The sequence below is a fragment of the Zootermopsis nevadensis genome, unplaced genomic scaffold (genome assembly GCF_977971745.1).
Source record: "Zootermopsis nevadensis isolate Lab colony 2312 unplaced genomic scaffold, Znev_1.0 Znev_ptg000009l, whole genome shotgun sequence".
In the NCBI taxonomy this organism is placed as follows: domain Eukaryota; kingdom Metazoa; phylum Arthropoda; class Insecta; order Blattodea; family Termopsidae; genus Zootermopsis; species Zootermopsis nevadensis.
Window position 1 is genome coordinate 3,489,987 of NW_028259141.1, and position 137,390 is coordinate 3,627,376.

The following is a 137,390-nucleotide window of genomic DNA, read 5'->3' on the forward strand; positions in this document are numbered from 1 at the left end:
ATCGTGCTTGACAAAACTAGGGGAAACGCAGTCTTCAAACTGTCTGTTCAGTGCTCGAAGTTCATGAACCACTTCACGGAAAGAACAGAGAATTTCCAACTCGATTATTCCATCTCTGGGGCATAGCTTATTGACCTTTGCCGTCGCTTGAAGTCCAGACGCACCAGGTCGACCCCACAGGAACAGGCGGTGACAGTCAATGGAACGGAATGCCACGTCGAGGCTCAGTACAGGTAAGGAAGGGCCGCACTTTTATCCATAAAGAACACGCCACGACGCCATCTTCAGGTTCTACTGCGACACGCATGGAGGGGGGAAACAAGGGGTGCATACGGAATTTTGGCAGGGAACACTGGCTAGACCAGGAAGGAGATGGGAGGATAATATCAAGATGGATCGAGAGGGTGGACTGTGAGGATGGCAAATGGATGGAGTTGGTGTTGGACCTGCGGGTTCTCCTACCAGGGAGTTAGTTAGTTTGTCCGTCTCCAGAGAGCGCAGCGGTGGTGTAGCTGACCTGAAAGCGCTCGCAAAATAGGTCCAACGCACTGTGGCTGGCGATTGTGTTCATATACTTTATATTTTGTTATTATTTTGCAGAACATTTTTGAGAACGCCGATTTTCAGTGTTAGGTCCAATGGCGAAGTCAGAATACTGAACGCACTCACTCGGAGTCGCTTGTAAAATGCTCCGCTATAAAACTGGAGCCCCTAAACAGGTCTGAATTATACTTACGATATTTTTGGATGCTGGATACCATCTTCCGTGTTCAAAGCGGAAGGAAAGCACAAACAGGAAGTCTTGAGAGCTTTACAGTAAAAATGCGTCTTTCTAGCCGTGTATTGGGTCCACTTTTGTTCATCGCGTACGTAAATGATATTTGGAGGAACATTGAATCGACTATTAGACTTTTTGCAGATGACTGTATAATATAAAGGAAAATTATAAATACTAAAGACATAGAAAAGATGCAGATGGATCTGGACAGTCTGGGGGAGTGGGCGGTTGAAAATGCTGTGAAAATTAACCCAAGTAGAAGTAAGGCAGTTAGTTTCACGAGAAGTCGGGTGAAGGAACCACTAAACTATTCGTTACGGGACCAAATAATTCCGGAAGTGAGCAGTTGGAAATACTTGGGAATTCTCTTAAGCAGCGATTTAAGCTGGGCTGATCAAGTAAATTATACGGTGACGAAAGCCTGAAAGGCACTTCATTTTACAATGCGTGTTCTCAAAGAGGGAAATAGAAATAGCGTCCGATTCTGGAATATGGGGCGGCGTGCTGGGATCCTTACAGGGAGGGGCAGATAAATGCGTTAGAACGGGTGCAAAAGATTTGCATATCATAGGAGCGACTCAAACTGGGAAACCCTGGCACAGCGTAGAAAGATAGCACGTATATGTGCTCTCTTCAAAGCGTACACGGGAGAACGGGCATGGAAGGCAAAGGCCATACTACCTGAGCAGGGTCGATCATATTCGGAAAATTAGGAGCAGAAAGCAAAGGACAGATATAGGAAAATATTCCTTTGTAAATAGGGCCATCCAACTCTGGAACCGGCTACCTGCTGAGGTTTTAGGGACTCTCTCCTGTAAACCAAGTACTTTTAGGAAGAAGGTTAGAAAAGTGATAAATGAGGTGAAGTGAGGTTAAGGGAGGTAAATCGGGGTGAGGATGGGAAGGCTTCGTAAGTGTAGTGAAGTGAAGTGAAGTTCCTGATGAAATGTGAGAGCATCACTTCATGACGTATGTAATTCATTTCTGTTACTGTCTTGTGTCCACTTGGTATTAATTTTTAAGTTATCTACTTTAGGTTATCTGTTGTGTTTAAATACTTGTGCCTTATGGTTTTGTAATCTTATGAGTTGTTTTATTTTGTGTGATGTCAGTTGTTCTGTTGTGTCTTATTGTAGGACCACTGCCACCAGGTAAAAACTCATTTGCAGTTAATAATAAATAATAATAATACATCACAAGAATATGCACACCCTGCACATGCATTGGATTATCCTATTAACGAATAGATTTAATGTCACTGAAATACAGAGTAGTCATTAAATAGATTATGCAGGTAAAGGAATCATTTATTATATACATCACATAAATGTGGCTGCTATCTACCATGTATAAGCAAATGCCTCACCAAAGAATGAACGATTTTTTACAGGTATCACAGAAATATGGCCGCTCCCCACTGTGGATGCATAGATGTTTCTTCAGATTACTCTGATCAATGAATGATTTGTTACATTCATCACAGGAAAATGGCCTTTCTCCACTGTGGATACGTAGATGTGTCTTCAGACTACTCTGATGATTGAATGATTTGTTACACACATCACAGGAAAATGGCATTTCTCCACTGTGTGTACGCTGATGTTTCTTCAAATTACTCAGATGATTGAATGATTTGTTACATTCATCACAGGAAAATGGCCTTTCTCCACTGTGGATACGTAGATGTGTCTTCAGATTACTCTGTTGATTGAATGATTTGTTACACACATCACAGGAATATTGCCGTTTTCCACTGTGCATACGCTGATGTCTCTTCAGATTACACTTTTTATTGAATGACTTATTACACACATCACAGGAATACGGTCGCTCACCATCATGTAACAAGTCCTGTTCATTCGGAGGACCCTAGCAGACAAATTGAAAAAATATTAGGACAAATATTATTAGGAAGAAGAATGAAACTGAAAACAAGATATAAGAATGCTCAATAAATATTCCATTAGGAAAGTTATGTTCTTTTCATAACAGATTTATTTTCTCAGTGAGATAGCATTATATTTCCTATTTCATTTAGTTCCTGGCTACCTGCGACAAATAGGTTAATTCACTTGCCAAGACCGTAATTTTATACATAGCAAACAAACTCTTGACTGACAGCAAGCAGCAATGCAAAAGAGTTACATATTCAAACCACATATTCACATTCCATAACACAATGTCCGAGTTTAAGTTTGCTTCACCCAACCAGATTCACTGTTAGAAAACCCGAATCAAATTTCTTAGCCTGATGGGGAGAGAAAAAAGAGAAAATAACCAATCTATTTTTTGGTATCTAAAGAATCAAAAAGCAGATACACACTGATGTAGTCATAATGGTGACATAATATTATGCATTATAATGAATCTTCTAATAAAAATCTTTCAAACAATATAGTTTACCATTAACTGGGTCAATCTACAGTACAGATAAGAGTGAAAGGAGAATCTAAAATAAATAAACCTCAAGTTCACTCACACCCAACTAAAACAACGATTTTCTATTACTACTTGCATCATCTACTTATTAACCTCTTGTAATCCTTGCATCTCTTAATCCTGAGAACAGAATCTCATAAACACTGAACAAGTCGGCTTGGCAAAGAAAAACAAATGCAACCATTTTGACACATTCACAGCAATTTGGCCTCTGAGAATGATGCTAGTGACATCTAGATGTTTGGGGCAAGAGACCTCAGCTTCAGTAGGGTGCCTGTTTGGACGGCTGATGATGTCAATATGAAGAATGACAACTTAGATTTGCTCAGCGTCATTGCATAGCTAAATGATGACTGTCCACCACTACGACAAAGTCACTTCCACAAGCAAAAGCACACGTAGGCATTAAGGTAAACTACCAAATGCTGCCAATATGACACTGAACAAAACTGAAATGTTTCTTCAAATAGAAAAATTCCCTAACATAAAAAATATTTAAAATACAATTAGCTGTTTGTTCTCAAGTTCTTACATATGGATAGAGGAATAGGTACAGTGAAGATAACAGGTACATTTCTGTAGCTCTTAGTTTCAAATCTGCTTAAAAATAAATCAGGGAAAAACTATATTATGCGGGCCCCTAGTAACTACGTCACAGAATGTCTTCTGGCTGTGGATTAAAGAGAAGACCTCATGATGTAGGCGTAACTATTTCATTCTACATACATCCATGGAATTATTCTGGATTATCACTCAAGAATTTTATGTAATCATTCAGCACTGATCAGACATTCCACATCTTTCAGGTACTGGAGAAAAATCAGGAGTACAATGGAAGACATGTCAGCTATTTATAGCCTTCAGGAAATCCTATGATTCAGTTAGGAGGGAAGTATTATGCAAGTATAAGATTCAGTTCATCATCTACCTCCCCAATAATAATTTACATATCAGACCATAATATCCAGGATCTTATGAATACAGTGAAACCTCTATCCATCGTTCCCGGAACTATCGTTTTCCCGGATGCATCGTCCGTTTTGTTCGGTCCCGAATACATCCCATATAAAATAATGTTACATTTTCCCGCTTCTATCGTTCCTCGAACTATCGTTTTATCGCATCGATCGTTCAAAAATCTTAGTCCCGTCCCACAATTTTCCCGCAATGATCGTTTCTGAGAATTTAAAATGCTGGGTTTTGAGATAAATTAATACCGAAAGACGCACAATGTTTTTGGAATACACAGTAGCGATAACCTGTTATGTCGCCCAACCAGCACATTCTTTTGGAATGAGTGTCAGCGGTGCAGGGGTGATAGTTGGAGTGAATGGCGGTGCTCATTGCCAGAAATTTTAGGGTGCCCTCATATTTCGTTCCAGCGATGCCAGATGGCATGTGCAGTGTGAATTTCTTCACAAATGCTTTTATTACAAGTACAAAGGAAAGGCTGGCGGCACTTTTCATTCTTCTGGTTCATCTCGTTTCCAGCGGTTCAGGGTCTTCGTTGAGTTCGGCAGTAATAGTATTTCCATTCTTCCTGTTATTGTCCTCAAAGGGGGTTGGAGTGGTGAGGAAGAGGAAGACGACGAATGCGAGCCCGAAGCTTTGCCGAGTTTTGCCGAAGTACACGCTGCATTGGTGAAAGTGAAGTCGTTCTTTTATGCGCTTAATATTAGTGAACGTGACGAAGAAAACATTTTGAACGTGGAAAGTGCTCTGTTTGGTCTAAAACGTAAAGTTTCAACAAACCAGTTGTCCATTAAAGACTTTTTTGGTAGAAAGAAGTAACTTTGAAAGAGAAACAGTTTTTTTAAAAAAATTTAATGCTTTCCCGCATCTATCGTTTTCCCGCATTCATCGTTTTTATTTCCCACCCCCGCCGAAAACGATGCATCGAGGTTTCACTGTAATACCATATACAATATTTTGTATTAATATAATATTGCTGTAGCAGGTAACTTCTCTTTTAAAAAAGACAAAAATATCAAAATATATGTTTAACTCATTTTTGTATATTTTTCAAAGTATCAATGAAGGCAGCTTTCTAAATAAATATAATAATATAGGCAAAATAAAGAATGATTGGATTTCGCAAGGATTATAAATATCTTGCAAATGTAAGAGGAGTCATATCTACATCAGGAACAGTTAACACCACAAAACAACAGAATTCTATATTACGTACTGTAAAATCCTGAATGATCTTATAAAATAGGCTAAAAAGCAGTTTTACAGTATACTAATAACAAAATCTGGTAATAAAATAAAAAGGGAGAGAGGAAAGATAAATTTAACTGAACTGTTAACTACTTCTTTGGAAGTATGTGAGGTTAGGTTAAGTCATCATATGCACACTGGTCCCAGAAAAATCTGGCTTCAGGAAAGGTGCGTCCACTGAAGACGCAGCCTCCAAACTAACAGACAACCAAAAAAATGCTGGTTAGAGGAATTTACTGTGATTTAGCAAAAGCTTCTGACTGTGTAATCATTAAATTTTGTTAACTAAATTACATTTTCATGGCATTCAAGGAATAGTTGCAAAATGGCTTATCCTATTTAAGAGAGAGAATACAAAAGGTTTGAGCAAAATCACACAAAAAACTATCAATTTTTTAAAATTGGGGAACACCTTTTAAACTTGAACAGAACCTCCAATTGTAAGGTGCCATACGAGTTTCTACAGTGACAAACCCTGAATACCTGTTTGCTCATCTTTTTCCAGAGAGGCAGTTTTATGGCCAAAAAATGGATATATAAACAGCTCCACATTTATGGAGCAAGCATGGGAAACATCATGATACTAACATGCACATGTGCCTTGTAATAATCAGAAGCACATGGCTGTACTCCAACATCATGCGACAAATAACAAAGATCTGTAAAACTTTAATCATTATTTCTGACATTGCAAATAAATAAATAATTATAATTTCCAGCCAGATTGTGGGAGTGCATCACACAGGTAAATTGCAGCAAATATGCCCTATAAATGACAGCTGAATCAATATCTTGTATTTTCCTGGTGCTGAAGTTTTTCATCATGCAAGCGTTGGTCAAATGACTTTCACATTTCTCATAAGAACATGTAGATATGAATTTCATATACAGGCTTTGCAATGTATGGTTGAGTCAATGTACTGGGATATTAGCAGCACTTCTGACAACTGAAACATGTTTTATGATGTACACAGAAATTTACCTGAATGTGAGAAGCAACAGCAAGACAGGGAAAGCAATGCATTCAGTGTGGTTCAGAAAACCAGAACACAAGCAAATGCAAGATTATCAGAGACTGATAGCCTGTGTTGACATACATGGAGGACTTTCCATAGTGACGGTCTTTATCTATACATATATATAAGTAAAACTACAAACAGTGTCATGGTCTGTTAATGGTACAAAGTCAGTAATTGATTATATATTAGATAATAAGAAAACAGGAACATTAATTAAAGATGTTCAGATGATTAGAGTATATGACACATTACTTGAGATTTGAGTTTCTCAAACACCTAGTATGAAGATGGTCGTCTTCCACATAATCTGACAGAACTTTCCTGACGTTTGATGTGCTTGCTGCTTCTGTCATCGGGGCAATGACTCAACACCCTGATGATGTTATATTATTCTAGTTTACAATATAACAGTGTGATTGTATGAATGACAGTTTTATGCTCACCAATTTCACTATAAATGAGTGATGTATCACAAACTTGACAAAAATTCATATCCTTTATAAAAACAATAAATCTTAGCCTTTTTAATTATTTACTTTTTTGCATTTCATCACAGGAATATTTAATTGTACTGAATATTATTTGATGTCCATAAACAAAATAATATTTTTTGAGATGCTATTATACAAATAAAACAAGAGAATTCGTAGGGACAATTATATATAACTAACTAGATGGCTTACGGAACCCAAAGGTTCATCACCAAATTAACCAAAGCCCTCCACCAGTCCCTGTCCTGGGCCAACAAAATCCAGTATCCTTCAACTCATATCTCCCATAGATCCCACTTGAGATCATTCTCCCATCTATGTCTAGGTCTCCCCAGCGGTCTCATCCCCCAGGATTCCCGAACAATACCCGGTGAACATACCCTGCCCCATCCATGTGTGCCACATGCCCCACCTATCTCACGCCCCTTGACTTAATCACTCTGATAATACTGGGAGAGGAGTACACATTTTTAAGCTCATTTATATGTAATTTTCTCCATGCCCCATCATCTTCTCTCCTAGGCCTAAGTATTCCCCTCAACACCGTATTCTCAAACACCTGCAATCTATGCTCCTCTGTCAGAGTGAGAGACCATGTTTCACATCCATACAAAACAAATACATACAAAAATCACCTGCCAGCGACACGGTAACAACTTTAATTAAAAGTCACTTATATCGGAAGATTCAGGAGGATCTGAGGGACGTATATCTGTTCAGCATTCAGTAATATCCCTAATTATGAATCATGTGAAGGAAGAACTTTCAGACAGTAATCCAGAGATTTAGCTTATCTTTTCCTTTTAGTAATGAGTAACGTGCACTTAAACCTAAGTGTGTCGTTTACTGGAGAAGACCTCATTTGATCCAAACTGCCACTAACCTAAAATTGTCAGTAAATCACAATGAATTACCCAAAGACAGGAATACTGACAATGCATTTTACATTTGATAGTGTCTAACAATTGATGTAGCATCCCCCCCCTAAATACCTACCATTAAATCAAGTGTCTTACATTGATGCAGTCTCAATGTCAAGGCAATATAATACTTCAGAAAATTAACAATGTCCAACATAGTCATATAACAAATCAAATAATATTACAATTTTAGAGGGTCATCAATTATCCTGTTAATGGTCCTTAATGGAAATGGCAGTTCTATGCCACTGTAGTGATACATGCTGCAACAAAGTTAAAGAAAGAAAGAAAGGGGAATAAAAGTCACCACGAGAAAACCTTCAAACATTCATAGATTCACAAAAATGTGCATTGAATTCAATGGGAATTAATGCCATCAAAACAAGGCGTACTGGAAAGTGTGGACAAATTATCAAAGGCTTGTGTGGCTACATCTGTCTAAAACATTTCTTGTATTTCTCAATATTTAATATCACGTCTTAAAATAAAGCTAACACAAAACAGAAGTGATATTCCACAAACAGTAGGCAACAAATACAATTCCCTTCAACTAGTCTGTAACGGACCCTTCAAGATCTATTCAGCAGAGCGGAATTGCTTATGAGGACAGACAAATGGAGATGCAACGTGCCTAACGATGCTCACACAACTCACCGCATGCTCTGCCTTTATTACTGGAAATGTTATCATGACAGGATCCTCCTCCACTTTCACACCTCCATCATCCTCAACTTTGATATCGATGACTTGATTGTCATCATAAGAAGCCTCAAAACTCGTTTCACCATAAGAATCAGGTACAACTTTCTGTAAATTGATGGAGTCCTGTAAAATAACCATACTCATTATGAGTCTTGACTTTGCGCTCTCACTGCATGAAATGGAATAATTATCAATACAATTGTACTGAATCAAACTACTAGCAGCTGCGGAACATCTTTAATGGAGCCTGACGATGGTGCATTTTATTTACTATTGCTGTATTTCTTTACATGATCCATCACTTGATATTTTAAAACAAGATCACTACGTTCTGGGAACTAGATTTGCTCTGGTCCCATACAAGGGACTAATCCCAAAGGATTAATACGACTCTTCTATGGGAAAATCAGAAAAGGTATTTTCACCCACAGACAAGAGCAGATCCAGCTCTCAAAATATAGCGAATCTGTTTCAGAATATCAAACTATGGACAAAGTCCAGAAAAACACCAACATGCAATCATAGTAGCTGCTTCATAAAGATTTTCTTCCTTATAACTATCAAAACCATTACCATGAAAAGGATTTTTCTAATACAAATATCACTTCAATAGTATTGTCTCCATGTAATATGAAATCAAAGACATCCACATCAGTTTACCTGGCATGTTCATGTCAAAGCAGTAACAATGGCTCAACTGATTAACGCTTGGTTTATGTAATGAGACAGTAAAGCACATATTAAAAGGTCACAAAAAATTTTGTTACGGGGTTTATTCGATAGTTACATGTACACACCATGAATAAAGTGCACACAATAATGAAATTACATTTTGTATGTTCTGGACAGAAATACTGAGCAGAGTATCACATTAACGCTCCTCCCTCCCGGCCAACTTTATATATGAAGTCAAGTTAACCTCTTAAATATTTGGGTCTACAGAAACAAAGTCAAAAACAAAGCACAAAATGTTATGATACAATCTGCTTCTTCATTGAAAGTCTCCATGGCTGCAAATTTATCTCCTGATAAAAGTTTAATATTACATACTCAATGTTATCTTCCCATATGGAAAGAGTTAATGATGCTTAACAGAAATGACAACACTGTTCTAATATATCAGTGCAATTTGTATCAAGACACAAAAGAAATAAATTATAACCTTAAAACATTCATAATTCCTGTGAATTGTATAAGAGATTCAACAACAGGCAATATTTTGAATATGAACAAATTATGCAAGATTAATGGGCCACATCTGTCTAAATTATTTCTCAGTTTGGTCAATGTTTAATTTCACGTTTTAAAACTGATGCAACAGAAGTTTAAAATGGTATTTCATAAACACTGAGCAACAAAATTCAGTCCTCTGGCACCATTTTGCAAAGGACACTTCAAAATCCATTCACCAGAGTGGAAATGCTTCATGTGGAGATGGACAAGAAAAACACAATAGGTAATCCTACAGATTTCTTAAAAGTCAATTGTAGTGTACAACTCACCGTATGTTCAGACTTTATCAAAGGAAGTTTTGCTATACGATCCTCCTCTTCTTGTGTAACAGCAAAATCCTCAATTTTTATATTCATGATCTGCGAAAGAAGACGTTACACATCTCATTCTATGAACCAGGTACAACTTTCAGTAAAATTAAGTTATGCGAAACCTCCATACCTGATGCTGATCATGACCACGTTTTGTCCACTTACAATTTCCATGTAAAATGTAATCATAACGCAATAAGACATGATTGCAAAATAAAGGGCTAGCACAAGGATCGATAACCTTTCTTGGCTGATAGGTAACTTGGAGGAGCTGATAATTATAGCGAGTATTAAAAAAGAGCATCTATATATATCCGGACTGAAAGAATTAGACTACAATTGTGGTAATGCATGTGCTGTACGAACAGCCTCAAGAACAACTGAACAAATTAAACATGTAAAATGCAATGTTTCATTTCTTTACTGAACTAAGTCTGCTGAACAAACTAGTTCTCAGGCAGTCAAGAAATTAGCCGCATATACGGAACCCAGAGGCTTACAGAGTGAGTTCAAAGAGCGTGCCACTGGTTGCTATCCTTAGCCACAAGGATCCAGTCCTTGTGATTATATCCTACTTCTTAAACAACTATTTTAATATTATCCTCCCATCTATATCTTCATCAACCAAGGGGTATTATCTATTCTAGTTTTCTAACTGAATTCTTGTATTCATTTTTAATGTTTACATTCCCCACACATCCTCCTTGATTTGATAACCATGAATTAATATTTGATGTAGACAAATGATTAAGAAACTCCACATTAAGCGTCTTCTCCAGTCCCCATTATTTCCTTCAGTGTTCCAAATATTGTGCTCTGTACCCAACTGTCAAAAAGCATCAACGAATGTTCTTCCCTTAACCCTTCACAGCTGAAGTCGTTTAAATATCATTAAATAATTCAGTCAATACCTGCCTCAAAGGAAACACCACACACTGCAATTACAAGATCAATTAACTAACACATACTGGAAGCCATCTCTAGTAAGTATGACTGTACATCAAACATGTCGTCATCCTACAGAGCACAAAACAGTGACAATTACCCGTTCAATCAAGTAACAAAAATATCCATCATAAAATTAAGAATGAAAGTAAGAAATTAAATTCCACTTGGCAAACCAAAAACAAAAAATACAAATATAAAATGAAACAAATTTAACAACAGTAAACACAAAACATCAACATAAAAACAACATAATAGCACACATAAACAAACAAAGGACATAAGGAGAAATGGAGCACATTTGTATACACATGCAAACAAACATGGCATATAACAAAATTAAAAAAAAATGCTGATAAAAATAGCTTTCCAAACCACTCATATCTTTAAAAAAACACCAAATACCTAAATCACAAAAAAAATTGATGATGGAGGTGAAAATAAACTAAACTGCACACTAATTATATAGCACAAAGAGATCACACACTTCAAGAGATGTTTGAAGAACATGTATGTTCAATATTGAACAATAGAGATCATCAGGTAATGCACATCATATCCATAATACGGGCCATAATATGGCCCCAAGGAAGATTCTTGGAAATAATAAAAACAGTCAGTAAAGAAAGATGTTTAAACTATTATATAAACAGCACATATACTGTACCCAAAACCAAACCAACAGCTGAACGATATCCACACAGTCATAACCTGATCTTTGACGCACTATACAAGCAATATTACCAACAGCACACATCCTCCCCCCTTACAAGAGGAGTTTGAAAAGTAATGCGACTACTCGCATTATCCACAATTTGTGGATTCCTGAGGCTTTGGCAGTTTCATTGCCAAAGCTATACATTTTTTGTTGCGTCCCACCAACTTCTCAAACACGTGCAGTAGGCCATTTCCAGACATCTTGAGTAGGGCAGCAGCAGTAGCTTCTTTATATTCAGTGTCATGTTTAAGCACTGGAAATGCCCAAAAATCACATGGAGCAAGGTCTGAACTGTGGGGAGGGTTTTCTACAGGTGGTCCATCGATGTCTTGTAGCGCCTCCGTCGCGACATGCAGGGCTGTGGAGTCAGTATTAAAACCTCCGTCTCTGGCTCTTTCAAAGAAGCTCAATATATATTAATAATGGAAAACCTACTAAAATAGTAAATGGTACCAGAAGAGATTTCATCACCACCACGTGGATAATCAGGCTAATTTTTAGACTTATAACATATACTTAAATTCACATACAATGGTTATTGCAGAAGTCAGTTGATTTGTAGACAGTATGCATTCTTAATCTTTATCTTACTAGCGTTCCTTGTCTGGGACGTAAATTGTGTACTCAGCCCTACGAACGGTCCTTGTGCGGAATGTGAATACTTGCATCATTGTAAGAAGACTTGGCTATGTCTTTTGGCCTATTTTAGAGGCTGCAAACATTGATTCACTTTAACTAGGGATTTGACAAGTTCAGCCTGAGCTGTCAACCCGGGAAGTATAATCATAAACAGCAATAAACATTGTTATTGTCAAGTGGTTTTCTGCTTCCTTTTCAGACCCCCTATTCAAAGCTACTTACATTCCTCGGCATGATGGGTGAAAAGAATGTGTATCCACTAAATTAGAGGGAAGTTATATTAATCTTTCTTCATGTGGTGGAAAGAAAATCACACACAGAGAATTTTCGACTTGCCCTAGTGAGAAATATGCTAGTACATGCTGGACAACAGCCACGTGTACACAGACCACCAGGTAGGCCAGCAAATGTTGCCAATCAAGTCACCAGACTGGACACTACTGGCAATAAGCACTGGCCTGTTCTATCGAATCGCCTGCGTAAGTGTGAAGTGTCAGAAATGTGAGGTGGGTTTATGTGTGGACAAAAACTGCTTATTGGAATATCACACCAAGACGCAGCTGTAAAAGTATTCAAGTGTATTAAAGGTTAATGTGACAGAGCCAAAGTTACAAAGCATTATTCCCACACCATGTGCCTCAATGCATCATTGAATCTCAGCAAGCGCGAGGCCACTGGCGGCTCACACGGTAGCGAAAGTGTTCTTAAGAGTTCATAAGGAGGTAGGAGTCGGCACATTTTTACCGACTCCGCAGCACTGGCCACATGTGCAATATGTGGTCGTATATTGTCTTGAAGCAGACACCACCTTTTCTTCAAGAACTCTGATCACTCCTTTCTGAATTGCATTCCCCAAATAAGTTTCAAGTATATATTCATAGTAAACACCATTCAAAGTTAGCTTCTGAGGTAGCCAGTGCTGAAGAATAGTGCCTTTTGGGTCAAAATATAATATCAGCACCACTTTTCCACATGATGGTGCTTGGTCTCCCTCTTCGAGCGCCGTCAACCACCCTTTTGTTTCCATTTTTAAAATATTTCAAAAACTGAAACATTGTAGCTCGCCTCATTGTTTCTGTTCCATACACATTCTGTAACACCTTTAACGCCTCTTCATCGCTTTTTCTGAGCTTCACACAATATTCCATTGCACATCTCTGCCTTAAAACATGAAATGTCGTTCTGTTCCACCAATGCAAAATAGGATTTTCGTACCAGAACTTTTACAGACACACACACCTTGGAAAATGATTATATATGTATTAATAGCTAAACACATTTGAGGAAACAAAACAGAATATGTGCGATCTCGATCAAGGCCACTAAAGATGAGTAGTGTTGCCAATCTCATTACTCTTCAAACTCCCCTTGTACATAGATCATATAGCATGACATTATACCATGATACACAGTGCAGTACACTCCTCCACAACAGACGACATATGAAAGCCACAAGACCTGCTGTAAGTGTTAATGCACCACATCAGTCTTAAATAGATTTAAATATATACACAAATATACGAAATGTTATTTATTACACATATCATTGCAGATCTTAAATACTCCACAGACATCCGATATCAGAGAAGATCGTATCAACAGAGAACACAGCAAAAAGCAAGATACCAAAATGCAGTAAACATATCTACATAGGAGGAACTGCGCCAACCCAACTTCATACGAGCATCCAGACTTAACAAGAAAACACAACAAAGCCACTGACGTTTGGAGTTCAGTGGACAGGAACAGAAATGTAATATGGAATTGGAAATATATTTTTCACTTATACTAACTCTTGCATGTAACCTTCTTAACTATTTTAACAGGTGACTGTGGCATTGTAGTAAATCAGTGTTTATAGGGACATATACGAGGGTCACTCATTAAATAATGCCCCACATTTTTTTTCTCAGCCAATAATGAAGATAGAAAAGTGTACTTTTACATGCTTGAGATTTGATGTTTCCCGCATTCGTGTACGGAGTTTTAAATGATTCCAACAGGTGCAGAGCTGTAGTGAACTGTTAAAATGGCGTCTGTGAACGACTCTCGTTACAAGCAACGAGCTGTAATTGAATTCTTTGTTGCTGAAAAATAAACTGCGGTGAACATTCATAAACGTTTGTGTGCTGTGTATGGAAGCTGTGCAGTCGATAGGAGCACCGTTGGTCGCTGGGCTAAGAGAGTAAAAGCTTCAGGAAGTGAAGAAACCAAGCTCCATGATCTGCCGCGCTCTGGACGTCCTGTCACAGCCACCACTCCAGACATGTTGAACAGCGCGGATGCCATTATTCGTGAGGATCGGCGCATCACAACTCGACAATTGGCCCAACAGTTTTCATTCAGCATTGGAAGTGTGATTGCAATTATCCGGGCTCTCCGATATTCGAAGGTGTGCGCAAGATGGGTTCCACGAAGTCTCACAGCAGACCACAGGATTCAAAGGAAAACAATTTCTTCTGAATTGTTGGAGCGTTTTGATACTGAGGGAGAGGTCTTTCTGTCCCGGATCATTACAGGAGACGAAACCTGGATACACCACTTTCAGCCGGAGACAAAAAGGCAGTAAATGGAGAGGAATCATCTTCAATCACCGCGAAAGAAGAAATTCACGACAACTCCCTCTGCCGGAAAAGTCATGATGACTGTCTTTTGGGACAGTGATGGGGTCATTCTTGTACACGTGATGCCAAGAGGTGCGAGACGCATACATTGGGACCCTGAAACCCTCAAGAAGCGTTTCCGATGACTTCGGCCTCACAAGCATCCAGCAGAAATTTTGCTCCTGCACGACAATGCACGCTCTCACACAAGTCTGAGAACCCGCGAAGAAATCTCCAAATTGGGTTGGATGGTGCTGCCCCATCCACCCTCCGACTTCCATCTCTTTGGAATACTTAAAGATGCTATCCGCGGAACAAGGTTTGAAGATGATGAGAGCGTGATTCAAGCAGTGAGGACATGGCTATGTGCACAGGACAAGAGCTGGTACCGGCAACGCATGCATGCACTTGTTCCACGCTGGCGTAAAACTGTACAAGTTGATGGGGACTATGTGGAAAAATAGTATGTGTAAAGGAAACATTGATTTATATTGTCACTAAATTTCAGCCATCTCGAATAAATATATTCTGAGAAAAAAAATGTGCGGCATTATTTAATGAGCGACCCTCGTATTATAACCCAATAACACAATTATGGCAAATAGGGCATTTCAGCATACATATTAACATTTAAATATTGCACAGCACACGCTAAAGTATATCATGATAAACAAACTACCACTTTAATAACATTAGAGTGTACATTACCAAATAGTTTGTGAGAACAGACACGTTTTCCTTATCTTGTGCTGTTAAAGTAACGAGAAAAAAAAATTGGCAGGGTTGTAATTTATAACAAAATCTTCACACCAAAATATAAGATTCTGTCAAAACAGATTTATCATAATACTTGTAAGTGGAAATATTATACGGAAATAAATCTAAAAAAGATGTAAAGCAAAGTAAAAGATTAATAGAAAGAATTTATTACTCATGAAAATATCCAAATGAACACAATTATTATTATTATAGTTAATGTCTCTCTCTCACACACATGCTTTCAAACAAGATACCAATTTGAACAAATGCATTATATTTAATTTGTAACATCTTTCTGTTTAGTATTTATTTACAATTACTGGGGCACAGTTGTTCTACAAGCCTGAAAAAGGTGTCTATGTTACTTTGTATTACAAATTAAGATAATGAATATATATGTACACTACCCGATTCAGGCTGCAATTTGCATATGCATTCCCAATAAAAAGTCAAAATTACTTATGTTCTTCCCTTTGGGTGAGAAACCAAGTTTCACACCCACACAAAATATTAAGAAAAGATATTGTTGTTACAAATCCCAAAATTTGCTGATATACTGCACTGACATTAATAACTTTGGTATCATAGAACGTGTAAGAGGTTAGAGTATTCTGATCAATTAGCAGTGCTTCCTAGGCGGGACATTCAGCAAGCATTAATAAGCAAGCTGCGTACACTAGTGACCAGTGTGTGTTTTGTATGAAACAGTTTGTTTTATCAAACTGGAAGTGCTGTATGATGCAGCGCGATTTTAGAGTGAGACTGCAGAGAAGGTCCGAAGAGATCAACTATTAAAAAGTGTGAAAAATATTGAACATACAAGTTCTGGGTTGGCAGAAAAATGTTTGTAAGGATACCAGAAAACACTGCATGTATACAGACAGCACTTATGCGTAGCCAAGGGAAATCTGTAAAATGGCTGCCACAAGAGCTTGGTTAAAAGGTTTAAAACAATCATCCATTTTAACCATAACAAGAAAAGACTTAAAAATGTTTGCTCATAAAATTCAGATCCAACAAGCAGTGACGGATAACAGTTATTCAACACATGTTGTTCTCTGAAGCTCAGTTTCACATAAATGGAAATATCAATAAATAGAACATGCATATCAGAGGCGCTGATGATCCCCATGCTTTGCGTCTGAAAAATGCAGTGTGGGACGCTATTTCATCAGATGGAATCTTCTCACAGATCTTCCTGGATGACATAAGTAATGGAAAAATATTTTCGAACAAGATAGGGCAAGACTACATATGACAAATGTGATTTTAGACATTTGAATGACATTCTCATGATATGGTCAACTCTGACAGATATCCTGGATGATTTGGACTTGGATAAACCTGTCCAAAGTACTCACCACAACTGAATATCTAATCTTTTTCTTCAGGATTCCAGAAGGGCGGGAAAAACTAGTTCTCAGGCTGATATCGGAATATTACATTAACAATCAATCAGTTAATAATGCAACAAGTACATACATATCCAAAATCCAAGTCTTTCTTCTCCATGGTTTTCCAAGTCACTACGTACCTCTACTTTCTGAAGAAAATCAATGTAGTCCCTTGAATTGAAACACAATATCCTCAGAAGCCGCCTCGGAAAGGATGAGACGCATGCGTGACAGCAAGTCATACGATCTATGAGGTTGTGAAACAGGATGGCCAACGAGAAAAAACCAATTCATTATACATTTTATGATATGACGACTACAGATGTTTCTTGTGTCATGCAATAAGCCTATATAGGCAAGTAAATGGATTCCTGTAAAATTAGGAGGAAAAAATGTATAACAAAATTCAAGAAAAAGAAAGAAAAGTATTTCACTAGTGTCAAAAGCGATGAAAAATGCTATTGCATTACTTACAACATAACAAATTATATTTGAAAAATAAAACAATAATTTACAATACAGAAGTGTCTCTCGAATATGATCTGCTTACACGAGAAAGTGAACGAATTCATTTTTTTACGTACAAAATACATTAAATTATTTCTTCACATTGGGAAGAGAAGTCACGGTTCGCAGTAAAGTTACACAAAAACGGGAAATCGCAAATAATGATCATCACACTGGACTGAAATATATTGTTCTAGTGAAAGGTCGGTGAATTGAATGTGTGAAAGTTACGAACAAGAAGAACCAAAAATACATTAAATTATATACAACATACCCTTCCACAGGTGTTAGGAATCTTGCCACACTCTTTGAAAACGTGAACGTCGCAAGCATGGAGAACTCTCGAAGAAGATAACTTGGTTTTTTAGCCTTCTGGGTCATCTTCATAAGCGACGTTATGTTGATCTCACTGAATTAATGAGTATAACCTTACTTCGAAACTTGGAGCATTCGAAATTAAGGCGCATTACAAACCGAAATTTATCAACCCATTATCTGTACAAAAAGCTTTGGAACAAATATTAAACTGCTTTTAAAAAAACATTTCCCGTTGAAATTTTTTTAAAAACATATTTTTCCACGCAATGTCCATCGGCAACCAAGTCAGACGCAAACTACATCTGAATATTATGTCACTTTTTCGCTACATGAACGGGTTACATGCTTGGACATTTATTTGTTGCTATTGTATTTTGGTAATCGACAGTAACGACCTCTTCGTAGTGGGAACGAATGTTCGAGGCTTCTAATAAGTAATGGCAAAAATCAAATAACTGGTGAATAATTCGCACATTATAAACCATTCTAATAATATATATTACACTAACAAGTCAGTAAGGCAATTCATGATGAAATCCATAGATGATTAAATTCAAAGAATGCTTGGTATTATTCAGTTTAAAATGTTTTGTTCCAACTCCTAATATAATCACAAAGACTACTGTACTCAAAAGTGTAATTTTGGCATCGAGAGGACTAAATTCTTGGTCTGTGTCAATCGTCTGTGTTTTTAAAAAGAACACTGCCTTTCTGAAGCTTGATCTACTTCCTTCCTCAGTTTATAAAGTGGGGAATGGCACTTACTCAGTTGGGTCAGACAGAGAGTTCCTCTGTTACTGGCCCCTTCATAATTGATTTGCAATTTTGCAAGTTGTGCTGTATGGGTGTGGAACTTGGTCTCTCACTTTGAGGAAAATTGATAGAGGGCCTTTCAGAACAGTTCTTTGAGGAAAATATTTGCTCCTAAATGGGAGGGGAATGCATCACACAGAAAATTGCACAATGAAGAGCTTCACGGCCTATAAGATTAAGAATTAGTTAGATCTATACTACCTATCCCCCAAGTGCCAACATGGCGTGTAGCGGGACAACTTTACTTGCCAGTCATTACAGTAGTTATTGCATCCTGCTTAAATTATCTTCATTGCCAGAGCACACATCCTTGTCAAGAAGTAAAACTTTTTTAAATGCGTCTTATCGTGGATTGTGTGAACTTATCTCTACTTTATGTGAACACTTTGTTTGTATTTTGTGACATTTATATAACAGTATGACTTGTATGGTCATCTGACTAACTTATGGATTCATGGAATGTAATAAAGATGTATGTATGTAGTTCCATGTTCAGGATTATGACAGCTGGGTTCCCTCTGGAAGGCTGCCATGCAAATACATCATTCATTCTACAAATAGTAAACATATTGTTCTGAACACATTTCTGCTGAACTGCTTTGTAATTTTGAAAGTAAGACTGTGAAGTGACATGGTTACTTAAAAGTTGCTGCTAAACACTCCACAGGAGAAACAGCATTATAAAAATTTGATTTTTGTTCCTGTAGGGATAACATATCCACAAACTATAATTACTTCTTGCCTTTTATGTAGAGTCTGAATGAGCCTGAAGCAGTGTTGATCAACACCTGGGCACAGCATAACTAGCATATATAGTCCTTAAAGGTATCACAATCATCGATCTGTGACGATTACGATGCAGGAATGAATTTCCAAACCTACACAGTAATACTTAATAGATTTCCGTCTTCTGGGTTGTTGTGCTGTGTAGTCTGGTCGATGTTAACCTATGTTTCAGAGGTCATACTGCCTCCGTCATGGTTAACATCGACCAGACTACACAGCACAACAACCCAGAAGACGGAAATCTTCATACTCACCACTGTGAGAACCTCAAGTCTTACATAATACTTAATACTTTCCTTACATGCATTTGTCATTTCCCTGAGGTTTCCTACTAACTGTGAGAATCTACCTGTATCTTTGAAGTCCCACCTGTGGCTCAGTTTATGAAAAAGGTAAAGACGGTAGAGTTATTCGTGTACTTTATTGATGACTAAGGTATGAAAACATATCCATGTGCTTTAAGTAATCAACCTATGATCAGATATGACTAAATGGAACTGTAGTTCCATACATTCTTACTATTGGCACTACATGGGGGTGAGTGATTACCTTCAAGCCCTCAAACTCAACCAAGACAATTGTTGGAAACAAAACACACTTATGTACTTCACATATTCCTAGCATGTATCATCTGAAGTTTCCTGGACAAGGTTAGTACATTATCCTTTGGTAACAAATAGTGATTAGAATATAAAATAAGCAAACAAACAACTATTAACACTATAAAAAAGACACTATTGCCATACACGTTTCAACCTCAAGAGGACATCATCAGTGGCATCAGGGAAATTAATTCATTTAATCAAATGCTATAAACTTTATTTAGAAAATAAATAATGATAGCCTTTTATTTGTTACACACAACTCAAGTCCTATATTCCGTATTCCCTGACATCCTCAAATTTCCAGATGACGATCTTTTATCATTTGCACATCTTCTAGCCCCCTGAGTACATGCTTGTGTGTGTATTTTTCTTTCCCACTACTTTTATTGTAAATTGTAAATTACCAGAGACCTGTTTTCTTTCTTACTAGGTCCCATATTCTGTCTCTTAATAAGCGCACAAATTTTGCTTACACAAAATGTTTTTTTAAAATGTCATGTGGCCTGGCCATGGCAAATATAACAGCCATGGATTTACAAGATCAAATTCTTATATCCAATCTATGATGACACTGCACTACAAATCTAATCCAACACAGAAAGAAACTTTTAACCTTTCCCATTTGGGAATAAGATATTTAAACCTCCCATACTACATGAGTGCAGGCCAAGCATTGACTCTTCTTCTTCTTCTTAAAGTGCCTATCCATTCTGGATGTTGGCGATCAACAGAGCAATTTGAGCTTTACTGGCTACTACTTGAGACAGCCCTCCAGGGGACATCGAGAACCAAGTTTCTAGGTTCTGAAGACAGGAGATTCTTTGCCTGCCAGGTCCCCTCTTCCCGAATACTTTTCCCCGGATTATCAGTAGAAGCTGCATGTATCAGTCACTAATTCTCATGATATGACCGAAAAATTCCAACTTTCTCTTCTTTATGTTTTTAACAACCTCGACGTCTTTGCAGAGTTTCTCGAGAACTTTTTTGTTGGTTACACGGTCAATCCAGGAAATTGTGAGAATACGTCAGTACAAGCACATTTCGAAGGCCTCCAAATTTTTGAAGAAGCTTCAGTCAACGTCCACGATTCAGCGCCATATAAAAGCAGAGAGAATATAACATCTGAGTAGTCTTAACTTGGTGTTTAAGTTTAAGTCTCTACTCCTGAACATTGACTCTGGTGTTTAATAATTTATGGCAAGCTGATCTGACATATGGCCAGTTAGACCTCACATATTCCATAACACATCGCTGGTGAAGGTTAATAACTCTTAATTAAGACAAATACTGTGTTTTGAACCTCAATGCTGCACCCCATCTTAGAATTCTAGAATAGTCTGTTAGTTAAGACACAAGTTTAATATTAAAAGGTATTTTGGTACTGAAAGGGTTCGTGGTACGATCCTAAGGTATTTTGGTATTGGTAGGGTTCATGGTACGATCCCAACTGCTGCAACCAATACCCAGTCATCACAAGAAATGAGTAGAACTAACATTCAAATGTATATATGTCGAACAATGGACAATGTTCAAAATTAGTGTGATGTTGAAATGAACACAAAGACAGCAAGAACTGGTGACAAATATAAGAGACTTTAAATTGAATGCTAGAACTACATTCGCTTCAGTAGATACAAACTAATTAATGTAGGAAATGTGTCGACATCTGCAAACATATCGTCTCTATGTATGTCTGTCTCCTGAAATGAGAAGGTAAACATAAAAGCTGCTGTGCAGTGTCTAATGTTGAAGTACAGTTAATAGTGAGGCCAAAACTGACCAGTGTGGAAATGCGGCAATTCTAAATACTCAATAATCTGGACGTTCAGGTAATTTGTGCAGACATGTAAATTTCTGAGGAAAAGATGTCTGGATTCAGTGATGTGGCAGGATGAGGCAGCAGGTGTGGCCTACTTTAAATTGTTGTCCTGAAATTTCCCAGGACTGAGGAATATTGTAAGTCATGAATCACAAAGGAGACCCTATTTTGGGCAATACTGTACTAGTATGTCACTCAGGCTCTCATTCATTGATCAGTATTTAAACTTTCTCCAAATAACGTTCACCTAACAAAATCAATTATGACCTGTAGTCAAGTTACATTTGTTGTTATATGATAAACTATAATGCCCACTGTAAACAGTGAGATATTAGTTTTAACAATACATTAAAATTACGAAACGCTTCACGATCTTCCATGTAATCCTTGTGCAGGGGCCACACTAATCTTCCCTGTATTACTGCAATGTTAGTTCGTATAGTGCCAAACTGACTGCTACTCAAGCTACTGCCATTGGATAATTTGATCTACATATTTAGTAAACTAGAAGATCAAATATTTCACTGCTTCAGAGAGAAGCTGACAGAAGACCGATTTGGTTCTCAATAATTTTGTGAAAAAGTATTCTGCACTTTCCCCCTACAGAATATCCCATGTGCAATTTTACCCTCTTCATTGCTTTGAGTTGGGTCACAGACGAGAGAACACTTTGTCATGATCATTTTGTAGGTGACTGAAATTCTCTTATTTTGTGGATGTAATCTATAATCACACCTTCTGCAATTATATGAAACAAAATGTCAGCATTTAAAAACCAGATAAAGAAAGTGTTTTAGCAGAAAACCTCTTACCATCATGAATGTACATCAATATGAAAATAATATCTAAAGTTTCATCCTTTATTAAGTGGTTCTTATATCTGCCATAAAATGCCATCTAGTATCACTTCATGGACGGCCTTAATATAATCATTCTGAAAGACCGAAGATGTGCCCTTGAAAACAGTGGCTGCCTCTAAGTGGTCACTCAGGAGAGGATCATAATCTTCTAGCAGTTGCGAAGATTCTATATAGTTGCCTCTATCAAGGAGTGATTCATATTTAAAATAACCTCTAAATGGCAACAGACAACCCTTTCAATCATCTAAACATTTCTCCATTATATTTTTTATTTTTTGTGAAGTTATGAGGTTAGGAGAGGCACCTCAAATAGAAATATTTAGACTTTCTTCAAGCAGCAAGCATGGCCATCTAGGCAGTTTTTTCAGATTATTCCAAGCCATTAACCATGGGTAATGCAGCAAAACATAAAATTCCTGGAGTACATTTCTTTACTTGTCCTTACATACATTCTTAAGGCTGGGTGAAGGTGGGCTGAGTCTCCCATATTGTATTATTTTCATTTTCTTCTTAACAACGGTTTCTTCTAAAAATATCTTTAATAACATTTTTATCTACTTCCCACAAACTCACTCTTTAGTACCAAAAAGTATAAGGATAACAAAAATAATATTCTTAAAACAAAGGGGCTAATTTGCCATCATTACAAGAATCTTTTGTGAAAGGAGAAGTACCTGGACACAACACAGCTCAACTGAGTCACAGTCGTTCTGTGCTTAAACGGCAAATTCTCTTTTTTTCTTCTCTGAAGCAAGCATGAATGCGAAGGCTGGAACCTCTGGTCTAGTGATGAAACATTCTGCTCCTCTAGTGCATGAAAATGTGATCAAATGGTGTAGCAGTCAGGCTGCATAATTGATAGCCACATTCAAGCAAACAGTAAAGATTGTATGGAAAGCAGACGAGAAAACATCACGTATTCCTCAAATTTTAGCAGACTGGTAGCACACTACTAGCCACACAACTGAAAACAATAACCATTACCCTTTTCATATTTATTTAATATGGTTTCAATACATGATGTGATCTGAAAACAGACGTCTAGTTTGGTGTACTCATTGCATATCTATACTTATTTTATGCTATTGCTTTGAAAGTGGATTAAGAATTTAGCATCATCCAGAGAATGTGCAAGGTTTTATCTTTGAAAAAACTTTGTCTTGGCTCTCATACCAGTCGCATGTCAGATCATCCTGGAGATTTGTGGTGGGCAAAGTGGCACTGGAGCAGTTTCTCTCAAAGTTATTTGGCTTTAATATAACACACAAACTTTAGTGGCAGTAACGAACTTCCTTGCTTTGATTAAATTGTTACATTTTATTGGCAAATACATAATGCACATAAATACAACACATATAAAAATAAGAGAATGGGTGTGTATGCTCTTCCTTAGCACCAGATTATGGAAAGAATCAGGCGCGTTTGCAGGTCGAGCAATTTACTCTGGGTGAGAGCTAGTAAACTAACACGAAGTTCGAATACTGCTCTATCACCACGACACGGGAGGGAGGGAAAGGTAAAAAAAAAAGGAAAAGGCGAGAGTTTAGCTGAAGCTGTCTTTTATATTCTCTTCAAATTCAAACACAGAATTAAAGAAGGCAGAAAGACAGCAGAAAATGCCTTAAACTTTAACGGTTAGGTTAGAAATCTTCAAAGCACCGTAATGGCTGCAGAGAAGCAGCTAAACTAAATGGTTGGGCCAAATAGCAGGTGTTTCCAACTGTTCTTGCCACCAGAGTGCTCTCGGAAACAGTCAGCAGTGTGGCAGGATACTATTGCCAACGTAAGACACTAAGTTGGGTATTACGATTTCAAAACGCTGGGTTCGCGGGTTTAACAAGATTTCATATGTCCTTGCTGCCTTTACGAACAAGGCGATGATGATGGCAGCTAGGACCACTTAAACCTTGGTAAGCTTCTTCCACACTGCACGGCGCTACAACTCAGAGGAGAGCAACCAAAGCCACCAAGATTTTCGTCTCTATCTATTACGAAGACACTAAATATCTCCGTGATAGAGTCGAACGGACTCTTGACGTACAAAGAAATATTTTGAAGCCTAGTCGATTCCAACAACGTGTGGGAAGACACTACCTGAAATAGGATATTGTAATAATGTAATCGTAGAATGCCGTGCTGTATAATTTGATACTAATTTGTCTAAATTGTTTTATAGCAATATACTGAGCACCAACAGGTGACTCTGAAACATTTATTAACAAGTTAAACAGCATTATAGACTACCTTTTCAAACCGAAAACGGAATTTGTTTCTGTGGGGATATAAATGTTGACTATCTCTGAAAGCTGCCGTAAGAAATGTCTAAATTCTCTTTCAGTAACATTTAATCTTAATAGCTCCAACTCTGCCGTTGTTAATATTTTTGTAGATAGTTTCAGGTTAGAACTCATTTCAATTAAACCGGTAATAAATGGGCTGTCTGATCATGATGCTCAGCTATTAGTTATAAAAAGCATAAACGTATTTCTAATTTTTGCAATGATAAAAAGGTAACTGGAGTGATAAATGAAGTCACTTTATAAATGAATTTATACGAAACGGTAGTGAAGACTGGAAATTAATACTCAGTGATCGTGATATAGATTCAAAGTTCAGTTCTTTTCTAAACATCTTTTTAATCATATTTGAAAAAAGTTTTGCTACTGAGACAGAAAAAATTGTCTGAAACCAATGTATGGATAACTAAAGGCATCAAAACATCATGCAAATATAAGCAAGCTCTTTACTTAAATAGCGGGACCAGTAATATCAGCACAACTAATTACTTTTAAAATCAAAACTAACAAAGTTTTAACCTGAAACTAACATAACCTAAATTTTATACCATAATAGCATGTTTCCTGTTACAGAGCAATAGTTATGTCACTATAAAGTACTCACTCTACCATTTCAGTGCCCCACGTAAAGATGTGTATTTCCCTTTTCATCTCATTAATGCGGATAAAAGTATAACAGCCTTGCAACGAATATACTATATGCCTCTTGTATGAGTTTGACCATCAGCTTCCTTCATTCCCTTGCTATCACTCGCATCCTGCATTCCGATTCACTGGTTGGTTTATTCCTTTGCCAACCATAGCTTTTGAATTTTGGGTCCAAGACAACTTGTAAATATCTTAAAGAGTATGAAAGAAATATCAGAAATATTCTTGCAGTTAATGACCACGTTTACCCGTTCTTGTTTTTGAGGTTTATTTACTTTTTGTAAGCCTATCAAACTTTTTCAATTGAACTAACTCACCTAACCTGCCATTAAGTTGGAATTTCACACATATTGACTTACTAGTAACACACACCATTTTAACTTACCTCATGCAATTAGTCACCAAATTGTAAAGATTCGTACAGAATCGTTGGAAGCATCAGGAAGAACAGGACAGGCTTGATGAAAATTAGGAAGTTTTAAGGTTATGAATCCACAACTGTTAACCTTGCTCATTCACAAATACCACCCTGGTATTCAACAGGAACACCAATTTAAATGCAAATTAAATTAAAACACTGACATTTCGTCGTTAAAAACCAATCGTGTCATTCAGAATCGCATAAATGTGTTTTTTAATTACAAGAAAGCATGATGAGGTGTTAAGCAGAATGAAAGAGGAGGGCATGACGGAGATCTATGTACCAATACAACACATTTTGAAGGTGTTGTGACAAAGTTCCTTGCAATTTTAGCTGCTGAATAAGACAGTAATGCAACTACATTCATGAACCCCCGTTTCTCAATGTAGGAGCCTGGATGGAATGGGCATGATGGATAACTGGGATTCCATTCATGAAAAGAGCAGGAATTTTCTCATCAACAACATCCAGGCCAGCTCTGCAGTCCACCCAATCTCCTACTCAGTCCTTGAGTTCCTTTTCACAATGTATATCACCTGGAGAATGAAGTTGATCACTCACTTCCATCTACTGCTGAGACAACCTCAAACCATGATTCTTATGCAAAGAGAAATTTACATTCATATTGACCTTATGCGTGGGAAACTGAAGACGCAATGAAGTTCTTGGCTAATCAAATCCTAATTTATTTTCGAATATGAATCTTATTCCTACCACACCAAATCTAGAATCTTCTTCTTAGAATGTCTTCTTGGATAGAGTTTTGATTCTATAAATTTGTATTTAGACCTCTCATTGTACCAAAGGAAACATCACAGTACAAAATGTTATTTTAAAGTTATAGAGAGACAAAGTCTTAGTTTTAAACTCTGTGTATTAGAATGCTGATTGTTTCTTCCTACTGTAAACATGTTTTGGCAATATTCAACATGATTAGGAAAACAACAAAAGCTGCACTGTTCAACACCTAGAATGTTTGCTGCAGGTTCCAGTCATGTCCCTGTTATTCTCCCAATGTAAATGTGATTGAAACAGGCATGTGGGAAATTTCCTTTTTAATTGTCTGCACAATTGGAGAGGAAGAACATTGATTTCAGTTTTAAAGAATATGTCCTCCACTCTTTGGCTGGAAATAGTGATTTCTCAAATGCAACTCGTAGTCTCCTGCACTTGACTGGTTAAGTGGATATATTAACAGGTGGTATTTTAAACGTCTGTAATCTGCAAAGATGCCTCATGCAAGATAACCCGACTACATGAAAGTCATTGAGGATACTTTATATGAAAGTTTGTACATAAAATGGTACTGTAAAAATATATGGAGGAAAAGGTTAAGCTCTTTTACGACACAAATTATTTGGTAAGTGCATCATTCAGCACTTATATAATTCTTCTGAAATATAACAATAGGATGTCTTCTAGATCAGTGTTTTGGGTAACTTATGCAGATAATTAGAAATGACCAAATAGTTGGTTCTTCTTAATTGTATGCATCAAACATAATGATTGTGTTTTTTTCTTAAAGCAAACTCAGAAAATTATTATAAACATAGGGTTGCAACCACTTGATTAGTGAGACTTGGAAGCATCAGTAAATCAAATGAGACAAGTAAAACAGCTTATTAAAAGCACATTCATTTTTGTACTTAAGCATAGTTTAACAGCATCTTAACTTTTAAAAAGACTCCCCCCCCCCAATTCTTTTCTGAAAATGCTGCTTCTTCCATTGAGTGCATAAATGACCACTGATGCACCAAGAATTCCTGATAGTAGTGCAATGAAAAATTCCAGTCATATGTGCTACTGTTGTCCCAGCCACTGAATCAAATGCCAAAGGTAGTAATTCATGTTGACTTTCCAACAAAATTATGCCGTTCAGATTCCCCCACAGGTAGGAGTTGGTAGATGTGAAATCTGGCCACAGAGGCCACAAAGTTAATTTGGTTTATCTCATCCATCAATGTGTGTGATGAGAGGCCAGAAGCCACTTTATGTTGCAGGTAAAATGAACAGGAGCTTAGCCTTGCGTAAACCACAGTTTTTTACACTGTCAATGGTACAGCCAATAGTATTCAAGGTAATTCTACTGAAAATGTACATAAGACACCCTAAGAGTTTTAACACTAACTCTTAATGTGATCGCCAATTATTCCCATCCAGATATTACTTTCGAACTGATGCTTCATTGCTGCAGCCTCTCACAAGGCACCTGTGACCATTTGTTTATACGAGATTCATCTTGGATTGATTTTAGGAGTAGATCACAATCCTTAATTGAAATGCATGCACATATATTATCTATTGCAGGTGTCAGGCAATTAATCTGCATTTATTCTTCATATTATTGTGTCATGACACATAATTAATTTCATCGCCTGGCGTATGAATGCATCTGGAGTATGAAAAACTTGGCATCAAGACAAACTCTTTGTTGCCAGTATGAAGACGCACTTAAAGTTCTCAAGGAGGGAACAACTGCAAAGGCCATGTTCACGTTGAAAAAGCAGCAACACAGAGTTAAAACTCTTAGCTGTGAAAGACTGTACTGGAATTACTGTAATTTCATCAAAACATTTAATTATGGTATAACAGCAGACAACATTGCAGTATTATGACACCTTTTGCAGTGTCCATTCATTATTACCATCAGCATATCGGTCATAGATTTCACTGCATTTTGGTATCTAATGACCAGAAACTCTTCAGATCTTTCTAGAGGGAACAAAGCGAAACACTTAGTATCGTTATATCAAGTTCCTCCATCCAGAGGTCTGCTTCTGCCATCAACACCTTCCAAGAACTATAAAATTGCAACACTTAAGTAGAGGTAAAATGAATACAGAGAGATATTTACTGTATACCAATATTAAAATAAAAAATACCTGCTCACTTAAACCATCTAAGAGGTAACCCAGAAAGTCATTTACTGACAGAATGGTAAGTGAGTACTTAGCAACAAAAGATCACTGGAACTACTGCACTCTTAATTACATTTCTGCTGTGTTCTGTTTCAGCAAGTATTGTTTGCTTCTCGAGCATTGTTTATTATGAGAAGTGCATTCATTTTATGTAAGGTGTTCTTTTGTATTAACTCGCATGTTCCTGAGTGTCAGCAGCAGTTTCTTTGCAGTTATTCAACCCATCATGTGTCTGCCTCTGCCTTCACTACTTGTGATCGGCGCAACTTTTGCCCCTCTTGATAATCCTTCATACCACGATATATTGGAAACAATTCCTTTTAAAGAATGATTCCCTTAACACTGTAGTTTTGTTTCCAGGCTTTCCACCCATTCCCTTTGTGTTCCTGAGAAAGCCAAAACACGGTGCCATAGGAAATAAAGCATGTTGCCTCAACTACAGTAATTTGCCGACAGTTCGAGTGGATTGAAAATTGCAAAGGAACTGATTCTGAATGTTTTGCGTCTTAGTCTGATGGATGCAGCCTGTGAAGAATGGAGTTCTAACTGCAATAGTTTTCCTACAAGTATTTAGTAATGTCACATAATTGTCTTCATTGCTGCATACTACTGCGACAGTCAACTGATGACACACACACAGATATAAGAATATATTTTGGAAAAACTTAAAAATTATAAAAATGGTTAAACATGTAGCTGTTTATCCAATAATCTGTTTATATTCAAGTGTATGTTTCAATGGTAAATATCATTTATTGTACAAAATTAAAATAAATATAAAATTGGTTATGTTACAAGCTCAATTCCAATAAACGGAAGGAGCCAAAACTTCAGAATTGCCGAGAATTTCTTCTTCTTTGCGATCCATTAGCCTTCAAGCCTGGATTGATGTAAGAGCATGCCTGCAATACCAATAACAAAATTAAAAAAATAGCAAGTAAATTCAAATGTACTGGAACTTACCTAATATGATGTTGATAAGATAATAAAGTATGTCTTATTAAAAGAAGATGATAAAATGTAAACAGTAAAGTAACGCTGCTCTTCTTTCAAGCGCTTAGTATGTAGATACAGTGCTGCCACTGTATATGTGATGCATTAACACACTAAGAGCTAGCTGACAGTCAGCCTTTCTAATAACACTGCAACAAGGCTGTCTCCTTCAAAAAACAGGGTGTAGAATAAGGCATGGGATGAAGGAAACAAGAAAGAAACAAAGAAAGGACACCTGCCATTGTGTTAAATAAAAACAGATGTCTTAATTAAGAGATTATGATAATGGGACTGTGTACCAAAAAATTTTAAGGCAATGAAAATTAATTTTGTACATGCTCTGTTCATCTCATTTTGTATTTTGATAGTCATCAAGCAGAAATTATGTCTTTGGAATGCTGTGATTCAGAAGCAACTTTCACTCTGTGAACAATTGACTTACAGACCTACATCTCAAAATTCTTTGAGTTACCTTACTTCAGTTCACTGCAGATGATTGCGAGTCATTTATCTCAATGTCCTGCTACTCCATGTTAAAATTTCCCACTTAACTCTGCAGTGTTTGTTGTTACAGGAGTTTAATAAAGTTTTGAAATTTAACTTCTGCTGTTTCCTTCTTTCTTTCTTTCTTTAGTTTACTATATTCAAAGACACAAACCACTGAAACATTTTGGTTCATTCTGTATTAACCAATTTTTGTGATCTAAATTGGTAATAATATATGCACTTATATTTGTTTCTATTTTGGCCCATAATAAACTAACTCCATGGAACAGTCTCCTTCCTGAGAAACTAATATTAGATCAGCTAATAAAAATGCTTTGCTTTTATGAAACCTGAAAATTCTTCATTCTGTTCGTAAGTCAGCCACTGGACCCTATCCTCAGCACATGAATTCAATCCACCCCACCCACCCAAACTAAAAGTGACGGGATGTCAAGAGCAAGGAATGTCTTTTGGGAATGTGAAGATGTCAGTTACAATAAAACAATACACATTCACACACGCAAATACTAGCCAAGGCCTTAGGACAAACACATCATCATTACGTTTTAAGACCGTAAAAGCGTTATAGTTAGTATAGTGCAACATTTGGCACTGCTAATAAACCTTATTGCTATGCAAATCATAACAGAACTTCAGACAAATCACTTTCCCTCACCTCGTTGTTGCCACTCTTATCGCCTGGCGACAGAAATGACACCTCGTCCTCTCCAAGATGTTTAATGTCACTGACGCCCTCCCACTCAAAATCCAGAGAATGTGGCATCCGTAACTGCCTTTTTGACACGTCGCCCCAGTTTATGCCCTGTAGGACGAAGCACAAACATTACTAATATGTACCAGAATACTAATTGCAAAGTAAAACTTGGTATAGTAGAAGTGAGAGCACCACATTTTAAAAGATTCTTTAGTTGTGCTGAAAGTACAAGGATATTGAAATACATGCTTGAGTTTGGCTACAAATTTTAGTCCGTAATTCAATTTATTTCAAAATATTGCACTTACTGGGAGAGAGATTAGACACACAGTCATGCAGTCAAGGTTTTAAGTAAATTGTTGGCAATTTTATGGAAAGTACTGAGAGTCCTTCTAAAATACTGATGAGACAGCAGTACATTATGCACCGTGATAGTAAACCTTTTACTGTGATATTGCTATGCACTCAGTCTTAGGCATGTGGCATCTGTTACAAGCAAGTTGTTCTGCTCGGGATGTACATCACAATTTTTGCTGACTGAAGATTTAAAGAATCAAATTGTCTAGAAACAGCGTCAATAAACTCAAACTGTGTGGATCTTCCCACTGTTGTTAATTTGCTTAGGCACAGTTTAGAACTTAAAAGTGTACATACACCCTATTGTATATGATAACAGATATGGTAAAAGAACTTACGTCAAAAAATGGATGTTCTTTGATTTCTTGAGCTCCGCGTTTCCCCCCACCTAAGCGAAGTCTTGGATTCTTCTTCAACATTCTTTCAATAAGGTCAACTTCACAGTCCAAGAACCACAAAGGTATGTCAGGCTTGTCATGCAATATTTTGCTGCAAGAGAGAGGTTCATTCTTATATTTGTCTTAAAAGACTGTACTTGTTAAACATGCTTTCACAATTAATGTTTGTAATGCTTCTCAAAGCTGCCATAAGTGGCCTAGTCAATGTCTGATTTTCATGTAAATCTCTGACATAGGTCATGCAAGAGATAAGGAAAATGGTCAATGTTAAACGTTGTAAGCGTTCAGCTTCTGGAACCCTTCCTATCTGTCCCTTACATTCAGTCTCTGACCAGCACAAATTTCCTTCGTTAAAGATTGTGGTCATAGTTGGAACTGCATTTGGTTCCTCCGCCTATGGTTAATTCTCCTCAGGTTTCAAGCGTGTACACCAATTTTACTCTCATGACAACAGACGGTCATCCATTAACAATGACCTAATTTGTACTGAAATGTGTTCAAAGGAAAATGATGTTCACAGCAAACACATACATCAGAACTCTTTCCAAATGCAAAATACTTACCAACAAAGTGCTGAATCATTTTGATGTTCATCATATTCAAAGGGCCTGTGCCCGACCATCATTACAAATGCAGTGACTCCAACACTCCACCAGTCCACTTCCTGCAACAATTAAAATTACAGGTATTAGCTGCAATCAGACATTTCTGTTTCACCACACTCTTATACATTTTCGACAAGGTTCTCCACAAACAGAAAATTTGTGGTTAGAGTGAATTGTTTCTTAGTTTCTTGCCTCCAGGATAATGTGTAACATTCCTAAGTTTGTAAGACTTGAGGTTCTCACAGCGGTGAGTATGAAGATATCCGTCTTCTGGGTTATTGCGCTGTGTAGTCTGGTCGAAGATGGACTTCACCTGAGCCGGTCCTGGAAGCCTCTTATTCACACACTTCGAGGACTCCGAGAGCGAGCAAGAGTGCGCCGCCATAACCAACCAGACCACTAACATGGCCCTTTTCAGAGCCCTGATCCATACAACCAAACTCACCTTTCTCTCTCTACTTTCTCTCCCTCTCCCACTCTCGCCCACGTGCTCCCATTGGCTCGGGGCAGGCTACACCTTTCACTTCCCGGCCTATAAACTCAGCACCTCACACCCTATTGGCATATTCATCGCCCTGATGACGGAGGCAGTATGACCTCTGAAACGTTGGTTAACATCGATCAGACTACACAGCGCAATAACCCAGAAGACGGATATCTTCATTCCTAAGTTTGATAATGATTTTCCTTCCTTTACCTACTTCTTACAGCTATCAGTTTGATTCTTAGCCAGCCAGAGATTGTGATGAATTTTGTTGTGGTTTTCTTTGAGTGCTCAGTCAGAACCTTGTAAAAACACGTTATTAAACACTGCTTACAACTGACATTATACAGCTACATAAATGACATCAACAGTCAAATCAAGAAAATTATCCAAAGCCATTAAAACCCATTCAGAGTTTATCAAACTGCTATAGAAGAGGACAGACAAAAGAGGCAAAGCAAACAGGAACATTTTTCTATAGTTTTGCAATGAAAACACATAGAAATGTTCTATGTTCGCTTCATATCATCTGAACTGCCGTCCTCCAACAATACTGTCTACTGCAACAAGTTTTCACAAATATTTCTTTGTGTTTCAGGTCAAGTCCTTTTTTCATACAGAGAGTGAGCATGTAATGCATCCCAATTCAATGTGAACCGAGAGGCAGGGGAATATGAACTAATTTCATTTGAGAAGTTTATATGAGCAAGTTTTTAATTCGTGCTGCTTTAGTTTCCATCTTTGCACAAGATGTGCTACACTCACAGATGTTAAAATGGCATCTTAAGCAGAGGAATCCCTCGCCGCCCATCTTGGAAGAAGAGTGTCCTATTGACACGCTGTAGCAACAAGACAGAATTCCTCCACATTTTTACAAGTAACTGATAGAGTCTTGAATCGAAAGTTTTCAGAAAATTTTATTGGCAAGGGTGGGAATATGACTTGGCCACGTTGTGTACATGAACTTCATCCCCTTATAGGATTCTTTTGGGGGTACATCAGGATGTTGTGCAGTGCCAACAGTGGCTTCCACTTTGTTAGAATTGGCTACAGTCAACCCTGAATTCCTTGTTGTGAGGACTGACATGAAATGGAATACATCTCACGTGTACACCCAGAATATTTTGTTTTTGAATCTCATCCTTTACATGAGTCATTGAAGTAGCCGCCACCAAATTACATACTACGTGGTCACAGCAAAAGTCTACGACATTGCAACAATGAACACTGGAGCCCAGGCAAGTAAAGACAGCTGAGAACTCGATATGTAGCAAAACTAACAATGCCGTACTGGTAACTTGGAGCTGTGAGCCAAAGAACATGAAGTATTTCCATGGCTTTGAAGCTTGAAGTTTGGTGATGGCTACACCATTTTTCTTTCTGTTTTTGGGTGTAACACGACACAGGGAGACACTTAAAGCAACTTTCATGCTGAGTCACATAAGGAAAAAAGTCTAAACAACACTTAATTTCAATTTCAGTGACTGGCTAGTACTTGGCTTTCAAATTCCTTTATATGACAAAAATGCATGTCATCATGCCAGATGCCAGGCAGCTGACTGCACCGCATTCAGTTGAATGCCTGTCATGTGTATCGACTAGTTTATGCACGTGTCCTTACAAATTCCATGAAGTTACTGCTTGTGGCTCCAAACCCTCAGATTATTATAATGTGTTTTCTTGTTAGTTTACATTAATCACGCGTTAGGTTGAGTTACATAAAACCAAGAGCTCATTATTATCATACTGTTAATGGACAAGAAACTTACATAGCTGTAGCCTTCGCCGATGAATATCTCTGGCGCCATGTACTGACTTGTGCCACACTGCGAATACGCACGATCACCCTGAAAATGGAAACAACAATTTTAGTAACTGTGACAGGAATTTGGGGCACAAAACAACTACAAAGTGTCTGGTAACAGAGAAGAAAATTGATCATATCAAAAAGTGAAGACCACCACTGGACACAGTCCTGAGCGACTTCCATTCACCTCCTGCCTTCAAAATATATTTCTGTAACATCCCTCTTAATGCTATGCTTCTTTTCCTTAATGGTTTCTGAAGCTGCCATTTTCCAAGAGACTTCCCTAGAAATATTTTGCAGCATTTCTTCTCTACCTACACATCCAACCTACTGTACGTAATATCCTTTAACTGCGACACTACTCAGTAGGCTGTACGTGCCACAAAATTTATCATCAACTATTATTTACACTAAGGACCCCAGGGTCCACCAAGGACTGTAGTGTGAAATAAAGAAGACTTATAACTTTCGGTGTCCAGTATTACCCTTTTTTTGAAAGTAAGGCACATGTTTAAGCTTCTTAGACCTCTAATGCTGGGTATCCTAGACAAGATATTAATGGCTTCTGAATAGAATAACAGCAATTACTTACCAAACTTCAGGAGAGATTATACTCGTACACTTCAAGTTTATCCCGTAAAAGTCACAGGCCTTGCGACATCTTTTAGTTACACTATACTTAAACACACACTGGTCAAATTTAAGGCACCTGAAACATGTCGACTCTTTATGGGTCTTGTACTTTGACTTCCCTCAAATAAAGGGCACTGCCTGATGGACAGCGGTCCACTTAGCGCTTGCATCCACAGCTCATGTGTCTTTGTACGTACACTGAACAGAAGATAAGGTGGATATAAAATTTACCTCTTTAGAGCAGACAAACTGTTTGCACAGGCCATAATCCGCAACAGCAATGTGGCCTTGGATGTCCACCAATATATTTTCTGGTTTTAGGTCGCGGTGTATGACTCTAAGCTGAAAGAGACAAATTAACAAATAAATTCCTTGTACAGAATGGATAAAATATGGTATATTTTGCATTCTTATTGTGGTAGTGAAATGCAGTATCAGTATTTTGCTTTTCTGCTACATATCACCTGAACTAAGCTGTCATATTTATTACTGTTATTGATAAAATTAAATACCAAACTGAACTGTAGCTGTGGCTTCAACCATGATTATGAGTGAGGATCTACCTTGTTTCTTATGTGCACAGGGTTGGCATGAAGGTGTTTGAGGCGCTAGAGAAGCTTCACCTTTACCATCACCACCCAAACCATTTAATTTATTTTCAAAAGTAATATCGTACATTATCCTGAGTGACGATTGTACATTTTTATTTCAGATTTTGTTTATATCATAAGAGTCAAGAATACAATACTCAATGTAATACATTGGCATTGTCCTGCACTTTACACAAAATATGTACAGAAACAGACACATTAGAATTTGGAGCGTACGAAGGAAACGAGTAGAAAGAGAACAAGAAACTAACAAAAGTGAAACAGAACTTGTTAGAGCATGGGTTGTCATTAATCCCATATGCAAATATAAGAAGTCGAATGAGTCAAAGGGGGATGTTCTACAGAATATTCAATTGTATGCTCCATTTTTATGTTATTAATTTTTAGTTATCAGTTTTTGTTCAGATAATGAACCTGGTCAACTTTCCCTGCTTCAACAGTGGAGTTTACAGAGTCTGGGACTTCACAGAAAGGGGTAAATGGAAATGTCAGTATCCAGGCGGACAGTATACTATTAAAATAATTCTCGTTCAGTTTCTCAATTCAAGGCGAGGGAAGGGGGGAGGGGGGCTCTTCTAGCTTCTCGAGGAGTGGCACAGATGGAGGCCTTCACGGAAGGCGAGAACTACAGAACTGCAGCTAATGCGATATAAAACTTTCTGGATTCAAATGCCAAACATCCGACCAGTCAAAGTTCTTTAATTAATGAAAAGACTTCCAGAAATTAGATAATGATGGTCTTTTAGGGTAGAATATGTACTGTGGTACCTAAGTTTATGAGTTAAGAAAGTCCTAGTTGACAAATTCTCTACTGTGCGTAGTTGAAGCTAATGGTGTTACAGCCGCTTCTTACCACGAGGTAATTAGCTGAGATAATGAACAAAATGCAGACAGGACTGGTGAAAGACACATAGCTATCAATATGGTGCCTAGTGTGGTCTGTTGCCACACTCCTGCCAGTGATCAAGTTCTTCTCAGGCACACCCCAGGTCACCACAGTTTTTGGAGAGTACAGATTGCCTAATGGGACCATGCAACTGCATACTGTTATGCTAAAAGTGAATAACATACAAGTTCCATGGCAGCCAATCACAGTACAGAAGAAAATTGTTGTTGACCTCATAAACATGACAATGCTAATCAAATGTGCCCCTATAAGAGCTGAAACAATTATTCATAGGAAATAAGCTACAATTACTATACTTTCTTAGTATTTCAGACTTTTCCCACAGAAATCGTAAATGATTGGTATGCAGTGAATAAATCACGCAATGAAATTCTGTAGCCACACAATCAATCAAGCACTTTCAGGTTTTATAGTACCTTCTTACACATTTGATTGCAGAGAACTGCAGTTGGACTGTTTGCCTACCTTATGCAGATACTCCACAGCCTCAATGATTTCTGCCAGGTACATTCTTGATTCATCAACTGTAAACATTCCTCCCAACTCCCACAACAGATCAAACAGGTTGCAACCTGTATAATAGTCTGGAACAATAATAACAAAACTTAGTTACCATAAGGACACTCACTGCTACCAGAGGACAGTGCAAACTACTCTGCTGTATATTCAGTTAGAAAACAGTGTTACTGCCAAATGACGCTCTCCAAAAGACTGAAAGATAGTTCACCCTTCACACGATGTTTTCAGTCAAGATAAATATTACTCCTACCCTTCTTCCTATGGTCCACATGGTGGTCACTGTCCGTGCTGTGTTATAAAAACATTTAACTGGCAGTGGAATTTATTTTTACAGGCCTACTATGTACACCGTCCACTCCTCTGTAAACGTGACTCACAGAAGATGAACAGAACAAATATGTGTCAATACCACGATACACAGCACTTGTTAGTCGAAATGTATGTGGGACGTGACAAACGTTAGTCAGTGGGAGACTTTCACATGCATACAGCTTGTCTCTCTGAGCAGAGAACTGAACTGACCTAGAAGACGCGACATTTAGCTACATGCATTCCACAAACCATTGCCCTTAGAAAAAAATATTTCTACCCTTAAAGCAGTCCGTGTGAAATCTGTTATAATGGACTAGTTACAAGTGACCCGACTTACGTACTGAATTCCACACAAGCCAAGCGATTCTTAAAATACAAGGATGGGACAGAACACTAGAAAGCTCGAGACCCGACAAAGATGATTTCTATTGACGGGAAAGCACCCACGAGAAGAAATCGACGCCAAGGCAAAATTCTTTCTTTTCGGAGAGGAAATTACGGGGTCTAAGGTCACGGACACGAATACACAGTCCTCGGTTCGAGTCTCTGTTACGATGTTGGTTTCTGGGGTCATTTTTACGGGCGTATTAAACGTCGCACCTTTAATGATGAGGCCTGTAAGCTACCGGGTGTTTCCGAATTAATCTGCTGATTTTGTGTGGTTATAATAGGCCATGCACTTTTATTTATTCATAGATTATTTAACGACGCACTTTTAGAAGCTCCGAGCATTAAATCCATTGATAAATCCTATTTAATTGTTTGGAGGCACAAAACTAGCTTCGTTCTGTATTACTGTCGACTAACACGGATGCCACCAGATGTCTCAACAGTAAAGCGCCGTACAATTTGTAGGGTTACCCAAATATTAGAAAAGTTTTTGTGGTAATATAATTTACCGCATTCGACCGGTGATGAATAAAGCACGTAGTTTGGTGGATAAAAATGTGTATGAAAATGCGCCCCACTGACAAGTTCTTGTGCACTCGAATGTTTTTGAAGCACTGGACTGACTACCAACTCCCGACAATTGGATTTTTCGCCTCAAAATCGAGAAATTAGGCTGTTCTCTGGGGTGACGTCAGAGCCCTGAAGCTGCTGGTCCAGGCGGAGATGAGGCCTACAGAGGGAGGACTTCGAAGTTTCCACCCCCACGGCCTCCTTGACTGCGGACATTTGCCACGTGGGCTGAGATACACGTAGTTTGATGGGTAAACCAGTTAGAAGGCGTTCACCACGACTTATAAGGTAGTGTTTATTCTTGTTCCTTCAACGCTCTATCAACTGATGATGTTGCGTATCCATTATTTAAATATGACAAGATGGTTATGAATGATGGATCGCGGGAGTACATTCTGTGCCTGCTTTAAAGTAACTGAGAAGAACCAGGAAGCTGGGGTTAGCCGGTGCCAACGCGTTAGTTTACTGCGATTGGATAAAGCCGATATTTCGGGCGTGTTTTAAGAGGGGACAGGAATTGAATCTATTTTATTTTAGATTATGGAGCCACAGATTTTCATTAATCTCACAGGCAGCTTCAAAAGGCGGATGCTAAGTTTGTTATGAATTGTGAATGGGCCAGGGTGAATGTGTAAATGGATTTTAGGAACTGCTAAGGATTTTGCCTTCGACAAGGTGCGGATTGGCTCGTACAAGATTCGAACTGAAAATCGCTTGGATAACCTCTCAGCTTTGTCTTGAGTACTTCGTGGTTTTACTTTCGTTAAGTTAGAGAATTTTCTGGCGTTGATTCTGGTTCTGCCTCAGATAATTCGTTGATGCGATAATTGTTCCTGTGCTCAAGCGTCTTCACGCTGCGGCCTACTTTACCCTCGGTGGTCACGGGATACGAGGCTAGGTGAGCCCCAGAAACACACTGAAAGCAGAGAGAGGGCGGGAACTTCGCCGCGCAGTCCACACAAAACCAGCATCACGATCGACTATGGCCGCCTGATACGGAGTGTTTCGAAAAAGCATTCGCGGACAGCCGACAAGGGGTGATCCTCCGACTTGTGGGTTGTCGCGGGGCTGACAATTGCCGACCGTGAGAATAAGAAATTGTTCCGAAATGTTGGGCGTGTCCTCTGACTGGGACGGAATATTTGCAACGACCTAAGCTGGACCAAGCGCACTCAAAGATAAAAGACAAATGACTTGTTCTTATGCTCATTTGCTCTTTAACGCGATGCATGCAAAATAAGCATATGTCTATGTTGGCTAATATATGATAGGTGGGTATTATATTTCTCATATATGCCTACAATTTGGACTTGACAATTTTATAGTTGTATTTTGTGTCTTATATTAATCCACAGTTCGTTCCAGAATCTCTTCTCTTTTTTTGTCAATTTTAATAAAGAGAGTATTGTGAATTAGTACGCCGAATTCCGCTGGGCTGACACAAATCTAATTACTTTTTAAAAAGGCTTCCAGTGCACTCTGTTCATGCCAGATTTAATGAAGAAAAGTTGGCTGATTTGGTTACTGGATCAGAGGGACAGGTTCGTATGCAGCTCGTAAAAGTAATGGGTAAAATAAATTTCACTGCCTCATTTCATTTGTGATCTTAAAATCTGTGTTCCCTACAGCGTTCTTTCACGCAGGCGAAACCTTTCCAACTAAAATCAATATTATTGTGCGGTAGCGGATGCACTCTATGGAGTACTCTTGGTACTATGAACAGAGGAGGGTCCTTACTCGTTGTGTCATCTCTCGGGTAAATAAAGAAGTTCAACCGGTTTTGGTAGCTCTATCAATAAAGTGAATAAGCATTATTATTATCTACTTTACTTACAGTTTCCGAAATTTGACATTTTAGACTCCCAGATTCTTTTGACCGTATAATCAGTGAAGTTTTGCCTAGAATTAGGAAGTTTAATCTTGAAACGATATTTAGGGATAGAATGTGCACGCTGATACTCCAGAGACCAAAGCAAGTTGCTTGTGCTTCTAAATGTGTTACAAGCGAATGGTCCAGTTGGTCAAGTCAAAAGGCGCTTGTAAGGCTGTGAAGGACTTGATAAATCACACACCCAAAAATACTAAATAGGAACCAAGAAGCATAGGACTTAGATCAACCTAAGATGTTCCACGCTTCTGTGACAGTTACAGTGCACAGATTTGTAGGTAGTTTTATCAAATGCATTTTGTGAGCTGTTTGAGTTCTGATATATGAGCCTGTGTGTCTCAGACATTTCTGAAGCCTTTCCCAGTCTTACCAGCGTCTGGCCCACAGACTTCATTGGGATCCACCAGGAAATACGACAGTGCTGCTGTCATGTGTGTGTATGGTGAAATAATTTTGAACTGCACATTCCAATTTTGGACACATTTTGTGCACCCTTGTATAGTGTATTGGCAGCTCATATTTACCCATCAAACTACGTACACCTCAGCCCTCGTGGCTAATGTCCGCCAACACCTCAAAACAGTGAAGGAAGCCTTGGGGGTAAAAACTTGCGTCGTTAAATAAACCACGAATAAATAAAAAATCAAGGAAACCAACGACCTAATAGAGACTCGAACCGAGGACTGTGTATCCGTGTCTGTGACCTTAGACCCCGAAATTTCCTCTCCGAAAGAAAGAATTTTGCCTTGGCGTCGATTTCTTCTCGTGGGTGCTTTCCCGTCAACAGAAACCATCTTTGTCGGGTCTCGAACTCAGTGTCGAGGCCTTCGTTTCCGAAATCTCCTCTTCGAAGCAAAAAACTCTGATCCCTTCTTCTGTGTCGCTTAGTTTCGGAGCCAAAGGAACCGCCCTTGAAGGAAATCGAACTCAGGACACTTCTTCCAGAGTTCTTACCTTCCTGCGTTCTCTCACTATTCAAAATGAATAATCGGGATTCGAAGGAAGGAAACATTTTCCCTGTCTCAGGGACGATGAGTTCAACAGCGCCCGGGGCCCTCAAAAACCGTCTTTAAAATCAAAAAAGTATAAGAAACACGAAGTTATTTTTAAACAGGTGCAAATTAAATTGCAAAATTTACTTCAAGCCTCGTTTCATTATTTTTAAATTAATTTCCTTTTACACAGAAAATATTTAATATTAACTTTTGATTTCTTACAAATTATAACTTGGAGTAATCCAATTTGTATTTCTTTAACTACAAAGAATGTGTAAATATGAAACGCAGGTGTTCTTATAAAAACGAACACGTGCAACAATCCCGGCTGGCATGCCATAAGGTTCATTTCTCCGTCCTTATGCACGCATGAGTGAACCGTATTGCACTCCCTCTACTGACTGTTGCGTCATAGGTTGTGCTGGTATAAATAGCAGGCAACAATCGGTTTTCGCTGACGTCACGTATTGCGCAACAGTGAGAAAAGGCGCTCAATTCGGTTCATTCAGGCGTGCATAAGAAATGAAAAATGAACCTTATGGCCTGCCAATCGAGACTGTTGCACGTCTGCGTCACAGGTGTGCTTTACGAATTCCAATCTTTCTCGCGCAGGTTTTCGTATTTTATAAAAACGACTGCATTTCGTATTTACACATTATTTGTAGTTAAAGAAATACAAATTTTAATTACTACAAGTTATAATTTGGTTACATTCCATCCTAAATATACGAAGTCAATAATTAATATTAAATACTTTCTGTGTAAATGAAATAAATTTAAAGATGATGAAAAGAGGCTTGAAGTAAATTTTGTAATTTAATTTGCCCTTGTTTAAAAATAACGTCGTATTTTATTTTTTATTATTATTTAGTGTTCTGTCTGACGACAGGTCCATATGAACAGGAACCGTCCATCCTTTTCTCGGACTGGGACCTGTTCATATACGTTCTTGGCAGATGATCCAGAAGTTGTTTGCCATTGCCTTCTTCTGTGTGTGAATGGAGTAATTGTTGGGATGCCACGGAGAAACTTGTTTAATTTTAAAGACGATTTTTGAGGGGCCCGGGCACTGTTGTACCCATCGACCCTGGGCGAGGAAAAGTGTTACCTTCCTTCGAATCCCGATTATTCATTTTGACCAATGAGAGATCACAGGAAGGTCAGAACTCTGGGGAAAAGTGTCCTGGGTTCGATTTCCTTCAAGGGCGGTTCCTGTAGCTCCGAAACTAAGCGAGAAAAAAGAAGAGTTTTTTGCTTCGAAGAGGAGATTTCGGAAACGAAGGCCTCGACACTGAGTTCGAGTCCCGACAAAGATGGTTTCTGTTGACGGGAACGCAACCGCGAGAAGAAATCTACGCGAAGGCAAAATTCTTTCTTTTCGGAGAGGATATTACGGGGTCTAAGGTCACAGACACGAATACACAGTCCTCGGTTCGAGTCTCTCTTAGGTTGTCGGTTTCTGGGGTAATTTTACGGGCGTATTAAAGGACGCAAGTTTAATGATGAGGCCCATAAGCTACCGGGTGTTTCCGAATTAATCTGCTGATTTGAAAAGGGCATAAAGAAAGAATTTCCTTCGTCTTATCTTCCCCCAAACTTCGATGCAATCTTAAGGTGGAAGTAAACACAAAAATCTGCTGTTTTGTTTAATTCAATCCTGTTCTTCTTTCCCTCTCTAATTTAAGGTATATTCACAAAATGAACACTAAAAACTGCAAATTAATCTCTTGTCCTACTAACCCCTTCTAATTTGAATTATTTTGGCAGAAAGTAACTATAACAAGTAGCTAATTTAGACAGTAACATTTTCATGTTCATGCAGATGCCTGGGTGTTATGATGTAACAGTGTCCAGACTCACAGACAGTGTTTGAAAGTGAGATTTGAGGTTTTCACATTGTGGCGAGGATGATGTTCTTTTTGGTTCTGGTGCCATGTGGACTGGCTGATAGATACCAGTGTTTCGGAGAAGCATACAGTCTCCATATTCAGAGCCGAAGTGACAATGCATTGTCCAAGTGGGAAATAATGTGCCCACAGTACATGTTACTTCATTTGTTTGCAGTATTTCTCTTCTACCAGTGGTTCTGTGTCCTGAGCTTCATACAGATTGTGAAGGAACTTGAGCTGGTGCATAAGATGGGTCACTATGAAGAAGGCAAACTGAATTTTCATAAATACCAGTGCATGAATGTACTGGAGCTTGGGGCAGAACGTTATCCAATGAGTGAAGATTTTGTACCAGTTGCAGACTTCAGTCGCCACTATAATAAGAAATCAATTAATGAGAATATTCGTTAAAGATTTAGCATAGATAGTGATTATAATAATGTAATGGCCAGTATATGCAGCGAACTGAGGGATGACTAACACAATTCCTCAGAGAACTATATAGTACAGAATATGTTGGAAAAGGGGATTAGAGGCTATCAACATGAAGATGTTTAAAACTGAAAGTTCTTTATTATTAAATAAAACCACTATTATACAGAAACATTTACACTCACTGTCCAACTGGGTAGCAGTCCTTACAGTTCCAGCCTCCAACACATAAACAAAAGCTAAACCATGTTTTGTATTTTAAACAGCAGTGGAATTTTTTGTATGATATTACATGTTTGGAAAATCATGTATAATCATATTTTCCATGTTCAACCGATAATTGTCCATATTTATTTTCACACATATAATGGAATGTGTTCTTTTCTGTATGCCCATCTGTTAGAAATTAAAATATAATTGCAACATGTGACATCTTTCTATTCTTAGTATTAATTTTTATAGCCAATAAAACTATTAAAATCAGTAATACATCACTATTTATTTCATTTCAAACAGGTGAAACCTCTTTATTGTTAACAGTATGTTGTACTTTAAGTGTTTTTATATAGAATTTATCAGAAACTACTTTTATTAACTTTTCCTATGTAAGTACATTTCTGATAATGTTCTAGCTGGACTCATATTCTTTTTCTAATGTCTGCCTTATACTGCAGTACTGTTGTCATATTATGTACCACAGTTGTTACAGCGTTGTGTACTTTAGAAAACATTAATAACAACACTTTCCAATAAATTCTATACAAAATAACACTTTGTATACTACAATATATTAATAACACAGTTCTCACTGCAGTGCTCGCCACAGTTCTCACTGCAGTCCTCGTCAGAGACCCCACTACAGTGTTTCTACCATTCCTCACTGCAGTGCTAGTCCCAGTTCTCACTTCAGTCCTCGTTCCAGTCCTCACTGCAGTCCTCGTCAGAGACCCCACTACAGTGTTTCTACCATTCCTCACTGCAGTGCTAGTCCCAATTCTCACTGCAGTCCTCGTTCCAGTCCTCACTGCAGTCCTCGTCCCAGACCCCACTGCAGTGTTTAAACCAGTACTCACTGCAGTCCTCCTCCCATTTCTCACTGCAGTCCTTGTTCCAGTCCTCACTGCAGTCCTCGTCCCATTTCTTACTGCAGTCCTCGTTCCAGTCCTCACTGCAGTCCTCGTCCCATTTCTCACTGCAGTCCTCGTCCCAGTTCTCACTGCAGTCCTCGTCCCAGACCCCACTGCAGTGTTTGTACCAGTACTCACTGCAGTCCTCGTCCCAGTCCTAACTGCAGTCCTCGTCCCATTTCTCACTGCAGTCCTCGTTCCAGTCCTCACTGCAGTCCTCGTCCCATTTCTCCCTGCAGTCCTCGTCCCAGACCCCACTGCAGTGTTTGTACCAGTCCTCACTGCAGTGCTTGTCCCAGTTCTCACTGCAGTTCTCGTCCCATTTCTCACTGCAGTCCTCGCCCAGACCCCACTGCAGTGTTTGTACCAGTACTCACTGCAGTCCTCGTCCCAGTCCTAACTGCAGTCCTCGTCCCATTTCTCACTGCAGTCCTCGTTCCAGTCCTCACTGCAGTCCTCGTCCCATTTCTCCCTGCAGTCCTCGTCCCAGACCCCACTGCAGTGTTTTTACCAGTCCTCACTGCAGTGCTCGTCCCAGTTCTCACTGCAGTTCTCGTCCCAGACCCCACTGCAGTGTTTGTACCAGTCCTCTATGCAGTTCTCGTCCCAGAACCCACTGCAGTGTTTGTACCACTACTCACTGCAGTCCTCGTCCCAGTCCTCACTGCAGTCCTCGTCCCATTTCTCACTGCAGTCCTCGTCCCATTTCTCACTGCAGTCCTCGTTCCAGTCCTCGTTCCAGTCCTCACTGCAGTCCTCGTCCCATTTCTCACTGCAGTCCTCGTCCCAGACCCCAATGCAGTGTTTTTACCAGTCCTCACTGCAGTCCTCGTCCCAGACCCCACTGCAGTGTTTGTACCAGTCCCCTCTGCAGTCCTCGTCCCAGAACCCACTGCAGTGTTTGTACCAGTACTCACTGCAGTCCTCGTCCCATTTCTCACTGCAGTCCTCGTTCCAGTCCTCACTGCAGTCCTCGTCCCATTTCTCACTGCAGACCTCGTCCCAGACCCCACTGCAGTGTTTGTACCAGTCCTCACTGCAGTGCTTGTCCCAGTTCTCACTGCAGTCCTCGTCCCAATTCTCACTGCAGTCCTTGTTCCAGTCCTCGTCCCAGTTCTCACTGCAGTCCTCGTCCCAGACCCCACTGCAGTGTTTGTCCGAGTTCTCACTGCAGTTCTCGTCCCATTTCTCACTGCAGTCCTCGTCCCATTTCTCACTGCAGTCCTCGCTCAGACCCCACTGCAGTGTTTGTACCAGTCCTCACTGCAGTCCTCGTCCCAGTCCTCACTGCAGTCCTCGTCCCATTTCTCACTGCAGTCCTCGTTCCAGTCCTCACTGCAGTCCTCGTCCCAGTTCTCACTGCAGTCCTCGTCCCAGACCCCACTGCAGTGTTTGTCCCAGTTCTCACTGCAGTTCTCGTCCCATTTCTCACTGCAGTCCTCGTCCCATTTCTCACTGCAGTCCTCGCCCAGACCCCACTGCAGTGTTTTTACCAGTCCTCACTGCAGTGCTCGTCCCAGTTCTCACTGCAGTCCTCGTCCCAGACCCCACTGCAGTGTTTGTACCAGTCCTCTCTGCAGTCCTCGTCCCAGAACCCACTGCAGTGTTTGTACCAGTCCTCACTGCAGTCCTCCTTCTAGTCCTCACTGCAGTGCTCGTCCCATTTCTTACTGCAGTCCTCGTCCCAGTTCTCACTGCAGTCCTCGTCCCAGAACCCACTGCAGTGTTTGTACCAGTCCTCACTGCAGTCCTCGTTCCAGTCCTCACTGCAGTCCTCGTCCCATTTCTCACTGCAGTCCTCGTCCCTGTTTTCACTGCAGTCCTCGTCCCAGAACACAGTGCAGTGCTCGTCCCAGTTCTCACTGCAGTCCTCGTCCCAGACCCCACTGCAGTGTTTTTACCAGTCCTCACTGCAGTGCTCGTCCCAGTTCTCACTGCAGTCCTCGTCCCAGACCCCACTGCAGTGTTTGTACCAGTCCTCTCTGCAGTCCTCGTCCCAGAACCCACTGCAGTGTTTGTACCAGTCCTCACTGCAGTCCTCCTTCTAGTCCTCACTGCAGTGCTCGTCCCATTTCTTACTGCAGTCCTCGTCCCAGTTCTCACTGCAGTCCTCGTCCCAGAACCCACTGCAGTGTTTGTACCAGTCCTCACTGCAGTCCTCGTTCCAGTCCTCACTGCAGTCCTCGTCCCATTTCTCACTGCAGTCCTCGTCCCTGTTTTCACTGCAGTCCTCGTCCCAGAACACACTGCAGTGCTCGTCCCAGTTCTCACTGCAGTCCTCGTCCCAGACCCCACTGCAGTGTTTGTACCAGTCGTCTCTGCAGTCCTCGTCCCAGTCCTAGTTCCAGTTCTTACTGCAGTCCTCGTCCCAGACCCCACTGCAGTGTTTGTACCAGTACTCACTGCAGTCCTCGTCCCATTTCTCACTGCAGTCCTCGTCCCAGAACCCACTGCAGTGATTATACCAGTCCACACAGCACTTCTCGTTCCAGTCCTCACTGCAGTGCTCGTCCCAGTCCTCACTGCAGTCCTCGTCCCATTTCTCACTGCAGTCCTTGTCCAGACCTCACTGCAGTGTTTGTACCAGTCCTCTCTGCAGTCCTCGTCCCATTTCTCACTGCAGTTGGCGGTTGGCAACTGCTATTTATACCCATACAACGCTGACGTCACGTATTGCGCAACAGTGAGAAAATGCGCTCAATTCGGTTCATTCAGGCGTGCATAAGAAATGAAAAATGAACCTTATGGCCTGCCAATCGAGACTGTTGCACGTCTACGTCACAGGTGTGCTTTACGAATTCCAATCTTTCTCGCGCAGGTTTCCGTATTTTATAAAAACGACTGCATTTCGTATTTACACATTATTTGTAGTTAAACAAATACAAATTTTAATTACTACAAGTTATAATTTGGTTACATTCCATCCTAAATATACGAAGCCAATAATTAATATTAAATACTTTCTGTGTAAATGAAATAAATTTAAAGATGATGAAAAGAGGCTTGAAGTAAATTTTGTAATATAATTTGCCCTTGTTTAAAAATAACGTCGTATTTTATTTTTCATTATTATTTAGTGTTCTGTCTGACGACAGGTCCATATGAACAGGATCCGTCCATCCTTTTCTCGGACTGGGACCTGTTCATATACGTTCTTGGCAGATGATCCAGAAGTTGTTTGCCATTGCCTTCTTCTGTGTGTGAATGGAGTAATTGTTGGGATGCCACGGAGAAACTTGTTTAATTTTAAAGACGATTTTTGAGGGGCCCGGGCACTGTTGTACCCATCGCCCCTGGGCGAGGAATTTTGCCTTGGCGTCATTCTTTTATCGCGGTTACGTTCCAGTGAACAGAAACCATCCTGTCGGGACTCGAACTCAGTGTAGAGGCCTTCCTTTCCGTAATATCCTATTCGAAGTAAAAAACTCTGATCCTGGCGCCCTTCTTCTGTCTCGCTTAGTTTCGGAGCTACAGGAACCGCCCTTGAAGAAAATCGAACCCAGGACACTTTTCCCCAGAGTTCTGACCTTCTGGCGTTCTCTCATTAGTCAAAATGAATAATCGGGATTCGAAGGAAGGTAACACTTTTCCTCGCCCAGGGGCGATGGGTACAACAGTGCCCGGGCCCCTCAGAAATCGTCTTTAAAATTAAACAAGTTTCTCCGTGGCATCCCAACAATTACTCCATTCCACACAGAAGAAGGCAATGGCAAACAACTTCTGGATCATCTGCCAAGAACGTATATGAACAGGTCCCAGTCCGAGAAAAGGATGGAAGGATCCTGTTCATATGGACCTGTCGTCAGACAGAACACTAAATAATAATAAAAAATAAAATACGACGTTATTTTCAAACAAGGGCAAATTAAATTACAAAATTTACTTCAAGCCTCTTTTCATTACCTTTAAATTTATTTCATTTACACAGAAAGTATTTAATATTAATTACTGGCTTCGTATATTTAGGATGGAATGTAACCAAATTATAAATTGTAGTAATTAAAATTTGTATTTCTTTAACTGCAAATAATGTGTAAATACGAAATGCAGTCGTTTTTATAAAATACGAAAACCTGCGCGAGAAAGATTGGAATTCGTAAAGCACACCTGTGACGCAGACGTGCAACAGTCTCGATTGGCAGGCCATAAGGTTCATTTTTCATTTCTTACGCACGCCTGAATAAACCGAATTGAGCGCCTTTTCTCACTGTTACGCAATACGTGACGTCAACGTTGTATGGGTATAAATAGCAGTTGCCAACCGCCAACTGCAGTGAGAAATGGGACAAGGAGTGCAGAGAGGACTGGTACAAACACTGCAGTGAGGTCTGGACGAGGACTGCAGTGAGGACTGGGACGAGCACTGCAGTGAGGACTGGAAAGAGAACTGCAGTGAGGACTGGTACAAACACTGCAGTGGGTTCTGGGACGAGGACTGCAGTGAGTACTGGTACAAACACTGCAGTGGGGTCTGGGACGAGGACTGCAGTGAGAACTGGAACTAGGACTGCAGTGAGGACTGGGACGAGGACTGCAGTGAAAACTGGGACGAGGACTGTAGTGAGAAATGGGACGAGCACTGCAGTGGGTTCTGGGACGAGGATTGCAGTGAAAACTGGGACGAGGACTGCAGTGAGAAATGGGACGAGGACTGCAGTGAGGACTGGAACGAGGACTGCAGTGAGAAATGGGACGAGGACTGCAGTGAGAACTGGGACAAACACTGCAGTGAGGACTGGTACAAACACTGCAGTGGGGTCTGGGACGAGGACTGCAGTGAGAAATGGGACGAGGACTGCAGTGAGGACTGGAACAAGGACTGCAGTGAGAAATGGGACGAGGACTGCAGTGAGAAATGGGACAAGCACTGCAGTGAGGACTGGTACAAACACTGCAGTGGGGTCTGGGACGAGGACTGCAGTGAGAAATGGGACGAGGACTGCAGTGAGGACTGGAACGAGGACTGCAGTGAGAAATGGGACGAGGACTGCAGTGAGGACTGGGACGAGGACTGCAGTGAGTACTGGTACAAACACTGCAGTGGGTTCTGGGACGAGGACTGCAGAGAAGACTGGTACAAACACTGCAGTGGGGTCTGGGACGAGGACTGCAGTGAGAACTGGGACGAGCACTGCAGTGAGGACTGGTAAAAACACTGCAGTGGGGTCTGGGCGAGGACTGCAGTGAGAAATGGAACGAGGACTGCAGTGAGAAATAGGACAAGAACTGCAGTGAGAAATGGGACGAAGACTGCAGTGAGAAATGGGACGAGGACTGCAGTGAGGACTGGGACGAGGACTGCAGTGAGAAATGGGACGAGGACTGCAGTGAGAAATGGGACGTAGAGTGCAGTGAGGACTGGGACGAGGACTGCAGTGAGAAATGGGACGAGGACTGCAGTGAGAAATGGGACAAGCACTGCAGTGAGGACTGGTACAAACACTGCAGTGGGGTCTGGGACGAGGACTGCAGTGAGAAATGGGACGAGGACTGCAGTGAGGACTGGAACGAGGACTGCAGTGAGAAATGGGACGAGGACTGCAGTGAGGACTGGGACGAGGACTGCAGTGAGTACTGGTACAAACACTGCAGTGGGTTCTGGGACGAGGACTGCAGAGAAGACTGGTACAAACACTGCAGTGGGGTCTGGGACGAGGACTGCAGTGAGAACTGGGACGAGCACTGCAGTGAGGACTGGTAAAAACACTGCAGTGGGGTCTGGGCGAGGACTGCAGTGAGAAATGGGACGAGGACTGCAGTGAGAAATAGGACAAGAACTGCAGTGAGAAATGGGACGAAGACTGCAGTGAGAAATGGGACGAGGACTGCAGTGAGGACTGGGACGAGGACTGCAGTGAGAAATGGGACGAGGACTGCAGTGAGAAATGGGACGTGGAGTGCAGTGAGGACTGGGACGAGGACTGCAGTGAGAAATGGGACGAGGACTGCAGTGAGAAATGGGACGAGAACTGCAGTGAGAACTGGGACGAGGACTGCAGTGAGGACTGGTACAAACACTGCAGTGGGGTCTGGGACGAGGACTGCAGTGAGAAATGGGACGAGGACTGCAGTGAGGACTGGGACGAGGACTACAGAGAGAAATGGGACGAGGACTGCAGTGAGTACTGGTACAAACACTGCAGTGGGGTCTGGGACGCGGACTGCAGTGAGAACTGGAACGAGGACTGCAGTGAGAAATGGGACGATGACTGCAGTGAGGACTGGGACGAGGACTGCAGTGAGGACTGGGACGAGGACTGCAGTGAGAAATGGGACGAGACTGCAGTGAGTACTGGTACAAACACTGCATTGGGGTCTGGGACGAGGACTGCAGTGAGAACTGGAACGAGGACTGCAGTGAGAAATGGGACGAGGACTGCAGTGAGGACTGGGACGAGGACTGCAATGAGTACTGGTACAAACACTGCAGTGGGGTCTGGGACGAGGACTGCAGTGAGAACTGGTACTAGGACTGCAGTAAAGACTGGGACGATAACTGCAGAGAGGACTGGTACAAACACTGCAGTGGGGTCTGGGACGAGGACTGCAGTGAGAACTGGGACGAGCACTGCAGTGAGGACTGGTACAAACACTGCAGTGAGGACTGGTACTCGTCCCATTTCTCACTGCAGTCCTCGTTCCAGTTCTCACTGCAGTCCTCGTCCCAGACCCCACTGCAGTGTTTGTACTGCAGTGGGGTCTGGGACGAGGACTGCAGTGAGAACTGGAACGAGGACTGCAGTGAGAAATGGGACGAGCACTGCAGAGAGAACTGGGACTAGCACTGCAGTGAGGACTTGTACAAACACTGTAGTGGGGTGTGTGACGAGGACTGCAGTGAGAACTGGGACGAGCAGTGCAGTGAGAAATGGGACGAGGACTGTAGTGAGGACTGGAACGAGGACTGGTACAAACACTGCAGTGGGTTCTGGGACGAGCACTGCAGTGAGGACTGGGACGAGGACTGCAAAGAGGACTGGTACAAACACTGCAGTGGGGTCTGGGACAAGGACTGCAGTGAGAACTGGGACGAGCACTGCAGTGAGGACTGGTACAAACACTGCAGTGGGTTCTGGGACGAGGACTGCAGTGAGAACTGGGACGAGGACTGCAGTGAGAAATGGGACGAGGACTGCAGTGAGTACTGGTACAAACACTGCAGTGGGTTCTGGGACGAGGACTGCAGTGAGAACTGGGACGAGGACTGCAGTGAGAAATGGGACGAGGACTGCAGTGAGGACTGGGACGAGGACTGCAGTGAGTACTGGTACAAACACTGCAGTGGGGCTCTGGGACGAGGACTGCAGTGAGAACTGGGACGAGGACTGCAGTGAGAAATGGGACGAGGACTGCAGTGAGGACTGGAACGAGGACTGCAGTGAGAAATGGGACGAGGACAGCAGTGAGGACTGGAACAAGGACTGCAGTGAGATATGGGACGATGACTGCAGTGAGAAATGAGACGAGGACTGCAGTGAGAAATGGGACGAGGACTGCAGTGAGTACTGGTTTAAACACTGCAGTGGGGTCTGGGACGAGGACTGCAGTGAGAACTGTGGCGAGCACTGCAGTGAGAACTGTGTTATTATTATATTGTAGTATACAAAGTGTTATTTTATATAGAATTTATTGGAAAGTGTTGTTATTAATGTTTTCTAAAGTACACAACACTGTAACAACTGTGGTACATAATGACATCAGTACTGCAGTATAAGGCAGACATTAGAAAAAGAATATGAGTCCAGCTAGAACATTATCAGAAATGTACTTACATAGGAAAAGTTAATAAAAGTAATTTCTGAGAAATTCTATATAAAAACACTTAAAGTACAACATACTGTTAACAATAAAGAGGTTTCACCTGTTTGAAATAAAATAAACAGTGATGTATTACAGATTTTAATAGTTTTATTGGCTATAAAAATTAATACACATGTTGCAATTAATTTTAATTTCTAACAAATGGGCATACAGAAAAGAACACATTCCATTATATGTGTGAAAATAAATATGGACAATTATTGGTTGAACATGGAAAATATGATTATACATGGTTTGCCAAACATGTAATATCATACAAAAAATTCCACTGCTGTTTAAAATACAAAACATGGTTTAGCTTTTGTTTATGTGTTGGAGGCTGGAACTGTAAGGACTCCTACCCAGTTGGACAGTGAGTGTAAAAGTTTCTGTATAATAGTGGTTTTATTTAATAATAAAGAACTTTCAGTTTTAAACATCTTCATGTTGATAGCCTCTAATCCCCTTTTCCAACATATTCTGTCCTATATAGTTCTCTGAGGAATTGTGTTAGTCATCCCTCAGTTCGCTGCATATACCTATTTTCTACTACTGAATTGTAATTTCAAACAGATGTTGCAAGAAAACAAAGAAGTCTCCTCACAGACTTGTCTCTTTTATAAAATTTCACACTCAGTGAGAAGGTGCAGCATGTAGCATGACCACACAGTGACGTCATGATATTGGAAAACATGCACTGAGATAGAAGGTGACAGTGCTGACAAATTATAAGAGTTACCTGCACAGTAAAGGAGTGCAAACATTTTGTAGAGAACCATATGTCTTAATTTGAATTTCCTGACTTCATACTGAAATGTGCAAGGACTTACTCTAATATACAGGTCTGGCCATTACATTATTATAATCACTATCTATGCTAAATCTTGAACGAATATTCTCATTAATTGATTTCTTATTATAGTGGCGACTGAAGTCTGCAACTGGTACAAAATCTTCACTCATTGGATAACGTTCTGCCCCAAGCTCCAGTACATTCATGCGCTGGTATTTATGAAAATTCAGTTTGCCTTCTTCATAGTGACCCATCTTATGCACCAGCTCAAGTTCCTTCACAATCTGTATGAAGCTCAGGACACAGAACCACTGGTAGAAGAGAAATACTGCAAACAAATGAAGTAACATGTATTGTGGGCACATTATTCCCCACTTGGACAATGCATTGTCACTTCGGCTCTGAATATGGAGACAGTATGCTTCTCCGAAACACTGGTATCTATCAGCCAGTCCACATGGCACCAGAACCAAAAAGAACATCATCCTCGCCACAATGTGAAAACCTCAAATCTCACTTTCAAACACTGTCTGTGAGTCTGGACACTGTTACATCATAACACCCAGGCATCTGCATGAACATGAAAATGTTACTGTCTAAATTAGCTACTTGTTATAGTTACTTTCTGCCAAAATAATTCAAATTAGAAGGGGTTAGAAGGACAAGAGATTAATTTGCAGTTTTTAGTGTACATTTTGTCAATATACCTTAACTTAGAGAAGGAAAGGAGAACAGGATTGAATTAAACAAAACAGCAGATTTTTGTGTTTACTTCCACCTTAAGATTGCATCGAAGTTTGGGGGAAGATAAGACGAAGGAAATTCTTTCTTTATGCCCTTTTCAAATCAGCAGATTAATTCTGAAACACCCGGTAGCTTATGGGCCTTATCATTAAACGTGCGTCCTTTAATACGCCCGTAAAATTACCCCAGAAACCGACAACGTAACAGAGACTCGAACCGAGGACTGTGTATCCGTGTCTGTGACCTTAGACCCCGAAATTTCCTCTCCGAAAAGAAAGAATTTTGCCTTGGCGTCGATTTCTTCTCGTGGGTGCTTTCCCGTCAACAGAAACCATCTTTGTCGGGTCTCGAACTCAGTGTCGAGGCCTTCGTTTCCGAAATCTCCTCTTCGAAGCAAAAACTCTGATCCCTTCTTCTGTCTCGCTTAGTTTCGGAGCCAAAAGAACCGCCGTTGAAGGAAATCGAACTCAGGACACTTCTTCCAGAGTTCTTACCTTCCTGCGTTCTCTCACTATTCAAAATGAATAATCGGGATTCGAAGGAAGGAAACATTTTCCCTGTCGCAGGGGCGATGGGTTCAACAGTTCCCGGGCCCCTCCAAAGCCGTCTTTAAAATCAAAAAAGTATAAAAGAACACGACGTTATATTTAAACAGGTGCAAATTAAATTGCAAAATTTGCTTCAAGCCTCGTTTCATTATTTTTAAATTAATTTCCTTTTACACAGAAAATATTTAATATTAACTTTTGATTTCTTACAAATTATAACTTGGAGTAATCCAATTTGTATTTCTTTAACTACAAAGAATGTGTAAATATGAAACGCAGGTGTTGTTATAAAATCCGAACACGTGCAACAATCTCGGCTGGCATGCCATAAGGTTCATTTCTCAGTCCATATGCACGCCTGAATGAACCGTATTGCACTCCCTCTACTGACTGTTGCGTCATAGGTTACGTCTGCTTTGTTGTGCTGGTATAAATAGCAGGCAACAATCGGCTTTCGTCACTCTGAGTTGATTGGGGGGCCGAGGAAGACTGAGTGAGGAGTGGAGGATTGGGAGTGGACGAGATCCCCACCGGCACAGCCTGGAGAGAGGTAGAGACGATGCTTGCGCTTGCGCAGGCCTCCGCCCTCAGTTAGCTTTTTGGTTGTGTCCAGTGGGACTCGTGTCGAACGAGGGCTGCCAGAGGTCGCCCAAGGGCAACCGAGGGCGACCGATGTTCAGCAGGCCAGCCGAGGCCGTCCCCAAAAGACGGCCAAGTCGGCACAACGAGTGGTTAGACTACTCGGCTACCCTGACTGAGGTTTTCCGTGCTTTTCCTCAGTTGTAAGGCGAATGCCAGGGTATAACTTAATAGGGGCACGGCCCGCCACCCCGATCACGGAGGCCATCAGCTGAAGTGATCTTCCCCCCATGCCGCAGAGGCCTTCAGCCGAAACGGCCCCTCCCTCTCTGGGTTCAAACCCCGGAGATCCAACCAACCAAATTCCTTTGGACAACTTGCCTGACGGGATGACCTCCCATCAGCAGCAACGGATCCCAGTTTGAATGGTCGAGGCTCCCGCCACGACGTAACCCTGTTAGCGATAGCAAAATTTCCGTTTCTTATATTAAGACTGTTTACCATTTCCAGCAATGCGCCTTGTGTGCAGGAATGGTTTCACCTAGGTAGGGACGATGCTTGCGCTTGCGCAGGCCTCCGCCCTCAGTTAGCTTTTTGGTTGGTTGGTTGGCTTTCGTCACTCTGGTTCGAATTGTGCTTCGAAGAGGTTTTGGATTAAGTGCTTCGAGAACGAGATACTTTTGTGTTGCCTTAGTTAGCAAATAACTTTCCGAATAACTCAAGAACCTTTCCTGTGCGAATTTCACTCTCTGCATTCTATTCTGTCGGAGGACATCGGCGAAGAAACTATTGAACACCGAAACGTCGGTAGACATGTCGACCGACAGTACGCAAGCAGATCACCAGGCTGGCTCTGGGTCGAAAAGGAAATTACTCGAAGAAATGAACTCGACGCACGCGAAGAAGTCGAAGAAGGAAGATTGCGCGGGCACAGAAAACGAGTCTGGTATTTACTATACTGAATTTGGTCCTCGCTTTACTGAATATGGAGGACCTGATATCCCTTTTCTGGATATTTTTCCCATGGCACCAACGAAACATCCAGTGGCAGAATTTCAACACGAAAATGTCCGCGGCGACTACATTGATGTTCCGAGGCCTCGTCCTTTTAAAACCGACTCATCGTCTAACGCAGCTGAAGTCGAGGACGGCCACGAAAGCGGCATGTAGAGTGCGCTTTGTTCTTTGCGTTCTGTGTCAAATTTCCTCCTTTGTGCAAATGAGATTTTCCTACATCTCCCGGTTTGTGTGGGCCTAATAATTACCGCCTTCCAATTACACCCCGCGAGGTCCAGCTCATAAATCCAATATATATTTCTGCACAGACAGAAACAGTATTAATGTTACTTAATAATAATAATAACACGTGTTTACATTATTCTTATCGTAAAACACTAAGACAGGGTTGTATTCCTATCTACGAACTCCGGAGGTCGGTGTTCGAATCTCGACTGGGTAATTGTATGAAAATTCTCCGCTGATTGTTAGAAAATCCGCCACTTATTCCCCTATATAGCTATAAAGATATGATTAACGTTCATGAAATTAAATCTTTGAAAGCTGCCATTTCAGAGATCCAACAGGTGTTGAGACGTAGTCAGCTAAAAGATTCCTCACGTTGTTTGCTGATATTCCCCCGCGCACTACGTCTTCACCACGTATTTTATCAAGTCCTCTCCCCCGAACAAAGATGTGTAAAACAACACAAGCCTCGACGATGGCTACAGCAAAATCAGGTTGCAAGTTTATAGCTCGATGAAAGATCCTCCATTTGTTACTTAATATTCCAAACGAGCGTTCTATGTACCTTCGGGCTCTAGAGAGTTTTTCATGTCTTAATGATGTCCACAGCGAGGAGCTCTTAAATATTTTAGAATCGCAATCTTTTCCGTAACTTCCAACATCAACATAGACAAAACGGAAGAATAACCTTTGTAGTCGAAGTACATCGAGCGAAAAATTCGCCCTTCTTTCAAAATCTGAAGCGATCGTTTCCCAGTGCTGTTTAGTGGGAACGGGAATACATTCCAAACACTGCAACTTACATCTCTGACAATCTTGCTCGCTGTAGAAATGCCGAGTGATGTATATCTGTGAAAGTACAACCGCTCGCCAGATATCTGAAACAAAAACATGAATAACGCAAAAAGCTTAGAATAATGACAATAACAGTTGTAGCACATTCTTGTTGATTGGTAAGAATCTAGCATGTGGCACATTGGTTTATTCTTATGTTGTTGTCTTTTTCAGCTACAGAAGTGATGAAGAGACAGGTGAATGTTCGAGATGCTCCTAAAAAATCAATTAAAAAACAAAAAGAGGCTGCACGATTGGGAGCTGGAAAGCCAACTACAAAAACGCACGATTACAACGCACTGTTACCATTCCTAAGGAAAGTGTTCCAGGAACGGAAAACAGAAGACACCCGATCAGCCGATATTGGACAGCCCGAGGCGGCGAACGAGCGAACACCTCAAAACACCCATGAAAACGAAGTTACTCAAGCAATCGCCAAGGATTTCAACACACCAGTAACACGAAAACGTAAATTAGACAACGTTGAACTAGAAATGATTCAAGCTCCTAAGGATCTGAAACAAAAACATCAATAACGCAAAAAGCTTAGAATAATGACAATAACAGTTGTAGCACATTCTTGTTGATTGGTAAGAATCTAGCATGTGGCACATTGGTTTATTCTTATGTTGTTGTCTTTTTCAGCTACAGAAGTGATGAAGAGACAGGTGAATGTTCGAGATGCTCCTAAAAAATCAATTAAAAAACAAAAAGAGGCTGCACGATTGGGAGCTGGAAAGCCAACTACAAAAACGCACGATTACAACGCACTGTTACCATTCCTAAGGAAAGTGTTCCAGGAACGGAAAACAGAAGACACCCGATCAGCTGATATTGGACAGCCCGAGGCGGCGAACGAGCGAACACCTCAAAACACCCATGAAAACGAAGTTACTCAAGCAATCGCCAAGGATTTCAACACACCAGTAACACGAAAACGTAAATTAGACAACGTTGAACTAGAAATGATTCAAGCTCTTAAGGATCAAGCGGATCGTCATTTGTCTTTTTTCAGAGGGATAATTCCTTCATTGAACACTTTTGATGACGACGAGATATTAGAATTCCAAATGTTGGTGCTACAAAAAATAACATCCATGAAACAACGGAAAAAAATGGTTTCCTACAATCAGTACTCTGCTGAAATTCATCCTATGCGCATAAACACTAGTCGGCAGGCAACAACATCAACTGAAGGTCATCTCTATCAGAACGTGCGTCCGAGTACTTCAACTGGTTCAAGTGATGGGTACGATCCAGCAGAGAAGTTTGGTCCACATCTCTCACCAGCATCAGAAACCTCTGATGACTTTACTTCATGAAATGTTTCTAAATATTTCTTGTATTGGTCTTTTTTGTATTACAAGTAATTATACATTTCTACGCTAATAATAGTCGTAGATTATTATCCTCTACGCGTTTCTTGTACTCTGTATATCATAAGTAAAACTATTGAAACTTTCTATTCATTAAACAGTAATTGCAACGGCCAACATTTGGATAGGCTGGATGCGTTCTCTCATGAATGTGTCTTGGCGCTGAAGAGAATCCTTTAGACGTCGGTGCAGTTCATCAAAAGCGGATATTGTCATCCTAAAATAATTGTTAATCTTTTTTCTGCTCTGTCCCAGTTTTAATTTTCTTTATTACGATCGGGCACACGGAGGACGGACAAGATCTACTAAACGGAATTGGAAAGCGACACAATCACTTCGCAGCAAAACACTTCACTTTTATTGCCGTTCTGTGTACTTTTCTGCGATCTACATTAAACAATATGAAAAAAGAATACTTATGTTCAAATGTTTACACATAGTTAAAACATTTTAGATGAAATGGTAGGAAATATTAAATTCGAATTTATTTGTAATAACGAATATATTTAAAATAAATGGCGTGATAATAAATAGGGATAATTATAATCGAATAGAACATTTTTCGGCTGGTATCGATTTATAAGAAGTTGTCGCAGCCACGATGTGCAAAATGGGGTTGGTTGCCGCGAGTGTAGAAAGTTGCGCAACATGGCAGAGGTACTCAAAAGAAGATTTCATTAAAGTGGTTTCGTTTATGCAAGTTACGTGACGTGTCGTAAATCTCGTAGACATCAGTGGAAATGGTCATTGCAGGCGCACTGACGAGAGTCTGCGAGTCTGTGGCAGTGCACTAATAACGATCCCAAGCAGACGGACATTTTCTTTAGAAAAGATGCGCCTAGTATTGGACACAACATCACAAAACAAGAAATTAGATTTTCCATTAAATTTTACAAATGTACGGAGGTGGATCTAATCTAAGCTGTAAGTTTACGTCCACTTTCTTATTTCCGCACATTCTGGAGAGGATTCCACTTTGGACACTGACCACCTCCCTTATGCCTTGTCTACACATCAGCAGTAACTACTACATATTCATTTAACATTTAAAAAGGGGAAGACATTGTTACAACGTCCGATGAAGAGATGGAGGGAAAATTCAAGACTAACGAGCCTCAGGGCCTAATAGGAAGAAGAACTTTTAAAAAATAACCACTTGAGTGCAAAGTCTTCTCTTCTGCAAATACCGTTCAAACCGTGCAGTTCCATACAGCAATAATAAAACCAAGGGACCACTTTTATTGAACACGAAAAATGAAATTGTCACCACTGTGCGGCTGCATCAATATTCAAAGTGTTTTATAAGCCAGCCCTCTCTTAGGTGTGAGGTTTTGGGAGGGAAATTTTGTTTCAAACTCATAATCTAATCTCCCTCCTCTTGTTCAATCTGGATCTGGGCCATTGTTTTGGGGGTTGATGCAGTCCTTCTCGGGACCCAGTTGTCCTTCCGGAGGTCTTGCAGCATGAATCTGATCCGACTTGATAGCAGTCCCTTCTTCTGGGAAAGCTCCTTCATTTTGCTGAAGCACTCGGACAGGTCCTGCAAGAACACAGAAAATTCAAGTCACATTTCACTCCTTACGCTTAAGAGCTGACACATGAAACTAGAAAACTCATCAAGTCCACATAGCACATGCTGTGCGGGAAGGCACGTGTAAATTTAAAGGGAGCTCTGAAGGTTACCGTCACTAACTAAATGGAAATGTGCGTCTCATCTACACAAACACTTAAACAGAGATTTTTGGTGGCTGAGCCTAGGCATGGTACTGCTTGCTCGTGCTGTGACAGTGAGTGAATTCTGACATGAGCCAGCAGAGGTGACGGGAGGAAACATTCAAGTCTAACCCAATACTGAGCAAGATTCCCTTTGCGCTAGACAGGGACAAGCTTACACTACAGCATCAGGCATTTTATTTTAATCCTATGAGCGTGACCCAGGTAGGAGGAGTACGAAGAAATTCAGAAGAACATGTCGTGGTGATCATTCATCACACAGAAACACTTTCAGAATCTCGTCGGCAATCTCGGAAAAGTATTTAATATCAGAATACGCATAATATCTTTACGTATTCTTTATAATGTGCATTTACAAGTATTAAATCCATCTTCGGCAGTAGTTCCCACTTTGGCCACCAGATTGCAACATCAAATTTTCTAACTCACAAAACTGCTGTTCATCACCATCTTACCACCTCTAGTAGGATATTCAAAATATGATTGAGTGAGGTCGTGCAAAATAGCACAAACTCCATATCAAATTTTATCCAAGTCTGTCAAGTTAAATTGACCGGAGAGACATGACCAGCCCATAATGCCTTCTCGTTATACAATTCGTGCCAAGAACGTGTAACAATTACGAACTACTTGCATGTTACGAGACAGAAACCAGAAACTGAAAGAGAACAAACACTACCACACACTGCCTTTTTGTGTCATACCTTACATATACGCCTGGGGTCTGCGTAGAACTCAAAGGAGGGCAATAAATTAAACTGTAAGAAAACTGCAAACTAAAACTATTTGAGAATTAACACAAACATACTTGGTTTTTTCTCTCTAAATCATCCCCCACTGTCGTGAGCAGTTTGCACAGACACTCCGACTGCTCGTCTCCTTCCACAAGAAGCCGCTTAATGCATCGCTGCATTATGCTCGCTGTCAGCATCCCTAATTTGAAAAGCTCGCCAATAAACCTGTAACGTACAAAAAATATTTCAATGGGTTGAGTTAAGACAATAGTAAAAATCCAAAAAAAGAACACGAGCGAAGTAGTTCGTCTCTGCAAGATACAGAAACATTTGTACCTTAAAATAATAACTTTTTTTAAATTAATTCAATTTAAGCAATCTCTTGTGTGTGAAAGTGGAGCAGGAATTTAACCTTCAGTCCTCTGATCATATACAGAGTTAAACCATCAGTGCCCTGGCAGGACACATACAAGACGAAGTGTGGACTTTATGACGAGATAAGCAGCAGAATTGTGAAGCATACGTAGATATTTCTGCCTCATTTTGACACATTATGGAACAACACAGAAAACATCTTCTTGGAGACATTTATTTTAAATATTATAAATCATTCGCGAATATCAGGGGAATATTAGAAAGAAAACCCCCTCGAAGGTATCACCACCTTGTCAAAGGCTCATACATTTTGCTTGGTGAGGAGGCTTGCATACTCAAATGACCCTTAGGGCTATGCGGGCACGGGCTTCGGCTCCTAGTAGGGTCACCCAAGCCGGGGAAGTCTAAGAGTAAGAGTGATACACCGGTCCTCCAGGTTGGGGTTTGTGTTAACAACCCCACCCCAGAAATCAATTATTGTTACAAAACCTAGGGAGGAAAAAGCCCACCCTGGGCTGTAGTACTGAGGAAGAAGAAGGTTAATAAGAAAACCCATCACTCAAAGCGGATGATTCAATTACAAATGGATCTCTAGAAACATTTCAGAGAATCAAGACGGAGTTTCTTTGAATGTATAAGACCCTTAAGAATCTCCTGACATAAAAAAAGAATATGGCACCATTCAGCCTACCACAATGGCTGGTGTAAAAGAGAGCATGTCCCTTTTGACTATTAAAGGTTACAAAATAAATGAAGTTGTAAATTCTCAGATTGGAATAAGGAATCATTTCAAATATAACATTAACCTTTTACTGTACCAAGACTTGGCACCCAACAGTCCCATTCTAATTTGGCACAAAATTTAGAATAAAAGGCACAACTTACAAACTGGAAGGTAAAAAGCCATAAACATTTCAGATTTCCTCCCAGTTTCTACTACTCTAGCTTCACTACTTTCACGTGCCACTGACGAATCAACTTTAGAGCTGCAAATATTATAAACAAAAACGTATCTTACCTAATATTTCCCACTGATTTCCTTCGTATCCTTCGCAGTTCCTCTTCGAGATTGCATTGTAGTTCCTTCTTCTTTGCCTGCAGAACAAAGAGATATAAAAGATTTTAGTTTGAATTCAGTGTTGATTCAGAACGCTGCTAATTAGGAATCGCTAATTTTGATGGCGCCAGTAAGAGACATTTCATGCAACGCCTTTCACATATGTAAGCTTCCATTTTAAAGTTTGCTATGACGTTTGCGTATCATTATAAATAATCAACTGAGTCCATGAATCAGTGTTTTTGTGTGGCTGAAGACACTCAGATGGTCAAGAAGTTCCCTGAATTTACCTGAACATATCATGAGCCAATGAGAAATACATTGCCAGGGGTAGGGAAGGAGGATAAAAGTGCAGCAAAAGTCCATTGTTATGAGAGTTCATGATGTTCAGAAAAAATCATTGCATTAAGTATTCAAACATGTAGAAAAGTAAAACTAGCTTAAGGAGTTAAGAAAATGATTTTTCATCTTGAGGTACAATTAGATGACAATAATTTTAATTCAATTTATATGCCCTCTTGAGATACGTGAACAACTACACATAACGTTATTAGATTACAATTACATTAGTGGAGAAGAACTGCAAAAAGAGACTTGTCATATGCCATAATTGTCACATTGGACACTCACACTTTGTAGTTGGGTTCTTGTGCAAATACTTTGAGGGATTTAGTACTTTCCTTGTCATTCGTTTTCTTCAGGATTCTTAAAAACTTTAGAAACTTATAAAAATAACTACGCTTTGAAGGATGGATCTTCATCTACAAGCCCTTTTCAAAGCATACACGGGGGGCCGGGCTTGGAAAATGATAGAGGATAGATTACTAAAGCCATGCTACCTGGGCAGGGACGATCATACTCGGAAAATTAGGACTAGGAAACAAAGAACGGATGTAGGCAAATATTCCTTTGTAAATAGGACCATAAGAAGCTGGAACCAATTACCTCCAGGCGTGCTAGAGTCTTTCCCCTGTAAATTAGGCACCTTTAGAAAGAGGGTCAGAAAAGTAGTTACAAGCTAAGGGTTATTAAGTTGGGAATAAATGGTGATAAGTGAAGTGAAGTGTCTTAGTCTCCAAGTGATGAAGGGCTGTAGTTCTTTGGGATAAAATTTTCATGTACTGAGAGCGGACTTTATATTCCACTCTTAAGTATTGTGATTAATTAGTGGATGTGTGTTTTTTTATTGTGTGTCAGATGTTTTATTTTGAGTGTGGTATGTTGTATTGTTGTGTCTCATTGTATTGTTGTGTGAGTGCATCAGTTCATGACGTTTGTAATACATTACAGTTATTGTCTTATGTCTAGGTGGTATTAAGTTCTTTTTTTTAAGTTAAGTACTTGAGGTTGGATGGTTTTGTAATTTATGAGTTGGTTGATTTTGAGTGGGATGTGTTGTTTTTGTTGTGTCCTTTTTTATTGTTTTGTTCTGTCTCTGTGTTGATGATCTCATTGTATGTTGTGTCTTATGGTTTTTGTTGTGTCCTTTGTTTATTGTTTTGTTGTGTCTCATTGTGTTGATGTATCCCATTGTTTGTGTGTCATATTGTTTTTGTTGTGTCCTTTTGTTTATTGTTTTGTTCTGTCTCTGTGTTGATGTATCTCATTGTTTATTGTCTTATTGTTTTTGTTGTGTCCTTTGTTTATTGTTTTGTTGTGTCTCATTGTGTTGATGTATCCCATTGTTTGGGTGTCATATTGTTTTTGTTGTGTCCTTTTGTTTATTGTTTTGTTCTGTCTCTGTGTTGATGTATCTCATTGTTTATTGTCTTATTGTTTTTGTTGTGTCCTTTGTTTATTGTTTTGTTGTGTCTCATTGTGTTGATGTATCCCATTGTTTGGGTGTCTTATTGTTTTTGTTGTGTCCTTTTGTTTATTGTTTTGTTCTGTCTCATTGTGTTGATGTATCTCATTGTTCTGTTCTGTCTCATTGTTTTGTATGTTATTGTAGGACACTGCCACCGGGTATAAACCCATTTGCAGTCAATAATAAATAATAATAATAATAATAAAGCGGGAAGACACATAGTCTGTCAGATCAAGCAGACCGAGCTATTCCCAATCTGTGGACAGAAACGTAAAACATTAGACTGTAGACAAAGACAGTTTGAGAAGTACTCACTGGCTCTGCTGCTTCTCGATCCAGCTCCACCTCAGAATTCTTTTCAAACTGATTCTGGCATTGGTTTAGCAGCAGCTTCCTGAAGGTAATCTCCGGTTCATCCTTGTTCCCGCACTCTGCTGGAACTTGCGTGCCGGACAGAACTTTGCACATTCTTGCGTACGCCTCGGAGAAGCTGGGTTCATCAACGGCCTAAACATAAAAATACACCACATGATCACTTTGCTCTGTATGACATATATACGTAGGGCAGTCAAAAAGTTCTTGGAATTCCCCTGCAGACAGAGAATGAGAGGTAAGATAGCGCACGCAAGTGTTGTGGTGGGCAGCTGAGCGTGGCAACAGGTCTGGACAGGTTTCGGCGTGCCGTGTCGTTAGTGTTCCGTTTCAGTTAGACGTGGGTGTAGGTCATTCGGCACAATTTCACAGTTCGAACAGCGTGCGAACATCAAGATCATGTGCAAATTGGGCAAATCTGCTGAAGAGACGCTATCGGCCCTGCAGCAATTTTACGGTGATACCGCACTAATAAAATCTGCGGTTTAGGACTGGTTTTCCCGGTTTAAGAATGGACAGAAGACGTTGGTGGATGACCAGCGCAGCGGGAGGCTTTCGACATCCAGAACCGTGGAAACAATTGAACTAGTGCGACAACGGATTCTATCTGATCGCAGGATGGCCATCGTGGAGTTGGAGCATGAAGTTGGTATCTCTCACGGATCCATTCTGTCCGACGATTTGAAGATGAGACGTGTCAGTGCGAAGTTCGTTCCGAGGCAGCTGACTACGGATCAGATGGAATGTCGCACGATGGTCGCTGGAGATCTCTTTGAGAAAAGTACACAGGGCCCTAAGTTCCTCACAAAGATCGTCACTGGTGATGAGTCATGGGTGTTCGCCTACGACCCGGAGACGAAGATGCAGTCATCCGAGTGGCACACAGTGTCGTTTCCCCGACCAAAGAATTCACGCCTCGTTCGATCCAAGGAAAAAGTGATGCTCATGGAATTCTTTGACATCGACAGTGTGGTGAACCATGAGTTCGTACCGCCTGGACAGACTGTTACGGGTCATTTCTACGTGCAACTGTTGCAGAGGTTGAGCGAAGCAGTTCGGAGGAATCCGCGCGACAAGTGGCAGGGTGGGTGGTTTCTGCATCACGATAACGCACTGAGCCACACATCGCTGGTTGTGCAACAATTCCTCGCAGAGAAAAGCATTCCCGTCATCACCCGCCGCATTTCACAATCATGGAGGACATCAAATCGAATGCGACGGCCAAACTCCGGAAGATTCCAAACGAAGCCTTCCACTGGTGCTTCCATCAATGGCAGGATTAATGGAGCAAGTGTGTGTGCGCGCATGGGTCCTACTTTGAAGGTGATTAGGTAAGCATTGCCGTATGTCCTACCATTACAGTGCTATACCACAATTCCGGGTACTTTCTGACTGCCCCTCGTATAACAGTAACTGTACTGAAGATATACCTAGAGATGTCGCATCAATTAAAATTATTAAATCATAGCCACCTAAATGAAGCATCGACAGAAGCAAATCTTTATCCCTTGAACCCAAGAAATTCCAAAACTCAGTCAGATGCAAAACATTTCATGACAGTGTTCCCTTTTCACGTATGAGACATTCATTTATAGATGAGTGAAGAGAAATCCTATGCTTGAAGGTGTATTTAAAGAAAGAACAACCCGGTTTCTGGTAGTTAAGATTATTACCGTGATCAGTAACAATTATAATTTTCAGCTGCCCCTAGAGCCTCCATTATTATTATGCTGAGGATACTTTCAGTACTTCAGAAATTCAGCTGCAAAGTCTCAAACAAAGAAAATTTTTATCAATATGACAGTTCTGTTTCAATGTATCAGCTGCTAAAGACTGCTGCCTCACCTTTTCAAATATGAGCTTGATGATGCCCTCCAGGCGATCACTGCTGTCAATTGGCAGAGACTGGACCTGAGCAACAAGTCTGTCAAATTTCTCAGGCGTGAGCTTGTTGAGCACACTGCGTACCTACTTATACAGGTCCTGCAACATTAAGTTCTCTCTCATCACTTCACACAAAGACAACACAAAACACGAAATTAAAGCAAAACATGTTTAAATATGTGACGTTTGTTCAGTACTCTGCCTTTTAAGTCGGTTCGAGGTACAAGCCCAAGATTTCCATTACATTAACATCCAAATCAAAAGTTGCTGCATAGCACGCAACATCTTCCTTTAAAACATGCCACATGAAGCAAAAAATGTTAAAACAGATCAGATTGTCCTTTTCACATGACCAGTCAGCAGTGGGAGAAAGGATATTCAATTCACCTTTGAAAATAAACCGGTTGCAGGGCATAACTAACGCCACTTGAATAGAGCAAAGATGAACAAATCTAAAGAGTAGATCCAATAGAATAATGGTTAACAAAATTGGTCACAAGAATGACTGAGGGATGTTTGAAGAGTGAAAGAAGCATTTCACATTAAACTTAAGAGCCACTCAGCAATCTGTGACGCAGTATGAGTGAAACCCAAAACCTCTGGTCACTGCACAAGAGTTTAAACAATCCAATTCACCAAATTACCCCCATCACCCCTAAATGGTTGGTCACCCCACAGATACATCAGAAAATTGTTTTTTCCGTGTAGACGAGTTTCTTAGTGCAGGACTGTTACATTCAGCCATCTTACATTGGGGTAGACACAGCAGTATTCACTGCTTCTGCGATCCTGTGGTCAAAGAATGCCAGGTACATACCTGAGTCTTTGCCTCCTCTTCATTGGTAGCAGAGGGCTTCACTCGTCTAGGCCTCCATGCGTTTTCTGTATGTTGCAGTTGCACGTTTTCCTTGAGCGAAAGCTCTATATGAGTAACAGGATTCTTATACTTAGTGACGATTCGTTGGCTGTTTCTCCAAGGTGTGGGCTGCTGTGAATTGAACCGAAGCAGCAGAAAATTAGCTCAGTGTTCAATCCTAAAAATTATCTTGTTCTAAAAGATTATCTAGATCTTAAAATATTCCAAAAACTACAAGTGGCCACGTTGAAACTTACTTTACAGTGTGAACTCAATTTTTGCAGAACACTGTAGCATGCTGCAACAGTTATGCATAACAGCTAACACTTCTGGTACGCACTAGCTTTTCATGGAAACATCTGCATTTATGGACAATTATCACAAGGCAAACACACAAAATATTCACATACATACCTCTTCGGAATCATGTCCCTTCATGAAGTCAGAATAAAATATATTACAAGATGGCGTGCCAGAGCGAGTTCTATTCGTCTTTGAGGATCTCCTCTCTCCCACATGTACCTGCAAACAATTTAAAAACAATTGTGCTCAGAATTTTAGGGCATTTCAAAATGCACGGCAAAGTAAGGAATTCAACTCTGAGTATATTTTGAAAACTAAACTGGCATATATTTACTTTAAATTTTCCATTTTTGAATTTAGACATTCATTTTATACATTACTGGATGCATCCAACAGCTCACAAAATAATACACCTGTATGTACAAAGCTCTGAATGGCAAGAGAGTGAAATTTGGCTCAAGTTGTTTCTAGTTTGTTGTGTTCATCACCTCTCACAAAAAATACAACATTCCTACAGCTGCAGTTACTTACAAAACATCTTCAACTGTTCACTACATTCTCACACGCATACATTAAATGGCTAGCCAAGAATGATCACTGACGAATAACTCGCCCATTATCTTAAACCACATATAATCAATTCTCTTTCAGCACAGCTTAAATTTTCTTAACGCAATTTTCAGTAAATGGCGATACAGCCAAGTTCTTTATCCTTCCACAAAGCATCTACCCTGTAGAACACTCCAAATGTCACAACCCCCAATTTCCATGTACCCTACACTTCTACCGCATCCATAACAGATTTTTGCACCTTTGCTTTCGAAACACATACTACTCCGACCCCATCACCATCACCAATCAGTCACCCAGACACCGAGTGACTGCCTTCGGCAATACTTCGTAATATAAACTACACTCTGACAGCTATAGAAGATATCCACCTCCCTTCTCCAAAACATATGATACAATCTAAAGTGGATTCAACTTCCCACAATCATTTACACACTTTAAAAAGACTTGCCACTTCATTATATCAATAAGTGGCAATTTTAAACGTACCTGATTTATGCCATCGTTCACTACTGCACTAAGATCAAGTAAGTCGTCTGGTCTCTTCATTGACAGAGGGTGATACCTCAGCTCCAACAGGAAATTTCGGTCATATATCCTCCTGCCTTCTGGATTCTGTGGACTCCCCTGGTCTGGAAGCAAACGCTGACATGAGCTTGCAACAAAATCAGCAATGAGGAATTCGATCTTTGTGTCATCATGAAATATTTGAAAATCTTTTCTTCATGTGAGGCATTCTTCTACAAATTGCATTATATATTGAATCAGTTCCTTCCACAACATTTGCCAATATAAATTTGCAACAGAACTTCTGTTAACCTGCAATTTAATGGGTCTTTCAAAACCAATCAAATGGAAAGTCTGAAATCTTCCAAGATACGAATTCTTGTGGTAAGTCGCTGTTGAGTGATATCAATTTTCATTGCATATACTGCAGCAAACAAAACAAGGCCCTGTGTTTCTTCCATTCAACTAACATTCGAATCAGACTTGTAGCAAAAACAAACAGCAAAATTATGATATGCACTCACTTCAAAACGTGTTCTCCATGAAGAAAGAACCAGTTACATTTTTAGCACTGTCTGCATTCTGTAAGAAGTTACTGACAATTCTGCATTCTTTGCTTTATCATTCCTTCCAGATTCTCAATTCATAAATGACCTCTTACCAGTAGCATAACCACTATTGAGGGGCTCTTTGAGAGGGCAAAATGTGACGCTGACCCTGACAATAGTGCCACTGACATCAGATTGGTCAGAGGTCATGGGACAAGTGTGTGGAACCTGTATTACATGAGTGCGCTCCACGTTGCTTCACAGATGGTGGGTCTGGCCAAGAATTGCCACACAAAGGCGTTCAAGACTTTTGCACGCAGAAATGCGACTTAGTTTTTGTGTAGCGTCGCTTACTCTTTGTTTATTTCAACCAAAAGTGGAACGTTGTGACAAGTTGTAGCAAAACCCTAAGATATCAAATTTAATGACAGAGTTATTACATGCTATGAGCAAGAAGACAAAAGGGCAGTTTTGAAACTTTGTCATAAATGTGCCTATACATAAGGATTAACACATTTTATACTTGACACACGGAGAGCCGTTCATCAGGCACGAACTTTATGCTATTTTCTGGTCTGACATAACGAAATATTCTTTAACACACATGAATATGAATTTATAGCAGTCCAGAATAGGAACTGATTATATAAAAAAAAATTATATTTCATTTAGCTTATAGTTCTCAGCACTGGCACATTTATCCTCCACTCACGCCTTGGCCAGTGCATGCCCCTAATGAAATGCACTATTCTTTACACTTACCCACTTTGTCTGTGCACGTCAAAGAATCCACAGCAATTGCGATGTTCAGTGCATCTGCAGAGATGGCATCTGCTCCCTCGGAAGGAATTGTACTTGTTGGTTCTGCCCCTTCAGTTATTGTAGTTCCTGAGTCTGCAGACATGTCCTCCTCCTCCTCCACCTGCACACACACAAACACCTTGGTAAAACACGGTGCTAAGCTCAACGTTCGTTTCCAATTTTCTTAAAATTGTAACTGATTCTTTTATTTGAGCAATGATTTTTACAGCTGTTCAACCGCAACATAAAAAAGATATTTTTATTCAATGCAAACCATCAATTTATAAAAGCAAACCTAACAAATTAATCTAGCAAGTGACATAACTTCAACATTTGAAATCTTGTAACAGTAACTGAAGGCTCCATACACGTCTGCTACGTCGAATCTCAGACTATTCAGGGCCATTACCAACCTGTGCTGCTTCCTTCTTCTTCAAGCTCATCTTGTATCTCATCCTCCTTCTTCTGTTACGTTTTGTCTTTCTGTCCCTACAGTCGATCTCCTCGACAAGACCCGCGTCTTCTGCCGATGCAGTGACAGCAGCTGATTCCTCGGCAGTGGTAGTGGCTTCTGTCACGCCAAGAGCTGAGACAGTAGCATCCACCTGGCCATCAACACTGTCACCAATCTTGCCTTCAACCTGATTGTTGAACTGGCTTTCGACATGGTCGTGAATCTGGCCTTCAACCTCATTGTCGATTTGGCCTTCAACTTGACTGTTGACCTGCTGCTCCAAGTTCAAAATGTTCATTCCTTGTGACAAAATTAGACTTTTCAGGCTATCAATTTCCTTTCTCTGCTCATCTATCACTTGCAACAAGCTGCTAGTGTACACCTTCTCTGCTTCCAAGCGCAATGAGGCTGCATATTCTGTAACATTTGATAATTATTTTGAATTATAAAATTCCTCTTGTGAGTGTATACGAGGGTTACTTCAAAAGTCATGGCAACTAATTTTTTGGGGGCAAACACATTATATTAAAGAAAGTTCAAAATATACTGGAAGAGGGGTCTGGGGGGCACATCTGGACATCTAGATAGACATGCATTAACATCATAATTAACAGAATATCATACTGATGTGACTTATAGACTGTACTTTTAACCTCAGTACTTACACAAAATTCCACCATACTTACTGTCTGCATTGAATATCTCAATCAGTTTTTCCGGCATTATGTACTTCTTGTTTAATGCTCGGATCCTCTCTGTCAGAGTTTTCAGGGTTTCTTTCGATTCCCTCATGAGACGAGAACGTGTTAGTTCAAATGGTCCCATTTGAGTAGAGGATTTACCTGAGGACACACGGAATGCAGCATTTTATAATCCAAGAATTCTCTGTAACGTCTTAATGTTAATATTTATTGCTAAACATTTGTCTCAACTTTGAAATCTGAACTTCAGCCACACATAAAATCGTGTGTGCATTGGCTGTTTGTGTGTTGCACTGCTATTGATTTACATTTGTCACAGAAGATATTAGGAAGATTACATTTATCAAAACACAAAATAAGGTTGTGTAAAATAACGTGCACTTTCTTTAATGAATGCTTTTGCTTTAAAATTAGCAAGTTAGGAGACATTTCAAAATTTCTATTACACAATACAAGTCAGTTATTGATTAATCCATAACACAAAACAAGGGTCCTCAGTTTTTCAACTGTTCTCTCCACAATCACTTTCCATTAGATGAATATACATAAGACAGAAAACAACTTTTAACAACCTCTGAATGTGTATTCCCTACTATAATACACATAATATCCTCATCAGATCTTTGCAACGTACATTTGGAGGTAGTACATACCCTTTGTTAGGCAAAATAAATTTGCAAATTTTAAAAAGTTCTAAATTTATATTCTTTACGATTAATATACAACTGCCAGGCTACACAACAGAATGATTCAAAATACCTTTAAACCCCGTGTACTCTGGTACACGCTGTCGTTATTTTCTGCTTATGTATGTTTCTCAAGCAGCACAATATCAAACGTGTTATCCAGTTTTGGGCCAAGTTCTGGACTTACGTTTTTCAGCAAGACTGGTTTGTTTCTTTTATCGATGTAGTCTTCCTTAATTAAATCACACTTTGTTACGTCACTAAAACATCTGTCGCTATCAAAAGCAAAAATTATGAACAAGAAGACGCTTAATTTAACTACAACATGCGCCATTTTGCACTGATTTCGTATGGAAAATGCAGAGAGTGTAAATGGTGTAGTCGCATTCAGAAAAGTGATAGTCGGGACGTGCACTGAAACATTCCGGCCGTCTCCACGTACTTGATACCTCTAAAATCTCTGAACGGCATTAAAAGTTTTTTGTATCAATCATGCTAACAAGATGTGCCATTTATTATGTACTATGGGACTTGATGTAAAGTAGGACCGTTATAAATGGGTTCAGAAATAGTCTAAATTTAAATGCTAGCACATTCATACAACTCCAAAGAAAAACACTATACAAGTCATGATACACTTACTTAACCAACCTTCTTTTCTGCTTCTCTGATAAAGACTTAGGGGCTTCTATTTCAGACTTTTCTGATTCCTCATCTTCATCTTCACTTGGAATAAGATCTTGCAAAGAAACAGTACATGCACTTGTAGCAACTTTATTTTAGTCATAGACCATAATGAAAAGTCATGTCAACACAATCATAATCTGGATGCATCACGATTATTTATTACACATGTACTGATGCTTTCATCCCGGAATGAGTATCTGCCACAATTTTCTCAGCTTACAATCCTCCAGTGCATTTTATTGCACTGAGATGTTGAGTTTGGCTAGGCTTTGATAGTCTACAAAACAGTTCAAATAAACTCATATCTACTGGTATGACAGGCGACTCTTTAACTGTCTCAGTATTCAGACATTTGCATTAAAAATTTCACTGTGGAAGAAACTGTTTCATAGATGGCTCTTCCACAGAATTACAGATGTCTTGGCCTGGCAGACACCATCCTCAAAGCTCTGGAAGGCCATGGTATGGATACTCTTATCATCAGTGAAATGCAGAAACTTACAAATCAACTCTAGACACCATCTTGTAATGACATTGCCATAGCATATTGCAAGTAACCCAGTATAATAGACAGTTCCTCCTCTATCATAAACTTTCATGACCTAACAATTGATCTACACAGAATCAGGTGTCCCATTCAATGGTATCTTCTCACATGATCAGCCATGTAATTTGTGATCACAACTCCATTCTCATGAGCAAAACTTCGCTGCAATAAGTTGCAATGAGAACTTCACATCTTATACAGGTAACACACCAATCCCAAAACTATTCAACTGAATGACTGGCTTATATTACAGTCATTATGGTACGTAAGGTCCACAATGATCAGTCTGAAGATCACTGCCATATCCATTACATCAGTTTTCTGAAATCAAAATTCACCTGTGAAAATCATCAACATTTATCTTATCATCCTAATCAGTGTTATGATCATCCAGCACGCAAATCACCATTTGGTCAACAATTCCATTTTTCGTATTATGTTTTCTGAATCTACTACCAGTCCATTACTCAAAATCGTGACAGGCAGATAATCAGGTATGGACAGGTCCTTATTGTTCTTTCCTCATTCCAGAGCATAAAGAACACCAAAAAAGCAGTCAATATGGAGAACCCCAAAGTGGTGTTGTTGACACAACCCATGTGATCAGGTGTTAGTGAGGATTGACATAGGTACGATTGACAGACAGAGCAATCTACAGAGTTGGTGCAGCTGTTATTGGCCCTCAGTGGTATCCTACGTTCCTCAAGTGTTTGCCTTAGAGACGCTACGCTTATACTGTAACTTCCTGCCATCATGTTGTCAAACTGCATCTCACGGTCCTGGTAGACTGAGTGTCCGACCAACAAAGCATAGCATAGCTAGAGTTCTCTCTGCTGTTCCGTTCATCATTTTCTATTATGTGACCAATCTCACCTATGAACAAAGGCCCGCACTCACAAGTAGCCTCCAGCAGCTTTCAGACAAAGGCTGTCATGATAAGATGGATGGAGTAACACACCAGTATTTTGCCATCGTGGCTGGACAGATTCTGCACAAATGATAAAATGCAGTGTTGAATGGTTTGTTTGAATGCTATTTCACTGAGCCAGTCCCTGGGGCACAATATTCTGCAGCTCTTTGATCTATGATCTACAGTCAAGGGAATTATGTACTTAATTTAAGCTGCAAATATGTTAGTCTTCCACTTCTTACCTCTCCCGCAGTTTAAAGTCTGTAACATCTGCAAATGGTACGGTTTGTTCGGTGGACATGAGCTATGTCCTATGATGTGCAGCAGCTTTTCTGCTGGAACCGAGAGTGAGAGGTGAGTGGAGCTTAGTATCTTGAATGCTGAGATTGAGTCAAAATCATGTGTTGACTTCCGTTTCAATAACAATTTAACATTTATAATCGGGGCTATGTTCATACAGTTTTATGAAGGAATAAGCTGACAGCAATGTTAATAAAATACTAAATCAAATTTCTGAAGCTACTGGTGTATTTCCGTACTCTGAAGCGGAGCTGGGCATGAGCCAGTGGGAAGGAAGAGACTTGTGAAAAATTCTGAACTGGATATGACTGATCTCATACTCAGGCCATTTGGCAGTCACGCATGTTCAGTGGCCTTTGCCCTGATCATTGCTTCTCTGTAAATTGGCCGATCTCAATGTGAGAAATGCTCTTAAAGATAAGGATGTATGCAGAGCTTAATAAGCATAACAGCAAGTAAACCATTGGGAGTGGAGATATGGCTTGACATATTCTTCACCACCTTGACACCAGACGGTGTGAGTGACCATTACATACGAGACTGGGTGGGCTACAGTATTGGTCTGGCCAAGGTGGGAAAGAGGAGGATCTATAACTTTGCTGCCAAAAATTACACAGTGGTTGTCCATTCACGTTAGAGAGTAAACACTTTCAGGACAAACATAGATTTTAGTTGGCATATAGTGCCCTGTGTATGGTATTTCAGTGCCTTTCTGAGAATAGATTAAATTGAAAATAGTTTCAAGAGAACTGCTGATGAGCAGCACTTCCTTTTCACTCTTAAGGAGTTCCTGCCATCAAAAGGAAACAATCTTTTACAGTAAATGTCATAACTTACAAAATCTAAGCTCATACCTGAATTACTTAGGTTTCAATGGGAATATGTGACTTCCAACTTGCTGTATAATGTAGTAGCATAAGTTTCTAATCCTGGAGTGTAACTGGCAGCCTGTAGCTAGGCATTTAAATCCTACATTCTAGTACAGCATGTGTTAATGCCTGAAGTATATAGTTATATCTATAAAATTTTTAGGACTATCAAAGCTTACAAAAACAGCAGCTTCTTAAAAAGTCTTGCAAACATAACCTCTCTTTCACTTATATCCCCACATTTTAAATGCATTCTTTCGAAATAAAACTTTGTCACTTACAGAATCATCACTCATAAATCTGGGCTCTTGTTACCACCATGATTGCACTGTATTAACATCCACCTTTGAAGCAATTGTACATTTTGTGTGATGCATACCCAATCATGTTTTCCCACACTCTAGTCACAGATAGTAAAACTAACAAAAAGTTCAGGTACTGTTTCATCAGCACTAGCTAATACCCATGCTGAAGCTATCATTTATATTTTATACCAATTCAATTAGTCAACCCAATAATCAAGTGGTCAATTGAATAAGTCAGAAATTCAGCATGAATATCTAGTACACCATTTCAGTATTAATTGTGTTTGTAAAGCACTTCATAAAGTTATGTACCATATACTAGGCTCTAAATTAATACCAACTACAAATAAATCCCAGAAGAGTTTCGTTTCAAGTGACAGCCGCTCAAAAGAGCACAATAGTTTGTAAACCGAATGTTTCTATCCTCAGGAAGAAAGAGACAGTATTGATAATATTTACTCACTGCTTCTGTCTCTGCTGTTCAAATTAGCAGGGACATTCAACCTCTTAGAGCTTCCAAATGTGCTTGACTGGATGGAGTTCCACCAGTAATAATTAAGATTTGTTCTGACACTTTAACGTCCTTTTTAACTTTTATATCTAATCTCAGTTGAACTAATGTGTCATTTGTCTTTGCGGAAACAAACTGCGCTTGTTCCAGTGTTCAAAAATTGTTACTAATTACAGACCTATTCCTATCCTTACCAATGTTTCTAAAATATTTCAATTTAACATTCATAATCATTTGTACAATTTCTACTTGTCTGTGAAAATCTATTCTACATGTACGAACTTGTTTACGTCTTCCACTTTGGCGAAGACGAGGACCTATTATAGCCGCTCAGTAATTGGAGCTTCGTTCCTTGGTAATCACTTGACTCTCTTCAGGGGTGTTAACGGTATGTAACTCCCGACAACGAGAGACTTCCTTTATCGCTGAATATAATACTTTATTTATACACAATTTAATTAATTAAGAATAAATACAGATGTGCAGATGATAATACTTGGCTTTAGCCACAAGACGATGATCTCAGAACTGTATTGGGTTTGCGTGCGACTCCCTCGGAAGTTTGTTGAAGAGTCCTCTCTCAACCTATTTAATGCATAAGGTCCAGCAACATTATCTGCTGAGTCACAATGAATCATCAAGTCTAACTAACTTTCTACACATTTCCGCCATAAATGTTGAAGTATGACACTTGAGACTACAACCAATTCACGCCAGTTTATTGCCCTGGTGTAGAAACACAAGATTCCTGGGAACCAAAGGTCCTCGGACGTCTTTGTCCTAAACAGTTAGGTATATGCCATGAACTAGAAGTATTACCCTCGAAACACAACAACAAGTTAGAATTTTGAAACGAAAAGTAAAAAAAGAAATTCAGCCTAATAAAATAATAAAAGAACTAAATGGTAGGATCAAATTACCTCAGCAGAAGATGTAATTTGGACCGTTACAACCTCCCCAAGTATAATTTTGGTCACTTTCTATCAGAAATGTCCAAGATTATATATTCTTGCCGCTAAAGCTTCAGCTCAATTACACCATATTACATGAAAATGTAAAACAAAAAAAAAAAACACAATACAAAATATAACATTACTTGATACATACACAAAATGAAATGAACACTTAACAATTATAGTAGTCATACACATATAAATCCTTTAGGTTACTTGACCTTCACATAGTTGTCTTGATCATTACAACATAACAGTTATCCGTTCACTAAACAATTTCTTAAGCGTTAAATATGAGTTACTTCTAATAATAATAAATCACTGGTAGGATTTGACAACAATATTCAATTGTTCTGCTCTTACAATGCACTTACATTGGTATAATTTTGAATATGAAACTCCATACTACAGCTGTTACAATAGTTAAATGATTATTGAGCCCAAATTTATGACAAACAGTGACTACTGATTTCCAAGAAATTTAGTCAACCGCGTGCAATCAAATCAGTCAGTGCTGATTTTCTCCAAATATGGCTTCAATGAATGTTTATTGAATTGTCCTCTGACTTTCCCATTATTCCCTGAGATTTCATACACCGAAGGTGGAATGAATCTCGTTATCACGTACGGGCCTTCGTACGGTCGAATGAACTTGCCCGTAACACCTTGTGCAGCGTTTGAAACAGGTTGACAACGCACAAGCACTTTATCTGACAGCTGAGGATTCCACTTTGCGATTCCCATTTTCCTCTTTTTCTTTTGTTTCCAGTGCCTTTGCTTTCATTTTAACGTATGCCCGGAGAACCTTAATTTCCAAACTTTCCGCTGGTGGTTTCTGATCTGGGGATTTAACAAAAAATTTCTCGAACATGTCCGGCTTCGGCTCGTCAAACATTAGTTCCACTGGTGTGTAACCTGTCGTCCCACTTACGGATGAATTTAACCAATTCTCGATAAGAGGAATTAATTCAGGCCATTTTCTCTGCGTGATATTACAATATATCCTGCAATATTTAGCTAATTCTCTCATTATTCTCTCTGTGGGGTTGCTCTGAGAATGGCGAATAGGAGAATATCTGACGGAAATGTTTAGGTTGGAAAGGGCTTTCTTCCACGATGGTGAGGTAAACTGCGTGCCATGGTCGGAAAGGATTGATTTAGGCTGGACTACTTGACGGAAATAATGAGTCAACTTATTCAAACAAGCTCTCGTAGTCGCTGATTTAATCGGATAAAGTTTCACGTGTTTCGAAAATACATCCAGACATACCAGAATGTACTTCACTCCTCCACGTCCTGTAGGCAGAGCGCCGTACAGGTCCAAAGACATTAGCTCACCAGGTTTAGATGGCATATGTGACCTAGATTCTACCTCGTAACTCCTGTTAGGATGTTTTACGCGCTGACAGATGTCGCAGTGTGCGACGTATTTGCGAACCTTTCGGCCTAAATCTCTCAGGTAAAAAGTATAAGCTATTTGTGCAATGCATCGATCAGTACCTTGATGGCCCGATGAAATATGTACAAAGTTGATCACACGATCTTCCAGGCTGCTAGGGAGAACGGGCCTCCAATACGGGTAGTTTATACCTTTTTGGTATAGGACCTCATTTCTTAGCATGTACTTGTCCAAATAGGTTGCCGCCCCCGAAGCTAGTCTCTCTCTGGCCTTAACTACGTACGGGTCGCTGGCTTGGTGATGCGCTAGATTCATTAATTCCCCCTTTAACTTGGTATCGATATTCAAGTTTATGGCTGATACTAACATGCCTCGTGGCTTTCCCATTCCCTTGATCTCTTCTTCAGTTAAGCCCACAGGATTTCTACTCATAACATCCGCAAGGACGTTGTCTGACCCCTTTACATGTACGATGTCAATGTCATATTCTTGAATTTCTAAAACCCAACGTGTAATTCGGTTGGAGGTCAAAGCACATTTCTTCAGGAACGATAAAGCCTTATTATCTGAAAACAAAGTAACCTTTTGCCCAAAAACATAAAGTCTGAATTTTCTGAGTGCATATACCACGGCTAACAATTCCTGCTCACACGTAGTGAACCTCATCTCAGCGGATGACAACACCCTTGAAGCTGTAGAAACAATGTTGGTAACCCCCGCTTCGTCTGTCTGCATCAGAACTGCGCTAATGCCAAACTTGCACGCGTCAGTGTATACGGCGTAGGGTAGGTCATTATTGGGATGGACTAAATGTATTGTATGTGCAAACCTCGCACGTAGTTCCTCAAAAGCACATTGCATCTCTGTTGTCCACTTCCATTTACTTCCCTTTTTCAATAATGGAAGGAGAGCGCCTACGTAGCCTGCATAATTGATAATAAACCTATTATGAAAGTTACAAGTCCCTAAGAACTGCATCAAGTGCTTTTCGTTACGGGGTGCAGGATACTTCAAAATGGCGGCTACTCGCTCAGGGTCTGCAGACACACCGGTCTGACTTATTATGTGCCCCAAAAATGTAACTTCAGTCTGACAGAACCGACATTTTGCAGCGTTTATGGTGAATCCTGCCTCAGTCAACTTGCCGATGACTATGTTTAAATGCTTTAGGTGGTCTTCAAAGCTGCGCGAAAATACCAATAAATCATCCACATAAAACACAACAAACTCCTCACTATCTGAACCCAGCACAAGTTTCAACGCCCTAACAAATGCTGATAATGAGTTTTTGAATCCATAAGGGACACGTTTGAATTGGTACACAGTTGAATCAAACAGGAAAGCTGTAAAGCGGCGTGAACTTTCTTTAAGGCTAATTTGCAGAAAAGCACTGGTGAGATCTAGTGATGTCATGTACCTTACTCCATTAAAACGCTGTAATAACTCGCCTATAGGGTAAACTCTTTCACGATCCGGAACCATAACAGAATTTATTTTCCTAGCATCTATGCAAAGGCGTGGTTTTCTCCCTTCTTTATACACAATAGTGATAGGATTTATGAACGGAGAATTGCATGTCTCTAAAATATCATCATCCAACATCTGAGCTATTTGTTCTCTTATAATTGGCCTGACAGCGAAAGGGACCACTCTTGAACTACCCGTGACTGGCTTAAGATCACTTAGTACGAACTCGTACTGAAAGCGGCGACACATACCTGGTTTCGAAGTCAAATACTCCAGGTACTTCAACAACAATTTAATTAAACTCTCTTTCTGAAGACTGTTGAGGTGTGCATTTGCATTAATCAGAGCGGTTACGTCCACAGCTTGCAAAGAACGTGGATCAGGGGAACCTATCCTAGTATTCTGCACCAAAATTGGATACATCAGACCTTCCTCTCCAACTCGTCTCTCACTACTATCACAATAAAAACGACGGCTATTTGCTACGTCGAAAAATTCGCCTTCCCAACGGCTACCATAATTCTCTTCATCTTCATCAAACTTGTAGACATCATCACCTTCTGTGGCATCTATAAACAAGGACCTTCGCCCTAAAACTTCACTTCCTCCTCCTTCTCGAACTAGGTTGGAATCCTGAACTATCAAATGATTGCTATTAGCAGAACTTCCCTTCAACTCCTGTCCATCGTTGCTCACATCACGTAACCGGTCACCTCGATTAAACAATTGCACTTTCTCAATTCCATCTAGCTCATAACGGAAGCATTTCCTTTTGAAGTCCAAAACAATCCCATACTCATTTGCATAATCGCAACCTAAAATCACTGAGCTAGTCAGTTGTGGGGACACTAAAAACACACTCTCAAAACTATCGCCCCCAATACTAAATTCCACATAGATCTGATCTTTAATACGCCGAGTCTTATTGCCAAAAGCTGTCACTAACACTGTGTTGGCAACGGGTAAACTTAAAGTGGACACTCCTGCAGATACTAAGTCTTTATAAATACTTTCGGTCAAAAGGTTAACTTCGCTGCCTGAATCTATTATAGCATTGGTAGTGATATCACCGAATGACATTGACACCTGCGGACAATTTAATACATGGCTGTCATTAATATAATATATCACCAATTCATTCAAAGGATCCATATAATTACTACTACCGGAAATCATCACATCTCTAAATTTATCTCCCACCTCACAAACTACACTGTGCTTTGGGTCCGGATCTGAAGTTTCTATTGCCTTTGATGCGAACGGGGTTCGATCCGTAACGCCGCTCGACATTAGTTTAACGCCGGACGCTCGGATGGTCCTTGCGGTTCCTTCCTATCGGTTTGCCTTGTCGGACTGTGGTAAGGTGGGGCACCAGGGTTTAAGGAAGACCCTTCGTGTTTATTACGGTTGTCATCTTCCCTGTCTCTAGAAAAATAAGCACCTCTACCGTTGTTGTTCCCATTTCTATTGCTGTGGCTGTAACCAGAATAATTCTGCCTCCTGTCATTATACGTCTGTCTCACGTACTGATGATTCTGGTTCTGCCTCTTATCGGGATTATAGTTCTGGTGATAAGTAGCCCTTATATTTGTTTTACTACCTGCTTCGTTAAACTCTAGCATTTCAAGGCGCTTCAAAACGTCTATGGCTTCCTGCACTGTAGTCAAGGGAACCCCCACCAGACACCTCTGTATGTTCACCGGGTAGTGCAACTTAATTGCGTCAATAAATTCGGCATCACTCATCCCTAGATATGAAGCCAAAACAGCATATTTAATCAGGTGCCCTGACATTGAGAGATTTGATTGCTTTTCATATTTGTCTTGATATATCGAACATTTCACTCGACTCTGTGTCGTCTTGGACCAAAACGTTTTAGTGAATGCGACTTTAAACTGCTCATAGTCATTTAATGTATGAGCCACAGCTGACATCCACTGTTTAGCAACAGGGTCTGATATTGACTTCAATGCTATAGCCAATTTTAATGATTCTGGTACCCCCTTCAACTTCATAAATTCATCAAGCTGGTTTAAATGGTAGATGGCGTTGATCTTATCGCTGTCTTCAAACATGGGTAGGGATAGATCAGCAGCACTTAAATAGTTATGTGCATTGTAATGGCGAACATTCATGGTATCATAACTCACATTACAATTCACATCACTCGCATTCCCTGAAATATCAATTGGCCCAGACACCTGACTACCCAAGTTTTCAGCAGCCTCGCCGTGGGAACTGCTTTGACTGGCTGCATTGCCATTAGATGATCGTGAGAAATTTCCATTGCAAACAACGGAAGTCGGTTCTGACAACTTACCTTTTAAATGTTTCATTTCAAGGTTCAACTTCTCAAACCTACTGTCGTTAACGCAGTTAACCCTTTCAAATTCCTTGTTTATCTCTACAAAACGCTCCCCCTGCCGATGACTTTGTTTCTTTTGTTCTTTTACTATATCATTTCTGAGGTCCTGAACTTCATCAGTCAATTTTGTTAGCTTTTGTCCTAGATGTTCCTCATTTTGGATAACCCTACTGGTTATTTCTCCTGTTACCGAATTCACCTCAACGATGTGATGGTCTAACTTATTATGTAAATCATTTGACAATTCCTGCATATTCCGTTTAGCAGCTCTTAACTCCCCTTCATTATCATCTCTAACTTGTTTGATCTGGCAAGAAAATCTTACAGATTCTGAATGTAATTTATCTGAAATTTCTTTGTTTAATTTCAAATTTTCCCTCTCAAATCTCTTAATCAACCTTTCGTTTTCCAGTCTGACATCTTCTCGTATGTTATTTACATTTCTTTGTAAACTCTCTATCTTATTTTCTACACTTGAAATTTCCTTTCTTATATCAGAAATTTCCCCCTTTACGCTAGAAATTACTTCTAATTTGTCTGCCTTCATAACACTCATTAATTTAGCAAACATATCTTGGAAATAACTATGCGAGTCACTCTGTGGAACGCTAGTACAGGCCTGCTGCCCATCGTTCATTCTTAATGCAACTTCTTCCTGTTCCACTATTTCCAAAGACGATCCTAAACCCGTTTCTAGTCTTTCATTTTCCTCCAATGACCCTTCAACCCGACACAATTCTAATTTACCGTCTCCGAAATGGTTGCTCTCTTCTTCTGAAACAGTCACAATTCTGTTACGTAAGCTGCGGGTTGCCATTCTTCCCTCACTTCACCAACTAACCTTTTACGTATGACGCTGATGATCTGGTGATCTTCTTAAATGCGGACTCCTGGAGCGCTCGTAGCTTGCAGCTCTGTCCTTCTTGAACTTTGTTGGTGTTACAGTACGACTCCTGGTGTGGCCGTTGTTTGTAACTGTCGTCTGCTTTGTGATGGTGTTGTTGAATGTATTCAGCTGGCTGCCCTCTGGATCTGTTGCCGTCGTTACCACTTCGTGCCCCACAAATGGGCGCCACTTTTGCTATAGCCGCTCAGTTTTATAGGAGCTTCGCTCCTTGGTAATCACTTGACTCTCTTCAGGGGTGTTAACGGTATGTAACTCCCGACAACGAGAGGCTTCCTTTATTGCTGAATATAATACTTTATTTATACACAATTTAATTATTTAAGAATGAATACATATGTGCAGATGATAATACTTGGCTTTAGCCACAAGACGATGATCTCAGAACTGTTGGGTTTGCGTGCGGCTACCTCAAAAGTTTGTTGAAGAGTCCTCTCTCAACCTATTTAATGCATAAGGTCCAGCAACATTATCTGCTGAGTCACAATGAATCATCAAGTCTAACTAACTTTCTACACATTTCCGCCATAATAATATGACACTTGGGACTACACCCAATTCACGACAGTTTATTGCCCAGGTGTAGAAACACAAGACTCCTGGGAACCGAAGGTCCTCGGACGTCTTTGTCCTAAACAGTTAGGTATATGCCATGAACTAGAAGTAAACATCCCAGTATTACCCTCGAAACACAACAACAAGTTAGAATTTTGAAACGAAAAGTAAAAAAAGAAATTCAGCCTAATAAAATAATAAAAGAACTAAATGGTAGGATCAAATTACCTCAGCAGAAGATATAATTTGGACCGTTACAACCAGTAAAATGAAGAGCAGTGAATCGGTAAGGAGTAGGGGTGCATCGGTCCTCTCTTTCGTGACACTGACTGTCCAATTATACGCACAGACGTATTTCGGAAATCCACCCACAAATCTGAAGCGTTACAAATTGAACAAAAGCCGCGAAATGTATCTCCTCCTTCAGCGCGTCTACATTAGGTCTTAATGTCCTTTACGACTTTAGAAGCGATTACAGAATATTTCCAGGTAAATGCTGCTTTGAAGCAGAAAATGAAACACTGCTCCAGCAACGAATTTGTATGGTCCGGCGTGCTTCTACGCAGGCACTTTGCTGGACGAGTTCCTGAGGTCCCTGCGAGTGGCCCACCATTGGGCTTAATCGTGCTTGACAAAACTAGGGGAAACGCAGTCTTCAAACTGTCTGTTCAGTGCTCGAAGTTCATGAACCACTTCACGGAAAGAACAGAGAATTTCCAACTCGATTATTCCATCTCTGGGGCATAGCTTATTGACCTTTGCCGTCGCTTGAAGTCCAGACGCACCAGGTCGACCCCACAGGAACAGGCGGTGACAGTCAATGGAACGGAATGCCACGTCGAGGCTCAGTACAGGTAAGGAAGGGCCGCACTTTTATCCATAAAGAACACGCCACGACGCCATCTTCAGGTTCTACTGCGACACGCATGGAGGGGGGAAACAAGGGGTGCATACGGAATTTTGGCAGGGAACACTGGCTAGACCAGGAAGGAGATGGGAGGATAATATCAAGATGGATCGAGAGGGTGGACTGTGAGGATGGCAAATGGATGGAGTTGGTGTTGGACCTGCGGGTTCTCCTACCAGGGAGTTAGTTAGTTTGTCCTTCTCCAGAGAGCGCAGCGGTGGTGTAGCTGACCTGAAAGCGCTCGCAAAATAGGTCCAACGCACTGTGGCTGGCGATTGTGTTCATATACTTTATATTTTGTTATTATTTTGCAGAACATTTTTGAGAACGCCGATTTTCAGTGTTAGGTCCAATGGCGAAGTCAGAATACTGAACGCACTCACTCGGAGTCGCTTGTAAAATGCTCCGCTATAAAACTGGAGCCCCTAAACAGGTCTGAATTATACTTACGATATTTTTGGATGCTGGATACCATCTTCCGTGTTCAAAGCGGAAGGAAAGCACAAACAGGAAGTCTTGAGAGCTTTACAGTAAAAATGCGTCTTTCTAGCCGTGTATTGGGTCCACTTTTGTTCATCGCGTACGTAAATGATATTTGGAGGAACATTGAATCGACTATTAGACTTTTTGCAGATGACTGTATAATATAAAGGAAAATTATAAATACTAAAGACATAGAAAAGATGCAGATGGATCTGGACAGTCTGGGGGAGTGGGCGGTTGAAAATGCTGTGAAAATTAACCCAAGTAGAAGTAAGGCAGTTAGTTTCACGAGAAGTCGGGTGAAGGAACCACTAAACTATTCGTTACGGGACTAAATAATTCCGGAAGTGAGCAGTTGGAAATACTTGGGAATTCTCTTAAGCAGCGATTTAAGCTGGGCTGATCAAGTAAATTATACGGTGACGAAAGCCTGAAAGGCACTTCATTTTACAATGCGTGTTCTCAAAGAGGGAAATAGAAATAGCGTCCGATTCTGGAATATGGGGCGGCGTGCTGGGATCCTTACAGGGAGGGGCAGATAAATGCGTTAGAACGGGTGCAAAAGATTTGCATATCATAGGAGCGACTCAAACTGGGAAACCCTGGCACAGCGTAGAAAGATAGCACGTATATGTGCTCTCTTCAAAGCGTACACGGGAGAACGGGCATGGAAGGCAAAGGCCATACTACCTGAGCAGGGTCGATCATATTCGGAAAATTAGGAGCAGAAAGCAAAGGACAGATATAGGAAAATATTCCTTTGTAAATAGGGCCATCCAACTCTGGAACCGGCTACCTGCTGAGGTTTTAGGTACTCTCTCCTGTAAACCAAGTTCTTTTAGGAAGAAGGTTAGAAAAGTAATAAATGAGGTGAAGTGAAGGGAAGTGAGATTAAGGGAGGTAAATCAGGGTGAGGATGGGAAGGCTTCATAAGTGTAGTGAAGTGAAGACAAGTTCCTGATGAAATGTGAGAGCATCACTTCATGACGTATGTAATTCATTTCTGTTACTGTCTTGTGTCCACTTGGTATTAATTTTTAAGTTATCTACTTTAGGTTATCTGTTGTGTTTAAATACTTGTGCCTTATGGTTTTGTAATCTTATGAGTTGTTTTATTTTGTGTGATGTCAGTTGTTCTGTTGTGTCTTATTGTAGGACCACTGCCACCAGGTAAAAACTCATTTGCAGTTAATAATAAATAATAATAATACATCACAAGAATATGCACACCCTGCACATGCATTGGATTATCCTATTAACGAATAGATTTAATGTCACTGAAATACAGAGTAGTCATTAAATAGATTATGCAGGTAAAGGAATCATTTATTATATACATCACATAAATGTGGCTGCTATCTACCATGTATAAGCAAATGCCTCACCAAAGAATGAACGATTTTTTACAGGTATCACAGAAATATGGCCGCTCCCCACTGTGGATGCATAGATGTTTCTTCAGATTACTCTGATCAATGAATGATTTGTTACATTCATCACAGGAAAATGGCCTTTCTCCACTGTGGATACGTAGATGTGTCTTCAGACTACTCTGATGATTGAATGATTTGTTACACACATCACAGGAAAATGGCATTTCTCCACTGTGTGTACGCTGATGTTTCTTCAAATTACTCAGATGATTGAATGATTTGTTACATTCATCACAGGAAAATGGCCTTTCTCCACTGTGGATACGTAGATGTGTCTTCAGACTACTCTGATGATTGAATGATTTGTTACACACATCACAGGAAAATGGCATTTCTCCACTGTGTGTACGCTGATGTTTCTTCAAATTACTCAGATGATTGAATGATTTGTTATATTCATCACAGGAAAATGGCCTTTCTCCACTGTGGATACGTAGATGTGTCTTCAGATTACTCTGTTGATTGAATGATTTGTTACACACATCACAGGAATATTGCCGTTTTCCACTGTGCATACGCTGATGTCTCTTCAGATTACACTTTTTATTGAATGACTTATTACACACATCACAGGAATACGGTCGCTCACCATCATGTAACAAGTCCTGTTCATTCGGAGGACCCTAGCAGACAAATTGAAAAAATATTAGGACAAATATTATTAGGAAGAAGAATGAAACTGAAAACAAGATATAAGAATGCTCAATAAATATTCCATTAGGAAAGTTATGTTCTTTTCATAACAGATTTATTTTCTCAGTGAGATAGCATTATATTTCCTATTTCATTTAGTTCCTGGCTACCTGCGACAAATAGGTTAATTCACTTGCCAAGACCGTAATTTTATACATAGCAAACAAACTCTTGACTGACAGCAAGCAGCAATGCAAAAGAGTTACATATTCAAACCACATATTCACATTCCATAACACAATGTCCGAGTTTAAGTTTGCTTCACCCAACCAGATTCACTGTTAGAAAACCCGAATCAAATTTCTTAGCCTGATGGGGAGAGAAAAAAGAGAAAATAACCAATCTATTTTTTGGTATCTAAAGAATCAAAAAGCAGATACACACTGATGTAGTCATAATGGTGACATAATATTATGCATTATAATGAATCTTCTAATAAAAATCTTTCAAACAATATAGTTTACCATTAACTGGGTCAATCTACAGTACAGATAAGAGTGAAAGGAGAATCTAAAATAAATAAACCTCAAGTTCACTCACACCCAACTAAAACAACGATTTTCTATTACTACTTGCATCATCTACTTATTAACCTCTTGTAATCCTTGCATCTCTTAATCCTGAGAACAGAATCTCATAAACACTGAACAAGTCGGCTTGGCAAAGAAAAACAAATGCAACCATTTTGACACATTCACAGCAATTTGGCCTCTGAGAATGATGCTAGTGACATCTAGATGTTTGGGGCAAGAGACCTCAGCTTCAGTAGGGTGCCTGTTTGGACGGCTGATGATGACAATATGAAGAATGACAACTTAGATTTGCTCAGCGTCATTGCATAGCTAAATGATGACTGTCCACCACTACGACAAAGTCACTTCCACAAGCAAAAGCACACGTAGGCATTAAGGTAAACTACCAAATGCTGCCAATATGACACTGAACAAAACTGAAATGTTTCTTCAAATAGAAAAATTCCCTAACATAAAAAATATTTAAAATACAATTAGCTGTTTGTTCTCAAGTTCTTACATATGGATAGAGGAATAGGTACAGTGAAGATAACAGGTACATTTCTGTAGCTCTTAGTTTCAAATCTGCTTAAAAATAAATCAGGGAAAAGTCTATATTATGCGGGCCCCTAGTAACTACGTCACAGAATGTCTTCTGGCTGTGGATTAAAGAGAAGACCTCATGATGTAGGCGTAACTATTTCATTCTACATACATCCATGGAATTATTCTGGATTATCACTCAAGAATTTTATGTAATCATTCAGCACTGATCAGACATTCCACATCTTTCAGGTACTGGAGAAAAATCAGGAGTACAATGGAAGACATGTCAGCTATTTATAGCCTTCAGGAAATCCTATGATTCAGTTAGGAGGGAAGTATTATGCAAGTATAAGATTCAGTTCATCATCTACCTCCCCAATAATAATTTACATATCAGACCATAATATCCAGGATCTTATGAATACAGTGAAACCTCTATCCATCGTTCCCGGAACTATCGTTTTCCCGGATGCATCGTCCGTTTTGTTCGGTCCCGAATACATCCCATATAAAATAATGTTACATTTTCCCGCTTCTATCGTTCCTCGAACTATCGTTTTATCGCATCGATCGTTCAAAAATCTTAGTCCCGTCCCACAATTTTCCCGCAATGATCGTTTCTGAGAATTTAAAATGCTGGGTTTTGAGATAAATTAATACCGAAAGACGCACAATGTTTTTGGAATACACAGTAGCGATAACCTGTTATGTCGCCCAACCAGCACATTCTTTTGGAATGAGTGTCAGCGGTGCAGGGGAGATAGTTGGAGTGAATGGCGGTGCTCATTGCCAGAAATTTTAGGGTGCCCTCATATTTCGTTCCAGCGATGCCAGATGGCATGTGCAGTGTGAATTTCTTCACAAATGCTTTTATTACAAGTACAAAGGAAAGGCTGGCGGCACTTTTCATTCTTCTGGTTCATCTCGTTTCCAGCGGTTCAGGGTCTTCGTTGAGTTCGGCAGTAATAGTATTTCCATTCTTCCTGTTATTGTCCGCAAAAGGGGTTGGAGTGGTGAGGAAGAGGAAGACGACGAATGCGAGCCCGAAGCTTTGCCGAGTTTTGCCGAAGCACACGCTGCATTGGCGAAAGTGAAGTCGTTCTTTTATGCGCTTAATATTAGTGAACGTGACGAAGAAAACATTTTGAACGTGGAAAGTGCTCTGTTTGGTCTAAAACGTAAAGTTTCAACAAACCAGTTGTCCATTAAAGACTTTTTTGGTAGAAAGAAGTAACTTTGAAAGAGAAACAGTTTTTTTTTAAAAAATTTAATGCTTTCCCGCATCTATCGTTTTCCCGCATTCATCGTTTTTATTTCCCACCCCCGCCGAAAACGATGCATCGAGGTTTCACTGTAATACCATATACAATATTTTGTATTAATATAATATTGCTGTAGCAGGTAACTTCTCTTTTAAAAAAGACAAAAATATCAAAATATATGTTTAACTCATTTTTGTATATTTTTCAAAGTATCAATGAAGGCAGCTTTCTAAATAAATATATAATATAGGCAAAATAAAGAATGATTGGATTTCGCAAGGATTAAAAATATCTTGCAAATGTAAGAGGAGTCATATCTACATCAGGAACAGTTAACACCACAAAACAACAGAATTCTATATTACGTACTGTAAAATCCTGAATGATCTTATAAAATAGGCTAAAAAGCAGTTTTACAGTAGACTAATAACAAAATCTGGTAATAAAATAAAAAGGGAGAGAGGAAAGATAAATTTAACTGAACTGTTAACTACTTCTTTGGAAGTATGTGAGGTTAGGTTAAGTCATCATATGCACACTGGTCCCAGAAAAATCTGGCTTCAGGAAAGGTGCGTCCACTGAAGACGCAGCCTCCAAACTAACAGACAACCAAAAAAATGCTGGTTAGAGGAATTTACTGTGATTTAGCAAAAGCTTCTGACTGTGTAATCATTAAATTTTGTTAACTAAATTACATTTTCATGGCATTCAAGGAATAGTTGCAAAATGGCTCATATCCTATTTAAGAGAGAGAATACAAAAGGTTTGAGCAAAATCACACAAAAAACTATCAATTTTTTAAAATTGGGGAACACCTTTTAAACTTGAACAGAACCTCCAATTGTAAGGTGCCATACGAGTTTCTACAGTGACAAACCCTGAATACCTGTTTGCTCATCTTTTTCCAGAGAGGCAGTTTTATGGCCAAAAAATGGATATATAAACAGCTCCACATTTATGGAGCAAGCATGGGAAACATCATGATACTAACACGTACATGTGCCTTGTAATAATCAGAAGCACATGGCTGTACTCCAACATCATGCGACAAATAACAAAGATCTGTAAAACTTTAATCATTATTTCTGACATTGCAAATAAATAAATAATTATAATTTCCAGCCAGATTGTGGGAGTGCATCACACAGGTAAATTGCAGCAAATATGCCCTATAAATGACAGCTGAATCAGTATCTTGTATTTTCCTGGTGCTGAAGTTTTTCATCATGCAAGCGTTGGTCAAATGACTTTCACATTTCTCATAAGAACATGTAGATATGAATTTCATATACAGGCTTTGCAATGTATGGTTGAGTCAATGTACTGGGATATTAGCAGCACTTCTGACAACTGAAACATGTTTTATGATGTACACAGAAATTTACCTGAATGTGAGAAGCAACAGCAAGACAGGGAAAGCAATGCATTCAGTGTGGTTCAGAAAACCAGACCACAAGCAAATGCAAGATTATCAGAGACTGATAGCCTGTGTTGACATACATGGAGGACTTTCCATAGTGACGGTCTTTATCTATACATATATATAAGTAAAACTACAAACAGTGTCATGGTCTGTTAATGGTACAAAGTCAGTAATTGATTATATATTAGATAATAAGAAAACAGGAACATTAATTAAAGATGTTCAGATGATTAGAGTATATGACACATTACTTGAGATTTGAGTTTCTCAAACACCTAGTATGAAGATGGTCGTCTTTCACATAATCTGACAGAACTTTCCTGACGTTTGATGTGCTTGCTGCTTCTGTCATCGTGGCAATGACTCAACACCCTGATGATGTTATATTATTCTAGTTTACAATATAACAGTGTGATTGTATGAATGACAGTTTTATGCTCACCAATTTCACTATAAATGAGTGATGTATCACATACTTGACAAAAATTCATATCCTTTATAAAAACAATAAATCTTAGCCTTTTTAATTATTTACTTTTTTGCATTTCATCACAGGAATATTTAATTGTACTGAATATTATTTGATGTCCATAAACAAAATAATATTTTTTGAGATGCTATTATACAAATAAAACAAGAGAATTCGTAGGGACAATTATATATAACTAACTAGATGGCTTACGGAACCCAAAGGTTCATCACCGAATTAACCAAAGCCCTCCACCAGTCCCTGTCCTGGGCCAACAAAATCCAGTATCCTTCAACTCATATCTCCCATAGATCCCACTTGAGATCATTCTCCCATCTATGTCTAGGTCTCCCCAGCGGTCTCATCCCCCAGGATTCCCGAACAATACCCGGTGAACATACCCTGCCCCATCCATGTGTGCCACATGCCCCACCTATCTCACGCCCCTTGACTTAATCACTCTGATAATACTGGGAGAGGAGTACACATTTTTAAGCTCATTTATATGTAATTTTCTCCATGCCCCATCATCTTCTCTCCTAGGCCTAAGTATTCCCCTCAACACCGTATTCTCAAACACCTGCAATCTATGCTCCTCTGTCAGAGTGAGAGACCATGTTTCACATCCATACAAAACAAATACATACAAAAATCACCTGCCAGCGACACGGTAACAACTTTAATTAAAAGTCACTTATATCGGAAGATTCAGGAGGATCTGAGGGACGTATATCTGTTCAGCATTCAGTAATATCCCTAATTATGAATCATGTGAAGGAAGAACTTTCAGACAGTAATCCAGAGATTTAGCTTATCTTTTCCTTTTAGTAATGAGTAACGTGCACTTAAACCTAAGTGTGTCGTTTACTGGAGAAGACCTCATTTGATCCAAACTGCCACTAACCTAAAATTGTCAGTAAATCACAATGAATTACCCAAAGACAGGAATACTGACAATGCATTTCACATTTGATAGTGTCTAACAATTGATGTAGCATCCCCCCCCTAAATACCTACCATTAAATCAAGTGTCTTACATTGATGCAGTCTCAATGTCAAGGCAATATAATACTTCAGAAAATTAACAATGTCCAACATAGTCATATAACAAATCAAATAATATTACAATTTTAGAGGGTCATCAATTATCCTGTTAATGGAAATGGCAGTTCTATGCCACTGTAGTGATACACGCTTCAAAAAAGTTAAAAAAAGAAAGAAAGAAAGAAAGGGGAATAAAAGGCACCACGAGAAAACCTTCAAACATTCATAGATCCACAAAAATGTGCATTGAATTCAATGGGAATTAATGCCATCAAAACAAGGCGTACTGGAAAGTGTGGACAAATTATCAAAGGCTTGTGTGGCTACATCTGTCTAAAACATTTCTTGTATTTCTCAATATTTAATATCACGTCTTAAAATAAAGCTAACACAAAACAGAAGTGATATTCCACAAACAGTAGGCAACAAATACAATTCCCTTCAACTAGTCTGTAACGGACCCTTCAAGATCTATTCAGCAGAGCGGAATTGCTTATGAGGACAAATGGAGATGCAACGTGCCTAACGATGCTCACACAACTCACCTCATGCTCTGCCTTTATTACTGGAAATGTTATCATGACAGGATCCTCCTCCACTTTCACACCTCCATCATCCTCAACTTTGATATCGATGACTTGATTGTCATCATAAGAAGCCTCAAAACTCGTTTCACCATAAGAATCAGGTACAACTTTCTGTAAATTGATGGAGTCCTGTAAAATAACCATACTCATTATGAGTCTTGACTTTGCGCTCTCACTGCATGAAATGGAATAATTATCAATACAATTGTACTGAATCAAACTACTAGCAGCTGCGGAACATCTTTAATGGAGCCTGACGATGGTGCATTTTATTTAATATTGCTGTATTTCTTTACATGATCCATCACTTGATATTTTAAAACAAGATCACTACGTTCTGGGAACTAGATTTGCTCTGGTCCCATACAAGGGACTAATCCCAAAGGATTAATACGACTCTTCTATGGGAAAATCAGAAAAGGTATTTTCACCCACAGACAAGAGCAGATCCAGCTCTCAAAATATAGCGAATCTGTTTCAGAATATCAAACTATGGACAAAGTCCAGAAAAACACCAACATGCAAACATAGTAGCTGTTTCATAAAGATTTTCTTCCTTATAACTATCAAAACCATTACCATGAAAAGGATTTTTCTAATACAAATATCACTTCAATAGAATTGTCTCCATGTAATATGAAATCAAAGACCTCCACAACAGTTTACTTGGCATGTTCATGTCAAAGCAGTAACAATGGCTCAACTGATTAACGCTTGGTTTATGTAATGAGACAGTAAAGCACATATTAAAAGGTCACAAAAAATTTTGTTACGGGGTTTATTCGATAGTTACATGTACACACCATGAATAAAGTGCACACAATAATGAAATTACATTTTGTATGTTCTGGACAGAAATACTGAGCAGAGTATCACATTAACGCTCCTCCCTCCCGGCCAACTTTATATATGAAGTCAAGTTAACCTCTTAAATATTTGGGTCTACAGAAACAAAGTCAAAAACAAAGCACAAAATGTTATGATACAATCTGCTTCTTCATTGAAAGGCTCCATGGCTGCAAATTTATCTCCTGATCAAAGTTTAATATTACATACGTAATGTTATCTTCCCATATGGAAAGAGTTAATGATGCTTAACAGAAATGACAACAATGTTCTAATATATCAGTGCAATTTGTATCAAGACACAAAAGAAATAAATTATAACCTTAAAACATTCATAATTCCTGTGAATTGTACAAGAGATTCAACAACAGGCAATATTTTGAATATGAACAAATTATGTAAGATTAATGGGCCACATCTGTCTAAATTATTTCTCGGTTTGGTCAATGTTTAATTTCACGTTTTAAAACTGATGCAACAGAAGTTTAAAATGGTATTTCATAAACACTGAGCAACAAAATTCAGTCCTCTGGCACCATTTTGCAAAGGACACTTCAAAATCCATTCACCAGAGTGGAATTGCTTCATGTGGAGATGGACAAGAAAAACACAATAGGTAATCCTACAGATTTCTTAAAAGTTAATTCTAATGTACAACTCACCGTATGTTCAGACTTTATCAATGGAAGTTTTGCTATACGATCCTCCTCTTCTTGTGTAACAGCAAAATCCTCAATTTTTATATTCATGATCTGCGAAAGACGTTACACATCTCATTCTATGAACCAGGTACAACTTTCAGTAAAATTAAGTTATTCAAAACCTCCATACCTGATGCTGATCATGACCACGTTTTGTCCACTTACAATTTCAATGTAAAATGTAATCATAACGCAATAAGACATGATTGCAAAATAAAGGGCTAGCGCAAGGATCGATAACCTTTCTTGGGTGATTGGTAACTTTGAGGAGCTGATAATTATAGTGAGCATCGTAAAAGAGAGTCTATATATATCTGGACTGAAAGAATTAGATTACAACTGTGGTAATGCATGTGCTGTACGAACAGCCTCAAGAACAACTGAACAAATTAAACGTAAAATCAAATGTTTCATTTCTTTACTGAACTAAGTCTGCTGAACAAACTAGTTCTCAGGCAGTCAAGAAATTAGCCGCATATACGGAACCCAGAGGTTTACAGAGTGAGTTCAAAGAGCCTGCCACTGGTTGCTATCCTTAGCCACAAGGATCCAGTCCTTGTGATTATATCCTACTTCTTAAACAACTATTTTAATATTATCCTCCCATCTATATCTTCATCAACCAAGGGGTCTTATCTATTCTAGTTTTCTAACTGAATTCTTGTATTCATTTCTAATGTTTACATTCCCCACACATCCTCCTTGATTTGATAACCATGAATTAATATTTGATGTAGACAAATGATTAAGAAACTCCACATTAAGCGTCTTCTCCAGTCCCCATTATTTCCTTCAGTGTTCCAAATATTTTGCTCTGTACCCAACTGTCAAAAAGCATCAACGACTGTTCTTCCCTTAACCCTTTACAGCTGAAGTCGTCAAAAAAATATAAAATAATTCAGTCAATACATGCCTCAAAGGAAACACCACACACTGCAATTACAAGATCAATTAACTAACACATACTGGAAGCCATCTCTAGTAAGTATGACTGTACATCAAACATGTCGTCATCCTACAGAGCACAAAACAGTGACAATTACCCGTTCAATCAAGTAACAAAAATATCCATCATAAAATTAAGAATGAAAGTAAGAAATTAAATTCCACTTGGCAAACCAAAAACCAAAAATACAAATATAAAATGAAACAAATTTAACAACAGTAAACACAAAACATCAACATAAAAACAACATAATAGCACACATAAACAAACAAAGGACATAAGGAGAAATGGAGCACATTTGTATACACATGCAAACAAACATCGCATATAACAAAATTAAAAAAAATGGAGGTGAAAATAAACTAAACTGCACACTAATTATATAGCACAAAGAGATCACACACTTCAAGAGATGTTTGAAGAACATGTATGTTCAATATTGAACAATAGAGATCATCAGGTAATGCACATCATATCCATAATACGGGAGAATCCTATGGCCCCAAGGAAGATTCTTGGAAATAATAAAAACAGTCAGTAAAGAAAGATGTTTAAACTATTATAGAAACAGCACATATACCGTACCCAAAACCAAACCAACAGCTGAACGATATCCATACAGTCATAACCTGATCTTTGACGCACTATACAAGCAATATTACCAACAGCACACATCCTCCCCCCTTACAAGAGGAGTTTGAAAAGTAATGCGACTACTCGCATTATCCACAATTTGTGGATTCCTGAGGCTTTGGCAGTTTCATTGCCAAAGCTATACATTTTTTGTTGCGTCCCACCAACTTCTCAAACACGTGCAGTAGGCCATTTCCAGACATCTTGAGTAGGGCAGCAGCAGTAGCTTCTTTATATTCAGTGTCATGTTTAAGCACTGGAAATGCCCAAAAATCACATGGAGAAAGGTCTGAACTGTGGGGAGGGTTTTCTACAGGTGGTCCATCGATGTCTTGTAGCGCCTCCGTCGCGACATGCAGGGCTGTGGAGTCAGTATTAAAACCTCCGTCTCTGGCTCTTTCAAAGAAGCTCAATATATATTAATAATGGAAAACCTACTAAAATAGTAAATGGTACCAGAAGAGATTTCATCACCACCACGTGGATCATCAGGCTAATTTTTAGACTTATAACATATACTTAAATTCACATACAATGGTTATTGCAGAAGTCAGTTGATTTGTAGACAGTATGCATTCTTAATCTTTATCTTACTAGCGTTCCTTGTCTGGGACGTAAATTGTGTACTCAGCCCTACGAACGGTCCTTGTGCGTAATGTGAATACTTGCATCATTGTAAGAAGACTTGGCTATGTCTTTTGGCCTATTTTAGAGGCTGCAAACATTGATTCACTTTAACTAGGGATTTGACAAGTTCAGCCTGAGCTGTCAACCCGGGAAGTATAATCATAAACAGCAATAAACATTGTTATTGTCAAGTGGTTGTCTGCTTCCTCTTCAGACCCCCTATTCAAAGCTACTTACATTCCTCGGCATGATGGGTGAAAAGAATGTGTATCCACTAAATTAGAGGGAAGTTATATTAATCTTTCTTCATGTGGTGGAAAGAAAATCACACACAGAGAATTTTCGACTTGCCCTAGTGAGAAATATGCTAGTACATGCTGGACAACAGCCACGTGTACACAGACCACCAGGTAGGCCAGCAAATGTTGCCAATCAAGTCACCAGACTGGACACTACTGGCAATAAGCACTGGCCTGTTCTATCGAATCACCTGCGTAAGTGTGAAGTGTCAGAAATGTGAGGTGGGTTTATGTGTGGACAAAAACTGCTTCTTGGAATATCACACCAAGACGCAGCTGTAAAAGTATTCAAGTGTATTAAAGGTTAATGTGACAGAGCCAAAGTTACAAAGCATTATTCCCACACCATGTGCCTCAATGCATCATTGAATCTCAGCAAGCACGAGGCCACTGGCGGCTCACACGGTAGCGAAAGTGTTCTTAAGAGTTCATAAGGAGGTAGGAGTCGGCACATTTTTACCGACTCCACAGCACTGGCCACATGTGCAATATGTGGTCGTATATTGTCTTGAAGCAGACACCACCTTTTCTTCAAGAACTCTGATCACTCCTTTCCGAATTGCATTCCCCAAATAAGTTTCAAGTATATCTCCATAGTAAACACCATTCAAAGTTAGCTTCTGAGGTAGCCATTGCTGAAGAATAGTGCCTTTTGGGTCAAAATATAATATCAGCACCACTTTTCCACATGATGGTGCTTGGTCTCCCTCTTCGAGCGCCGTCAACCACCCTTTTGTTTCCATTTTTAAAATATTTCAAAAACTGAAACATTGTAGCTTGGCTCATTGTTTCTGTTCCATACACATTCTGTAACACCTTTAACGCCTCTTCACCGCTTTTTCTGAGCTTCACACAATATTCTCTTGCACAATTCTGCCTTCAAACATGAAATGTCGTTCTGTTCCACCAATGCAAAATAGGATTTTCGTACCAGAACTTTTACAAACACACACACCTTGGAAAATGATTATATATGTATTAATAGCTAAACACATTTGAGAAAACAAAACAGAATATGTGCGATCTCGATCAAGGCCACTAAAGATAAGTAGTGTTGCCAATCTCATTACTCTTCAAACTCCCCTTGTACATAGAACATATAGCATGACATTATACCATGATACACAGTGCAGTACACTCCTCCACAACAGACGACATATGAAAGCCACAAGACCTGCTGTAAGTGTTAATGCACCACATCAGTCTTAAATAGATTTAAATATATACACAAATATACGAAATGTTATTTATTACACATATCATTGCAGATCTTAAATACTCCACAGACATCCAATATCAGAGAAGATCGTATCAACAGAGAACACAGCAAAAAGCAAGATACCAAAATGCAGTAAACATATCTACATAGGAGGAACTGCGCCAACCCAACTTCATACGAGCATCCAGACTTAACAAGAAAACACAACAAAGCCACTGACGTTTGGAGTTCAATCGACACTAACAGTAACAGAAATGTAATATGAATATGGAAATGGAAATATATTTTTCACTTATACTAACTCTTGCATGTAACCTTCTTAACTATTTTAACAGGTGACTGTGGCATTGTAGTAAATCAGTGTTTATAGGGACATATACGAGGGTCGCTCATTAAATAATGCCCCACATTTTTTTTCTCAGCCAATAATGAAGATAGAAAAGTGTACTTTTACATGCTTGAGATTTGATGTTTCCCGCATTCGTGTACGGAGTTTTAAATGATTCCAACAGGTGCAGAGCTGTAGTGAACTGTTAAAATGGCGTCTGTGAACGACTCTCGTTACAAGCAACGAGCTGTAATTGAATTCTTTGTTGCTGAAAAATAAACTGCGGTGAACATTCATAAACGTTTGTGTGCTGTGTATGGAAGCTGTGCAGTCGATAGGAGCACCGTTGGTCGCTGGGCTAAGAGAGTAAAAGCTCCAGGAAGTGAAGAAACCAAGCTCCATGATCTGCCGCGCTCTGGACGTCCTGTCACAGCCACCACTCCAGACATGTTGAACAGCGCGGATGCCATTATTCGTCAGGATAGGCGCATCACAACTCGACAATTGGCCCAACAGTTTTCATTCAGCATTGGAAGTGTGATTGCAATTATCCGGGCTCTCCGATATTCGAAGGTGTGCGCAAGATGGGTTCCACGAAGTCTCACAGCAGACCACAGGATTCAAAGGAAAACAATTTCTTCTGAATTGTTGGAGCGTTTTGATGCTGAGGGAGAGGTCTTTCTGTCCCGGATCATTACAGGAGACGAAACATGGATACACCACTTTCAGCCGGAGACAAAAAGGCAGTAAATGGAGAGGAATCATCTTCAATCACCGCGAAAGAAGAAATTCACGACAACTCCCTCTGCCGGAAAAGTCATGATGACTGTCTTTTGGGACAGTGATGGGGTCATTCTTGTACATGTGATGCCAAGAGGTGCGAGACGCATACATTGGGACCCTGAAACCCTCAAGAAGCGTTTCCGACGAGTTCGGCCTCACAAGCATCCAGCAGAAATTTTGCTCCTGCACGACAATGCACGCTCTCACACAAGTCTGAGAACCCGGGAAGAAATCTCCAAATTGGGTTGGATGGTGCTGCCCCATCCACCCTCCGACTTCCATCTCTTTGGAATACTTAAAGATGCTATCCGCGGAACAAGGTTTGAAGATGATGAGAGCGTGATTCAAGCAGTGAGGACATGGCTATGTGCACAGGACAAGAGCTGGTACCGGCAACGCATGCATGCACTTGTTCCACGTTGGCGTAAAACTGTACAAATTGATGGGGACTATGTGGAAAAATAGTATGTGTAAAGGAAACATTGATTTATATTGTCACTAAATTTCAGCCATCTCGAATAAATATATTCTGAGAAAAAAAATGTGCGGCATTATTTAATGAGCGACCCTCGTATTATAACCCAATAACACAATTATGGCAAATAGGGCATTTCAGCATACATATTAACATTTAAATATTGCACAGCACACGCTAAAGTATATCATGATAAACAAAATAACACTTTAATAACATTAGAGTGTACATTACCAAATAGTTTGTGAGAACAGACACGTTTTCCTTATCTTGTGCTGTTAAAGTAACGAGAGAAGAAAAAATTGGCAGGGTTGTAATTTATAACAAAATCTTCACACCAAAATATAAGATTCTGTCAAAACAGATTTAATCATAACACTTGTAAGTGGAAACATTATACGGAAATAAATCTAAAAAAGATGTAAAGCCAAGTAAAAGATTAATAGAAAGAATTTATTACTCATGAAAATATCCAAATGAACACAATTATTATTATTATAGTTAATGTCTCTCTCTCACACACATGCTTTCAAACAAGATACCAATTTGAACAAATGCATTATATTTAATTTGTAACATCTTTCTGTTTAGTATTTATTTACAATTACTGGGGCACAGTTGTTCTACAAGCCTGAAAAAGGTGTCTATGTTACTTTGTATTACAAATTAAGATAATGAATATATATGTACACTACCCGATTCAGGCTGCAATTTGCATATGCATTCCCAATAAAAAGTCAAAAGTACTTATGTTCTTCCTTTTGGGTGAGAAACCAGGTTTCACACCCACACAAAATATTAAGAAAATACATTGTTGTTACAAATCCCAAAATTTGCTGATATACTTCACTGACATTAATAACTTTGGTATCATAGAACATGTAAGAGGTTAGATTATTCTGATCAATTAGCAGTGCTTCATAGGCGGGATATTCAGCAAGCATTAATACACAAGCTGTGTACACTAGTGACCAGTGTGTGATTTGTATGAAACAGTTTGTTTTATCAAACTGGAAGTGCTGTATGATGCAGCGCGATTTTAGAGTGAGACTGCAGAGAAGGTCCGAAGAGATCAACTATTTAAAAGTGTGAAAAATATTGAACATACTAGTTCTGGGTTGGCAGAAAAATGTTTGTGAGGATACCAGAAAACACTGCATGTATACAGACAGCACTTATGCGTAGCCAAGAGAAATCTGTAAAATGGCTGCCACAAGAGCTTGGTTAAAAGGTTTAAAACAATCATCCATTTTAACCATAACAAGAAAAGACTTAAAAATGTTTGCTCATAAAATTCAGATCCAACAAGCAGTGACGGATAACAGTTATTCAACACATGTTGTTCTCTGAAGCTCAGTTTCACATAAATGGAAATATCAATAAATAGAACATGCATATCAGAGGCGCTGATGATCCCCGTGCTTTGCGTCTGAAAAATGCAGTGTGGGACGCTATTTCATCAGATGGAATCTTCTCACAGATCTTCCTGGATGACATAAGTAATGCCGCTCGCTACTTGCAGATCTTTCAAGGCTATTTTGTTCAGAATGTTTAAGCCATGGAAAAATATTTTCGAACAAGATAGGGCAAAAACTACATATGACAAATGTGATTTTAGACATTTGAATGACATTCTCATGATATGGTCAACTCTGACAGATATCCTGGATGATTTGGACTTGGATAAACCTGTCCAAAGTACTCACCACAACTGAATATCTAATCTTTTTCTTCAGGATTCCAGCAGGGCGGGAAAAACTAGTTCTCAGGCTGATATCACACCCACTGTGTTATCGGAATATTACATTAACAATCAATCAGTTAATAATGCAACAAGTACATACATAACCAAAATCCAAGTCTTTCTTCTCCATGGTTTTCCAAGTCACTACGTACCTCTACTTTCTGAAGAAAATCAATGTAGTCCCTTGAATTGAAACACAATATCCTCAGAAGCCGCCTCGGAAAGGATGAGACGCATGCGTGACAGCAAGTCATACGATCTATGAGGTTGTCAAACAGGATGGCCAACGAGAAAAAACTAATTCATTATACATGTTATGATGTGACGACTACAGATGTTTCTTGTGTCATGCAATAAGCCTATATAGACAAGTAAATGGATTCCTGTAAAATTAGGAGGAAAAAATGTATAACAAAATTCAAGAAAAAGAATGAAAAGTATTTCACTAGTGTCAAAAGCGATGAAAAATGCTATTGCATTACTTACAACATAACAAAAATTATATTTGAAAAATAAAACAATAATTTACAATACAGAAGTGTCTCTCGAATATGATCTGCTTACACGAGAAAGTGAACGAATTCAATTTCTTACGTACAAAATACATTAAATTATTTCTTTATATTGGGAAGAGAAGTCACGGTTCGCAGTAAAGTTACACAAAAACGGGAAATCGCAAATAATGATCATCACACTGGACTGAAATATATTGTTCTAGTGAAAGGTCGGTGAATTGAATGTGTGAAAAGTTACGAACAAGAAGAACCAAAAATACATTAAATTATATACAACATACCCTTCCACAGGTGTTAGGAATCTTGTCACACTCTTTGAAAACGTGAACGTCGCAAGCATGGAGAACTCTCGAAGAAGATAACTTGGTTTTTTAGCCTTCTGGGTCATCTTCATAAGCAACGTTATGTTGATCTCACTGAATTAATGAGTATAACCTTACTTCGAAACTTGGTGCATTCAAAATTAAGGCGCATTACAAACCGAAATTTATCAACCCATTATCTGTACAAAAAGCTTTGGAACAAATATTAAACTGCTTTTAAAAAACATTTCCCGTTGAAATTTTTTTAAAAACATATTTTTCCACGCAATGTCCATCGGCAACCAAGTCAGACGCAAACTACATCTGAATATTATGTCTCTTTTTCGCTACATGAACGGGTTACATGCTTGGACATTTATTTGTTGCTATTGTATTTTGGTAATCGACAGTAACGACCTCTTCGTAGTGGGAACGAATGTTCGAGGCTTCTAATTAGTAATGGTAAAAATCAAATAACTGGTGAATAATTCGCACATTATAAACCATTCTAATAATATATATTACACTAACAAGTCAGTAAGGCAATTCATGATGAAATCCATAGATGATTAAATTCAAAGAATGCTTGGTATTATTCAGTTTAAAATGTTTTGTTCCAACTCCTAATATAATCACAAAGACTACTGTACTCAAAAGTGTAATTTTGGCATCGAGAGGACTAAATTCTTGGTCTGTGTTTTTAAAAAGAACACTGCCTTTCTGAAGCTCGATCTACTTCCTTCCTCAGTTTATAAATTGGGGAATGGCACTTACTCAGTTGGGTCAGACGGAGAGTTCCTCTGTTACTGGCCCCTTCATAATTGATTTGTAATTTTGCAAGTTGTGCTGTATGGGTGAGGAACTTGGTCTCTCACTTTGAGGAAAATTGATAGAGGGCCTTTCAGAACAGTTCTTTGAGGAAAATATTTGCTCCTAAATGGGAGGGGAATGCATTACAGAAAATTGCACAATGAAGAGCTTCACGGCCTATAAGATTAAGAATTAGTTAGATCTATACTACCTATCCCCCAAGTGCCTACATGGCATGTAGCGGGACAACTTTACTTTACTTGCCAGTCATTACAGTAGTTATTGCATCCTGCTTAAATTATCTTCATTGCCAGAGCACACATCCTTGTCAAGAAGTAAAACTTTTTTAAATGCGTCTTATCATGGATTGTGTGAACTTATCTCTACTTTATGTGAACACTTTGTTTGTATTTTGTGACATTTATATAACAGTATGACTTGTATGGTCATCTGACTAACTTATGGATTCATGGAATGTAATAAAGAAGTATGTATGTAGTTCCATGTTCAGGATTATGACAGCTGGGTTCCCTCTGGAAGGCTGCCATGCAAATACTTCATTCATTCTACAAATAGTAAACATATTGTTCTGAACACATTTCTCCTGAACTGCTTTGTAATTTTGAAAGTAAGACTGTGAAGTGACATGGTTACTTAAAAGTTGCTGCTAAACACTCCACAGGAGAAACAGCATTATAAAAATTTGATTTTTGTTCCTGTAGGGATAACATATCCACAAACTATAATTACTTCTTGCCTTTTATGTAGAGTCTGAATGAGCCTGAAGCAGTGTTGATCAACACCTGGGCACAGCATAACTAGCATATATAGTCCTTAAAGGCATCACAATCATCGACCTGTGACGATTACAATGCAGGAATGAATTTCCAAACCTACACAGTAATACTTAATAGATTTCCGTCTTCTGGGTTGTTGCGCTGTGTAGTCTGGTCGATGTTAACCTATGTTTCAGAGGTCATACTGCCTCCGTCATGGTTAACATCGACCAGACTACACAGCACAACAACCCAGAAGACGGAAATCTTCATACTCACCACTGTGAGAACCTCAAGTCTTACATAATACTTAATACTTTCCTTACATGCATTTGTCATTTCCCTGAGTTTTCCTACTAACCGTGAGAATCTACCTGTATCTTTGAAGTCCCACCCGTGGCTCAGTTTATGAAAAAGGTAAAGACGGTAGAGTTATTCGTGTACTTTATTGATGACTAAGGTATGAAAACATATCCATGTGCTTTAAGTAATCAACCTATGATCAGATATGACTAAATGGAACTGTAGTTCCATACATTCTTACTATTGGCACTACATGGGGGTGAGTGATTACCTTCAAGCCCTCAAACTCAACCAAGACACTTGTTGGAAACAAAACACACTTATGTACTTCACATATTCCTAGCATGTATCATCTGAAGTTTCCTGGACAAGGTTAGTACATTATCCTTTGGTAACAAATAGTGATTAGAATATAAAATAAGCAAACAAACAACTATTAACACTATAAAAAAGACACTATTGCCATACACGTTTCAACCTCAAGAGGACATCATCAGTGGCATCAGGGAAATTAATTCATTTAATCAAATGATATAAACTTTATTTAGAAAATAAATAATGATAGCCTTTTCTTTGTTACACACAACTCAAGTCCTATATTCCGTATTCCCTGACATCCTCAAATTTCCAGATGACGATCTTTTATCATTTGCACATCTTCTAGCCCCCTGAGTACATGCTTGTGTGTGTATTTTTCTTTCCCACTACTTTTATTGTAAATTGTAAATTACCAGAGACCTGTTTTCTTTCTTACTAGGTCCCATATTCTGTCTCTTAATAAGCGCACAAATTTTGCTTACACAAAATGTTTTTTTAAAATGTCATGTGGCCTGGCCATGGCAAATATAACAGCCATGGATTTACAAGATCAAATTCTTATATCCAATCTATGATGACACTGCACTACAAATCTAATCCAACACAGAAAGAAACTTTTAACCTTTCCCATTTGGGAATAAGATATTTAAACCTCCCATACTACATGAGTGCAGGCCAAGCATTGACTCTTCTTCTTCTTCTTAAAGTGCCTATCCATTCTGGATGTTGGCGATCAACAGAGCAATTTGAGCTTTACTGGCTACTACTTGAGACAGCCCTCCAGGGGACATCGAGAACCAAGTTTCTAGGTTCTGAAGACAGGAGATTCTTTGCCTGCCAGGTCCCCTCTTCCCGAATACTTTTCCCCGGATTATCAGTAGAAGCTGCATGTATCAGTCACTAATTCTCATGATATGACCGAAAAATTCCAACTTTCTCTTCTTTATGTTTTTAACAACCTCGACGTCTTTGCGGAGTTTCTCGAGAACTTTTTTGTTGGTTACACGGTCAATCCAGGAAATTCTGAGAATACGTCAGTACAAGCACATTTCGAAGGCCTCCAAATTTTTGAAGAAGCTTCAGTCAACGTCCACGATTCAGCGCCATATAAAAGCAGAGAGAATATAACATCTGAGTAGTCTTAACTTGGTGTTTAAGTTTAAGTCTCTACTCCTGAACATTGACTCTGGTGTTTAATAATTTATGGCAAGCTGCTCTGACATATGGCCAGTTAGACCTCACATATTCCATAACACATCGCTGGTGAAGGTTAATAACTCTTAATTAAGACAAATACTGTGTTTTGAACCTCAATGCTGCACCCCATCTTAGAATTCTAGAATAAGTCTGTTAGTTAAGACACAAGTTTAATATTAAAAGGTATTTTGGTACTGAAAGGGTTCGTGGTACGATCCTAAGGTATTTTGGTATTGAAAGGGTTCATGGTACGATCCCAACTGCTGCAGCCAATACCCAGTCATCACAAGAAATGAGTAGAACTAACATTCAAATGTATATATGTCGAACAATGGACAATGTTCAAAATTAGTGTGATGTTGAAATGAACACAAAGACAGCAAGAACTGGTAACAAATATAAGAGACTTTAAATTGAATGCTAGAACTACATTCGCTTCAGTAGATACAAACTAATTAATGTAGGAAATGTGTCGACATCTGCAAACATATCGTCTCTATGTATGTCTGTCTCCTGAAATGATATAATCATTCTGAAAGACCGAAGATGTGCCCTTGAAAACAGTGGCTGCCTCTAAGTGGTCACTCAGGAGAGGATCATAATCTTCTAGCAGTTGCGAAGATTCTATATAGTTGCCTCTATCAAGGAGTGATTCATATTTACAATAACCTCTAAATGGCAACAGACAACCCTTTCAATCATCTAAACATTTCTCCATTATATTTTTTATTTTTTGTGAAGTTATGAGGTTAGGAGAGGCACCTCAAATAGAAATATTTAGACTTTCTTCAAGCAGCAAGCATGGCCATCTAGGCAGTTTTTTCAGATTATTCCAAGCCATTAACCATGGGTAATGCAGCAAAACATAAAATTCCTGGAGTACATTTCTTTACTTGTCCTTACATACATTCTTAAGGCTGGGTGAAGGTGGGCTGAGTCTCCCATATTCTATTATTTTCATTTTCTTCTTAACAACGGTTTCTTCTAAAAATATCTTTAATAACATTTTTATCTACTTCCCACAAACTCACTCTTTAGTACCAAAAAGTATAAGGATAACAAAAATAATATTCTTAAAACAAAGGGGCTAATTTGCCATCATTACAAGAATCTTTTGTGAAAGGAGAAGTACCTGGACACAACACAGCTCAACTGAGTCACAGTCGTTCTGTGCTTAAACGGCAAATTCTCTTTTTTTCTTCTCTGAAGCAAGCATGAATGCGAAGGCTGGAACCTCTGGTCTAGTGATGAAACATTCTGCTCCTCTAGTGCATGAAAATGTGATCAAATGGTGTAGCAGTCAGGCTGCATAATTGATAGCCACATTCAAGCAAACAGTAAAGATTGTATGGAAAGCAGACGAGAAAACATCACGTATTCCTCAAATTTTAGCAGACTGGTAGCACACTACTAGCCACACAACTGAAAACAATAACCATTACCCTTTTCATATTTATTTAATAAGGTTTCAATACATGATATGATCTGAAAACAGACGTCTAGTTTGGTGTACTCATTGCATATCTATACTTATTTTATGCTATTGCTTTGAAAGTGGATTAAGAATTTAGCATCATCCAGAGAATGTGCAAGGTTTTATCATTGAAAAAACTTTGTCTTGGCTCTCATACCAGTCGCATGTCAGATCATCCTGGAGATTTGTGGTGGGCAAAGTGGCACTGGAGCAGTTTCTCTCAAAGTTATTTGGCTTTAATATAACACACAAACTTTAGTGGCAGTAACGAACTTCCTTGCTTTGATTAAATTGTTACATTTTACTGGCAAATACATAATGCACATAAATACAACACATATACATAATGCACATAAATACAACACATATAAAAATAAGAGAATGGGTGTGTATGCTCTTCCTTAGCACCAGATTATGGAAAGAATCAGGCGCGTTTGCAGGTCGAGCAATTTACTCTGGGTGAGAGCTAGTAAACTAACACGAAGTTCGAATACTGCTCTACCACCACGACACGGGAGGGAGGGAAAGGTAAAAAAAAAAGAAAAGGCAAGAGTTTAGCTGAAGCTGTCTTTTATATTCTCTTCAAATTCAAACACAGAATTAAAGAAGGCAGAAAGACAGCAGAAAATGCCTTAAACTTTAACGGTTAGGTTAGAAATCTTCAAAGCACCGTAATGGCTGCAGAGAAGCAGCTAAACTAAATGGTTGGGCCAAACAGCAGGTGTTTCCAACTGTTCTTGCCACCAGAGTGCTCTCGGAAACAGTCAGCAGTGTGGCAGGATACTATTGCCAACGTAAGACACTAAGTTGGGTATTACGGTTTCAAAACGCTGGGTCCGACAGGTTTACCAAGATTTCATATGTCCTTGCTGCCTTTACGAACAAGGCGATGATGAAGGCAGCTAGGACCACTTAAACCTTGGTAAGCTTCTTCCACACTGCACGGCGCTACAACTCAGAGGAGAGCAACCAAAGCCACCAAGATTTTCGTCTCTATCTATTACGAAGTCACTAAATATCTCCGTGATAGAGTCGAACGGACTCTTGACGTACAAAGAAATATTTTGAAGCCTAGTCGATTCCAACAACGTGTGGGAAGACACTACCTGAAATAGGATATTGTAATAATGTAATCGTAGAATGCCGTGCTGTACAATTTGATACTAATTTGTCTAAATTGTTTTATAGCAATATACTGAGCACCAACAGGTGACTGAAACATTTATTAACAAGTTAAACAGCATTATAGACTACCTTTTCAAACCGAAAACGGAATTTGTTTCTGTGGGGATATAAATGTTGACTATCTCTCTGAAAGCTGCCGTAAGCAATGTCTAAATTCTCTTTCAGTAACATTTAATCTTAATAGCTCCAACTCTGCCGTTGTTAATATTTTTGTAGATAGTTTCAGGTTATAACTCATTTCAATTAAACCGGTAATAAATGGGCTGTCTGATCATGATGCTCAGCTATTAGTTATAAAAAGCATAAACGTATTTCTAACTTTCGCAATGATAAAAAGGTAACTGGAGTGATAAATGAAGTCACTTTATAAATGAATTTATACGAATCGGTAGTGAAGACTGGAAATTAATACTCAGTGATCGTGATATAGATTCAAAGTTCAGTTCTTTTCTAAACATCTTTTTAATCATATTTGAAAAAAGTTTTGCTACTGAGACAGAAAAAATTGTCTGAAACCAATGTATGGATAACTAAAGGCATCAAAACATCGTGCAAATATAAGCAAGCTCTTTACTTAAATAGTGGGACCAGTAATATCAACACAACTAATTACTTTTAAAATCAAAACTAACAAAGTTTTAACCTGAAACTAACATAACCTAAATTTTATACCATAATAGCATGTTTCCTGTTACAGAGCAATAGTTATGTCACTATAAAGTACTCACTCTACCATTTCAGTGCCCCACGTAAAGATGTGTATTTCCCTTTTCATCTCATTAATGCGGATAAAAGTATAACAGCCTTGCAACGAATATACTATATGCCTCTTGTATGAGTATGACCATCAGCTTCCTTCATTCCCTTGCTATCACTCGCATCCTGCATTCCGATTCACTGGTTGGTTTATTCCTTTGCCAACCATAGCTTTTGAATTTTGGGTCCAAGACAACTTGTAAATATCTTAAAGAGTATGAAAGAAATATCAGAAATATTCTTGCAGTTAATGACCACGTTTACCCGTTCTTGTTTTTGAGGTTTATTTACTTTTTGTAAGCCTATCAAACTTTTTCAATTGAACTAACTCACCTAACCTGCCATGAAGTTGGAATTTCACACATATTGACTTACTAGTAACACACACCATTTTAACTTACCTCATGCAATTAGTCACCAAATTGTAAAGATTCGTACAGAATCGTTGGAAGCATCAGGAAGAACAGGACAGGCTTGATGAAAATTAGGAAGTTTTAAGGTTATGAATCCACAACTGTTAACCTTGCTCATTCACGAATACCACCCTGGTATTCAACAGGAACACCAATTTAAATGCAAATTAAATTAAAACACTGACATTTCGTCGTTAAAAACCAATCGTGTCATTCAGAATCGCATAAATGTGTTTTTTAATTACAAGAAAGCATGATGAGGTGTTAAGCAGAACGAAAGAGGAGGGCATGACAGAGATCTATGTACCAATACAACACATTTTGAAGGTGTTGTGATAAAGTTCCTTGCAATTTTAGCTGCTGAATAAGACAGTAATGCAACTACATTCATGAACCCCCATTTCTCAATGTAGGAGCCTGGATGGAATGGGCATGATGGATAACTGGGATTCCATTCATGAAAAGAGCAGGAATTTTCTCATCAACAACATCCAGGCCAGCTCTGCAGTCCACCCAATCTCCTATTCAGTCCTTGAGTTCCTTTTCACAATGTATATCACCTGGAGAATGAAGCTGATCACTCACTTAAATCTTGCTGAGACAACCTCAAACCATGATTCTTATGCAAAGAGAAATTTACATTCATATTGACCTTATGCGTGGGAAACTGAAGACGCAATGAAGTTCTTGGCTAATCAAATCCTAATTTATTTTCGAATATGAATCTTATTCCTACCACACCAAATCTAGAATCTTCTTCTTAGAATGTCTTCTTGGATAGAGTTTTGATTCTATAAATTTGTATTTAGACCTCTCATTGTACCAAAGGAAACATCACAGTACAAAATGTTATTTTAAAGTTATAGAGAGACAAAGTCTCAGTTTTAAACTCTGTGTATTAGAATGCTGATTGTTTCTTCCTACTGTAAACATCTTTTGGCAATATTCAACATGATTAGGAAAACAACAAAAGCTGCACTGTTCAACACCTAGAATGTTTGCTGCAGGTTCCAGTCATGTCCCTGTTATTCTCCCAATGTAAATGTGATTGAAACAGGCATGTGGGAAATTTGCTTTTTAATTGTCTGCACAATTGGAGAGGAAGAACATTGATTTCAGTTTTAAAGAATATGTCCTCCACTCTTTGGCTGGAAATAGTGATTTCTCAAATGCAACTCGTAGTCTCCTGCACTTGACTGGTTAAGTGGATATATTAACAGGTGGTATTTTAAACGTCTGTAATCTGCAAAGATGCCTCATGCAAGATAACCCGACTACATGAAAGTCATTGAGGATACTTTATATGAAAGTTTGTACATAAAATGGTACTGTAAAAATATATGGAGGAAAAGGTAAGCTCTTTTACGACACAAATTATTGGCAAGTGCATCATTAAGCACTTATATAATTCTTCTGAAATATAACAATAGGATGTCTTCTAGATCAGTGTTTTGGGTAACTTATGCAGATAATTAGAAATGACCAAATAGTTGGTTCTTCTTAATTGTATGCATCAAACATAATGATTGTGTTTTTTTCTTAAAGGAAACCCAAAAAATTATTATAAACATAGGGTTGCAACCACTTGATTAGTGAGACTTGGAAGCATCAGTAAATCAAATGAGACAAGTAAAACAGCTTATTAAAAGCACATTCATTTTTGTACTTAAGCATAGTTTAACAGCATCTTAACTTTTAAAAAGACTCCCCCCCCCCCCAATTCTTTTTCTGAAAATGCTGCTTCTTCCATTGAGTGCATAAATGACCACTGATGCACCAAGAATTCCTGATAGTAGTGCAATGAAAAATTCCAGTCATATGTGCTACTGTTGTCCCAGCCACTGAATCAAATGCCAAAGGTAGTAATTCATGTTGACTCTTTCCAACAAAATTATGCCGTTCAGATTCCCCCACAGGTAGGAGGTGGTAGATGTGAAATCGGGCCACAGAGGCCACACAGTCAATTTGGTTTATCTCATCCATCAATGTGTGTGATGAGAGGCCAGAAGCCACTTTATGTTGCAGGTAAAATGAACAGGAGCTGAGCCTTGCGTAAACCACAGTTTTTTACACTGTCAATGGTACAGCCAATAGTATTCAAGGTAATTCTACTGAAAATGTACATAAGACACCCTAAGAGTTTTAACACTAACTCTTAATGTGATCGCCAATTATTCCCATCCAGATATTACTTTCGAACTGATGCTTCATTGCTGCAGCCTCTCACAAGGCACCTGTGACCATTTGTTTATACGAGATTCATCTTGGATTGATTTTAGGAGTAGATCACAATCCTTAATTGAAATGCATGCACATATATTATCTATTGCAGGTGTCAGGCAATTAATCTGCATTTATTCTTCATATTATTGTGTCATGACACATAATTAATTTCATCGCCTGGCGTATGAATGCATCTGGAGTATGAAAAACTTGGCATCAAGACAAACTCTTTGTTGCCAGTATGAAGACGCACTTAAAGTTCTCAAGGTGGGAACAACTGCAAAGGCCATGTTCACGTTGAAAAAGCAGCAACACAGAGTTAAAACTCTTAGCTGTGAAAGACTGTACTGGAATTACTGTAATTTCATCAAAACATTATTTAATTATGGTATAACAGCAGACAACATTGCAGTATTATGACACCTTTTGCAGTGTCCATTCATTATTACCATCAAGATATCAGTCATAGATTTCACTGCATTTTGGTATCTAATGACCAGAAACTCTTCAGATCTTTCTAGAGGGAACAAAGCGAAACACTTAGTATCATTATATCAAGTTCCTCCATCCAGAGGTCTGCTTCTGCCATCAACACCTTCCAAGAACTATAAAATTGCAACACTTAAGTAGAGGTAAAATGAATACAGAGAGATATTTACTGTATACCAATCTTAATATAAAAAATACCTGCTCACTTGAAGCATCTAAGAGCTAACCCACAAAGTCATTTACTGACAGAATGGTAAGTGAGTACTTAGGAACAAAAGATCACTGGAACTACTGCCCTCTTAATTACATTTCTGCTGTGTTCTGTTTCAGCAAGTATTGTTTGCTTCTCGAGCATTGTTTATTACGAGAAGTGCATTCATTTTATGTAAGGTGTTCTTTTGTATTAACTCGCATGTTCCTGAGTGTCAGCAGCAGTTTCTTTGCAGTTATTCAACCCATCATGTGTCTGCCTCTGCCTTCACTACTTGTGATCGGCGCAACTTTTGCCCCTCTTGATAATCCTTCATACCACGATATATTGGAAACAATTCCTTTTAAAGAATGATTCCCTTAACATTGTAGTTTTGTTTCCAGGTTTTCCACCCATTCCCTTTGTGTTCCTGAGGAAGCCAAAACACGGTGCCATAGGAAATAAAGCATGTTGCCTCAACTACAGTAATTTGCTGACAGTTGGAGTGGATTGAAAATTGCAAAGGAACTGATTCTGAATGTTTTGCGTCTTAGTCTGATGGATGCAGCCTGTGAAGAATGGAGTTCTAACTGCAATAGTTTTCCTACAAGTATTTAGTAATGTCACATAATTGTCTTCATTGCTGCATAATACTGCGACAGTCAACTGATGACATACACACAGATATAAGAATATATTTTGGAAAAACTTACAAATTATAAAAATGGTTAAACATGTAGCTGTTTATCCAATAATCTGTTTATATTCAAGTGTATGTTTCAATGGTAAATATCATTTATTGTACAAAATTAAAATAAATATAAAATTGGTTATGTTACAAGCTCAATTCCAATAAACGGAAGGAGCCAAAACTTCAGAATTGCCGAGAATTTCTTCTTCAGTGCGATCCATTAGCCTTCAAGCCTGGATTGATGTAAGAGCATGCCTGCAATACCAATAACAAAATTAAAAAATTAGCAAGTAAATTCAAATGTACTGGAACTTACCTAATATGATGTTGATAAGATAATAAAGTATGTCTTATTAAAAGAAGGTGATAAAATGTAAACAGTAAAGTAACGCTGCTCTTCTTTCAAGCGCTTAGTACGTAGATACAGTGCTGCCACTGTATATGTGATGCATTAACACACTAAGAGCTAGCTGACAGTCAGCCTTTCTAATAACACTGCAACAAGGCTGTCTCCTTCAAAAATCAGGGTGTAGAATAAGGCATGGGATGAAGGAAACAAGAAAGAAACAAAGAAAGGACACCTGCCATTGTGTTAAATAAAAACAGATGTCTTAATTAAGAGATTATGATAATGGGACTATGTACCAAAAAATTTTAAGGCAATGAAAATTAATTTTGTACATGCTCTGTTCATCTCATTTTGTATTCTGAGAGTCATCAACCAGAAATTACGTCTTTGGGATGCTGTGATTCAGAAGCAACTTTCACTCTGTGAACAATTGACTTACAGACCTACATCTCAAAATTCTTTGAGTTACCTTACTTCAGTTCACTGCAGATGATTGCGAGTCATTTATCTCAATGTCCTGCTACTCCATGTTAAAATTTCCCACTTAACTCTGCAGTGTTTGTTGTTACAGGAGTTTAATAAAGTTTTGAAATTTAATTTCTGCTGTTTCCTTCTTTCTTTCTTTAGTTTACTATATTCAAAGAGACAAAGCACTGAAACATTTTGGTTCATTCTGTATTAACCAATTTTTGTGATCTAAATTGGTAATAATATATGCACTTATATTTGTTTCTATTTTGGCCCATAATAAACTAACTCCGTGGAACAGTCTCCTTCCTGAGAAACTAATATTAGATCAGCTAATAAAAATGCTTTGCTTTTATGAAACCTGAAAATTCTTCATTCTGTTCGTAAGTCAGCCACTGGACCCTATCCTCAGCACATGAATTCAATCCACCCCACCCACCCAAACTAAAAGTGACGGGATGTCAAGAGCAAGGAATGTCTTTTGGGAATGTGAAGATGTCAGTTACAATAAAACAATACACATTCACACACGCAAATACTAGCCAAGGCCTTAGGACAAACACAACATCATTATGTTTTAAGACCGTAAAAGCATTATAGTTGGTATAGTGCAACATTTGGCACTGCTAATAAACCTTATTGCTATGCAAATCATAACAGAACTTCAGACAAATCACTTTCCCTCACCTCGTTGTTGCCACTCTTATCGCCTGGCGACAGAAATGACACCTTGTCCTCTCCAAGATGTTTAATGTCACTGACGCCCTCCCACTCAAAATCCAGAGAATGTGGCATCCGTAACTGCCTTTTTGACACGTCGCCCCAGTTTATGCCCTGTAGGACGAAGCACAAACATTACTAATATGTACCAGAATACTAATTGCAAAGTAAAACTTGGTATAGTAGAAGTGAGAGCACCACATTTTAAAAGATTCTTTAGTTGTGCTGAAAGTACAAGGATATTGAAATACATGCTTGAGTTTGGCTACAAATTTTAGTCCGTAATTCAATTTATTTCAAAATATTGCACTTACCGGGAGAGAGATTAGACACACAGTCATGCAGTCAAGGTTTTAAGTAAATTGTTGGCAATTTTATAGAAAGTACTGAGAGTCCTAAAATACTGATGAGACAGCAGTACATTATCCACCGTGATAGTAAACCTTTTACTGTGATATTGCTATGCACTCAGTCTTAGGCATGTGGCATCTGTTACAAGCAAGTCGTTCTGCTCGGGATGTACATCACAATTTTTGCTGACTGAAGATTTAAAGAATCAAATTGTCTAGAAACAGCGTCAATAAACTCAAACTGTGTGGATCTTCCCACTGTTGTTAATTTGCTTAGGCACAGTTTAGAACTTAAAAGTGTACATACACCCTATTGTATATAACAGATATGGTAAAAGAACTCACGTCAAAAAATGGATGTTCTTTGATTTCTTGAGCTCCGCGTTTCCCTCCACCTAAGCGAAGTCTTGGATTCTTCTTCAACATTCTTTCAATAAGGTCAACTTCACAGTCCAAGAACCACAAAGGTATGTCAGGCTTGTCATGCAATATTTTGCTGCAAGAGAGAGGTTCATTCTTATATTTGCCTTAAAAGACTGTACTTGTTAAACATGCTTTCACAATTAATGTTTGTAATGCTTCTCAAAGCTGCCATAAGTGGCCTAGACAATGTCTGATTTTCATGTAAATCTCTGACATAGGTCATGCAAGAGATAAGGAAAATGGTCAATGTTAAACGTTGTAAGCGTTCAGCTTCTGGAACCCTTCCTATCTGTCCCTTACATTCAGTCTCTGACCAGCACAAATTTCCTTCGTTAAAGATTGTGGTCATAGTTGGAACTGCATTTGGTTCCTCCGCCTATGGTTAATTCTCCTCAGGTTTCAAGCGTGTACACCAATTTTACTCTCATGACAACAGACGGTCATCCATTAACAATGACCTAATTTGTACTGAAATGTGTTCAAAGGAAAATGATGTTCACAGCAAACACATACATCAGAACTCTTTCCAAATGCAAAATACTTACCAACAAAGTGCTGAATCATTTTGATGTTCATCATATTCAAAGGGCCTGTGCCCGACCATCATTACAAATGCAGTGACTCCAACACTCCACCAGTCCACTTCCTGCAACAATTAAAATTACAGGTATTAGCTGCAATCAGACATTTCTGTTTCACCACACTCTTATACATTTTCGACAAGGTTCTCCACAAACAGAAAATTTGTGGTTAGAGTGAATTGTTTCTTAGTTTCTTGCCTCCAGGATAATGTGTAACATTCCTAAGTTTGATAATGATTTTCCTTCCTTTACCTACTTCTTACAGCTATCAGTTTGATTCTTAGCCAGCCAGAGATTGTGATGAATTTTTTTGTGGTTTTCTTTGAGTGCTCAGTCAGAACCTTGTAAAAACACGTTATTAAACACTGCTTACAACTGACATTATACAGCTACATAAATGACATCAACAGTCAAATCCAGAAAATTATCCAAAGCCATTAAAACCCATTCAGAGTTTATCAAACTGCTATAGAAGAGGACAGACAAAAAAGGCAAAGGAAACAGGAACATTTTTCTATAGTTTTGCAATGAAAACACCTAGAAATGTTCTATGTTCGCTTCATATCTTCCGAACTGCCGTCCTCCAACAATACTGTTTACTGCAACAAGTTTTCACAAATATTTCTTTGTGTTTCAGGTCAAGTCCTTTTTTCATTCAGAGAGTGAGCATGTAACGCATCCCAATTCAATGTGAACCGAGAGGCAGGGGAATATGAACTAATTTCATTTGAGAAGTTCATATGAGCAAGTTTTTAATTCGTGCTGCTTTAGTTTCCATCTTTGCACAAGATGTGCTACACTCACAGTTGTTAAAATGGCATCTTAAGCAGAGGAATCCCTCGCCGCCCACCTTGGAAGAAGAGTGTCCTATTGACACGCTGTTGCAACAAGACAGAATTCCTCCACATTTTTACAAGTAACTGATAGAGTCTTGAATCGAAAGTTTTCAGAGAATTTTATTGGCAAGGGTGGGAATATGACTTGGCCACGTTGTGTACATGAACTTCATCCCCTTATAGGATTCTTTTGGGGGTACATCAGGATGTTGTGCAGTGCCAACAGTGGCTTCCACTTTGTTAGAATTGGCTACAGTCAACCCTGAATTCCTTGTTGTGAGGACTGACATGAAATGGAATACATCTCACGTGTACACCCAGAATATTTTGTTTTTGAATCTCATCCTTTACATGAGTCATTGAAGTAGCCGCCACCAAATTACATACTACGTGGTCACAGCAAAAGTCTACGACATTGCAACAATGAACACTGGAGCCCAGGCAAGTAAAGACAGCTGAGAACTCGATATGTAGCAAAACTAACAATGCCGTACTGGTAACTTGGAGCTGTGAGCCAAAGAACATGAAGTATTTCCATGGCTTTGAAGCTTGAAGTTTGGTGATGGCTACACCATTTTTCTTTCTGTTTTTGGGTGTAACACGACACAGGGAGACACTTAAAGCTACTTTCATGCTGAGTCACATAAGGAAAAAAGTCTAAACAACACTTATTTTCAATTTCAGTGACTGGCTAGTACTTGGCTTTCAAATTCCTTTATATGACAAAAATGCATGTCATCATGCCAGATGCCAGGCAGCTGACTGCACCGCACTGTATCGACTAGTTTATGCACGTGTCCTTACAAATTCCATGAAGTTACTGCTTGTGGCTCCAAACCCTCAGATTATTATAATGTGTTTTCTTGTTAGTTTACATTAATCACGCGTTAGGTTCAGTTACATAAAACCAAGAGCTCATTATTATCATACTGTTAATGGACAAGAAACTTACATAGCTGTAGCCTTCGCCGATGAATATCTCTGGCGCCATGTACTGACTTGTGCCACACTGCGAATACGCACGATCACCCTGAAGATGGAAACAACAATTTTAGTAACTGTGACAGGAATTTGGGGCACAAAACAACTACAAAGTGTCTGGTAACAGAGAAGAAAATTGATCATATCAAAAAGTGAAGACCACCACTGGACACAGTCCTGAGCGACTTCCATTCACCTCCTGCCTTCAAAATACATTTCAGTAACATCCCTCTTAATGCTATGCTTCTTTTCCTTAATGGTTTCTGAAGCTGCCTTTTTCCAAGAAACATTTTGCAGCATTTCTTCTCTACCTACACGTCCAACCTACTGTACGTAATATCCTTTAACTGCGACACTACTCAGTAGCCTGTATGTGCCACAAAATTTATCATCAACTATTATTTACACTAAGGACCCCAGGGTCCACCAAGGACTGTAGTGTGAAATAAAGAAGACTTATAACTTTCAGTATCCAGTATTACCCTTTTTTTGAAAGTAAGGCACATGTTTAAGCTTCTTAGACCTCTAATGCTGGGTATCCTAGACAAGATATTAATGGCTTCTGAATAGAATAACAGCAATTACTTACCAAACTTCAGGAGAGATTATACTCGTACACTTCAAGTTTATCCCGTAAAAGTCACAGGCCTTGCGACATCTTTTAGTTACACTATACTTAAACACACACTGGTCAAATTTAAGGCACCTGAAACATGTCGACTCTTTATGGGTCTTGTACTTTGACTTCCCTCAAATAAAGGGCACTGCCTGATGGACAGCGGTCCACTTAGCGCTTGCATCCACAGCTCATGTGTCTTTGTACGTACACTGAACAGAAGATAAGGTGGATATAATATTTACCTCTTCAGAGCAGACAAACTGTTTGCACAGGCCATAATCCGCAACAGCAATGTGGCCTTGGATGTCCACCAATATATTTTCTGGTTTTAGGTCGCGGTGTATGACTCTAAGCTGAAAGAAACAAATTAACAAATAAATTCCTTGTACAGAATGGATAAAATATGGTATATTTTGCATTCTTATTGTGGTAGTGAAATGCAGTATCAGTATTTTGCTTTTCTGCTACATATCACCTGAACTAAGCTGTCATATTTATTACTGTTATTGATAAAATTAAATACCAAACTGAACTGTAGCTGTGGCTTCAACCATGATTATGAGTGAGGATCTACCTTGTTTCTTATGTGCACAGGGTTGGCATGAAGGTGTTTGAGGCGCTAGAGAAGCTTCACCTTTACCATCACCACCCAAACCATTTAATTTATTTTCAAAAGTAATATCGTACATTAGCCTGAGTGACGATTGTACATTTTTATTTCAGATTTTGTTCATATCATAAGAGTCAAGAATACAATACTGAATGTAATACATTGGCATTGTCCTGCACTTTACACAAAATATGTACAGAAACAGACACATTAGAATTTGGAGCGTACGAAGGAAACGAGTAGAAAGAGAACAAGAAACTAACAAAAGTGAAACGGAACTTGTTAGAGCATGGGTTGTCATTAATCCCATATGCAAATATAAGAACTCGAATGAGTCAAAGGGGGATGTTCTACAGAATATTCAATTGTATGCTCCATTTTTATGTTATTAATTTTTAGTTATCAGTTTTTGTTCAGATGATGAACCTGGGCAACTTTCCCTGCTTCAACAGTGGAGTTTACAGAGTCTGGGACTTCACAGAAAGGGGTAAATGGAAATGTCAGTATCCAGACGGACAGTACACTATTAAAATAATTCTCGTTCAGTTTCTCAATTCAAGGCGAGGGAAGGGGGGCTCTTCTAGCTTCTCGAGGAGTGGCACAGATGGAGGCCATCACGGAAAGCGAGAACTACAGAACTGCAGCTAATGTGATATAAAACTTTCTGGATTCAAATGCCAAACATCCGACCAGTCAAAGTTCTTTAATTAATGAAAAGACTTCCAGAAATTAGATAATGATGGTCTGAGTTAAGAAAGTCCTAGTTGACAAATTCTTTACTGTGCGTGGTTGAAGCTAATGGTGTTACAGCCGCTTCTTACCACGAGGTAATTAGCTGAGATAATGAACAAAATGCAGACAGGACTGGTGAAAGACACATAGCTATCAATATGGTGCCTAGTGTGGTCTGTTGCCACACTCCTGCCAGTGATCAAGTTCTTCTCAGGCACACCCCAAGTTATCACAGTTTTTGGAGAGTACAGATTGCCTAATGGGACCACGCAACCGCATACTGTTATGCTAAAAGTGAATAACATACAAGTTCCATGGCAGCCAATCACAGTACAGAAGAAAACTGTTGTTGACCTCATAAACATGACAATGCTAATCAAATGTGCCCCTATAAGAGCTGAAAGAATTATTCATAGGAAATAAGCTACAATTACTATACTTTCTTAGTATTTCAGACTTTTCCCACAGAAATCGTAAATGATTGGTATGCAGTGAATAAATCACGCATTGAAATTCTGTAGCCACACAATCAATCAAGCACTTTCAGGTTTTATAGTACCTTCTTACACATTTGATTGCAGAGAACTGCAGTTGGACTGTTTGCCTACCTTATGCAGATACTCCACAGCCTCAATGATTTCTGCCAGGTACATTCTTGATTCATCAACTGTAAACATTCCTCCCAACTCCCACAACAGATCAAACAGGTTGCCACCTGCATAATAGTCTGGAACAATAATAACAAAACTTAGTTACCATAAGGACACTCACTGCTACCAGAGGACAGTGCAAACTACTGTGCTGTATATTCAGTTAGAAAACAGTGTTACTGCCAAATGACGCTCTCCACAAGACTGAAAGATAGTTCACCCTTCACACGATGTTTTCAGTCAAGATAAATATTACTCCTACCCTTCTTCCTATGGTCCACATGGTGGTCACTGTCCGTGCTGTGTTATAAAAACATTTAACTGGCAGTGGAATTTATTTTTACAGGCCTACTATGTACACTGTCCACTCCTCTGTAAACATGACTCACAGAAGATGAACAGAACAAATATGTGTCAATACCACGATACACAGCACTTGTTAGTCGAAATGTATGTGGGACGTGACAAACATTAGTCAGTGGGAGACTTTCACATGCATACAGCTTGTCTCTCTGAGCAGCGAACTGAACTGACCTAGAAGACGCGACATTTAGCTACATGCATTCCACAAACCATTGCCCTTAGAAAAAAATATTTCTACCCTTAAAGCAGTCCGTGTGAAATCTGTTATAATGGACTAGTTACAAATGACCCGACTTACGTACTGAATTCCACACAAGCCAAGCGATACTTAAAATACAAGGATGGGACAGAACACTAGAAAGCTTCAAAAATAATGCAAAACTAAGCATCAGTATCGATTTTATGACAAAAAATTATTAAAATTGTACAATGAAACCACTGTTAATAGGACCACATTAATGACTGTGATGATTAATCATTCATATAAGTACAATAATCTCCAAAAGAATTATCATGCCTTTTTAATCTGCTCCCAACAATTATTCTGTGATTCATAATGGATTGATAGTGGGTGAAATTGATTTCAGTGTGTCAATACTGACAACCTGAAACATGTATCTGACTGTAACACTTTACTTCAGAGTCATTTGATCAGCAGGATTCTTCCAGTTTAGGTGGTTATCAATTTTCAGACTGCAGAATTTTACTTTTGCGCATAGTGGTGAATTATTTGTTACAAATTTTATTAAATTTTTCCTAAATTTAGGTTTGGGGTGGTTTGTTTGCTGTGAACTGTATTGTTCACTCCACGTCTCAAATGTACTCACCTTGTACGAGGCACAAGTTCGATTGTGTCTCAAATGAATAATATAGCCCAACCATGAATGGAGCCTCCAGGCCCTTCTCGAGTAACTCTCGTTCGGTACGATATTGCTGGCGGAAAGCCTCACAAGACATAATTTCGTTAATGTCTTGCGTCTTTAAAGCATATTTAGTGCCATCATCTACGCCGCCGACCTTCCGCACTAGGTATACTTTTCCATAACCTGGAACAGCACGCAATCATGTTTCCTGTTACTATGTCCTCAACAAGGGCTCTGATATTTGTAGACCCTCTCTCTTCACTAAGCATGAATTCTGTAAAACGTTGTGTGTGCAATATCAAGCCTTCGTGACTAAAGGTAATATTTTTCGATACACGTTCTGCACAGGCCCATTATCCAAGAAGCAGTTAAACCACTCGCCACCAGTGTCGTCGTTCTGAAAGATCAGAGCCCGAATCTTAAGTAGCTTCTATAAATGGCCGTGTCGGGTGACACAAACAGAAAGAAATCCCACTTAGCTCTGCGATATTTTCTATGTGTAATAATACATCATATATAATCAGAATTATTTTTGTTAAACACTTACTCCTATAATGTTTATGCTTTGAATCTTCTTTGGAGGGTCACTGACCCAGTCACACCAATTTCATGCAACAATCTGATTAATCAATATTCAACCATAAAGAAATGTTGTTCAAGAGCGTACGGTCTACAGCATTTTTAGTAATTTCTAATTTTCAGCTTGAAAATGTTAAAGGAAAAAAGGTACAATATGTATCGCCATCTATTGGTCATTTATCAACGGTGATCGTGAAATATTTTAGTAGAGCGTTATCACAACAGAAAATTAAAATATCAATTACATCAAAGGAAGAAGCGGGTTATTTCTGAATGTGGGTTCCCTCCTCTGGCCCTGTACCTTTAGTAGGGGCTCGATTTCCACTAACAACATTTCGCAGATGACATTCAAGAAGAATGTCAATCATCGGTCATCAGAAAGAGAAAAGTGTCGTTGACAGAAAATTTTGATTGCCTTAGGCTCGGCAGAACAAAATCCCGAGCTATTTGCAACCATCTTCTTGAAGCAATAAACGTTCTCAGATATTCTGACGCTTAATTTTATGGAACATTATTAATCAAGACTTGGCTCTGAGTTTAGATCCTACAACACTTGTTCATATTAGCAAATGTCTGAATGGAGTAACTCTTGTAACTGACGTCTAAAATATTCATTGTGAGTGTTCCTAGACGGAGGTTAAGCTCCATTCTTTCCACTTACATTGCTGTTGTCTCAGCTGATTTACTGCTACTGGAGCGGTTCACAAAATCAGGGCCATATTTTCTAAGCAGAGAAATCCACAGTTAATTTGCGAAGTTTTTACTACAAGAAATCGTACTTGCCTCCTGTCCCCAGAAGTTGGAGCGGCTCGAAGTCTTTGAGCCTCGGAAGGTCGGCCTCATGTAATCTGCCTTGGTCAGCGCCCTGGCCGCTGCAGTCCTCGTCCCAGTTCTCACTGCAGTCCTCGTCCCAATTCTCACTGGAGGCTGGCGCCAATTCCTGGTGGTGGCAGCCACGAAAGCTCTGAATCTGCTGTTTCAGATCCTCGTTTTCGGCCATGATATTTGAGACTACCTGAATCAGTCCGTTTATGGTTCCGTGCGTGATTCTCATCTCAATCACGTGTTGATTCTCTAAGTCCTTGACTTTTGCTCTTAGATCCTCTACGTCTCTGTTCCTCTCACGAAGGTCGCTCAGTTCTTTCTCCATGCGAGCAAAATGATTTAATATCATAAACAAAGGTTCTGCTAATATTTGGTCTCCACACTTTTCTTTCTTTCCAGCACCAATCAGGTCGTCTATCAATGTCTCAACGTTCTCCATGGTCCTCAGGCACCTGAAGTCAAAAAAGATACATCTTATTACCTTCCAATGCTATTATAGCATCAGTGCCCTTTAAATTCAACACGAAATTCGAATACAGATTTATACTACGTATTCTTATATTTATATTATTAATATTTTGCTCTTTGACCGATCGATTAGTCTGTTATTATTATTTTTATTTAGTGTTCTGTCTGACGACAGGTCCATATGAACAGGATCCTTCCATACTTTTCTCGGACTGGGACCTGTTCATATACGTTCTTGGCAGATGATCCAGAAGTGGTTTGCCATTGCCTTCTTCTGTGTGTGAATGGAGTAATTGTTGGGATGCCACGGAGGAAAACTCCGTGTTGCCTAGACCACGGCCTTGCCCAACACAAGTTATAAATTCGGGCACCGCCGGGAATCGAACCCGAGACCCCAGGATTACAAGGCCAGCGTTCTAACCGCTAGACCACCGTGGCGTCTGTTGTTATACTAAAAATTAATCCAAGGATAAGATATTTTGTATGTTTTATTCATCCTTGGACGCACTGCAGGATAAATCGGATTAAAGGAACGTTTCCTTTGCTTTCGGTGAAAGCAACTACGATTTCAATTCCCAGAAACAGAATTTACGTTCCTTCAGTTAACATGAAGATTTTATACTTGTCAGTTGATTCGTCATCGTTTCAAACTCAAAAGCAACAAGCTACTAAGCTTCGTTGCTCCGCACTGAACTTCAAGAAGAACTTCACAGTTTTCACGAAACTTCGAACCGAGTGCGAGTTCCTACACGAGTTAACGCTTCATTCCGTGTTTAAGGGTTACTCTGTAAGCAGCGACTATTCGGAATTCTTAAATATTCTTTGGACCATCTTCGGATTAAAAGAGCTACGAATTTTTTACTATTGCTGTAGAAATTGAACTATTTACCATAAATGCAGACAGTATTTGGAGCACAACAACAACAATGTTTAACAATTGCATACCAATCCTCACGATGAAACAGGAAATTACAAATAAAAATTCAATAGCCAATTACAGATGCAGCACGCGAGACGAACACAACAATCAAGTTGAAAAGGTTACAAAGAAAGAGATGACCAAACAACACACGAGTGCATAGGACGTTAATGCACAAATAAAAATGTTTGTAATAATAATTTAAATAAATCAAATAAAATAGAATTTCGTAAAATGTGATTACGGGAAGCCATCTTCCTTACAAACACGTGCACGTCCCAGCAGACAACATCAGCAGTTGATGAGCGTCCAGCAAAAGGACTATTTTTAATCGAAGGGCTGCAACTGATTCAGATTCCGAGCAGGAATGCGGAGACCGGCAGCTTCCAGAAGGGAAGAACTTTCGTAAGAGACAGCGCGTCACTGCAATAACCCTTCTCACAATTGTAAATGATAACCTGTACATGTAATGAGCAATAATATTAAAAAGGAAACCCTTGGCTCACCTTTGTGGATAGCAGGAGACCTCGATGTCCACAGGCAGCAAAGGTTGAATCATAATTTAAATATTAATCGAGCGAGTGCAAGACACTGTCACAAAATCGTTACTAAATCGTAGAACGTAAATCCACGAGTTATTCCGAAAGTTATTTGCTAACTAAGGCAACACAAAAGTATCTCGTTCTCGAAGCACTTAATCCAAAACCTCTTCGAAGCACAATTCGAACCAGAGTGACGAAAGCCGATTGTTGCCTGCTATTTATACCAACATAACCTGTGACGCAACAGTCAGTAGAGGGAGTGCAATACGGTTCACTCATGCGTGCATAAGGACAGAGAAATGAACCTTATGGCATGCCAGCTGAGATTGTTGCACGTGTTCGGATTTTATAAGAACACCCGCGTTTCATATTTACACATTCTTTGTAGTTAAAGAAATACAAATTGGATTACTCCAAGTTATAATTTGTAAGAAATCAAAAATTAATATTAAATATTTTAGGTGTAAAAGGAAATCAATTTAAAAATAATGAAACGAGGCTTGAAATAAATTTTGCAGTTTAATTTGCACTTGTTTAAAAATAACGTCGTGTTTTTTATACTTTTTTGATTTTAAAGACGGTTTTTGAGGGCTCCGGGCGCTGTTGAACCCATCGCCCCTGCGACAGGGAAAATGTTTCCTTCCTTCGAATCCCGATTATTCATTTTGAATAGTGAGAGAACGCAGGAAGGCAAGAACTCTGGAAGAAGTGTCCTGAGTTCGATTTCCTTCAAGGGCGGTTCCTTTGGCTCCGAAACTAAGCGAGACAGAAGAAGGGATCAGAGTTTTTTGCTTCGAAGAGGAGATTTCGGAAACGAAGGCCTCGACACTGAGTTCGAGACCCGACAAAGATGGTTTCTGTTGACGGGAAAGCACCCACGAGAAGAAATCGACGCCAAGGCAAAATTCTTTCTTTTCGGAGAGGAAATTACGGGGTCTAAGGTCACGGACACGAAGACAGTCCTCGGTTCGAGTCTCTGTTACGATGTTGGTTTCTGGGGTCATTTTTACGGGCGTATTAAAGGACGCACGTTTAATGATGAAGCCTGTAAGCTACCGGGTGTTTCCGAATTAATCTGCTGATTTTGTGTGGTTATAATAGGCCATGCACTTTTATTTATTCATAGATTATTTAACGACGCACTTTCAGAAGCTCCGAGCATTAAATCCATTGATAAATCCTAGCTTCGTTCTGTATTACTGTTGACTAACACGGATGCCACCAGATGTCTCAAAAGTAAAGCGCTGTACAATTTGTGTGGTTACTCAAACATCGGAAAAGTTTTTGTGGTAATATAATTTACCGCATTCGACCGGCGGATGAATAAAGCACGTAGTTTGGTGGATAAGAATAAAAAGTGTATGAAAATGCGCCCCACTGACAAGTTCTTGTGCACTCGAATGTTTTTGAAGCACTGGACTGACTACCAACTCCCGACAATTGGATTATTCGCCTCAAAATCGAGAAATTAGGCTGTTCTCTGGGGTGACGTCAGAGCCCTGAAGCTGCTGGTCCAGGCGGAGATGAGGCCTACAGAGGGAGGACTTCGAAGTTTCTACCCCCACGGCCTCCTTGACTGCGGACATTGGCCACGAAGGCTGAGATACACGTAGTTTGATGGGTAGACCAGTTAGAAAACGTTCACCACGACTTATAAGGTAGTGTTTATTCTTGTTCCTTCAACGCTCTATCAACTGATAATGTTGCGTATCCATTATTTAAATATGACAGGATGGTTATGAATGATGGATCGCGGGAGTACATTCTGTGCCTGCTATAAAGTAACTGAGAAGAACCAGGAAGCTGGGGTTAGCCGGTGCCAACGCGTTAGTTTACTGCGATTGGATGAAGCCGATATTTTGGGCGTGTTTTAAGAGGGGACAGGAATTGGATCTATTTTTTTTAGAATATGGAGCCACAGATTTTCATTAATCTCACAGGCGGCTTCAAATGGCGGATGCTAAGTTTGTTATGAATTGTGAATGGGACAGGGCGAATGTGAAAATGGATCTTAGGAACTGCTAAGGATTTTGCCTTCCACAAGGTGGGGATTGTGTCTTTGAACGAGATTCGAACTGAAAATCGCTTGGATAACCTCTCAGCTTTGTCTTGAGTACTTCGTGGTTTTACTTTCGTTAAGTTAGAGAATTTTCTGGCGTTGATTCCGATTCTGCGTCAGATAATTCGTTGATGCGATAATTGTTCCTGTGCTCAAGCGTCTTCACGCTACGGCCTGCTTTACCCTCGGTGGTCACGGGATACGAGGCTAGGTGAGCCCCAGAAACAGACTGAACGCAGAGAGAGAGGGCGGGAACTTCGCCCCGTAGTCCACAAAAAACCAGGATCACGATCGACTATGGCCGCCAGATACGGAGTGATTCGGATAAGCATTCGCGGACAGCCGACAACGGGTGATTCTCCGACCTTTGGGTTTTCGCGGGGCTGACAATTGCCGACCGTGAGAATAAGAAATTGTTCCGAAATGTTGGGCGTGGCCTCTGAGTGGGACGCAATATTTGCAACGACCTAAGCTGGACCAAGCGCACTCAAAGATAAAAGACAAATGACTTGTTCTTACGCTCATTTGCTCTTTAACGCGATGCATGCAAAATAAGCATATGTCTATGTTGGCTAATATATGATAGGTGGGTATTATATTTCTCATATATGCCTACAATTTGGACTTGACAATTTTATAGTTGTATTTTGTGTCTTATATTAATCCACAGTTCGTTCCAGAATCTCTTCTCTTTTTTTGTCAATTTTAATACAGAGAGTTTTGTGAATTAGTACGCCGAATTCCGCTGGACTGACACAAATCTAATTACTTTTTAAAAAGGCTTCCAGTGCACTCTGTTCATGGCAGATTTAATGAAGAAATATGGCTGATTTGGTTACTGGATCAGAGGGACAGGTTCGTATGCAGCTCGTAAAAGTATTGTAAATGGTTTCACTGCCTCATTTCATTCGTGATCTTAAAATCTGTGTTCCCTACAGCGTTCTTTCACGCAGGCGAAACCTTTCGACTAAAATCAATATTATTGTGCGGTAGCGGATGCACTCTATGGAGGATTCTTGGTACTATGAACAGAGGAGGGTTCATACTCGTTGTGCCATCTCTCGGGGAAATAGAGAAGTTCAACCGGTTTTGGTAGCTCTATCAATAAAGTCAATCAGCATTATGACTACATTACCTACAGTTTCCGAAATTTGACATTTTAGACTCCCAGATTCTTTTGACCGTATAATCAGTGAAGTTTTGCCTAGAATTAGGACGTTTAATCTTGAAACGATATTTAGGGATAGAATGTGCACGCTGATACTCCAGAGACCAAAGCAAGTTGCTTGTGCTTCTAAATGTCGTACAAGGGAATGGTCCAGTTGGTCAGGTCAAAAGGCACTTGTAAGGCTGTGAAGGACTTGATAAATCACACACCCAATAAATACTAAATAGGAACCAAGAAGCATAGGACTTAGATAAACCTAAGATGTTCCGCACTTCTGTGACAGTTACAGTGCACAGATTTGTAGGTAGTTTTATGAAATGCATTTTGTGAGCTGTTTGAGTTCTGATATATGAGCCTGTGTGTCTCAGACATTTCTGAAGCCTTTCCCAGTTTTACCAACGTCTGGCCCACAGACTTCATTGGGATCCACCAGGAAATACGACAGTGCTGCTGTCATGTGTGTGTATGGTGGAATAATTTTGAACTGCACATTCCAATTTTGGACACATTTTGTGCAAATTTGTACAGTGTATTGGCAGCTCATATTTACTCATCAAACTACGTGTATCTCAGCCCTCGTGGCTAATGTCCTCAAATGCCTCAAAACAGTGAAGGAAGCTTTGGGGGTAAAAACTTGCGTCGTTAAATAAACCATGAATAAATAAAAGTGCATGGTCTAGTATAACCACACAAAATCAGCAGATTAATTCGGAAACACCCGTTAGCTTACAGGCCTCATCATTAAACGTGCGTCCTTTAATACGCCTGTAAAAATGACCCCAGAAACCAACATCCTAACAGAGATTCGAACCGAGGACTGTTTTCGTGTACGTGACCTTAGACCCCGTAATTTCCTCTCCGAAAGAAAGAATTTTGCCTTGGCGTCGATTTCTTCTCGTGGGTGCTTTCCCGTCAACAGAAACCATCCTTGTCGGGTCTCGAACTCAGTGTCGAGGCCTTCGTTTCCGAAATCTCCTCTTCGAAGCAAAAAACTCTGATCCCTTCTTCTGTCTCGCTTAGTTTCGGAGCCAAAGGAACCGTCCTTGAAGGAAATCGAACTCAGGACACTTCTTCCAGAGTTCTTACCTTCCTGCGTTCTCTCACTGGTCAAAATGAATAATCGGGATTCGAAGGAAGGAAACATTTTCCCTGTCGCAGGGGCGATGGGTTCAACAGCGCCCGGGGCCCTCAAAAACCGTCTTTAAAATTAAAAAAGTAAAAAAACACGACGTTATTTTTAAACAAGGGCAAATTAAACTGCAAAATTTGCTTCAAGCCTCGTTTCATTATTTTTAAATTAATTTCCTTTTACACAAAAAATATTTAATATTAACTTTTGATTTCTTACAAATTATAACTTGTAGTAATTAAAATTTGTATTTCTTTAACTACAAAGAATGTGTAAATATGAAACGCTGGTGATCTTATAAAAAACGAACACGTGCAACAATCTCGGCTGGCATGCCATAAGGTTCATTTTTCCGTCCTTATGCACGCCTGAATGAACCGTATTGCACTCCTTCTACTGACTGTTACGTCACAGGTTATGTTGGTATAAATAGCAGGCACAATCGGCTTTCGCTGACGTCACGTATTGCGCAACAGTGAGAAAGGCGCTCAATTCGGTTCATTCAGGCGTGCATAAGAAATGAAAAATGAACTTTATGGCATGCCAATCGAGACTGTTGCACGTCTGCGTCACAGGTGTGCTCTGCGAATTCCAATCTTTCTCGCGCAGGTTTTCGTATTTTATAAAAACGACTGTATTTCGTATTTACACATTATTTGTAGTTAAAGAAATACAAATTTTAATTACTACAAGTTATAATTTGGTTACTTTCCATCCTAAATATACGAAGTCAATAATTAATATTAAATACTTTCTGTGTAAAAGGAAATAAATTTAAAGGTGATGAAAAGAGGCTTGAAGTAAATTTTGTAATTGAATTTGCCCTTGTTTAAAAATAACGTCGTATTTTATTTTTTATTATTATTTAGTGTTCTGTCTGACGACAGGTCCATATGAACAGGATCCTTCCATCCTTTTCTCGGACTGGGACCTGTTCATATACGTTGTTGGCAGATGATCCAGAAGTTGTTTGCCATTGCCTTCTTCTGTGTGTCAATGGAGTAATTGTTGGGATGCCACGGAGAAACTTGTTTAATTTTAAAGACGATTTTTGAGGGGCCCGGGCACTGTTGTACCCATCGCCCCTGGGCGAGGAAAAGTGTTTCCTTGCTTCGAATCCCGATTATTCATTTTGACTAATGAGAGAATGCCAGAAGGTCAGAACTCTGGGGAATCGTGTCCTGGGTTCGATTTCCTTCAAGGGCGGTTCCTGTAGCTCGGAAACTAAGCGAGACAGAAGAAGGGCGCCAGGATTAGAGTTTTTTGTTTCGAATAGGAGATTACGGAAAGAAAGGTCTCGACACTGAGTTCGAGTCCGGTTTCTGTTCACTGGAACGCAACCGCGATAAAAGAATGACGTCAATGAAAAGTTCTTTATTTTCGGAGAGGAAATTTCGGGGTCTAAGGTCACAGACACGGATACACAGTCCTCGGTTCGAGTCTCTGTTAGGATGTTGGTTTCTGGGATAATTTTATGGGCGTATTAAACGACGCACGTTTAATGATGAGGCCCATTAGCTACCGGGTGTTTCCAAATTAATCTCTTGATTTTGTGTGGTTGTAGTAGTCCATGTATTTTTATTTATTCGTGGTTTATTTAACGACGCATTTTAAGTAGCACAGAGTAGCTCACGATCATTAAATCCATTGATAAATCCTATTTTATTATTTGGAAGCACAAAACTAGCTTCATTTTGAATTACTCTTGACTAGCACGGATGCTACCAGTTGTCTCAAAAGTAAAGTGCTGTTCAATATCAGAAACGTTTTTGTGGTAATGTAATTTACCGCATTCGACCGGCGGCTGAATAAAGCACGTGGTTTGGTGGATAAAAATAAATGATGTATGTAAATGTGCCCCATTGATAAGTTATTGTAAACACGAATGTTTTTAAAGCACTAGACTGACTACCAACTGCCGACAATTGGATTTCACCTCAAGCGTGAACTGTACATGCAAAATCGAGAAAGAGGATTGGGAGTGGACGAGATCCCCACCGGCACAGCCTGGAGAGAGGTAGGGACGATGCTTGCGCTTGCGCAGGCCTCCGCCCTCAGTTAGCTTTTTGGTTGTGTCCAGTGGGACTCGTATCGAACGAGGGCTGCCAGAGGTCGCCCAAGGGCAACCGAGGGCGACCGATGTTCAGCAGGCCAGCCGAGGCCGTCCCCAAAAGACGGCCATGTCGGCACAACGAGTGGTTAGACTACTCGGCTACCCTGACTGAGGTTTTCCGTGCTTTTCCTCAGTTGTAAGGCGAATGCCAGGGTATAACTTAATAGGGGCACGGCCCGCCACCCCCACCCCGATCACGGAGGCCATCAGCTGAAGTGATCTTCCCCCCATGCCGCAGAGGCCTTCAGCCGAAACGGCCCCTCCCTCTCTGGGTTCAAACCCCGGAGATCCAACCAACCAAATTCCTTTGGACAACTTGCCTGACGGGATGACCTCCCATCAGCAGCAACGGATCCCAGTTTGAATGGTCGAGGCTCCCGCCACGACGTAACCCTGTTAGCGATAGCAAAATTTCCGTTTCTTATATTAAGACTGTTTACCATTTCCAGCAATGCGCCTTGTGTGCAGGAATGGTTTCACCTAGGTAGGGACGATGCTTGCGCTTGCGCAGGCCTCCGCCCTCAGTTAGCTTTTTGGTTGGTTTTTTAACTGCAGTGAGAACTGGGACGAGGACTGCAGAGAGAAATGGGACGAGGACTGCAGTGAGAACTGGAACGAGGACTGCAGTGAGAACTGGAACGAGGACTGCAGTGAGGACTGGTACAAACACTGCAGTGAGGTCTGGGCGAGGACTTCAGTGAGAAATGGGACGAGGACTGCACTGAGAAATGGGACGAGGACTGCAGTGAGGACTGGTACAAACACTGCAGTGAGGTCTGGGACGAGGACTGCAGTGAGAACTGGAACGAGGACTGCAGTGAGAACTGGAACGAGGACTGCAGTGAGGACTGGGACGAGCACTGCAGTGAGGAATGGTACAAACACTGCAGTGGGATCTGGGACGAGGACTGCAGTGAGAACTGGAACGAGGACTGCAGTGAGAACTGGAACGAGGACTGCAGTGAGGACTGGTACAAACACTGCAGTGGGATCTGGGACGAGGACTGCAGTGAGAACTGGAACGAGGACTGCAGTGAGAACTGGAACGAGGACTGCAGTGAGGACTGGTACAAACACTGCAGTGAGGTCTGGGCGAGGACTTCAGTGAGAAATGGGACGAGGACTGCACTGAGAAATGGGACGAGGACTGCAGTGAGGACTGGGACGAGGACTGGTACAAACACTGCAGTGGGGTCTGGGCGAGGACTGCAGTGAGAACTGGGACGAGCACTGCAGTGAGAACTGGGACGAGCACTGCAGTGAGGAATGGTACAAACACTGCAGTGGGATCTGGGACGAGGACTGCAGTGAGAACTGGAACGAGGACTGCAGAGAGAACTGGGACGAGCACTGCAGTGGGGTCTGGGACGAGGACTGCAGTGAGAACTGGAACGAGGACTTCAGTGAGAAGTGGGACGAGCACTGCAGTGAGAACTGGGACGAGCACTGCAGTGAGAACTGGAACGAGGACTGCAGTGAGAACTGGAACGAGGACTGCAGTGAGAACTGGAACGAGGACTGCAGTGAGGACTGGTACAAACACTACAGTGAGGTCTGGGCGAGGACTTCAGTGAGAAATGGGACGAGGACTGCACTGAGAAATGGGACGAGGACTGCAGTGAGGACTGGGACGAGGACTGGTACAAACACTGGAGTGGGGTCTGGGCGAGGACTGCAGTGAGAACTGGGACGAGCACTGCAGTGAGAACTGGGACGAGCACTGTAGTGAGGAATGGTACAAACACTGCAGTGGGATCTGGGACGAGAACTGCAGTGAGAACTGGAACGAGGACTGCAGAGAGAACTGGGACGAGCACTGCAGTGGGGTCTGGGACGAGGACTGCAGTGAGAACTGGAACGAGGACTGCAGTGAGAAATGGGACGAGGACTGCAGTGAGGACTGGTAAAAACACTGCAGTGGGATCTGGGACGAGGACTGCAGTGAGAACTGGAACGAGGACTGCAGTGAGAACTGGGACGAGCACTGCAGTGAGGACTGGTACAAACACTGCAGTGGGGTCTGGGACGAGGACTGCAGTGAGAACTGGAACGACTACTGCAGTGAGAAATGGGACGAGCACTGCAGTGAGGACTGGTACAAACACTGCAGTGGGGTCTGGGACGAGGACTGCAGTGAGAACTGGAACGAGGACTGCAGTGAGAAATGGGACGAGCACTGCAGTGAGGACTGGTACAAACACTGCAGTGGGGTCTGGGCGAGGACTGCAGTGAGAACTGGGACGAGGACTGCAGTGAGTAATGGGACGAGGACTGCAGAGAGGACTGGTACAAACACTGCAGTTGGGTCTGGGCGAGGACTGCAGTGAGAACTGGGACGAGGACTGCAGTGAGGACTGGGACGAGGACTGCAGTGAGGACTGGGACGAGGACTGCAGTAAGGACTGGTACAAACACTGCAGTGGGATCTGGGACGAGGACTGCAGTGAGAACTGGGACGAGCACTGCAGTGAGAACTGGGACGAGCACTGTAGTGAGGACTGGTACAAACACTGCAGTCGGGTCTGAGACGAGGACTGCAGTGAGAAATGGTACGAGGACTGCAGTGAGAACTGGGACGAGCACTGCAGTGAGGACTGGTACAAACACTGCAGTGGGGTCGGGACGAGGACTGCAGTGAGAACTGGAACGAGGACTGCAGTGAGAAATGGGACGAGGACTGCAGTGAGGACTGGTACAAACACTGCAGTGGGGTCTGGGACGAGGACTGCAGTGAGAATTGGGACGAGCACTGCAGTGAGAACTGGGACGAGCACTGCAGTGAGGACTGGTACAAACACTGCAGTGGGGTCTGAGACGAGGTCTGCAGTGAGAACTGGAACGAGGACTGCAGTGAGAAATGGGACGAGGACTGCAGTGACGACTGGGACGAGGACTGCATTGAGTACTGGTACAAACACTGCAGTGGGGTCTGGGATGAGGACTGCAGTGAAAACTGGGACGAGGACTGCAGTGAGAAATGGGATGAGGACTGCAGTGAGGAATGGGACGAGGACTGCAGTGAGAACTGGGACTAGCACTGCAGTGAGGAATGGTGGAAACACTGTAGTGGAGTCTGGGACGAGGACTGCAGTGATAACTGTGGCGAGCACTGCAGTGAGAACTGTGTTCTTATTATATTGTAGTATACAAAGTGTTATTTTATATAGAATTTATTGGAAAGTGTTGTTATTAATGTTTTCTAAAGTACACAACACTGTAACAACTGTCGTACATAATATGACATCAGAACTGCAGTATAAGGCACACATTAGAAAAAGAATATGAGTCCAGCTAGAACATTATCAGAAATGTACTTACATAGGAAAAGTTAATAAAAGTAGTTTCTGATAAATTCTATATAAAAACACTTAAAGTACAACATACTGTTAACAATAAAGAGGTTTCACAGAAAAGAACACATTCCATTATATGTGTGAAAATAAATATGGACAATTATTGGTTGAACATGGAAAATATGATTATACATGGTTTGCCAAACATGTAATATCATACAAAAAATTCCACTGCTGTTTAAAATACAAAACATGGTTTAGCTTTTGTTTATGTGTTGGAGGCTGGAACTGTAAGGACTGCTACCCAGTTGGACAGTGAGTGTAAAAGTTTCTGTATAATAGTGGTTTTATTTAATAATAAAGAACTTTCAGTTTTAAACATCTTCATGTTGATAGCCTCTAATCCCCTTTTCCAACATATTCTGTCCTATATAGTTCTCTGAGGAATTGTGTTAGTCATCCCTCAGTTCGCTGCATATACCTATTTTCTACTACTGAATTGTAATTTCAAACAGATGTTGCAAGAAAACAAAGAAGTCTCCTCACAGACTTGTCTCTTTTATAAAATTTCACACTCAGTGAGAAGGTGCAGGCAGCATGTAGCATGACCACACATTGGAAAACATGCACTGAGATAGAAGGTGACAGTGCTGACAAATTATAAGAGTTACCTGCACAGTACAGCAGTGCAAACATTTTGTAGAGAACCAGATGTCTTCATTTGAATTTCCTGACTCCATACTGAAATGTGCAAGGACTTACTCTAATATACAGGTCTGGCCATTACATTATTATAATCACTATCTATGCTAAATCTTGAACGAATATTCTCATTAATTGATTTCTTATTATAGTGGCGACTGAAGTCTGCAACTGGTACAAAATCTTCACTCATTGGATAACGTTCTGCCCCAAGCTCCAGTACATTCATGCGCTGGTATTTATGAAAATTCAGTTTGCCTTCTTCATAGTGACCCATCTTATGCACCAGCTCAAGTTCCTTCACAATCTTTATGAAGCTCAGGACACAGAACCACTGGTAGAAGAGAAATACTGCAAACAAATGAAGTAACATGTACTGTGGGCACATTATTTCCCACTTGGACAATGCATTGTCACTTCGGCTCTGAATATGGAGACAGTATGCTTCTCCGAAACACTGGTATCTATCAGCCAGTCCACATGGCACCAGAACCAAAAAGAACATCATCCTCGCCACAATGTGAAAACTTCAAATCTCACTTTCAAACACTGTCTGTGAGTCTGGTCACTGTTACATCATAACACCCAGGCATCTGCATGTACATGAAAATGTTACTGTCTAAATTAGCTACTTGTTATAGTTACTTTCTGCCAAAATAATTCAAATTAGAAGAGGTTAGAAGAACAAGAGATTAATTTGCAGTTTTTAGTGTTCATTTTGTGAATATACCTTAAATTAGAGAAGGAAAGGAGAACAGGATTGAATTAAACAAAACAGCAGATTTTTGTGTTTACTTCCACCTTAAGATTGCATCGAAGTTTGGGGGAAGATAAGACGAAGGAAATTCTTTCTTTATGCCCTTTTCATTCCTATGTTGAGCATAGGGGCCTCCTTTCAGAGGTTTATTGATCTATTTAGACATTTGATAGAACTGCTTGGATGAGTGATCAGTCCACCTGTACACAGAACAGAACATCACAGAAAGACATGGACAAACATCTACGCCTTGAGTGGGATTCGAACCCATGGTCCCAGTGTCTGAGAGCACGAAGCCCACGCCCCAGACTGTGTGACCACTGTAACCGGC

General features: G+C 39.7%; 6 protein-coding genes, 4 long non-coding RNA genes and 1 other non-coding gene across 18 annotated transcripts; 5 read left to right on the plus strand and 6 right to left on the minus strand.

Moving 5' to 3' along the window:
* Window positions 1–1,978: 1,978 nt before the first annotated feature.
* Window positions 1,979–17,460, minus strand: LOC147874365 (uncharacterized). 4 transcript variants are annotated; one of them, XM_087345548.1, is made up of 5 exons: window positions 17,312–17,382; window positions 15,727–15,767; window positions 10,072–10,161; window positions 8,522–8,692; window positions 1,979–2,647 (listed from the first exon to the last, which is right to left on the minus strand). In XM_087345548.1, the coding sequence occupies exons 3-5, from the start codon at window positions 10,156–10,158 to the stop codon at window positions 2,141–2,143; spliced, it is 765 nt and encodes a 254-aa protein (XP_087201674.1). In that variant the 5' UTR covers window positions 10,159–10,161; window positions 15,727–15,767; window positions 17,312–17,382; the 3' UTR covers window positions 1,979–2,140. The 4 variants fall into 4 exon arrangements, with proteins under 4 accessions (XP_087201674.1, XP_087201672.1, XP_087201675.1 ...); XM_087345546.1 differs by lacking the exon at window positions 15,727–15,767 and having other exon boundaries at window positions 17,312–17,460; XM_087345549.1 differs by lacking the exons at window positions 15,727–15,767; window positions 17,312–17,382 and adding an exon at window positions 17,139–17,277.
* Window positions 4,781–6,987, plus strand: LOC147874366 (uncharacterized). Its single transcript, XR_015534298.1, has 2 exons — window positions 4,781–4,952; window positions 5,943–6,987. It is a non-coding gene; the product is annotated as an uncharacterized LOC147874366 (long non-coding RNA).
* Window positions 17,461–17,473: 13 nt separating the features above from the next.
* Window positions 17,474–19,392, plus strand: LOC147874367 (uncharacterized). Its single transcript, XR_015534295.1, has 2 exons — window positions 17,474–17,881; window positions 17,963–19,392. It is a non-coding gene; the product is annotated as an uncharacterized LOC147874367 (long non-coding RNA).
* A 2,977-nt stretch (window positions 19,393–22,369) lies between these two features.
* LOC147874368 (U6 spliceosomal RNA) lies at window positions 22,370–22,476 on the minus strand. Its single transcript, XR_015534371.1, has one exon. It is a non-coding gene; the product is annotated as a U6 spliceosomal RNA (small nuclear RNA).
* A 2,153-nt stretch (window positions 22,477–24,629) lies between these two features.
* Window positions 24,630–30,756, plus strand: LOC147874369 (uncharacterized). Its single transcript, XR_015534285.1, has 2 exons — window positions 24,630–24,789; window positions 28,553–30,756. It is a non-coding gene; the product is annotated as an uncharacterized LOC147874369 (long non-coding RNA).
* LOC147874370 (ribosomal protein S6 kinase alpha-5-like) lies at window positions 29,893–38,138 on the minus strand. Of its 2 annotated transcripts, XM_087345560.1 has the most exons (8): window positions 37,929–38,138; window positions 37,625–37,743; window positions 35,873–35,983; window positions 34,971–35,048; window positions 32,676–32,776; window positions 32,053–32,203; window positions 31,319–31,465; window positions 29,893–30,065 (listed from the first exon to the last, which is right to left on the minus strand). In XM_087345560.1, the coding sequence occupies exons 2-8, from the start codon at window positions 37,691–37,693 to the stop codon at window positions 29,994–29,996; spliced, it is 729 nt and encodes a 242-aa protein (XP_087201686.1). In that variant the 5' UTR covers window positions 37,694–37,743; window positions 37,929–38,138; the 3' UTR covers window positions 29,893–29,993. The 2 variants fall into 2 exon arrangements, with proteins under 2 accessions (XP_087201686.1, XP_087201685.1); XM_087345559.1 differs by lacking the exon at window positions 37,929–38,138 and having other exon boundaries at window positions 37,625–37,860.
* A 17,607-nt stretch (window positions 38,139–55,745) lies between these two features.
* On the plus strand, window positions 55,746–60,243 carry LOC147874371 (uncharacterized). The gene is made up of 3 exons (XM_087345523.1): window positions 55,746–56,691; window positions 57,996–58,289; window positions 58,467–60,243. The coding sequence occupies exons 1-3, from the start codon at window positions 56,559–56,561 to the stop codon at window positions 59,141–59,143; spliced, it is 1,104 nt and encodes a 367-aa protein (XP_087201649.1). The 5' UTR covers window positions 55,746–56,558; the 3' UTR covers window positions 59,144–60,243.
* LOC147874372 (eukaryotic translation initiation factor 4 gamma 3-like) lies at window positions 59,533–72,923 on the minus strand. Its single transcript, XM_087345456.1, has 11 exons — window positions 72,774–72,923; window positions 71,886–72,041; window positions 71,159–71,616; window positions 70,707–70,866; window positions 69,379–69,521; window positions 68,431–68,538; window positions 67,978–68,148; window positions 65,220–65,411; window positions 63,059–63,135; window positions 61,740–61,890; window positions 59,533–60,737 (listed from the first exon to the last, which is right to left on the minus strand). The coding sequence occupies exons 2-11, from the start codon at window positions 72,022–72,024 to the stop codon at window positions 60,561–60,563; spliced, it is 1,776 nt and encodes a 591-aa protein (XP_087201582.1). The 5' UTR covers window positions 72,025–72,041; window positions 72,774–72,923; the 3' UTR covers window positions 59,533–60,560.
* Window positions 72,924–86,967: 14,044 nt separating this feature from the next.
* On the minus strand, window positions 86,968–104,884 carry LOC147874373 (uncharacterized). Of its 4 annotated transcripts, none has more exons than XM_087345526.1 (5): window positions 103,115–104,882; window positions 102,471–102,577; window positions 95,226–95,315; window positions 93,676–93,846; window positions 86,968–87,804 (listed from the first exon to the last, which is right to left on the minus strand). In XM_087345526.1, exons 2-5 carry the CDS (start codon window positions 102,570–102,572, stop codon window positions 87,130–87,132), a joined length of 1,038 nt encoding a protein of 345 aa, XP_087201652.1. In that variant the 5' UTR covers window positions 102,573–102,577; window positions 103,115–104,882; the 3' UTR covers window positions 86,968–87,129. The 4 variants fall into 4 exon arrangements, with proteins under 4 accessions (XP_087201652.1, XP_087201654.1, XP_087201653.1 ...); XM_087345528.1 differs by lacking the exon at window positions 103,115–104,882 and adding an exon at window positions 100,809–100,849 and having other exon boundaries at window positions 102,471–102,546; XM_087345527.1 differs by lacking the exon at window positions 95,226–95,315 and having other exon boundaries at window positions 103,115–104,884.
* Window positions 104,885–108,800: 3,916 nt separating this feature from the next.
* On the plus strand, window positions 108,801–115,137 carry LOC147874374 (uncharacterized). The gene is made up of 2 exons (XR_015534289.1): window positions 108,801–108,935; window positions 113,674–115,137. It is a non-coding gene; the product is annotated as an uncharacterized LOC147874374 (long non-coding RNA).
* On the minus strand, window positions 114,043–125,937 carry LOC147874375 (serine/threonine-protein kinase Sgk2-like). The gene is made up of 10 exons (XM_087345480.1): window positions 125,803–125,937; window positions 123,868–124,361; window positions 122,470–122,688; window positions 121,238–121,356; window positions 119,530–119,640; window positions 118,640–118,717; window positions 116,816–116,916; window positions 116,193–116,343; window positions 115,465–115,611; window positions 114,043–114,215 (listed from the first exon to the last, which is right to left on the minus strand). The coding sequence occupies exons 1-10, from the start codon at window positions 125,853–125,855 to the stop codon at window positions 114,168–114,170; spliced, it is 1,521 nt and encodes a 506-aa protein (XP_087201606.1). The 5' UTR covers window positions 125,856–125,937; the 3' UTR covers window positions 114,043–114,167.
* Window positions 125,938–137,390: the final 11,453 nt, after the last annotated feature.

Bases quoted from the DNA above. Each gene is read 5' to 3' on its own strand.
- LOC147874365 (XM_087345546.1), bottom strand. From the start codon at position 17,413: ATGACTTGCTGTCACGCATGCGTCTCATCCTTTCCGAGGCGGCTTCTG. The intron at 10,162-17,311 runs GTACGTAGTGAC...CTTCTTTCGCAG, and splicing joins ATTTTCTTCAGAAAGTAGAG to ATCATGAATATAAAAATTGA. The intron at 8,693-10,071 runs GTGAGTTGTACA...GTTATTTTACAG, and splicing joins TGATAAAGTCTGAACATACG to GACTCCATCAATTTACAGAA.
- LOC147874370 (XM_087345560.1), bottom strand. From the start codon at position 37,693: ATGTTTACAGTTGATGAATCAAGAATGTACCTGGCAGAAATCATTGAG. The intron at 35,049-35,872 runs GTAAATTTTATA...TTCCATTTTCAG, and splicing joins AGTTTGTCTGCTCTAAAGAG to GGTGATCGTGCGTATTCGCA. The intron at 32,204-32,675 runs GTAAGTATTTTG...TCTCTCTTGCAG, and splicing joins AATGATTCAGCACTTTGTTG to CAAAATATTGCATGACAAGC.
- LOC147874371 (XM_087345523.1), top strand. From the start codon at position 56,559: ATGTCGACCGACAGTACGCAAGCAGATCACCAGGCTGGCTCTGGGTCG. The intron at 56,692-57,995 runs GTATTTACTATA...TGTCTTTTTCAG, and splicing joins GGGCACAGAAAACGAGTCTG to CTACAGAAGTGATGAAGAGA. The intron at 58,290-58,466 runs GTAAATTAGACA...TGTCTTTTTCAG, and splicing joins CACACCAGTAACACGAAAAC to CTACAGAAGTGATGAAGAGA.
- LOC147874372 (XM_087345456.1), bottom strand. From the start codon at position 72,024: ATGGGACCATTTGAACTAACACGTTCTCGTCTCATGAGGGAATCGAAA. The intron at 70,867-71,158 runs GTTGGTAATGGC...GTGTGTGTGCAG, and splicing joins AGAAGAAGGAAGCAGCACAG to GTGGAGGAGGAGGAGGACAT. The intron at 68,149-68,430 runs GTATGTATGTGA...TTCAATTCACAG, and splicing joins AGGGACATGATTCCGAAGAG to CAGCCCACACCTTGGAGAAA.
- LOC147874373 (XM_087345526.1), bottom strand. From the start codon at position 102,572: ATGACTTGCTGTCACGCATGCGTCTCATCCTTTCCGAGGCGGCTTCTG. The intron at 95,316-102,470 runs GTACGTAGTGAC...CGTCTTTCGCAG, and splicing joins ATTTTCTTCAGAAAGTAGAG to ATCATGAATATAAAAATTGA. The intron at 87,805-93,675 runs GTGAGTTGTGTG...TTTGTCTGCTAG, and splicing joins TAATAAAGGCAGAGCATGAG to GGTCCTCCGAATGAACAGGA.
- LOC147874375 (XM_087345480.1), bottom strand. From the start codon at position 125,855: ATGATTCAACCTTTGCTGCCTGTGGACATCGAGGTCTCCTGCTATCCA. The intron at 121,357-122,469 runs GTGAGTACATTT...TTATTGTTCCAG, and splicing joins GAACTTGTGCCTCGTACAAG to ACTATTATGCAGGTGGCAAC. The intron at 116,344-116,815 runs GTAAGTATTTTG...TCTCTCTTGCAG, and splicing joins AATGATTCAGCACTTTGTTG to CAAAATATTGCATGACAAGC.